This window comes from Neomonachus schauinslandi, chromosome 1, assembly GCF_002201575.2.
Source record: "Neomonachus schauinslandi chromosome 1, ASM220157v2, whole genome shotgun sequence".
NCBI classification, from domain to species: domain Eukaryota; kingdom Metazoa; phylum Chordata; class Mammalia; order Carnivora; family Phocidae; genus Neomonachus; species Neomonachus schauinslandi.
In genome coordinates this window covers 65,372,303-65,516,481 of record NC_058403.1, presented here as the reverse complement: position 1 = coordinate 65,516,481, position 144,179 = coordinate 65,372,303, and the positions used below count along the sequence as shown (strand labels likewise).

Below are 144,179 nucleotides of genomic sequence, written 5' to 3'. Positions count from 1 at the left end.
TACACTCTCCAATTTTCAACAATAGACGTACATTACTTTTATTGTTAAAAATAATATTTTAAAATAAGTATTTCAGGGGCACCCGGGTGGTGCAATTGGTTAAGCATCTGACTCTTGGTTTCAGCTCAGGTTGTGATCTCAGAGTTGTGAGATCGAGCCCCGCATCAGGATCTGCACTCGGCATGGAGTCTGCTTGAGATTCTCTCTCCCTCTCCCTCCGCCCCTCCCGCTCATGCTCTCTCTCTCTCAAATAAATAAATAAATCTTTAAAAAGTACAAATATTTCAGAATATGTAAATAATAGTAGTGAAAATATGCAAGCCAAATCCTTCCAGAGGATGTGATATTAGGGGGCAGTTTGAAATAACAATACAAATTACAACCTACTGAGACCTTACAATGTCCCTGACACTATGCTAAGTGCTTTACATATAATACTTATCCTTACAACAGCTCATGGCATAAAAATTATTGCCATTTTACAGTTGCTGAAACTGAGGTTTAGAGATAAAATAACTTGTTCGGGGTCTTATAGCTAGGGAATGGCAGAACCAGGAATTGGACTGGGGACACTTTGACTCTACACGTGCGTGCTTCTAACCACTATATTATGCTGTCACCTTGTCGCATAATCTGAATGTGTTTCTAAATTATTCATGTCCGTATCTCACCTGAAAGGATCTGATAGACTCTTCCAACAGAGTATTGTTTTCATCTCCCAGTACTGTCACCTTCACCTCATCATCTGCCAGATTCAAGGCTTTCAGGAAAATCTCTTGGGGACCGGGCTGCAGTGAGGTCATTCTCTTAGGACAGAGAACACATGTCAGAATTACCAACAAACCTTCCGATACAGTGAGAACACATATCTCAGTCCTACCTCTGACATCCTAGTCCATCTAGTCAGGAGGACACAGTTTTCTCCCTCTCAAGGGCATTTGGCTTAGAAAACTCTGAAGGTAGTTTGCAGAGGGAAACACCAGCTCAGTGCAGCAAGCACTGATGCTACATGACAAAACTCCATGCTTTTTGACTCAATTGTGATCTCATACGTCATTCCCCAATGGCTATACGATCTGCCAAATATTCAAAAGCCTGTCCTCCCAAAGAGATGACAAGATAGCTTAGATATTAGTGTTTGGGAATTCCTTGACAATGCACTCTGAATCACTTAGGTGGGAGGTGGGCCTCATTTTGCATTGCTGTTCTACCCCGTATCTACTCATTTACCACAGATAGTTATGATGCATCTTCCTCAAAACAGGTTCTGTGCTAGATCCCAGGCAATCAGGATTGAACAAGGCAGAAGAGTGAACAAAGATATGGCCTTGCCCTCATGGATCTTAAGATTTATTGAACTCACATTAATTTTTATCTCTACAGCTGCAGCAACTGCAAATGCCAGGCTTGCTAGGATCATACCAACAGCCATTTTCCTAAGCGATCTGCAGAGGAAAGGGAGAGACAATTATCTGGAAACTTTAGACTGTAAAGGCTAAAATTGAAACCCTCTAAGCCTACCATTAAAGACCTTTCCTGATTCGATCCCAGCTACTTCTCCCCTTCACACAGCTTTCTTCCTCTACTCATCATACTGAACAGTTCTCTGTTAATTCACCACATTTTCCCACCTCAACTTCTGTTTTTGATGGTCTTTCTATCCATGATATCATCATACCAAAAAATAATAGTAATGCAGCCAGATTTATTGGACATTTACCATATGCCACGCACTCTACATTATTATCCCATTTTCTTCTCCGCCATGAGTCTTTCTTGACTCTGGCAGCAAGAAGGACTCTCGTCTTTCTCTATAATTCCCTGGCACTTTGCTTCCCTTCTTGCTGCACTTAACATATTTCACGGTGGGTAATAATTATCCTTGCATATGTTCTACCTCCCTTACTAAACAGTGAACTCTTTCAGCACTTATTTGTGCTGTTATATTTGCATGGCATTGGTGCTGAACTCAGTAATATCTGCTCAGCTAATGAGTAAAATGACAAAAGGCCATTTGAATATCGTAATGTGGCCATCAAAAAGAAATTGCTATTAAATCAGGAATAGAGGAGATTTGAAACCCTCCTCTGTCAAATTTACAAAGAATAACACTTCTTTTTCTTTAAGTTTTTATTTATATTCCAGTTAATTAACATAGTGTAATATTAGTTTCAGGTGTACAATATGGTGAGTCAACAGTGCCATACAACACCTGGTGCTTCTATTTAGAATGGGAGAAAAACAGTAATTAGGGACAACCTATTTCTGCTCTTACCAGGTCCCCACTTTGTTGCATATGGACAATAAAAGATTTAAAGGGATTAACTGTCATCATAGGATTTAGACTTTGAAGAGGCAACATTCAGGAACAAAGCAACAAGTTGATTTAGGAGCCTATTCTCACATACTTTTGACTTTCCGTGAAACTTAGATCTACCCCTTCAACATCACACAGTTAAGTCTGCAGGAATGGCTTGGACTCTCTATAATGAGAATTAGTTAGATCTAATTCCCATCCTCCAGTACCAATAGGCATTTAGTTTATCTTGGATACATAGAAGCAGAAAAATGATGCACCAAAACAAATAATACAAAGTAGAAAGTGCTGCCATTGAATCTTTATCAAGCTGAGCAAATATTAAGTCAGTCTGAGCAACAAAGGCATAGTGAGCACTTACGAGAAGTTAATTCCACATTTGGAAACCAGACGATAAATAACAAGATCAAACAATGGGATGAAGATAAGAACCAGAAGGGGATTTAGTACCTGTAATACCATGGTAAAAAGGATTAGTTATAAAGTGTTCTTCTATCTTGAGTGTAAGCATGTGCTCTCATTTGCTTGTGTGCACTCTAACAGTCAAACATACTTTCATCATACTAAGTACAGAATGATTCCACATCTCTCAGTCCCCTTACACCCAGGACTCTAAGTTCCCCTGCATAGCACCTCAGCTTCTAAATATCCTACAGAATCAGTTTCATTCTGAACCCATTTTTCTGTCTATCAGTTAGGAGTTCTTCCGCCTCATTTTCACTTATCTTCTCCTGTTCCACAGCCAAAGGGAAAATGTCATGGAGAAAAGGAGAGAAGGAAGAATTGGGGATTAAACAAGGGTTAAAAAAAGAACTGGGAGGGCACCTAGGTGGCTCAGTTGGTTAAGCGACTGCCTTCGGCTCAGGTCATGATCCTGGAGTCCCTGGATCGAGTCCCGCATCGGGCTCCCTGCTCTGCAGGGAGTCTGCTTCTCCCTCTGACCCTCCCCCCTCTCATGTGCTCTCTCTCATTCTCTCTCTCTCAAATAAATTAATAAAATCTTAAAAAAAAAAAAAAAGAACTGGGAGTCACCAATAAACTGAGATTCTGACTTCGTTACTCACACAACAAAGCCTTACACTTTCTTGGACAATATTTCCAAGATACTACCTTAACATGGAAAAAAAATCCAATGCTTATACTTTTCCTGTGAGCTCACAATTCACCCTCCTTGGAGTTGGGCAGGAGCTGCTTATTTAAAAGTGGGTGTGAGGGCGCCTGGGTGGCTCAGATGGTTAAGCGTCTGCCTTCAGCTCAGGTCATGATCTCAGGGTCCTGGGATCGAGTCCCGCATCGGGCTCCCTGCTCCTTGGGAGCCTGCTTCTCCCTCTGCCTCTCTCTCTCTCTCATGAATAAATAAATAAAATCTTTAAAAAAAAAATAAAAGTGGGTGTGAAAGAGAAGTGTGGGGCTCAAGGAGAATATTTTCATCCCTATCTTTAACCCTCCTCAGCATACAAGGAAACAAATGTCCAATTATGGTTGGTAATCCTAATATTTCAGATAGAAGTATAGATGAGGAAAGCCATAAATCCCCATGAGTATAGAGAAATCTCCTACCTGCATCTGGTCAGGCTGAAGCACAAAAAAACCCTGAAACATTATAACAAATTACATTTATACAGTGGCTAAAGACAAGCTTAGATAAAAAATACTGCTAATTTCTGTGATGAGTGTGGAGCCTGCTTGAGATTCTCTCTCTCCTTCTCCCTCTGCCCCTCCCCACCACTTGTGCTCTCACTCTTTAAAAAAAAAAAAATTGCTAATTAGCAGGTGAGACACAAAAGATAAAATCCACAAGGTCTTTGGTTCAGGGCCACGTTGTGCTTTTAAGGGTATTTGGGGAAACAGACTGGGAATGGCTTCAGGCTATGTTTGCTGAAGGCAGTAGGCCTAAGGGGAATATTTTTTTTCTTGCAAGAGAATAGGGTCAGTGTGTTTTTGTTAATTTCAGTCACTGCAGTCTAGGTGGTAATGTGTAGCACAAGACATCATGGTTAGGGTGAAGACTTCCACTAACACATAGTGTTTCCAGAGTTGTTCTCCAGAGGGTCAACAAGAGAACAACCATAGTAAATCCTAGGCAACAAGAGTAAGGGGAAAAGTAAACTTATATTTGACAGCCTCCAAATGGGCTGGTTAATGAAATCCTGGCATTATTCCACCCGGCCTTCTTCACCACTGAGATAGTAGAAAAACAATACAATAATCTGAGTAGAACAATTGAGAGCAGAGATGAAACTTTGCGTTTGCCAAAGAATGGAGATTAGAAAAACAGAAAATAATGTTTGCAACTTTCCCGTTCCTTATCCATGCACAAAATATTGCACTTCATAAAATCTTTAAAAAAAAAAAAAAGGGCGCCTGGGTGGCTCAGTTGGTTGGGCGACTGCCTTCGGCTCAGGTCATGATCCTGGAGTCCCGGGATCGAGTCCCGCATCGGGCTCCCTGCTCGGCGGGGAGTCTGCTTCTGCCTCTGACCCTCCCCCCTCTCATGTGCTCTCTCTCTCTCATTCTCTCTCTCTCAAATAAATAAATAAAATCTTTAAAAAAAAAAAATATTGCACTTCGAGGTCCTCCACATGCTCCCTGCCTGGAGACGGAGCTACATGTGTAGTAGCAGCAGTCCATCCCAAGCCCTGTGCCCCAGAAAGGCTGAGGGGAGCAAACAATCTCTATCCCACGTCTGGATCACTTCATTTACTATCTTCTCAATACTTCCCTGTACACACTGAAACCTTTCCATCCTGATATTTCTGATTTCTAAAGATAAGATTCTGTTTTTTATTTCTAGAGTAGCTTTTTAAAATTTTGCCTACTCAGTACCTTCATGTTAAAGACACCTCTCTTCTGATCTTAAGTCAGTTTTCAGGCAAAAAACACAAATCGTTTTTCCTTAAAAAAGGAAATTTATTTATTATGAATAAAAGAATAGATTTCTCTGGAAAATCTTTTCTCACCAAATTCCCATTCATCCTGGTGGCTTGCAAAGTCCATCGTGAGCCCTAGGGCAGACAGACGCGATTATGAGAAATCTCTTTCCTGTGAGAGGAAAGGGGTTGGAAGAAGGGGTAGGCTTCAAAATAACTGTTCTTACCTGCTGATCCAAAAGAGCCCAGAACATGGGCAATGGGATATAAAGGAATAGTACCCTGGTCAGTGCCTTCACATCCATAATGAGCTGCTTCTGCAAGAAAGGGGAAGAAGGAATAGGCTGAATTGCTAAACTTGGTTTTCTTGCTTAGAGCAGAAATGTGCCAGAACAGTAAGAGAAGAGTCAAATGCAGCAAGAGGGAATCACTTTGGACTTAGGAAAATTTCCATGGAGGTATAAGATATTTCTGCAGTTCCAACTTACAGGGTATTTCTCAGCTGCCCAATCCAGCCAGTGTTGTCGCTTTGGAATGTCCCCAGAGCGGTTGTTGAAACGGTTGGAAATAGCAAACTAGGGCAGAGCATAAATATCAGAGGAGAGACAAAAAGAAACCATTCTAATTCATTATCCCTTCCCTCAGACACACATACTTTGACTTACTCCAACCCTTTGATTTCATCAGACATTGAATTTCAGAATATTTCAGATATAATTTTATCTATCCCTACATCCTATTGGCAACATATATAACATATACACATTTCAGAAGATTTCTGCCAATTTAAAAAAATGGTTACATTATTATTATTATTATTATTATTTTACTTAATGGTTGAGTAGAGGCACAGAGGAAGATGGATTAATCTCAGTTTGCCAAAAGGTACAGAGGTAGAACAGCGGTCATTGGGAAAAATGAATACCCATGTTTGAAGGCCTCTAAGCTCAGCATAGCATCTCTTTCCCATTGATTGAAAAAGGCAGGTAAATAATTCAGACTTACCCAGATACATTTGGCAACTTGAGTCACTATGTTTCCTTCAGGAGGTGGTTTTCTGTATATTTTGCCTCCCATTGCAAACACAACTGCAGGTGATACAAAAACAAGGTTCTTAGCTTCTCCTTCAGCACATTCAGTATGTCAGTGCTAAGGACAGGCTGCTGAAGTGTAGGAGTGACTGGCAAATCTTTTAAAGGGAGGGGACTGATTTAAGCTTCCTGACTTTTGGAATTACACAAATTATGGGAGCCAAGAGAAGAATAAAATGGTCAGTTGTTAGGGAAGTAATCCGTTGAGACTTTCCTCTATCACAGAAATGGAACTCTCTTCTTTCCCCACCTTTACATCTGATATTTTACCAACTTTTCATTGAGACTTTCTTCAATGTAGTTCCCATCTGCCTTTCTTTTGCTTTACTATTACTATAATTCGTGTTTAGGACCTCATGACCTCTGCCCTGGATTATTAAAATGTCTAGCAACTAGTTTCTCAATCCCTGTTATCTTCCTTCTCTTATCTGATGCCAAATTAAAACCTTCTTTCCAGGACCTACCTAAAAAGCCCAAACTCCTGGCATGAAAGGCCTTCCCAAATTCATATTATCCTGATGATTATTATTATCATTAACCATCTTTGAAGGTTTATTATTATATGTAAAGTGTTAAGCATTTTATATACATTAACTGATTTCACCTGAAAAAATATGTACTACTCTCTGCGTTGAGGACATTGAAGATAAAAGAAATTAAGCAATTTGTGCAGATTACACAGCTAGAAAATGCCAGAAATTGCATTTTTGACCTGAGGTCTGTCTGACTCAAAAATCTATGCTCTTAACCACCATAAAGCATCTCATTCACTCATTCTTGCATTAAACACTGTGCTAAACACTACCGGGACTAATGATAAAAAAGATGTGGCCCTGTGGAGCTCGCCTCAATCTACTGCTTCCCACTTTATGTTTCATTATTTTCCATTAGGTATTCTACACTCTAACCACTATTCATCATTCCTACAAAAAATTCTGTTCTGTACCATTATTGTACTTGAGTTCATTCTCTTTTCCTTACCTCATATTCTTTAACCACATCTCCACAGCTAATTATAAGTGAATTTTATTTTCTAATTTTTCTATTTTCCAAATTACCAGCGTTAGATGATATTATTTTTAGAATTACGAAATAATAAATATTATTGTTTTCAAGTTTATTAACTAAAATCAGCAGGAAGACTATCTTGGTACAATCCCGGATGTACTTCCCTCCTTAATGGATTTCCCAACTCCAGCAAGCTGTCCCTCTAGTAGGTCTTCTACCAAAGATGTCTTTGTCAGTGACCAGTAGGACTTTTCAGTACCTTTACACACCAGAATGCCTGAATCTCCTTACTTTTCCTTACCTTAACTTTCTAAATTCTCTAGTCCTCTCATACTCACTTTACCGCTATTTCTTTATTCATCCTCTCAGTTTCTCCAAAGCTTCTCCAAATAGCACCCTTTACCTACCACAGCCTTCTTATTGTTGACAGAAAAAAATAGTTAAGAGAAAGGGTGCTAATCCTGGGAGACAAGTGGGCAGATAAAAAAGGTATGTAGACAAGAGGAAGATTTTGGAGGGGAAATAGATTGCTCCTGAAATTAAGAATGATCTGGAAATCTCAATAGTGGAGGGGACAGTGGAAGTGATAAAAGGAAGGCCAGGTGATAAACTGGATAAGATCACACTTAAATGTCAAAGGCCACTTAACTAAAGAAGAGGAGTGGGAATCTTAAGTTTCCCCACTAGTTCTTCCTTGCTGTAGAGGATATTGCCCCCTACTTCACAAAGGAAACAGAAGCCCTCGAGTGGAAATTGTCTCAACTTCCTGCCACCAAATCTATTAACTCCTGTATCCACACCTATCCTCTCCTCCCTCCAGTTAGTTGAAGGTAATGTTCCTCCTCTGTACAAAGGTAATTCTGCCATGTGCATTTTCATACTGATTATACTGTCTTTTTCTTGCACCATCAACCTCTTTCTCTACTGGAGTCTTCCTAATAATATTCAAGCATGCCTACCATCCTCTCTTGACTCCATGTCACATTCAGCTATACACATCATTTTCCCTTTCTTACCTCTTATTCACTTCCTACTCTATTCTAATCAGTCTTGAATCTTCACCAATCTACCATAACTGACATTCACCACATCAGTGACTTTCTTGTTGCTCTATTCAATGGACATTTTTCTCCCTGATCTCACTTTCCTACTCAGTAACATTTGTTACTCTGAACAATTCCCTTAGAACTCCTACCAATTTGGCCATTCCTTCTTAGTCTCATTTGTGGGCTTCTCCTCTTCGCCTATCTTTTCTTTTTGGTAGGCTCCATGTCCAGCGTGGAACCCAACATGGGGCTTGAACTTATGACCCTGAGATCAAAACCTGAGCTAAGATCAAGAGTCGGATGCTTAACTGACTGAGCCACCCAGGTCCCCCCCTCTTTACCTATCTTTTTAATGCTGGTATTCCTCAGGGTTCTATTCTAGCCCTCTTTTTACTTTACTCTTAATTATCTCTTAGTTATTTCATCTATTTTCATGGCTTAATTGCTATCCATACACTAATAGCTCCAGATCTTTATCTACAGCCCAAACATTTCTTCTGAGCTCGAAACCTGTATTTCCAGATAAATGTTCGATAACTCCAATTAGATGTTTCAAGGACATCTAATATGTAACATGTCCCAAACTAAATTCATTAGGATGATGATCCCACTATCTACCTAGTTGCTCAAGTCAGAACCCTACCTTCAATGTTGACTTATTTTCTCCATCACTTCACATATCCAATCACATATCAAGTTTTGTCAATTCTACCAGGGCTGAGACTAGTCTGAGCTGAGTGAGGCACTCACCCTGAGCACAAAAATTTTAAAGAATGCCAAAAATTCAGTAATCAAGATAAATAATATCTTTGCTTCACCCTTAATCCATTCTTTCTCTACGTTATAGTCAGAGACACCAATGAAAAATAAAAATCTAACAATCACTCCTATTCAGAATCCTTTTGTAGCTCCCTACTCCAGATAAAATTCTAATTCCTTAATGACTTAAAAGGTCCTTCATTACATGATTTCTGTCAGTTTCTCCTCTTTATCTTTCTCCTTTATACCTGGGGCAATCTGAATTCCCTTAAGGCCTTCAGATATGTCACTATTATGTCTCACTTTCTTATCTTACAGATATCCTGTCTTCTTGGATTAATTGCTGCTAATCCTTTAGGTCTCACCTTAGATACCACTTCTTTAGGCAAACCTTTTCTGATCTTCGTGTTTTAGTCAGACATCTCCTCTGTGTGCTCCCATAGCTTTCTCTGTACTTCCCCAGTTGTGACACTGATCATACTATATTACAAATTCTTTTTTACTGTGTCTGTCGCCTTTTTCCTGCTGGACTATGTAAGTTTTTGAAAGCATAAACTCTGTGGCTCTCTAATTCACCAGTGTGACCCCAATAGCTAGCACAGGATTTGACACATGAAAGTTCATTAAATAAATGTGTGTTGAATCAATGAATGAAAAATATAGATGAAATTAAATTAAATTAAATTATTGTGAAAGGCCAGAGAATTGTTATTTATTGGTACACAGAAAACTGAAGCTGCTGACTAATAATGGCAACTAACACTTATTTAATATTTCATAGTTTATAAAACATTTCACTTACAGCACCTCTTTTGATCTTCATAATTACTACAATATGTTAATATTATTGTGCCATGATCCAGAGGAGACACGGCACTAATAAGTAGAAAACCAGGACAATATTTGGGAAAATGTTTGGCTTCAATGGAAGAAGGAAGCAGGGAATGTATTATCACAGCTTTCCTGGAATAACACATAAACTAACTTGGAATTGGAATTAGAATCTGACTGTTACTATTAACCCCCTCCTGATAGAAAATAATCAGGACTGGACTTTGAGTCTCTGGGCTCTTTCTTCCTCTGTTGAGCTCTTTATGTGTTTGGACTGGATATCTTCCAGGGGGGGTGGAACCCAAAGGTTCAGAATGAGAACAGGTTTCCAGGTCAATGATTAGGAACAATCACGTCCAAGTTTCCCCTTAGACTGTGTAAACTAAACAACGCACACAACCTCTTTCCTCTTCCTTTACTGGGTTGTCAGTGGTAAACAGAATGCACTTGATCTAAGCTACATTGGTTTCCACCTGCTTATCCAACTCCCCTTATTCTCTTTGATTAAGAGAAAACTCCTTGGGAGCACTGAAGAGCAGGGCAGAAACAGCTAAACCTAGAAGCTACTTTAAAAGAATTAAGGGACACCTGGGTGGCTTAGTCAGTTAAGTGTCGGCCTTTGGCTTGGGTCATGATCCTAGGGTCCTGGGATAGACTCCAGGCTATCCCTGCTCAGCAGGGAGCCTGCTTCTCCCTCTGCCTGCTGCTCTCCCTGCTTGTGCTCTTTCTCTCTCTCTCTCTCTGACAGATAAATAAATTTTTAAAAATCTTTAAAAAAAAGAATTAAAAATGTTTTCCAATTACCAGATAAATAACTCTCAGATGAAATAAGCTAGTTTGAGAGAAAGGATTAATTATCTTCTTTGCTTCCTTACATATTTTAGTGTAGAGCAGTGGATCTCAGCCTTGACTACACATTAGAATCACCTAGGTATTTAAAAAATTATAGATACCTAGGCCCCATCCTGCAGAGATACTGACTTAATTGCTCCCATATGGGGCAGAGGGATCAGCTTTTTAAAAGCTGTCTAGGAAAGTTCTTAGTTGTGTAACCTTGGGTATGTTTTCTTTTCTCTTTTTTTTCTTTTCGCTTTTCTTTTCTCTTCTTTTCCTTCCCTTCCCTTCCTTCCTTCCGTTTCTGACTTCATTCAGTCAATTTATCTCCACTGTCTAGAGAAAATTCCTACAATAACACTTACCTAATAGGGTTAGTGTGAGGATTGAATTAAATGGCTTAGATGATGTTTCTCATCAGCAGGCATCAGTGGTTATTAATTTCCCCTGTCCCAGTGCACTCACCAAGAGCTATCACCATAAGTAATCCTGGAACTCCAAAAGCCAATGCATAGCAGTCTTCCCCAAAACACTGCACATCTCCTAAAAAAAAAAAAAAAAAGTAACCCTGAATCTTGAGTCTTTGATGTTTGAGGCTCTATTCTGCAAGCTCAGGTTTATAAGGTCATAGACAGCCATCCTCTTTCCTCCCATCACCTAATCCATAATCCTTCTTTAGGGTCAGACAAATCAAGATTTTAATTAAACCCTTGTAAAAGGAGAGGATGGACATCAGGAAGCCTTGAAAAGATTTTTGACTGGCCAGAGGAAAACCTTATACAAGTCCCCTCGGAAAAGATCCTAACCTCTCAGCATGGGTGTGATAAATGTAGAAATCAGGCTCCCTGCATTGATGGAGAGGTAGAAGACAGAGAAGTATCTAGTCCGTTCCTCTGCCTGAAAACAAAACAAAACAAAACAAAACAAAAAACCAAACCAGGACAAATCATCAGTGCAATGGGCCTCCCAGCTCCAAATCCACCCTATGTTCAGACTAGGCTGGAGGTACATACACAGAAACAGATTCAGATATTGCCGCCATGCTATCTGAAAATCAAGTTAGATATTTTAACACATAACCCAAACATTTACCCATCTTTCAAATCCCAGTACCAGCATCTTTAACACTCTTATACCCCTCCTAGGCAAAAATGATCATCCTATACACTATGCCACTTGTGCCCTATACATGTCTATTTTAATATTAATTTCTTTGCATTAAATGTCTCTTTCTTTCAGGAGGCTGAGAGTTCCTTTAGAGCAGAAATCATATCTTACTCATTTCTGTAATCCCTACTACCTAGCATAGCACCTGACATATATTATAGACTCAACACATGTTTATTGACTGAATTAATTAAGTGAATGATTGAGTTAAATAATAGATATTGTGGAGTGTGTGCTAGGAATAGCACTAGAACACAGGACAGTGGATTAAACTGTTGATTAAGCAAGGTAGTTCACCTAATGCTTACAGGAAGTCTACCAAAGAGTATAAAATGAAATCCATGAGCTTAGAAGTTGTTGGTGGAAACTTGGAGGTGGGTTTGTCTTATTACTGAAATGTCTGTGGAGCAGTTACCAAATGAAGCGACTTCAAGATAAAGTTGCTGATGTTTTATTCATTATGTCTCATTCTGGCACCACAGGTCTTTTCCTGACACAATAGAATAATCTGTCCTTCCTTATTTACTATTCACAGTGTGTTTGCTTCCTCCTCTGGTCCCCTTTTCAACCTATTCCACTCACCTATTTGTACAGTTCATTGTGCATAGAATCCCAAAGGCTGCCAAAGGTCGGTATTTCTCCAAAGTCAGCAAGCAATTATGATCTATGGTACCCCAGACAGATAAAGAATATAAAATAATAATTCAGATGGTCTGAAGGGTAGGAGAAACACAAGAAGCAGGACACAGAGAAAGAACAGAGAGAGAAAAACCAGAAACATGAGAAATAGCTACAGATTAGGGAATAATACGTGAAGACAGGCAAAAAAGAAAACTGAGAGCAAAAGAGAGGAAACCAGAAATGTTGCCTACTTAAGAATAGACTCTTTCTGAATTCTTAATCTCAGGAAACAAACTGAGGGTTGCTGGAGTAGTGGGGGGTGGGAGCGATGGGGTGGCTGGGTGATAGACATTGGGGAGGGTATGTGCTATGGTGAGCGCTGTGAATTGTGTAAGACTGTTGAATCACAGACCTGTACCCCTGGAACAAATAATACTTTATATGTTTAAAAAAAAAAGAAGAGAGCAGGAAGGGAAAAATTAAGGGGGGGAAATTGGAGGGGGAGACGAACCATGAGAGACTATGGACTCTGAGAAACAAACTGAGGGTTCTAGAGGGGGTGGGGGTGGGGGGATGGGTTAGCCTGGTGATGGGTATTAAAGAGGGCACGTATTGAATGGAGCACTGGGTGTTATACACAAACAATGAATCATGGAACACTACATCAAAAACTAATGATGTAATGTATGGTGATAAACATAACATAATAAAAAAAAAAAGAATAGACTCTTTTCCTTGCCTATGTGTCACAGTTTCCTCATACAGGCCCATTTTTAGCTTATTCATACTGGGTCCCCTCTCCCCCATTAATAGTGGAAAGTATTTAGGAAAGAGGAATGATCATCCAGACAAGTTCATCTATAAAATCTCATTCTGTTTTATTCTGAACAATCATTTTCCCTTTCACAGGATCTCAGCCAGAGATGCTTAAATCATCTCTACACTGCTCATCATCTCCCATCCCCGAAGTATCTACCAAGTTTCTTCTGAAATACCTCAAGAGAGGGTAAACTCACTACTTCAAACTCTATTTGAAGTTTTTCCTTCCATTGAGCAAAAAACTTCTTATAGCTTTCACTCCTAGTTCTGGTTTAATTACTGACATCCTTCCAATATCTATTGACAGCTATAATATTTTCTTTAATTCTTATCTTATACAGGCTGAATTCTTCAATTCCTTCAACCTTTCTTCATAAGATGTGTCTTAGGCCATTCACCACGCTGGTCACTTTCTTCTGAACATCTTCCAATGTTTCCCTCTATTAATGACAGTACCCAGCACTGAATAGAACTCCTGACCTGTGGATTACTTCAATCTTGGCAAACAGCTACCTGGCAGGTACATTTTTAATGCCTGCTCTACATTCTTGAAATCACAGAAATAACACGATTCTTACATGTTTTTCTTCAAACTGGTCTCCACCAAAAGCTGCCACGCAGGGCTTGATACCTCCTGTCCCCAAAGCTATTAGACTCAGGCCAACCAATGATAGGACTCTGAAATGGAGAGGCAAGGATACTAACCATATTGATACTAAACACAACTGCAGAAATTGGATATAGATATACAGGAGAGAAAAATGTGCACAAGGACAAAGACCCCCTTCACATTTCTTCACGTTTCCATCTTCCTTCACTCCTCAGAGAGACTCAGGGACACTTACAATCTTAATGACTTTCTGGCCTCTGCCAGAAAGTATACTTTGCTTGGGAAGGTTTTGTCCCTGATGGTCCATTTACCCTTTGTGTGCAATAGATAGAAGCAGATACTGAAGGAACTCCAAAGTTAAATCACTGGTTCTCAATCTTGTCTTAATTTAAGGGATACACCAGTAGAAGGACCTTACAAACACCTATCCCACATACCCTAACTAACCACAGAACAAAATGGTAAAATTCATTGTAATTAAAAGAAGAATTGTCACTAATTTTTGATGGGACACTGAAAAGGAGGCATCTAATATTTATTAAAATTTAAAATTCTTAACTCATTGGATAAATACATGTGTAGCCACATTATAAACATGAATATAAATGATCTACTTCTTGAACAACTGTAATCCTCTCTACTTACCGAATCAACTATCAGAATGTATCAAATGCTTCTGGCACAATAAACATCAATAGCTTAAGTAAAGAGGAACAGAGTAACTGGAATATATGGAACTACACATAAATGGAAATAATCCAAGCTTTGAACAGGACTTCTACAATGTGTTATAAGGAAATATTATGCACATTTTTTAATCCTAGCAAAGTACAGATGCATGGGTAGGTGAATAGGTGAGGAAATATGGGGGACATGAGGTTTTAATAATTATCTTCAAGCATATGATGAGTTTTTATGAAAAAGATACTAGCTAGGCATTCTACAAGTCTCCAAGTACTTAATAAAAACAAATGAGGACAGATAAATTAGGAAAGAGTTCAACTGGTCATAAAATACTTTTTTTCCCCAACCACTTTGGTAATAAAACAATAGGTTGAAAATAAAGGGACATCTCTGGTAAGAAAACAGAAAATCACCTGTAACGAATGTGTGAGACATTTACCTGTCTAATGGAAGAACAGTGGTTTAATTTATTCCATGATTTTACTCACGTGTGTACCATTTGTCCCCCTATTATTGGTAAGGCACCCAAGGACTTGACCACATGGCCAAGCACATACACCAAGGAGAGATAGATGATTGTCCTGTTGAGAGAGTTAAATCAGTCAGTCTATAAACAATTAAGAAATGGGCAGAAGACATGAGTAGATACTTTTCCAAAGAAGACATCCAGACACATGAAATGAGTGTCTGGTCAACATCACTCATCATCACTCATCATCAGGGAAATACAAATCAAAACCACAATGAGATACTACCTCACACCTGTCAGAATGGCTAAAATTAACAACACAAGAAACAACAGGTGTTGGCAAGGATGTGGGAACCCTCTTACACTGTTGGTGGGAATGCAAACTGGTGCAGCCACTCGGGAGAACAGTATGGACATTCCTCAAAGACTTAAAAATAGAACTATCCTATGATCCAGCAATTGCACTACTAGGTATTTACCCAAAAGATACAAAAGTACAGATTCAAAGGGGTACATGCATCCCGATGTTTATAGCAGCACTATCAACAATAGCCAAATTATGGAGAGAGCCCAAATGTCCATCAACTGATGAATGGAAAAAGATGTGGTGTGTATATATAATGGACTATTACTCAGCCATCAAAAAGAATGAAATCTTGCCATTTGCAACAATGTGGATGGAGCTAGAGTGTATTACACTAAGTGAAATAAGTCAGTCAAAGAAAGACAAATACCATATGATTTCACTCATGTGTGGAATTTAAGAAATAAAACAGATGAACATATGGGAGGGGGGAAAAGGAGAGAGGAAAACAAACCATAAGAGACTCTTAATGATAGAGAACAAACTGAGGGTTGATGAGGGAGGTGGGTGAGGGATGGGCTAGATGGGTGATGAGTATTGAAGAGAGCACTTTTTGTGATGAGCACTGGGTGTTGTATGTAAGTGATGAATCACTGAATTCTATTCCTGAAACCAATACTGCACTGTGTGTTAACTAACTAAAATTTAAATAAAAATTAAAAAAAATAAACAGAATTGAGAGGCTTGAGTAATAGCCTCAGAGTTCATACTGTTCTCAGTACTAGGATAAATGGAGTAGGAGGAGGAAGGGGTGGAAGAGGAAAGACCTTCCTGAGAAATGTACATAGAAATAGTAACGGTGAATGAACTCTTTACCCTGTGGTGTTAGGGGTAAAGGGCGTTCCCTTCAAGCTCCTTTCTCATATGTGACCTGTCCTTTCCCCTCACTCACCCCACACAGACACAGAGCATCCACAGGATGGATTTGCAGCAAGTGGTTTTTTTAAACTAGGAGAACCAGGACAACAGGATACTTTGACCTGTGATGTTTTTATCAAGGAATGTCTTTGGCTCTAGAAATCAATAGGGGTCAAGAAAAAACTCCAGGTAAACAGGAAAAAGGGATGGCTAACACAAAGAACTTTCTCTAAACCCAACCACTGGGATATACAGAAAGATAAAGGGCTGTCAGTTTCAGCCTGGTCACTTGAACACTTGGGTTAATTGTAATCCTCACCACAGTTATCCCATGTTCAAGTTACCAAGGGTAAGAAAGGAGTCAGGAACTATGAATAGACTGCCCAGTGATAAAGATCATGCAGTTGGTTGGGATTTCTTGTATTATTTTTCCCAAGAAATCTGAAGGCAAATAGGAAGTAGAACAGTGAGGAATTTGAGGAAGAACATATGTAGAGATTTACACACTGAAATATGGCACACTACCACACATGCAATATATTTCTTATGTGCATTACTATACCAGCATTCTCTTTATATATAAGTAGAATGCTAGTACTAGAAGGAACCTTGGAAATTATATGGTTTACACCTGTGATTTTAAAGTGTTATATGCTGGAATATAAAGAATGAAATGAAGGTATCAGAGAGAGGCTGGAGATGCCAGCAATCTCAGGTTGTGGATTTTTCATCCTAAATGCCTAATCTCTCTAGGTTGGCTGTCCAGGGAAGGGACCTTAGGGGGTTTATAATGGCAAGTAGGGTATAAGAGGTTGGGTGACTAATCCAGGGCATTAATTGCCCAAAGCAATTAACATCAGAGGGAGGGGGCAGGCTTTCCCAAAAGGCCTTGTAACATCTTCTAAAGAAAAGTTTTCTTTGTTGGAATAAAAAGAATAAATAGAATGGGAATAAAAAGGGATTGGAAAAAGGCCAGCTATCATGAACCCAAAAGAGATGATCTCTGCTAGATCATTAGAGAGAAAAAACAAAAGGAGTGTGAGCTGGAGTAATAGAGTCTGCGTAGGGAGATCAGAGCAATATCAGATTGTTGGACTAAATGGATGCGGAAAGTATAAATGGTTTAGAAAGAAAACAAGCAAACTTTTAGGTGAAAGGCTCAGGGAATTAGTCTAGGATATGAAAAATATAAGAGAGGAAGCTAATGGCAGGAAACTTTAACAGAAAGAGAAAGAAGTCAAGATAGATTTGGACACTCTGCATTTGAAAGGAGGCCACTGAAATCCTAACCATAGGAAACAGAACTTTTCTGGACAGACTTGACCGATCTTCCATCTGCAAATGAGGAAGGTGAAATCGAGAGAGGTCAAAGAACATTCCTAAGTGACATTCTTGGAGTGCCTGGGTGGCCAGGTCGGCTGAATGTCTGACTCTTGATTTTGGCTCAGGTTGTGATTTCAGAGTTGTGGGATCGATCCCTGTGCTAGGTCCACGCTGAACATGGAGCCTGCTTAGGGATTCTCTCTCTCCTTCTCCCTCTGCCCAACCCCTCCCCCCGCTCACATGCTCGCTCTTGCTCTCTCTCTCTCTCAAAAAGAAAAAAAATAAGTAAAGTGACATTCTAATTAATTAGTATTAGGGTTAGGTCTAGAATTTCTATGTCTAACCAGTGTTAGTGTTCCTTTAGTTTTATTATAGACAGGTTAATGTAGAAAAGAGGAAGAAGTTTTAGGTTTTATTTCACTACCAGAGCCACTGTTAATTAGAGCTCAGGAACTGAGAAGTATGTGCAGTGATGGCAGAGAAAGAGACCTAGCATGAAGAAGGTCAGCTCTGATGAGACAAAAAGGATAGGAGATGGAAAGGACATGCTCTAGATCTACTCAGAGAAAGAGAAAATAGAAGTGTAGAGATGATATCCAAAAGCATATTTGGCAATAAACACATTTAAGAGAGTGGTTGTAAGCCTGAACTGATAGGCATGGGTCACAGGGTATAAACACCACACTAGGGACTATGACTAAAAATGTTTGGCTCTCTGTAAAAGCAACTTGACATAAAAAATAGCGTTCTAGCATGCAGTTAAGCCTCTCAGTAGATGTTTATAGACATCACGAGAAGCCATATCCATGCTTCAATTTTGGAGAAAGTCATTTTAAAAATAAAAGAATGTACTATGTCATGTATGAGAGTCTCTTATTCTATAAAAATTTATTTATTGAATAAAGACCATGGCTTATACTTTCTTTTCTGCGTATAATGCCAACCTCCTATCTGGATGGACTTGGTGACCAATACTACATAAGTAGCAAACATAAATCTTAGACACCTTCCCACCAACCTTCTCTCAAGTCAAGAATCTGTGTTTACTACCATGCTATGGTTGTAGCTATATATTTAATGCTGATTAAACACTTTAGAACAATGGGGCACCTGGGTGGCTCAGTTGTTAAGTGTCTGCCTTCGGCTCAGGTCATGGTCCCAGGGTCCGGGGATTGAGCCCCATGTTGGGCTCCCTGCTCAGTGGGAAGCCTGCTTCTCCCTCTCCCACTCCCCCTGCTTGTGTTCCCTCTCTCACTATGTCTCTATCTGTCAAATAAATAAATAAAATATTTAAAAAAACCACTTTAGAACAATGAAAAAAAAAATATATATATCAAGTGAGATATAAACCAATATTTACTAAAGAGGATTCCCTGGAACACCACAACCACAAAATATCCTGAAACAATATTTCATGCTCAAATAAGTTTGGCAATCACTATATACCATAACCTTCTCTTGGAGAGTGTACAGTGTTTATTACCATGTTAAAGGCTATAAGAAGTCATGCAATAAAGAAATCTTTTTAACTTTGTCCAGCCTAGCATTTTCCAAACTTATTTGACCATGAGAACTTTATCTTCCTATATTACACTCATTGTATCCTATCAACCAATTTCAACAAAATGCACTTTGAGAAATACTAATTAAAATAAATCCATAGATGACAAGACTATGGAAATAACTTGGTGATGAATAGCCAAGATCCATATCTAACCTGTGAGGATAATGTTATAGGAGACAACTAAAACATTACCCCATAAATGTCTCTTGGTGCTATTTTCAGAGACTTAAAAGATACGGAACTGAACAGACCATCAGTCTAACTCATGAAAATAGGTATTAGATTCTTAAGAAGGAAACCACAGAGATTAGAGAAAAGAAACAGTAAAACAGCTGAGAAGAGGGACTCATAAGAATATGCTAAAGGATGATTCAACCAGAGAAGAGATGAACAGTATATGAAATAACTACATTGAGGTCTCTAAAATTATAAATTTTCTGGTGGGTAGCAATCTTTATTGTCTCTAAGATCGGAACAAGAATTGGTCTTAAACTACAGAATGGAAGATTAAAATTAGATTTAGGGAAAATAAAAATAACAATTCCTGACTGGAAAGGATGTAAAAAATTGGAAAAACTGATAATGAAGAGAAATAGTCTTTCTGTGTTGTCAGTTTTAGAGAGATGCTTATTTGTCATGGATGGCATAAGTATACTCTTGCTTGGAAGCAAGAGGCTAGAAGTGGCAAAATCTCTGCATGATGAATCTGTGATGTGGGGATGTGACCTCCCATTTTCCTTACTTGAATTTTCCCAGCCATGAGTCAGCAATGGCTGCTCCCAGGATGGGAGTGAAATAGCAGAGGCTGCTGAAGGCATGGTATATAGATGTGGAGGTGTCTTCGCTCCAGTGCAGGAAATACAGGAAATACAGGGTCAGCACAGCTGAGGTGGAGAAGGGGAAACAAAACAAGATAGATGCATTAAAGTGATTTATGGAGAAGTACATTTCATCTCTGGTCTTTGAAGGTAATCTCGACCTTCAACACTCCTATCAGTGAAGTGGCTGAGGGGTGACTGCCAGGCAGTAGAAGCAGGACCCATGGGAACTGTGGGAATGGGTGAGACTTTGCTTAGTGGGCAAATGCAATACTCCTCCCTTCAGCCCATGTGCATACATAGCAGCATTTAAGCCAATCGCAAAGATCATATGGTGCTTCCAATATCCCTACCTTCTCCCTCCCAACAATATAGTTCATAGGCCTGAGAAACAGATAAGAAAATTGAAGTTGTCACACTCTTATTCTTACAGACTGTGTTCTGGTTTCTGTTAGGCTTTTCTATTCTTGGCTTGTATGAGTTACTAGGTGAAATCCCATGAGGTATTTATTGGCAGGGTTGGCCAAAGGAAAAGACCAATGTGGATGAAGGCAGAAAGTGCGGATAAGGGAAATAAGTGCATAAGGAAGACCACATTGTTCCAAATAAGGGGTGAGGATGAGTGGAGAAAAGGGAGTCCTTGGGACACAAAATTACCTTTCATGCCGTAATAGGAAAAGCGCTCACAGAATTCATTCACCACAATGAAGGCAATGCTCAGTGGATAGTTGGAGCCACAGATTTTCTATGAAACAAAAAGACAATGGTTCAAGCATGAGCTGCCCGCCCCCCCCCATTTAAATCAGTAGCTTGCCCTATAACAGAAAAATGTATTTATTTTAAATCACTGTGATAGGTAATGCATAGCAATGGCTCCTACTCTTCAGGAAACAGCTATTACCACACTGAAAGTGCTTGCATTGCTGACTTAGGAGTGATAGAAGCTATTCTGAATATTACTTTGCTCCTCATTCATTTAACATGGAAGTACTCAGACATTCCTTGATCCCAGACACCAGGACCTGCTCATCTTCCTACAACTACTAACTGAAAAGCCTGGGGCTCTGAGCAGGAGAATAAACATACTTATTTCTAGGAACAGAACAAAGAATTAGACTATGGAGCACTTGATGCCCAAGCAATTACATTGAGAGGTCAATAACCTCCTTAGCTACAGTGTTCGAACTAACCTCTCTTGTCCCCACCTGCCCTGTTCATCATGCTGGGAAGAATCCTGGCAGTATGATGGCTTCCCATTCAGAGCCTGCTGGAGCCAGGCTCAGAGCCCAACTAAAAGTAAGCTGATTGATCACCTTAAACTTGGGCAGAGAGGTCTTAAATCTTGTAATATTAAATGTCCACTCTTCCTGTGAAAGACATTCTATAACATTTTCTTGTTAATCCTATTAGACATTAAAAGAACTATGCTATTACATGTACCATATCAGTCAGTATATAAGGAAAGTCATGTTTATTTCAAATCCCTACCTATTATGATAGCCCAACTAACATCAGGGGGGATGGAGATATTTGTATTTGGGACAGTCAAATCTCATCATGAAATTTATATTGCCTCTTATTTCATAAGAAATATATGCATCTTTATAAGCAGACTTAAATGTTTAGGACCAGAAGATATATAATTAGCTAAATAAACAAAGTAATAAATTAATGTTTCCATTTTTACCCATATGGATAGACATGAACAACCCTCCTAAATATTAATATATGTTAATATATTAACTTACTTGAAAGACACAATAAACTGGCTTCTTACCTTCCCAGCTCACAGCTTGAGAATTACGCAACCTGGAGTTTAGTTAACACACTTTACTAGCTATGTACTACTGGGACTGGCTGTGTTAACCTACTGACCCTGGCCATGCCACTGCACCTGTCTTTATGTTCACTTCTCTTATTCCAAATAAATGAGAATACTACCACCTCTTGGCCCATAGTGAGAACTCAGTAAATATTGGCTATTATTCCTATACCCTGTCCACTTTTAAGATTTTGATATAAAGATTTAATGAGATAATGAATTTGGAAGTGTTTAACAAGTATATCATACAAACATTATTATTCTTAGTTTCTCTGTCCTGTCTCCCATGGTAAACTGGCACACATTGTAACAGAGACTGGATCTATTCTAAAACTCTCCTTGGTGTCCAGCATAAGATTCTGAATACAGGGGGGAAAGAAGGGTTGAGTTTTTATATTGGTTTAGAAAGAACAATCACACACAGTTCTCCAGGCAAGAATGCTTGCCAAGTTTCCCTGGATATTCAAATTGCTTCTTTTTTCACGCCAGAGAAACTCAGAATATACAATGAGATACAGCAAAGTCCTGGATTCCAACTGAAGAACTCTTAACTACCTCTTCCTGCTGCTTCTTCTCCTAAGCAAAGGAAACTTCTGTTTAGATTTGGTTTTCAGGTTAATTCTAACTCCAAGTGAGAATAGTTTTTGATAACCTAATACAGCTCAGCCTGACACTCCAGAGGCCAAGAAGTAGAACCCAAAGAGCAATTCTGTTCCTGTCAGAAGCAGATTGGAATTTGGGGACTCACCGGAGGTGGCTTCTTTGGAAGGCTGAGGGGTCGAGGTCGTACCTCTTCAGTGGAGACAGGTGAAAAAAGAGTTTCCTTAGACTCATTTTTCTGGAAAGGATTCATAGCTGGTTCCTTACTCTCACTCTCTTCAAGCATTTGGCTTCAGTAGGCAGTTGGGACAGCTGCCAGCCTACTGTAAAACCGGGCACTGGGAGTGGACTAGGTTTAACCCTCTGTGTGTCAGCTTTTAGCAGCTGCCTCGCCCAAAGCAAAGCACAAAGCTATAGGAAAAAAAAGGGTTGGGTCTCAGAGACTAGTCAAAATAATGATTAAGTAAAAGGTTGAGCATGAGGAAGTAAGAGTAACACATCACAAGATGGGGCAAGACAATGCTAGAGAACCGCGAAAGAGTACAAAATAGCTAAGAATACAATGCCTCAAGTATAGATTTAAAAACTGATTTCAGAAAAAAAAACTGATTTCAGGGTCACAGGAGCTACCATTTATTGAACATCCTATTATGGCCAACAATAATATATATGCTTTACATATATATTATATATATCATATCTATCTATCTATATTCTAATTCTTAGCACAATCCCCATTTTATAGGAACTAATATCCTAAGAGGTTGAGTAATTTGTCCAAGTCATGTGGCCAGCAAGTAGCAGGTCTGGACTTTTAACTGCCATGATCGATGGGAGATTTGTATCAGATTTGCCTATGGTCATTATTCAGGAATGGAGGGTATGGAAATGGAAATGTAGGAATATAGGGGAATTGAAAGGCATTGAAGAGAGAAAGTCATCACAAAATTGAATTTGCAAAGATAGAAAAAGATGTTGATTTGGGTTTTCAACATGATAAAGTTCAACTAGAAATATCCTATAAACAGTTAAAGAGGTGGAGCTAAAGAAAATGAGAGAAAAGTTTTGGTGATGTACATTTGGGAATCATTCTTCTTTGCTAAATTCATTCCTTGTGTTTTCATCACTTCAAGATGAGTCCATCATTTCATTAATAAATAAAATTTAATTTGAGCAAAAATTATGAACTGGTTTCTTTTTTAGAAAAATATTTTATTTATTTTCAAAGAGAGAGAGCGTGCGCACATGCTCATGAGTGGGGGGAGGGGCAGATGGAGAGAGAATCTCAAGAAGACTCCATGCTGAGCATGGAGCCCTATGCGGGGCTTGATCCCATGACCCTGAGATCATGACCTGTGTCAAAATCAAGAGTTGGATCCTTAACCAACTGAGCCACCCAGGTGCCCCATGAACTAGTTACTATCTAGGTACTATTGCAAACATAATTTTCCTTAATACTTAGTAGTTGAACTCCCAAATGTCTCCAGAATATAATATTTAGCCCTTATCAGAGGAGGAACAAGAACAGGTATAATGATGATAGATGCATTTAATACAGTAAATTGATGGGGTAAATAAAAGAAGAACAAAAGAGTGTGATGCCTTTCCAGTTGTCAGTGAAAATAAAAGGGAAAAGAAAGGCCAGAGAGCTATAAGGAAAATGAGTGTTAAACCAACAAGGAGATCAGAAAACAGGAGAATTAATTATTTTATTTGAGACTATGAGAGAGAACGTATAAATTTATGCCTGGAAAAATTCTTAAATTGCCTATTTGAGCAACTTGTTGATGAATAAGGCCAGAACAAACTTTACCTCAGACTTTGACCATGTCTTCTCACTCCCCATCGCCTCTCTCTCCCACCAATCTTTAACCAAAGAAGAGTCCAGCTTCATTTCTGACTGTGGCATTAATGATTAAGCTGTAGTTCTTCTTTCAAAAGGTATTATTCCTTCTGACTTAGTGTGGTTATAACTTTAAATGAAAAATAAATAAATAGTCATGATTTACTGGTCAAGTTAACCTTGAGATGCCTTGAAGATCTAATTATATCAACGCCTCCCCCTGCTCTGGCTTATACCACTAGAATAGCATTTGACTTGGCAGAGCACCTATAGATACAATACACCTGAGATGCAATGTACCTTCATTTGTACTCAAAGGTACCCCAAACACCAAACTTTAGAGTATTGGCATTGGTTCTCTGATACTCTTTTAGATATAATTCTTCTTTTGATTATGGCAATATAATGGCAGCTTTCATAGAATCAAATAATATCAGAGATGGAAGGAATCTTAATCTTGTCGTATATAAACTAAAATTCCCTGATGCTGAGAGTGATGTAGGGTAATTCATTCACATATATTTTTATTCATTCATATATATAATATTTATTCCAGAACAATTCATATATATATACATAAATATGTATGTACGTATCTATGTATGTATGCATATGTACACAAACACATATACACACACACAGATTTGCAGGCCTTTTCTTGAAAATACTTATTCAATGGATTTAAGTAGGGATGCAAGAACCTGTTTTTAAGAAGCACCTCTAGTGATTCTTATGACAGGAATTTAGGAAACACTGATTTGAAATCCCTCTCCTAGTCTAGCTTACAGAATATATTACAGGAGAGCTCAAAGCTCAGAAGGGACAGGCAAGGACTAGAACTCTAGCCTCCCATGGCCTACTCTAGAGCTCTTTCTATCATATATCAAGATGTCTCTTACACCCTATCATTTTTGCTAAGTTGAAATCAGACAGAAGAATAAAAGGGAAGAAATAAAAGAGAAGAGCAACTCCTGGATAGAAATGAGCACAAACTGTTCGGAGACAAAAGAGGTAATGAAAGTGGAAGAATCTAAAATATAAGTGATAAGAGTAAAAAATATTTATGGCTTCAGTGAGTATATCAGCAGGGTGATATTTTACACATATTCAGAAAGGAGACTGAAGCTCTAAAATGATAGATACTAATATACTCAGAGAGAAGAGAAATAAGAAATTAAAAGAAAACATGTTTAACAAGGTGTATGAATATAGAATCAGCACACAAGGGGCGCCTGGGTGGCTCAGTCAGTTAAGCAACTGCCTTTGGCTCAGGTCATGATCCCAGGTTTGTGGAATTGAGCCCCGCACTGGCCTCCCTGCTCAGTGGGGAGCCTGCTTCTCCCTCCCCCTCTGCCCCTCCACCCGCTTGTGCTCTCTCTCAAATAAATAAATAAAATCTTTAAAAAAAAAAGAAGCAGCACACAAATATAAATTGTACTTAGATATCCGCAAAAACAAATAGAAAAGGGAATTTTAAAAGTGATACCAGCTATAATTGCATAAAAATACCTAGGCATAAATCTAATAAAAGATGTCCAAGACCTCAACGTTAAACACTATAAAATATTATTGAAAGAAATTAAAGACGATCTAAATAAATGAAGAAACATACCATGCTCATGATTTAGAAATTTCATATTGTAAAAATGTCAATATTCCAAATCAACCTGTTGTTTCAATACAAAATCCCAACAGGTTTTGTGAGTGTAGAAAATGACAAGTTGATTTTTAAAATTCATATGGGGATGCAATAAGCCAAGAATAGCAAAGGCAGTCTTGAAGAACAAGAGGACTTGTACTACCCAATATAAGACCTATTATAAAACTATTGTAATTATAACAGAGTGGAATCAACACAACAGTAAGGCAACAAATGGAACAAAATGGACTTCAGAAGACATACACAGATGCTAAGGCATCATTAATGACAAAGTTGACACTGCAGTGCTGTGGGAGAAATGATGGTGTTTTCTATAAATAAACACCATCTAGATATCCACACGGGAAAAAATAATTTTAGCCCTTATCTTACACCATATGTAAAAAACAATTCTATATAGATTGTGGATCTGTTTTTTAAAAAATAAAGCTTTTAGAGGAAAACATCTTTATGTTCTCTGTGGAGTATGCCAAGATTTCTCAAATAAGACAAAAAACATGGTGGGCGCCTGGGTGGCTCAGTCGGTTAAGCGGCTGCCTTCGGCTCAGGTCATGATCCCGGAGTCCCTGGATCGAGTCCCGCATTGGGCTCCCAGCTCGGCGGGGAGCCTACTTCTCCCTCTGACCCTATCCCCTCTCATGCTGTTTCTCTCTCTCTCTCTCTCTCAAATAAATAAATAAATAAAATCTTTAAAAAAAAAAAAAAGACAAAAAATATGGTTACCATAAAAGAAAAACAATTGATATTTTGGACTATATTGGATATTTGGATTATAAAATTATTATTAATTTTGTGATATTATAAAACTATTATAAATTTATAATATTATAAAATTAAAAACTTTCATTTACCAAAATACATGTTAAGAGTGAAAAGACAACTCACAGAGTGGGAGAAAATATTCATATTACATATATCTGTCAAAGGGTTTGTGTCCAGACCATATAAATAACTCCAAAAAATCAGTAACAAAAAGATGCATGTCCAGGTTGTTTAGTTTCCTATTTAAATGATACTGTCATAATAACCTTGTATATAAGTCAAATATGTCTGAAGAATAAATATCTAGAAGTGAGATTGCTAAGACAAAAGTATGTTTTTATAATTTTTAGAACTGCCTATTCATATCCTTTACTCATTTTCTTAGTGAGTTGTTTCTTTCCTTCTTGTAAGTTTACAAAATCTGTATTATTGCTATTAATGCTGCCATTGTCTGCATTGCAAATATTTTTTTCTATTGACCTTGTAGTTGGACTTTTAAAATTAAATATAATTTAAAATGCATAAATCTTAAGTGTAAAACTCCATTTTTTAATATTTGTGTAACACACAACCATCACCCAGATAAGATAAAAAATATATATGTATTTCTAGCACCTCAGTGCTGAAAGTCCTTTAGAGAATAATACTTGCTGCTTCCCTTCTGTTTCCCAAAGTGTCCTCCCCCAAGGTAATCACTTTTCTGACTTCTATCACCATAGATTTGTTTTGTTTGTTTTGAATTTTATATAAATGGAATAATACTGTTTGTATTCTTTGTGTTTGATTTTTTTTTGCTCAACACTACATCTGTGAGACTCACCTATTTTGTTGTCTGTAACAAGATTTCTTTTTCCTGTTGTTCAGTAGAATTCACTATGCAAATATGACACAATTTATTTCCCCATTCTTTTGTTGATGGACATTTGGGTTGTTTCCAGTTTTAGGGTTGTTTATTGTCAACTTGGTTTAAGCTAGGAACTGTTTCCAAGAATCATCTTCTCTGGATGGGTCTAGGCCAGAAAAACTTGAGTGAGATTTAGAAGTGGAAGTGAAGCAGTATGTATTACTTGGAGCAGTCAAAGACTGGGCAGAGGACATGGTTAAACACCTTGAACCACTAAGGCTTTGTCCTTTGCTGATGGAACTGTGTGTAGGGGAGTGCGTTCAAAGTTCAGGCTGTTTTCAAGTCTTCTGAGATTTTACTTTTTGTCAGGCCCTTTTTCAGTGTTCTGTGCACAAGCACATAGCCCCAGAGTTAGTCAGGAGTGTAGGAATAGCTTGGGGCATCTCTGGTCCCTGCTGTGCATGTGCATAGCCTCAGCTAGAATGTCCTCTCCCTAACAAGGATTGCAACCTCAGGCTACTAGGGCTAAGCTCTTGGCTCTTCTCCACTGGCCAGCATCTGAGAGGTCACTTCCATGTAAAATGTTGCAGGGCATGAATGTCACCTACTCCTACAAATTGAATGAGTCTCCTTCATGAAGGCAGGGTAGGAGAGATATCAACCTTTTTAGAATACATTTTTATGATTTTTTTTTCCATTCTTGAGTTCTTAATTTTGACTCATCTCTTAATAAATTGGAAATTACTAAAGTAATTATTATAGGAATGATATGTGAAGGATATAATTCCTGAATTCTGACATGTCTAAGAATGTCTTCTTACCAAACTATGGATAACATTTAATGTATACACCATAGGTCACACTCATATCCTTGTGCAGATGCAGCTTTCCTAACTATAGTGCTTTAGTGTAGTGTTATGGAATGGTTCAAACCCATTGATTTTTGTTCCTTTGTAGCCAACTTACTTTTCCTACTTGCAAGCATATATCATCATCATTTTCATCAAACCATTCAGAACAGGTAAAGTAAAATGATATTGTGCTTATGTCAAATAACCTTATTATAATAATCATTTCATAATATATATGTGTATCAAACCATCACACTGTACATCTTAAATTTATACAATGTTATATGTCAATTACATTTCAATAAAGATGGGGAAAGAGATATTTGCTTGGCATCACGTCAGGATCATCAAATGATCCTGGCAGAGAACCTCATATCTGGTAATCTGTCTCATCCATAGCTCCCTGTATTTTAGTGTCTGAAAAAACATCAAATGAGGAGATAGAGAGGCATGGGAGATATTATTTCATTCTTCTCTAAACCACTTATATTCATCCTTAAAGGGTATAGAGAATGATACTCTAGGTATTCAGACCATAAAAAAGAACGTATCTTTAAGAACGTGTTTCATTTATGGGGGAAATAATAAGAGGGAGAAAGGATGAGCTGTTTTGACTGCAAGAGGTATAGTTTGAGAACATACTGTTATGTAGCTGGCATTTTCAGCTCAGACCACCATGTACTCATTTCTGGTACAGTAATCACTAATCAAAGAAATCTTAGCATAATAAGTTTCAATAAAAACCATTATAATTTGTATTACTATGTTAAAATGATAAGCATGTTTTACTATCTACTTTAAATATTTGAGCTTGTTTTAGTTAAGTAATAAATGACACAGCTGTGGTTCTCAGATAACTATTGATGAATAAAACAGATATAAAAATGAAGATAAAAACAGATTAGCTGAAGGTAGGCCAGAGAGAGGCAAGGAGAGAGAGAGAGAAGAAAGTAAGAGAGATTAAAACAAAAATTTAAAGGTTAAAAAAAAAAACCCAAACTACAGAAATTCCTATGGTAAAAGTCAATTATGACAAAATTTTTTATTCAACTTCAACTGCCAAGACTTGGAAGCAACCAAAATTCTTTCAGTAGGTTAGAGAATAAGTAAACTTTGGTACATCCAGACAATGTAATGTTATTCAGTGACAAAAAGGAATGAGCTATCAAGCCATGAAAAAGACATGGAGGAAGCTTAAGTGCTTAAGTGAAAGAAGCCAGTCTGAAAAGGCAGCATACTGTATGATTCTAACTATATGACATGCTGTAAAAGGCAAAACTAAGGAGACAGTAAAAGATCAGTGGGCTGCCAGCATTTGGGGGTGGGAGAAGGAATAAATGAATAGGCAGAGCACGGGATTTTCAGGGTAGTGAAACTATTCCGTATGATACTACAATGGTGGATACATATCATTATAAATTTGTCAAAACCCACAAATTGTACAATACAAAGAGCGAACTCTAAAGCAAATATAGACTTTAGGTGATGATGTGTCAATGTAAGATTCATCAATTGTAAAAATGTACCACTCTGGTGCAGATGTTTATAGTGGATGAGGTTGTGTGTGGAGGGGAACAGGGAATATATGAGGATTCTCTGTACTTCCTGCTCAATTTTGCTATGAACTGAAAACTGCTCTAAAAAGTGAAGTTTAATTAAAAAAAGAAAAAGAATTTAAAAAAGAAAAAAAGAACTTGCTGCTGGTCAGCGTCTCTCAACTATAATCTAATCTTTATCATTTTCTCCAAGTTCAAAAATACTATAGATGTAAATATTAATTATTTATCTACTTAACACAATTGTTTATTTTTTTAAAAGCAAAATTTTAAAATGACAAAAAATATGAGATACAAGAACAGTTTTTTTCATTAAAATGATTATCTAGCTTTACTTTTACCCTAAATTATAGCTTAATTTTGTCAAGAATTAAAGTATTCTCAACCAAAACTTAAGGACTATCAAATATAAAAGGCTCAGAGATATAATTAAAACCATGGGCATTTATTATAAATCAATTGCTTTGACATTTCACAATTGGGAGACAGCAGTGGTTTAAAGCAGAGCATTGAACTCTAGAACACCTGATCTGCTACTTATTAACTAATAACATGTGGGCAAGTTACCTAACGTCTGTTTTCTCATCTGTAAAACCTAATAAATGGAAAGCACATGAAAATGCTCATACTTTAAAAAGGTCAAAAATATAACATCAAATGAAAATTCTGAACCAAATTAAATTTCTTTTATCATCAAAAGTTAAGATACATTTTCTTCAGTATTAGGAATCTTTATTGTTAATATAAAATAAATTATCACGTCTTACAAATTTTATATTTATAGCTGAATGTTTCTTCAATCATCACTGTCACTTCCTGATTCACTCAGCTGCAAATCATTTCCTAGAATAAAAAAATAGCAAAAGTGTAGTAATTAAGTATTTAATATTTTCATATTCAATATATTTACTTTTGGATAACATAAATATCATGCGAAATATGACACCATGGGTGATTCTGTTTAGCTAGCATTTTGTCATTAATAATTAGATTGCTTATCCTATAATTTAGTCACATCATTGGTAATTCCCAAAATTAATACTGCTTGTAAAGAAAACATACACCATCAATCTTCAGCATAGTTTTGGTATCACCTGGCATCTTTTTTAGTCTTCTTTCACATACCAACACCACCTCCTCTGTTACTCCCACTGATTTAGTTACATCAGGTAATAAGAAAAAATGTGGTTTAGAAGATCAGCCTAAATCATTTTGAAGAGTGGAATGTTATGCAATTTTGTACATAAAATTCAGTCAAAATATTATTATTTTTTTTTTTTAAAGATTTTATTTATTTATTTGACAGAGACAGAGATAGCGAGAGCAGGAACACAAGCAGTGGGAGTGGGAGAGGGAGAAGCAGGCTTCCCCCCGAGGAGGGAGCCCGATGTGGGACTCGATCCCAGGACCCTGGGATCATGACCTGAGCCGAAGGCAGACGCTTAACGACTGAGCCACCCAGGCGCCCTCAGTCAAAATATTAAATAGTATATGTTAAGAGTAACTCATCCTTGGTTCTGTTTGTAATTCAATGATGTGCTTACAGCAATGGAACTTACATTCCAGTGGGGAAAACAGGCAGTAAACAAACAAATATATAAGATGATGCCAAGTAGGAATAAATACTATGAAAAATGAAGATGGGTATGAGAAGAGTGGTGAGAGGTGCTATTTTAGATAGGATAGTTGATAAGGCCTCCTTGAAGGGTGACATTTGAACAGAGATCCAACTGTAGAGAGAAAGTCATAACAATGTGGATGGGGGGCAGATACTGTCCAGGCTCAGAGAACAGCAAATACAAATGCCCCAAGGCAGAAGCGTGCTTGCTATGTTCTCTGACTGCGAGAAGGCCCTGCAGCCAGAGTGGAATGAATGAGGAAGAAATGATAGGAAATGAGGTCAGAAAGATATCCAGATATCCAGAAGACTGATTTCTAGGTTATGATAAAAACTTTGGATTTTGTTTGAAATGTATGGGAATTCATCAGAAAATTTTAAGCAAGCAACTGACTTGAAATGTTGTTTAACATGAATATGTTATAATGGTATATATATACTATAATATACTATAATTGTATTGCAGTTTCTCACATAAGAAATAATATAGGCTTTGACTCAGGTGGCTCAGGTGGAGGTGGTGCTAAGAAGTCGGGTTTATAATATAAAGAAAGAACTTACATGACTATCAAAAGTACTGAATATAGGGCTTGAGAGAAAGAGAAGTGAAGAAAGAGCCCCAGTGTTTCTGATCTAAACAACTGGATGGTGGTATCATTTACTGAGATAAGAAATGCCAGGGGAACAAGATTGTGTGAGAAAAATCACAAGTTCAATTTTCAACATGACACATTTGAGATACACAGTAAATATTCAAGTAAATATGTTATAGGCAATTGGATATATAAGTCTGGAGCTCCAGGTAGAGGTTACTCCTGGAAATAAAGATTTGGGAGTCACCAACTGCAGGGATTTTTTTGAAGATACGGGATTGGATAATATCATTTGAGTAGTAAATTACAATGGCTAAAAACATTCTCATATTTTTAAACTACTCCAAAATCAACAAAAAGCTGGCATAATTTGAAGCTAATACCCAATTTAAGAGGAGTAGTTTCTAGGCCATAAATAAGTTGTTGTAAGAGAGCTCACTCCACTGCATGAACTCCAGAACTATTATTACGTTATTTGATAAATAAATCTGCTAAAGCTTCTTTTGTGTATCTGGTTCCCATGACCATTTGATACTTTTCAAGGATTAAGTTTCCACTTATTACACAACTATTCTATGGCATAAGAATGTTCAACTTGATATGATGCCCATAATAAGTTTCTTAGGTCAAATCCAAATGTCCCAAGTTCCACTTTTGTTAATAGACTTCATGTTGTACAGGTTATATGCACAGTATTACCATCCTCAGGACTGACCTGAGGGAAAGAGCAGTCAAAATGCAACAGCAGAGTGCACACAGCTTACACTAGAAACACTTCTTGAAGTGCCAGGCCTTGGACAATGTACGACTCTTTTTTAATATAGCATTACTCTCAGGTGCAGGAAACATAACAAGCTTTCATAACACACACAAGACAGAAACTTGGCCAAAATGACAAGATGGAGGAATTCTCCCCGAAAGAAAGGTCAGGAAGATATCACAGCCAGGGACTTGCTCTAAGCAGATATAAACAATATGTCTAAACAAGAATTTAAATCAACAGTTATAAGATTACTAGCTGGACTTGAAAAAAGCATAGAAGACACCAAAGAGACCCTTGCTGCAGAGATAAAAGGACCTAAAGACTAGTCAGGCTGAAATTAAAAATGCTATAACTGAGATACAGAACAGGCTGGATATAATCACAATGAAGATGGAAGAAACAGGAATGAATAGGTGATATAGAAGATAAAATTAAGGAAAATAATGAAGCTGAAAAAAAGAGGAAAACAAAACTATTAGATCATGAAGGAAGACCTAGGGAACTCGGTGATTCCATAAAGTGAAAAATATCTGTATCATAGGAGTCCCAGAAAAAGAAGAATGGGAAAAAGGGGCAGGAGGTTTATTTGAACAAATTATAGCTGAGAACTTAACTAATCTGGGGGAAGGAAACAGGCATTTTAGTCCAAGAGGCACAGAGAATTTCCCTCAGAAATCAACAAAAACAGGTGACCACCACAACATATCATAGTGAAACCTGCAAAAAAAAAGATAAAGAGAAAATTCTGAAAGCAGCTCAGGAGAAAAAGTCCTTAGCCTACAAGGGTAGACACACAAGGTTAGCAGCAGACCTGTCCACAGAGACGTGGCAGGCCACAAAGGACTGGCATGATATATTCAACATACTAAATGGGAAAATATGCAGCTGGGAATACTTTATCCAGCAAGGCTGTCATTCAGAATAGAAGGAGAGATAAAGAGTTTCCAAGACAAGCAAAAACTAAAAGAGTTTGTAAACACTAAACCAGCTCTGCAAGAAATATGAAAGGTGACCCTTTGAGCAGGAGAGTGAGACCCGAAGCAACAAAGACTAGAAAGAAACAGAGACAATCTACGGAAACAGCAACTTTACAGGTAATACAATGGCGCTAAATTCATCTTTCAATAGTTACTATGAATGTAAATGGACTAAATGCTCCAAACAAAAGAAACAGGGAAGCAGAATGGATTAAAAAAAAAAATCCAAAAAACAAACAAGACCCATCGATAATGCTGCTTACAGGAGACTCATTTTAGACCCAAAGAAACCTCCAGATTGAAAGTGAGGGGATGGAGAATGATTTGTCATGCTAATGGACATCAAAAGAAAGCAGGAGTAGCCATACTTATATCAGACAAACTAGATTTTAACCCAAAGACTGTAATAAGAGATGAAGAAGGGCACTATATCATAATAAAGGGGTCTATCCAACAGGAAGATCTAACAATTGTAAATATTTATGCCCCTAACTTGGGAGCAGCCAAAAATATAAACCAATTAATAACAAACTTAAACTCATTGATAATAACACAATAATAGTAGGGACTTTAACATCCCACTCACAGCAATGGACAGATCATGTAAGCTGAAGATCAAGAAGGAAAGAAGGGCTTTGAATGACACACTGAACCAGATGGACTTAACAGTTATATTCTGAGCATTTCATCCTAAAGCAGCAGAATACACATTCTTTTCAAGTACATGTGGAACATTCTCCAGAATAGATCACATAGTGGGTCACCAGTCAGGTCTCAAACAGTGTAAAAAGACTGAGATTATGCCATGCAAATTTTCAGATCACAATGCTATGAAACTTGAAGTCAACCACAAGAAAAAATTTGGAAAGACCACAAATACATGGAGGTTAAAGAATACCCTATTAAAGAATGAATGGGTTAACTAGGAAATTAAATAAGAATTTAAAAAAATACATGGAAGCAAATGAAAATGAAAACATGACAGTATAAAATCTTTGGGATGCAGCAAAGGTGGTCCTAAGAGGGAAGTACATAGCAATACAGGCCTTCCTCAAGAAGCAAGAAAAGTCTCAAATATACAACCTAATCTTACACCTGAAGGAGCTGGAAAAAGAACAGCAAATAAAGCCTAAATTCAGCAGGAGAAAAGAAATAACAAAGATCAGAGCAGAAATAAATGATATAGAAACCAAAAATACAGTAGAACAGGTCAATGAGAGTAGGAGCTGGTTCTCTGAAAGAATTAACAAAATTGATATCCCCCTAGTCAGACTTATCAAAAAGAAAAGAGAAATGACCCAAATAAATAAAATCATGAATGAAAGAGGAGAGATCACAACCAACACTGAAGAAATACAAACAACTATTAAGAGAATATTATGAGTAATCATATGCCAATGAATTAGGCAATCTGGAAGAAATGGATAAATTCCTAAAAACATATAAACTACCAAAACTGAAGCAGAAGAAATAGAAAATTTGAAAAGGCCCATAACCAGTTAAGAAATTGAATCAGTAATCAATTCGCCCAACAAACAGGAGTCCAGGGCCAGATGGTTTCCCAGGGGAATTCTACCAAACATTTAAAGAATTAATACTTATTCTTTTTAAACTGTTCCAAAAAACAGAAATGGAAGGAAAACTTCCAAACTCATTCTACGAGGCCAGCATTACCTCGATTCCAAAACCAGAAAAAGACCCCACTACAAAGGAGAATTACAGACCATACCCCTGATAAACACGGATGCAAAAATTCTCAACATGTTACTAGCTAATCAAATCCAACAGCACATTAAAAGAACTATTTACCATGACCAAGTGGGATTTATTCCTGGGATGCAGGGGTGGTTCAACATCTGCAAATCAATCATCATGATACACCACATTAATAAAAGAAAGGATAAGAACCATATGACCCTCTCAATAGATGCAGAAAAAGCATTTGACAAAATACATCATCTTCTCTTGATAAAAACCCTGAAGAAGGGATGCCTGGGTGGCTCAGTTGGTTAAGCATCTGCCTTAGGCCCAGGTCATGATCCCAGGGTCCTGGGATCGAGTTCTGCATTAGGCTCCTTGCTGAGGAGCAAGGAGCTTCTCCTTCTGCCTGCCTCTCCCCCTGCTTGTGCTCTCTCTTTCTGACAAATAAATAAATAAAATCTTAAAAAAAAAAAAAAACCCTGAAGAAAGTAGGGATAGAAGGAACATACCTCAACATCATAAAGGCCATATATGAAAGACCCATGGCTATTATCATGCTCAATGGGGAAAAACTGAGAGCATTTCCCCTAAGGTCAGGAAAAAGACAGGGATGGCCACTCTCACCACTGTTGTTCAACATAGTCCTAGAAGTCCTGGCCTCAGCAGTCAGACAACAAAAAGAAATAAAAGGCATCCGAATTAGCAAGGAAGAAGTCAAACTTTCACTCTTCACAAACGACATGATACTCTATGTAGAAAACCCAAAAAACTCCACCAAAAAATTGCTAGAACTAATATAGGAATTCAGCAAAGTCACAGGATATAAAATCAACACACAGAAGTCTGCTGCATTTCTATACACCAATAATGAAGCAGTAGAAAGAGAAATCAAGGAAACAATCCCATTTGCAATTGCACCAAAAACTGTAAGATACCTAGGAATAAACCTAACTAAAGAGGTAAAAAATCTGCACTCTGAAACCTACAGAACACCTATGAAAGAAATTGAGGAAGACACAAAGAAAAGGAAAAACATTCCACGCTCATGGATTGGAAGAACAAATATTGTTAAAATGTCTATACTTCCCAAAGCAATCTACACATTTAATGCAATCCCTATCAAAATAACACTAACATTTTTCACAGAGATAGAACAGACAATTCTAAAATTTTCATGGAACCAGAAAAGACCCTGAATAGCTAAAGTAATGTTGAAAAAGAAGAGCTTGTTTCCCTCTCTCCTTTTTTTCCTTTTCCCCTTCCCATATGTTTATCTGTTTTCTTTCTTAAATTCCACATATGAGTGAGATCAGATGGTATTTGTCTTTAAACAAGCCATAAGTGACTCTTGACAGAGAACAAACAGGGTTGATGGAGGGAGGTGGGTGGAGGACCGGCTAGATAGGTAATGGGTATTAAAGAGGGCACTTGTGATGAGCACTGAGTGTTACATGTAAGTGAGGAATCACTGAATTCTACTCCTGAAACTAATATTGCAGTATATGTTAACTAACAAATTTAAATTTTAAAAAAAGGAAGAAAAAGAAGAGCAAAGTGGGAGACACCACAATTCTGGACTTGAAGCTGTATTACAAAGCTGTAATCATCAAAACAGTATGGTACTGGCACAAAAACAGACATATAGATCAATGGAACAGAGCAGAGAATCCAGAAATGGACCCACAACTATATGGTCAACTAATTTTTGACAAAGCAGGAAAGAATATCCATTGGAAAAAAGATATTCTCTTCAAGGAGTGTTGGGAAAATTGGACAGCTACATGCAGAAGAATGAAACTGGACCACTTTCTTACACCATACACAAAAATAAATTCTAAAGGAATTAAAGACCTAAATGTGAGACAGGAATCCATCAAAATCCTAGAGAAGAACATGGGCAGCAACCTCTTTGACCTTGGCTGCAGCAACTTCTTACTAGACACATGTCCCGAGGCAAGGGAAACAAAAGCAAAAATGAACTACCAGGACTCATCAAGATAAAAAGCTTCTGCACAGCAAAGGAAACAATCAACAAAACTAAAAGGCAGCCTATGGAATAGGAGATGATATTTGCAAATGACATATTGGATAAAGGGCTCATATCCAAAATCTATAAAGAACTTATAAAACTCAACACCCCAAAAATAAAAAAAAAATCCAGTTAAGAAATGGGCAGAAGACATGAACAGACATTTCTCCAAAGAAGGCATATAAATGGCTAAAAGACAGATGAAAAAATGCTCAACACTGATCATCAGGGAAATACAAATCAAAACCACAATGAGATACCACCTCACACCAGCCAGAATGGCTAAAGTTAACAAGCCAGGAAACAACAGATGTTGGTGAGGATGTGGAGAAAGGAGAACCCTCTTAACATTGATGGTGGGAATGCAAACTGATGCAGCCACTCTGGAAAACAGTATGGAGGTTCCTCAAAAAGTTAAAAATAGAACTACCCTACAACCCAACTCTTGCACTATTAGGTATTTATCCAAAGGATACAAAAATAAGATTCAAAGGGGCACATGCACCCCAATGTGTATAAAAGAACTATCCGCAATAGTCAAAACATGGAAAGAGCCCCAATGTCCATCAACTGATGAGTGGATAAAGAAGATGTGGTATACATACACAATGGATATTATTCAGCCACCAAAAAGAATGAAATCTTGCCATTTGCAATGAGTCGGATGGAGCTAGAGTGTATTATGCTAAGCAAAATAATTCAGTCAGAGAAAGACAAATACCATATGATTACATTCATATGTTGAATTTAAGAAATAAAACAGATGAACATGGGGAAGAGAGGGAAAAATAAAGTTAGATAAAGACAGAGAGGGAGGCAAACCATAAGAGACTCTTATATATAGGGAACAAACTGAAGTTTGCTGGAGGGGAGGTGGGATAATTGGGTGATGGGCAATAAGTAGGGCACTTGATGTAATGAGCTCCGGGTGTTATGTGCAACTGATGGATAACTAAATTCTATCCCTGAAGCTAATATTATACTATATGTGAACTGACTTGAATTTAAATAAAATCTTGAAAGAAAAAAAAAATGGGTAGAAGATCCAAACAGACAGTTTTCCAAATAAGTCATACAGACAGCCAACAGACCCATGAAAAGATGCTCAAAATCGCTCATCATCAGGGAAATGCAAATCAAAACCAAAATGAGGTATCACCTTACACTTGTCAAAATGGCTAAAATCAAAAAGACAATAAATAACAAGTGTTGGTGGGGATGAGGAGAAAAAGTAACCCTCATACACTGTTGGTGGGAATGTAAATTGGTGCATCCACTGGAAAACGGTATGGAGGTTCCTCAAAAAAATTAAGAATAGAAACACTATATGATCCAATAATTCCACCACTGGGTATTTACCCAAAGAAAATGTAAACCCTATTTCAAAAAGATATATGCACCTCTATGTTTATTGCAGCGTTATTTACAATAGCCCAGATATGGAAGCAACCTAAGACTCAGAAGGATAAAGAATATGTGTTATATATCCACAATGGAATATTATGCAGCCATAAAAAGGATGAGATCATTACATTTGTGATGACATGGATGGACCTAGAAGTTATTATGCTAAGTGGAAGAAGACTGAGAAAGACAAATACCATAAAATTTCACTTATATGTGGAATCTAAAAAAAAAATGAACAAAAAGCAGAATCAGACCTATAACTCCAGAGAACTGAGGGTTGCAAGAAGGGAGGAGAAATAAGGACAGGCAAAATGGGTGCAGGTAAGTGGGAGACACAGGCTTCCAATTATGGAATGAATAAGTCACAGGAATAAAAGGCATACCATAAGGAATATAGTCATTGATATTATAATTGCATAGTGACAGATGGTAGCTAAACTTGAGGTGAGCACAGCATATTCCATAAACTTGTGGAATCACTATGTTGAAATGTAACATTGTGTGTCAACTACATGCAAATAAAACAATCTTTTAATAAATAAATAAATTTATTATTTAAAAGTACATGCAAACATATGGCTACTTTGTTGTCTTCTACTATAGCCATGCTTGAACATTTTACAAAGTAGAATGTGTATTACTTTACTATAAAGTTATTTTAATTTTGTCTTACTATTACCTTGTTATTTTCAAAGATGTATGTACCTAGGTGATATTAAGTTATGAAATTCATCTCAAGATAGTTAAAGGGGACTTTAAAATACCTGTTATAAAAGATGGTATTGGGTCTGATAAGGTTGAGAAACGAAAAAAAAAAAAAGGTTGAGAAATGAGATCATTGTAGTAACAGTAAGAGGGTTTATTTCCTCTTATTAGGAAACTTTGATTTGGATAAAATATAACAGAAAAAGAAATACATTATTTTTTTTTTTTTGAGAAATCCCAAATGGTTACTACTAGTATAACAAATCACTACTGACTTTTGCATATAATTTTTGCATCCACAATTATTTTATTATTTCTATAGTTTGTTGATGTTCCTGAATTTTTTATGTAGACAACTACATTTTCTTTCTTGTTTTCAATTCTTCTATCTCATTTCTTTTACTTGTTTTATTGCATTTGCTAGAACATTCAGTACAATGTTGAATAGAAATCATGATACCAGTCTTCCTTGTCTTCTTCCTAATTTGAATGAGAATGCTTGTACAGTCTAAATTACCATGTCAGCAATAGTTTTGTTTTTTGTAATTAACTTTTATGAAGTTAAAGAAATTTCCTTATATTAGACCTTTGGTAAAAGTTTTAAAATTAATAAATACTATATTTTGTCAAAATCAAATTTGCTAAAAATGATCATGTGACTTTATTCCTATAATCTCTTAATGTGGTGAATTATATTGCTACCATTTCAGATATTTCACATTTCTTACATTTCTGTGATGACCCTTATTTGGTCATGACTTAGCTTGCTTGTTTTAAGTGCATGGGTTATTCAATTTTCTAGTATCTTCCTTAGTAATTTTGTAACTACGTTCTTTTTTTAAAGATTTTATTAATTTATTTGAGAGAGAGAGAGATCACATGAGTAGGGGTGAGGGAAGGGCAGATGGAGAGGGAGAAGCAGACTTCCCGCTGAGCAGGGAGCCTGACCTGGAGCTCAATCCCGGGACCTCAAGATCACAACCTGAGCCAAAGGCAAACACTTAACTGACTGAGCCACCCAGGCACCCCTGTAACTAGGTTCTTAAATAAAATTATTCTACATTGTTTTTTGTCTTGTTCCTGTTTGGTTTTGATATTGAGATTATCCTAAAATTATAAAAGAACTGGGTTGCTTTCCCTGCTTTTCTATTCTCTGAAACAGTTTGTAGAAGATAAGAATTATTTGTTCCTTGAATATTTGTTAAAATTCATCTGTAAAACAATCTTCAGTTTTCCAGCATCTAGGGAGGAGGAGGAAGAGACATTAACTATTGCTGGTTTCTTCAGGCTTTCCATTTCTCTTTGAATCATATTTGATGACACTTTTTCTAGAAAAATCATCCATTTCTATCCCAAATTTACTGGGATGAAATGTTTGTAAAATTTGTATAATTTAAAAAATAAAACATACTATAGCTATAATTTTATCCATTTTTTCATTCCTAACATTGTTTCTGTCTTTTCTCTTTTTCTTCATCAGTTCTTGTTAGAGGTTGGTCTTTTTTTTTTTTTTAAAGATTTTATTTATTTATTTGAGAGAGAGAAAATGCACAAGAGTGAGCGAGCACCAGTGGGAGTGGGGGAAAGGTCAGAGGGAGAAGCAGACTCCCCACTGAGCAGGGAGCCCCACCCGGAGCTCGATCCCAGCATCCTGAGATCATGACCTGAAGGCAGACACTTAACCAACTGAGCTACCCAGGTGCCCCAAATGGTCTTTTTATTTCTTTTCAATAAATTGCTTTTAGTTTTGTTTATTCTCTAATATTTCTTTGTTACCTATAGTTTTGATTCTAACCTGTATTTCTTTCTCTGCTTTAAGCTTAAAATTATATTGTTTTTTCCTCAAGATGAATCTTTCACTCATTTGTTTTCAATTTTTTTTTTTAAATAAAGAAGATTTTGAGTCTATAAATTTCCCTGTATCATTTTGGCTGCATCCTCAAATTACTGAGATATGATTTTTGATATTGCTTAATTGTAAATATTTTATAATTTCCTTATAGTTCCCTTTTAACATGTAGTTATTAGGCATGTGCTTTGAAGTTTCCAAGCATGCATTTTAAAATAATTTTTGTTGTGGGCGCCTGGGTGGCTCAGATGGTTAAGCGTCTGCCTTCGGCTCAGGTCATGATCTCAGGGTCCTGGGATCAAGTCCCTCATCGGGCTCCCTTGCTCCTTGGGAGCCTGCTTCTCCCTCTGCCTCTCTCTCTCTCTGTCTCTCATGAATAAATAAATAAAATCTTTAAAAAAAAAGATTAAAAAAATAATTTTTGTTGTTTATGTTTTCATTGTATTATAGTCCATAATATGATCAATAAAATGTGAATTGAAATAATGTTATTTCCTTTGTCTCAGTAGGAAGTAATTTCTAAAATGTTTTATATATGCCTTAAAAGAATGTCCGCTTCACATTTTGAACTGTAGAATTCTTATTTACTATTAGAATAGGCATGTTAATTATGTTGTTCAAGGATTTTATACCCTTACTAAATTTTGTCCGCTTGATTACAGGTGCATTAAATCTTCCATTATGACAGAGACTTGTCAATATCTCCTTCATCTATCAATTTTTATTTTATATATATATATACACTCACATATACATACAACTACATATTTTAATATATATGCACATAAATGGTGAAGATACATTATTATGGGCATACAAATTTGTAATTCTTTATCCTCCTGGTCAATTGAAACTTTTGTCATTATTTGGCCATTCAAGAAATCAGACGCTCCAATTTTACCTCTTGAGGTAGGAAGCACTAACAACATTAATAACTGGAAGTTCCAAAGACCTTTCCTGGTCCCTATTTAATTCATAGTCTCACTTTCTCTGCCACCCAGACTTGGCTCCTTCCTTCTTTAGTTCTGTTATTTAGCTAGAGCTGGAGTCAATCCTTCCTAGCTGCTTTCTTTATTATTATTAATTAACACAGTGAGATTAGCTTTAAGTAAACAGAAAGTCCCTGAGAGTATCAACCCGTAGGCTTTCATTACAAAGTATTTATTGAGCATCTACTATGTATCAGGTACTGTGTTAGATGCTAATATTCAATAGGCAAAAAATAAACATAATTGGTGTCCTCCTGGAGCTTATGTTTAGAAGAAAGCAAATCACACAAAAGATATAATTTTATAATTATGACATTTGATATAAACGAGATATTGCTCTGAAGTTCTACAAAAAGGGGATTTGACCTTGTCATGAAGGTGTCCTTGATAAAGTATGCCTTGAATTGTAATCTAAAGGAGAAAAAACTAACTACATTCTGAAAGGAAGGAAGTGTTTCTGTGGGTGAAAGTATTTGAGTACAGTGGCAAAAATTAGGTAAATGTTGCTAGAACAGAAGGAGCAAGACCATTATAGCAAGATGTTTTGTGTCTATCATAAAAGAAATTACAAATGACCCTTGAATAATGTGGGGGGGATTAGGGGAGCTGACCCTCTATGGTGAAAAATTTGCATATAACTTTTGACCCCACAAATACTTAACTACTAATAACCTACTGTTGACCAGAGGCCTTACTGATAGTAGAAACAGTCGATTAACACATAATTTCTATGTTACATGTATTACATATACATATTCTTAATAACATTAAGAAAATCAAAAGGAAAAGAAAATACATTGATAGTACCAAAAAAAAAGTCTATTGAAAAAAAAATCCACGTATAAGTGGACCTGCACAGTTCAAACCTATGTTGCTTAAGGGTCAACTGTACTAGCTATTGAAAAGTTTAAAGCAGGAGGGGTGACAAGTTATATTTTAATTATGAAAAGATCAAAATGGCTGCAATGTACATAATGAAGCAAAAATGGGTTTGACTAGGTAAGGGGTGAACCAGTTAGAAAGTCACTGCAGAGTTAAAAGCAAGAAATAACAGCAAGTGGAATTAGAGTGATAGTAGTGGAGATGCAGAGAAGTAGATGAATTTGAGAAATATTAAGGAGGTAAAATAAACAGGACTTGATGAAGGACTGACTACACTATAAAAAGGGAGAGGAAGTAAATCCTTGCATACAATTAGGCTTCTGGATTGTATCATTAGATGAATCCTGCCTTTCACTAAGAGGAAACACTGTGAGCCAATAATTATAAGTTGGTTTTAGACAAAGTGAATTTGGGATGCCCCTACTAAAAGATGCTGTTGGACCTACTTGTTTCCAGAGCTCATAGGTCTGGGTCAGAGATGCAAATTTACAAGTTATCTATACATAAGTACTAATTACAACAGAAATATGGAGGAGATTACCTAGGGAAAGAATGTGGAGTAAAAAGAAAAAAGGACCTAGAATTAAGACTTGAGAACTCCAGCTCTAATGACTAAGTAGAAGATTCTAAACTGTCAAAGGAGAAAGAGAAATGTATCTAGAGAGACAGGAGAAAAACCAGTAAGACATTACGTCACAAAGTCAAAAGAAAAGGAATGATTCAACAAAAAGGTAATGGTTAATCATAGTATCAAATGAATAAAATAAGAGTTTTTTCTTTTTATCCAAATTTTAGATCATAATCACTATGGCTCCACTGTGAATTCTTACTTTTCCAATTACTCATGTTTATATATACTTACTTAAAGTATTCATCAGAAGGCTACTGTTGTCATGAGATCTATTCTGGCCAGCATCCATATCAGGAATCCTGCAATGCGGCATGGCAGACATGGCAGGATGTCCTGAGATATAATTCCCTGGATCAGAAGGAGAGGATCTGCACTCTTCATCGTCTGAGTCACTGGAACTATCCTCACTACTTGAAGATGATGAACTTTTGGAATCCGATGAACTATCACAACTACTCATCTGGTCCATTAGACTAGCTTCTGCCTTCAGTTCTAAAAATAGAACAGAAAAATAACAGATAAGTTAAATAAATAATAGTAAATATAGGGGCGCCTGGGTGGCTCAGTTGGTTAAGCGACTGCCTTCGGCTCAGGTCATGATCCTGGAGTCCCGGGATCGAGTCCCGCATCGGGCTCCCTGCTCGGCAGGGAGTCTGCTTCTCCCTCTGACCCTCCTCCCTCTCATGCTCTCTGTCTCTCATTCTCTCTCTCTCAAATAAATAAATTTAAAAAAAAAAGAGAAATAATAGTAAATATAAATATTAAATAAATAAAATAAAATTTGAATGTGTTAGCTTCTAAGAAACTGTTGATGAGGAATAAATGAGATTAATCATGTATTTAGAGCATTTTAAGCATTTTATTTAAAAAGCTCCTCTACCATTAAAAAACATAGGCAATGCCTAATCTAAATGCTACATTTATTATACCATTATACTTAAATATGTATGTAATTCAAATAAAATAAAGAATGTGAAAAATTAAAACTGTAAAAATTAAAATCTATTTTGGCAGAAACCATTCTCCAATTCCTCTTACTCTCCCAATACATATAAGGCAACACAGTACATACAGATGACTTTCTTTTTTTTTCCCCAGCTTTTCTGACCTATAATTGACAAAACTGTATATATTTATTTTACATTTTTAAATTTTATTATGTTAATCACCATACAGTACATCATTACTTTTTGATGTAGTGTTCCATGATTCATTGTTGGCGTATAACACCCAGTGCTCCATTCAGTACGTGCCCTCTTTAATACCCATCACAGGCTAACCCATCCCCCCCTTCCCTCTAGATGTATATATTTAAAGTGTACAACAGGCTCCCAGTCCCAGTGTAAGAAGCAGCTTGGCCTGAGAAAACACTTCCCCTTGAACCAAGAATCTGGACATTCAGTGTGAGCAGTTAGGTGATGCTGGGTGGAGAGAGCTCCCACCTCTGATCCAGCAGTTCGAGGTGGTCAGGCTGGATGACAGGGGCCTCACAGAGCTGTGCTGCAAGGATGTCAGCTGTGCTCTCTGGGCCAACCCCTCCCTGATTGAGCTTAGCCTTTGCACCAAAGAGCCGGGTGATGCTGGTATGCACCTGGTGCTCCAGGGCCTGTAGAGCCCCACCTGCAAGATAGAGAAGCTCAGCCTCCAGAACTGCTGCCTGATGGAGGCTGGCTGTGGGGGCCTGCCCTGTGTGCTGCACTTGGTGCCTATCCTTCAGTGACAGTTTGTTGGCAGATGCAGGCCTGCAGCTGTTCTGCAAAGATCTGCTGGACTCCCACTGCCACCTTGAGACACTTCAGCTAGAGTACTACAAACTGATAGCTGCCAGTCGTGAGCCCCTAGCTGTGGTGTTCAAAGGCCAAGCAGCACTCCAAGGAGCTCATGGTGAGCAACGATGACATCTGCAAGGCTGGCGTCTGAGTGCTGTACCAGGGCCTGGTGGACTCTGCCTGGCAGCTGAAGACGCTCCAGCTGGAAAACTGTGGCCTCGCGTCGGCCAATGGTAAGGACCTGTGTGGTATTGTGACCTCCAAGGCCTCACTGCAGGCACTGGACCTGGATGACAAGCTGGGTTACATGGGTATTGCCGCGCTGTGCCCCAGAATGTTACACCCCAGCTCCTGACTCAGGGCTCTGTGGCTCTGGGACTGTGACATCACCACCAGGGGCTGCAGAGATCTGTGCCACATCCTTAGGGCCAAGGAGAACCTGAAGAGTGGAGCCTAGTGGGCAATGTGCTGGGGGACAAGGGTGCCTGGCTGCATGTGAGAGCCTGCAGGAAACTGGCTGCCAGCTGCAGTACCCATGGGTAAAGTCCTGCAGCTTACGGCTATCTGCTGCCACCACTTCGGCACAACCTTGCCCCAAAACAGTATCTCGTGGATACTGCAGATGAGCAACAACAAGCTGGGGGATTCTGGAGTCCAGGAACTCTGCCAGGGTCTGGACCAGCCTGGCACCACACTGTGAGTGCCCTAGATGGGGGAATGCGACATGATGGACAGTGGCTATGGCAGCCTGGCCTTGCTCCTGCTGGCCAACCACAGCCTGCACAAGCAGCACTTCAGGCAAGAACTACATGCTCTGGAATAGCACGACATCTACTGGATGAAGACCGGATCGCCTGCAGGTCTGCGAAGGGCACAAGCTGAGCCTGAGGTTCATCTCCTGAGTAGCCTCCAGCCCCAGCTTCTGAAACCTACTCTCCTAACAGGCCCTACCTGGGACCCCGCAGGGGACTGGCTGTTCCTAGGGGCTCTCGCTCTGGTGTCCTAGCTTTGACTGAAGAGAAACACTCAAATCAACTGACTTCTGTGAGAAAATTTCAGACAGTTTATAATTATTAAAGCACTTTTTTTTGGCAAGAGGAAAAAAAAACCCAAAATATACAACTTAATGCTTTGAAATACATTGTGAAACGATTATCGTAATCAAGTTAATTAACATATTTATCCCTTGTGTGTGTGTGTGTGTGTGTGTGTGATGGGAACACATAAGATCTGCTCTCTTAGAAAATTTAGATACCATACTACTGGCACAAAAATAGACACGTAGATCAATAGAACAGAATAGAAAACCCAGAAATGAACCCACAACTTTGACAAGACAGGAAAGAATATCCAGTGAGAAAAAGACAGTCTCTTCAACAAATAGTGTTGGGGAAACTGGACAGCAACCTGCAAAGAATGAAACTGGACCACTTTCTTACACCATACACAAAAATAAATATTAAATGGATTAAAGACCTAAATGTGAGACATGAAAGCATTAAAATCTGAGAGGAGAACACAGGCAGTAACTTCTTTGACATAGGCCATAGCAACTTCTTACTAGATATGTCTCCTGAGGCAAGGGAAACAAAAGCAAAAATTAGGACTTTATCAAAATAAAAAGCTTCTGCACAGTGAAGAAAGCAACAAAACTAAAAGGCAACCTTCAGAATGGGAGAAGATATTTGCAAATGACATATCTGATAAAGGGTTAGTATCCAAAATATATAAAGAACTCATCAAACTTGACACCCCCCAAAAATAAATAATCCTATTAAATAATGGGCAGAAGACATGAATAGACATTTTTCCAAAGAAGATATACAGATGGCTAACAGACACATGTTATGGAAATAGCCCAAATGTCCATGGACTGATGAATGGATAAAGAAGATGTGATAAATATATATATTTATGGAATATGGACTATTACTCAGCCATAAAGAAGAATGAAATATTGTCATTTGCAACATGGATGGAACTACAGAGAATTATGCTAAGTGAAATAAGTCAGTCAGAGAAAGACAAATACCATATGATTTCACTCATGTGGAATTTAAGAAACAAAACAAATTAACATGGGAAAAAAAGAGAGGCAAACCAAGAAACATACTCTTAACTGTACAGAACAAACTAAGGGTTGCTGGATGGGAGATGGGAGGTGGGATGAGGTAAACAGATGATGGGGATTAAGGAATGCACATGTTGTGATGACTACCAGGTGTTGTGAGTGTTGAATCACTAAATTGTACATCTGAAACTAATATTCCACTGTAACTGAAATTTAAATAAAAACTTTAAAAAATTTAGATACCATAGTGTATATTAGATCCCCAGAACTTATTCATCTTATAACTCAAAGTTATAAACCACCCTCCTACACGGTTTCTAGGAGTTTATCTTTTTTAGATTGCTTCCACATATAAGTGAGATCATACAATATTTATCTTTCTCTGTGTAGCTTATTTCACTTATTTCTCTTTTCGATTGTTAGTATATAGAAATGCAACTGGTTTTTGTATATTGATTTTGTATCCTGCAACTTTACTGAATTCATTCATTAGTTCTAACAGTTTTTTGGTGGAGTCTTTAGGGTTTTTTAGGCATAAGCTCATGTCATCTGTAGAAACAAATTTATTTCCTCTTTCCAATTTAGATCCATTTCTTTCTTTTTCTTGCCTAATTGCTCCGGCTAGACTTTTAGTACTATGCAGAATAGAAGTAAAGAGAATGTCTTGTCTTATTCCTAATCTTAGAAAAAAACTTTCAGCTTTTCACTGTTGAGTATGATAGCTGTGGGCTTATCATATATGGCGTTTATTATGTAGATCTATATTTCTCCTATATCTAATTCATTGAGAGTTTTTAATGTGAAAGTGTTGAATTCTGTCAAATGCTTTATCTGCATCATATGATTTTCATCCTTCATTCTGCTAACATGATATATCACATCTATTGGTTTGCATATGTTGAAATATCCTTGCATTCCCAGCATAAATCCCATTTGATGATGGTATATAATCTGTTTAATGTACTGCTGAATTTAGTTTGCTATATTTTGTTGAGGACTTTTGCATCTATGTTCATCTGGGATATTGGTAATTTTTTGTGTCCTTCTCTGGCTTTTATATCAGAATAATACTGGCTTTGTAAAATTAATTTGAAAGTGTTCCCTCCTCTTCAATTTGTTGGAATAGTTTGAGAAGAACTGGCATTAATTCTTCTTTAAACATTTGGGAGAATTCACCAGTGAAGCTATCTATATGGTCCTGGGCTTTTCTTTGCTAGAAGATTTTTGATTACTGATTCAATCTCCTTACTTATTATTGGCCTGTTCAGATTTTCTCTTTCCTCATGATTCAGATGATTCAGTCTTGGTAGATTGTCTCTTTCTAGGAATTTATGCATTTCTTTTAGGTTATACAATTTGTTGGCATATAATTTTTCAGTCTCTTATGATGGTATTTCTGTAGTATCAGTTATAATGATTCTTTCATTTCTCTCTTTTTTCTTCATTAGTCTAGTTAAAATTTGGTCTACTTAATCTTTTTAAAAAACCAACTCAGTTTCATTCATCTTTTCTATTGTTTTTCTGGTCTATTTCTCTTATTTCTATTCTGAATAATCTTTATTATTTCCTTCCTTCTGCTGACTTTGGGCTTAGCATGTTCCTCTTTTTCTAGTTCCTTGAAGTTACGAAGTTAGGTTATTTGAGATTTCTTTTTTCTTAATGTAGGCATTTATTCCTATGAACTTCCTTCTTGATCAGCTTTTGCTGCATCCTATTATTTTGGTATATTGCCCTTCCTTTTCATTTATTTCAAGATTTTTAAAATTTCCTTTCTGATTTCTTCTTTGACCCATTGGTTGTTCAGGTGCATGAAATCCACAAATTTGTGGATTTCCCCATTTTCCTCCCATTGTTGATAGTAGTTTCACACCACTGTGGTTGGAAAAGATACTTAATATGATTTCAATCTCCTTAAACTTGTTAAGACTTGCTTTGTGACCTAACGTATGATGTGTCATGGAGAATGTTCAGCTTATGCTTGAGAGGAACACGTATTCTGCTGCTATTGGATAGCATGTTTTATACAAATCTGTTAGGTCTATTTGGCCTAAAGTCTAGTTCAAATCCAATATTTTCTTATTGATTTTCTGTCTTGATGATTTATCTATTGTTGAAAGTGGGGTACTGAAGTCCTCTATTTTTGCATTGCTATCTCTATTTCTCCCCAGATCTTTAAATATGTAATATATTAGGGTGCTCCAATATTGGATGTATATACATTTACAACTGTTAAATCTGCCTGGTGAAATGATCCCTTTATCATTATCTAATGACCTTCTTTGTCTCTTGTGACAGTTTTTGACTTAGTCTGTTTTGTCTGATATAATAAGTATAGCTACTTCTGCTCTCTTTTGGTTTTCATTTGAATGGAATATCTTTTTCTATCCCTCCACTTTCAGCCTACACGTGTCCTTAGAGCCAAAATGAGTCTCTTGTAGGCAGCACCTAGTTGATCTTGTTTTATCCATTCAGCCACACTATGTCTTTTGATTGGAGAATTTAATTCCTTTCCATTTAAAGTAATCATTGATAGGTAAAGACTTACTATTGCTACCTTGTTAATTGTTTCTGGTTGTTTTGTAGATTGTACCTTTTGCTGTCTTCCTTTGTGATGTAATCAATTTTCATAGTGGTATGCTTTGACTTCTTTCCTCTTTCTTTTGGGGGTCTATTAGAGGTTTTTGCTTTGTGGTTACAATGAGGCTATTTAAAATCTCTTAGAGTTCTAACAGTCTATTTTAAGCTAACAATAACTTCTACCAAATAGAAAAATTTCATCCTTTTATTCCCCTTCCTACAGTGTTTTTGATGTCACAATTTACATCTTTTAAAATTGTGTATCCATTAACAAATTATTATTGCTATTGTTATTTTTAATACTCTTGTCTTTTACATTTTATACTAGAGTTAAGTAATTTATACTACTCTTACATTATTATTCTAAATTTGATTACGTACTTAAGTTTCCCAGTGAGTTTTATATTTTCATTTGTTTTTATGTTATTAATTAGCATCCATTCATTTCAGCTTGAAGAACTCCCTTTAACATTACTTGTAAGGCACATCTGGTGTCAGTGAACTCCCTCAGCTTTGGTTAATCTGGGAAAGTCTTTGTATCTCCTTCATTTCTGAAGGACAGCTTTGCCAGTTAAAGTATTCTTGGTTGGCAGTTTTTTGTTGTTGTTGATTTTAGCATTTTGACAATATTATCCCACTCTCTTGGCCTGCAAGGTTTCTGCTGAGAAATCCACTGATAGCCACATGGGGGTTCCCTTATATGTGAGGAGTTTCTTTTGCTGTTTTCAAAATTCTTTCTTTGTCCTTAATTTTTGGCAGTTTTATTATAATTAGTCTTGGTGAAGACTTAACAAAAATTGTTTAATGAAGTATAGTTGACACATGATGTTAGTTTCAGGTATACAACATAGTTATTAAACAACTCTATAAGCTATGCTATGTTTACCATAAGTATAGCTGCCATTTGCCACCATGCAATGGTATTATAATACCATTGTCTATATTCCCTATGCTGTGCCTTTTATTCTTGTGACTTTCTTCGGGTTGATATTGCTTGGAGTCTTTTGAGTTTCATATGTCTGGATGTAGTTCCAGTTTGGGAAGTTTTCAGCCATTATTTCTTTAAATAAGCTTTCTCTCTCTCTTCTCCTTCTTGGATTCCTATAGTTCATACACTGTTTTGCTTGATGATATCCTCTAATTCACATTGGCTCTCTTCATTACTTTTCATTCCTCTTTTTTTTCCACTGACTAGTTAATTTCAAATGACCTATGAGCACTGGGTGTTACACGCAAACAATGAATCATGGAACACTACATCAAAAACTAATGAAGTACTGTATGGTGACTAACATAACATAATAAAAAAAATTTTTTTAAATTTCCTTTAGTGAAGACTTCCTAAATGCAAAAAAAATTTTCTTTTTCCTAACAAAAAAGGACCTATCTTTGAGTTCACAGATTCTTTCTTTTGCTTGATAAAGTCAGCTGTTGGTGCTCTCTACTACATTTCTAAATTTCATTCATGGTATTCTTTGGTATTCATAGTATTCAGCTCCAGAATTTGTTTGGTTCTTTTTTTATTATTTCTCTCTGTTGAAATTCTAGTTTCATGTATTGTTTTCCTGATTTTATTGAGTTGTCTGTGTCCTCTTGTGGCTCTCTGAGTTTCCTTAAAACAATTATTTTGAATTTTTTGTCTAGCAATTGGTAGATTTCTGTTTCTTTGGGGTCCATTATTGAAAAATTATTGTATTCCTTTGATGGTGTCATGTTTCCTTGACTTTTCATGTTTCTTGTAGCCTTGCATTGATGTCTGTGCATTTTATGAAACAGTTACTTCTTCCAGTAGGTAAAAAGAGCAATAATGTTGATGTCCTCTTTGGTTTAGTATTTCCAAAAAGTTTTTAAGACACAAAAAATTTATGGCTATGTGAGGTCTTCAGCTACCATCTAGATCAATTTCATAATTTTACAAATGAGGGAACCTAGATCCAAAATGGACAAAAATTACCAGCTTTTCAGGGGCAGAGCCAAGTCTACTGACTTTCAGGTCAATATTTTTCTAGAATATGAATACAAATATCAAGTAGTTGAACAAAAAATTTTTAATCTTTTTATTTTAGCAGGTAGTCACCCTGGCTTAGCATGCAGATACAAACATCTCAAGGTAAATTCTTACATAAAATTGGATCTTATGTTTGGATCATGGTAACTTATCCTGTACAATACAATGCTTTTATTAAGGTCTCTGCTAAAAAACAAGGAGGGATTTCTTCTTGTACTGTAAAATTATTGTTGAAGATACTATACATACACAGTTTAATACTCCCTAGAACAGGTTCCATATGATTAATTCCTTTTAAATTTAATAGCAGGGAAGAGTCTGATTCTTTGGAACCTGTCCCTTGGATAATACAAAATATGCTACTTAGGTCTTCATTTTTGCCTTAGTGGCTAGGAAGCTCAGATCTAAATTTAATGTTTTAATAATTAGTAAATATTTAAGTAATTTTAAATAATTAGCAAATCCTCTTCCCTTTCAATATCTTGATTTTCTGTTACAGTATTTTGTTATATACATGTACAATCATAATTCAAATCCATTTTGGAAGTAGATATAATAAAATAAAATAAAACAAAAATAAAATAAAATAAAATAAAATTCAAGATCCCTAGTAGCAACAAAGGTTTTAAGATTACATATTCTTTGCTCACTAATATGATGGGGAAGTAATACTATAGTAGGCCTAGAAGGGAGCAAGTGGAATTGGAGAGCTACATGCAAATTATGAAGGAAGAGTGCAGAAGCAAATATACTTTGTGATGAGGTGACCAGAGTTTTACTCCTACCAACCTGAAGCTAAAAAAAAAAAAAAATGGAGATTTAAGTTTCCTTACTTTCAAAAGGACTATACCTCCCTAGAAACACCTTCTTGCTGGGAAGTGAGCAGCAATTCAGAAGAACTTACTACATCTTATTACATCTCCTCACTTCACTATTGGCTTAGTGACATCTTAGATATCTACAATCTGGCTATACACAAAGAACTTCGACAGGTGCTGTGAGGAATTCAACTTAAATCATCACAACTGTCAAAAATCAAACAATCATCACAGCTGTCAAAAAGAAGAAAACTTGGGGCGCCTGGGTGGCTCAGTCGTTAAGCGTCTGCCTTCGGTTCAGGTCATGATCCCAGGGTCCTGGGATCGAGCCCCGCATCGGGCTCCCTGCTCAGCAGGGAGTCTGCTTCTCCCTCTCCCTCTCCCCCTGCTTGTGTTCCCTCTCTCGCTGTGTCTCTCTGTGTCAAATAAATAAATAAAAATCTTTAAAAAAAAAAAAAAAAGAAAACTCCACCACAAACATCCAAATAGCCACTTTTCCCCCCTGAATAATAAATAAAAGATATAAATTCTGTTCTATAGATAGTCTTACTGACAAAATACCCTAAATCATAAACCACACTCTTCCCCCGGAAAAACCCACAATTACAAAAAAATATTATGCTCTCAATGACAGTTCAAAGCTAGTCCCTTTGTTAATTAAAACGAAGAATTTCACCTAACATTTCTTAATAATTTCTTACAAGGGGCATTATGCACACTTCGATTTTACCTCTTTCAATATCATCCATTGGAGATGCTGGGGACATTTTGTCTTCAGATGGAGAATGTTTCACAAGATTGGGAGTCCTAGCTGAAGTCCGCAGGTGTTGCTGCTGTTGCTCTAAGCGATACTGAATTTTACTACTTCCTTCAACTCTGCAATTAAGAATATCAAAGGTTGAAACAGGGATGATAGAAATTTAACAACTGCAACTTACAAAGTTACTAAAATGGACACCTTATTCTTTTCCTTAGGGATCCTTAAAATGATATTCAAAAATTAAAACATTAACTTAGTTCATTATTTAACAAATATTTATTTAACAAGTACTTATTGAGCCCTACTTATATGCATGACATACACACAGATCCAATGGGGGATACAAATATGGATAAAAACAAGACTACTGCTCAAAACTGAAGAGATGAGACATACACAAATTACTAAAATAAATGGAAATTATACAAAAGTGTATAACAAATACAACATATCCCCTAAATTCATTTCTGTTAAAATCAAATCACTTTCACATTTTTCATTCCTAACTTTAAGACATGTTACTAAAGGAGATTCATATACTTTCTTTCAAATACTTTTAAGAGTATATCATACAGTTATGCTTGACTTTTGTATCTTCCATTTCCAGTCACCAAATCCTGTCAGTTTCTACCTTCACAGAGTGTTTAGAACCTCACTGTTCTTTTCATTACCACTTCAAAAATCATAGTTTATGCATTTTTCTGTTTCCCACATTGTTTCATTTTACTCAACTTGTTTGGTGGATTAATGTTTAAAAAAAATATAAGCACGTCAATCTACTTATTCGTGGGCACAGAAACAAATCTCTGCTCTATTCAAACAGCTCTTACTCACTGGCTCCAAATAAGTCAGATAAATTCCTGCCTTCAAACTTTGCCCACAACTTCATGTTCTCTCTGATCAATTATTTTCCAAACTTTCCTACTAATAAAAACTACTGGGGCAGGGAGGGGATGATAAAAATAGAGCTTCCCAGGGGCCTTCTCTGATCTGAAGCTGGATTTGGGAACTCATATTTAACAACCACCCATGGTAATTCTTATCATAAAGTATGTTTGGGGGAAAAAGCCCCAAATCTTTTTTCTTTTTTAAAAAGGTTTGTATTTAAATTCTAGTTAGTTAACATACAGTGTAATATTAGCTTCAGGTGTAGAATTTAGTGATTTACCACTTATATACAACACCCAGTGCCCATCACAAGTGCCCTCCTTAATCCCCACCACCCATTTAACCCACCCCTCCAACCACCTCCTGTCTGGTAACCATCAGTTTGTTCTCTATAGTTAGGAGTATGCTTCTTGGTTTGCATCTCTCTTTTTTTCCCCCTATGATTGTTTTGTTTCTTAAATTCCACATATGAGTGAAATCACATGTTATTTGTCTCTCTCTGACTGACTTATTTCACTTAGCATAACATTCTCTAGCTCCATCCATGTTGTTCCAAATGGCAAGATTTCATTCTTTTTTATGGCTGGGTAATGTTCCATTATAGATATACATATACCATGTCTTCTTTATCCATTCATCAGTTGGTGAACGTTTGGGCTGTTTCCATATTTTGGCTGTTTGTTGATAATGCTGCTATAAACATCAGGGTGCATGTATCCCTTTGAATTCTTAACCTTTCAAGGCATCAATAAGGACTCCCAAAATGCTCCAATCAATAATAACTTCTCCCTTCCTTTAAGTCCTAGAACAATTTTTTTTAAAGATTTTATTTATTTATTTGACAGAGAGAGAGACAGCGAGAGCAGGAACACAAGCAGGGGGAGTGGGAGAGAGAGAAGCAGGCTTCCTGCCAAGCAGGGAGCCCGATGTAGGGCTCGATCCCAGCACCTTGGGATCATGACCTGAGCTGAAGGCAGACGCTTAAGGACTGAGCCGCCCAGGCATCCCAGGCCTAGAACAATTTTTGTCTATGGTATTTTTATGGCTTTTAATGTAGGTCCCTTACATTACATGATAATGCCCCACCTATTTGCAAACAAAAATTTGAGATAGCTATACTCTTACTGACTTTTAAAATGGAATGATCTGTTAATCCAATTAAAATGCAGACATTCTGAGGTTTAGTATTTGTGTAAGAAACTTTCCTTTTTCTAGTGTCTTACATATTCTAGGTGCTCAATAAATTTTCACTAATGAAGATGAAATTGTTTTGGAGAGTGTATACTGGCTCTTTTCAGTCCAATTCTATGAAAGCATCTACAATAGAATAAAAGGTATACCTACACATACAGAAAACATTCAGAAACAAAAAGCTTTTATATATCATAGGAAGAAGTGGTAAAAGCTTTTGGCTAAGGATCTCTACCAAATTTAAACTTGGAAAAAGATTAAAACATTTTTGTACCACACAGAAATAATCCTTGTATAATAATGTGACTTAATCCAATAATTTCTTTCACTGACATTTCCTTAGCAATTTATTTGTTGATAAAGCAATTTATTTCATTAACCACATACCTTGTTTTTTTTACAGTGATGTTGCTGCTGAGTTTTTCTAGTCGGCATTCTCCAGTGTCATGGTTAATAATTAAAATGCATTCCTTTAAGTAAGGTTTCTTTGAACCTTTGAAAACAGTTACTGGTGGAGTTGAACCCTGTTTAAAAGTTAATTATCATTACTTAAAATTTATCACAGAAATTCAGTTGGGAGGCCTTTGAGATCTTCTGTTTCTCAATCTATGTTATACTTCAAGTCACCTAACTTCCTAAGTTTATTACTCAGACAACAGGGATTCGTCATAAAAAAGAGATGAAGCAAAGCTGAGGTCTCAAACCTGCTATCGTTGAGGAAGGGGAATAGAGGAAGTACTTGCCCCAAAATTTGTTTCATTGGTCTACAACAGGCAATTTGTATTCAATTTTAATGCAGCCAATACATTTTACAGATAAGGGAACAGAAGCCCTGAATCATATTTCCTACGCATCCTCTTCTTCCTTCAGAAGTTTAGTTTTTTAAATCTAAAAATCTGGTGCTTCCCTATTCAGATCACCTATTACATGAAACCTCACTAATTAATTTTAGCATCATTAAAAGTGGGACAACCAGACATATCCTTCATGACGTGATATAAAACAAAGTAAGCAGCATCACCTATAAAGTAGTCTTGCCTAAACGCACACACACACAGAATCTAACTCTTATCAAGCCTTCAGATATAACTATCAGTTTACAGCAAATATAAGGAATAGAGGAAGAAATGAGTAAGATACCCCTAAATAGCAATCCAAGGACTCAAATTACAGTTAAGAGATTTGTGCAATATTCTTCTTAAAGGTATTTGTATTCCTACTTAGAATACATCTTAAAATTATAATACATTATTGTATTTTGAGTTCCTAAAGAATAAAGGACTGGATCATAATTTCTTTTCTTGCTCCTAGCACCTAAAGTACCAAACCCTTCACAGATACTAAATGGATATTGAATATGAACAATATGAACATTCTGATCCTAAGTAACAAGTTAAATAAGGTTTTCATAGTCTCTATACCTGCCTTCCACACTTTGAAAACGTTTTTAAAAAATAAAGTTTTTTTCCTTATTAAATTGAGCACCATTCCTATTTTAAACTTTAATTACTGCCTACTCCCTTATTCCATACCCCAAAAAAGGGGTATTAAGGTATTAAAGTACCAGGAAACTCCTAAGCGTATGACTAAATAACTATTGTGAGCAAATGAAATTTAAATTAGAGGCAGCCTGAAAGATAAGGACTCTGCCACCATAGAACTGGGGGTAGAGGGCTCCAGGAAAAAGGAACAGCAAATACAAAGGATCTGAGGCCAGAAAGATGAAGTGAGAGGGAAGGGGTGTGGGAAAGGGAGATGAGCTTGGGCAGATGGATGAGGGTTATATCCTGAAGGGTCTTGCTGGCCATGGGAAGGGTTTGAGATTTTTTTCTGCGAGTCATGAGAAGCATTTGGACGCCTCTAAATAGAAGAATGACCATTTATTTATTTATTTATTGAGAGCATGTGAGAGCATGTGCGAGCAGGGGGAGGGGCAGAGGGATAGGAAGAGAGAATCCTAAGCAGGCTCCATGCCCAGCATGGAACCCAGTGTGGGACTGGATCTCAGGACCCTGAGATCATGACCTGAGCTGAAATCAAGAGTCTGATGCTCAACCAACTGAGCCACCCAGGTACCCCTGGAATTACCTTTTAAAAAACTGTCTTATATAAACATATGTGAACATCTATAGAGCTCTAGACACTGTTCCAAGTGTTCTGTATGTACATTAAACTCATTCAATCCTCAAAACAAACAAACTACTGAATACATCCAATCATCTCCATATTTACTGCTATTACCCAACTTCAGAACCCAATCATCATCTCACCTAGGTTCCTATTATCCTCCGACCTACTCTCCTTCCAGGTTTATCCCCCATCTACTGACAGGGAAATCTGATCATGCCTGATTATGAATACCAGGAAAGGAAATTAATCCGTAATGGAAGGGAAAGGTACAATTGTACTCCCAAATAGGAGGGCGGAAAAAAGAAAGGAAAGAAGAGATGCTTAATGAAACTAATAAAATACAAATGAGAGAAAAATTAAAATAACAAACAAACATACTAAAGATGATAGATATAAAAATCAAGTACATCAGCTTTGAACTAAATGTGGATAGAATTCTCTTAATAAAAATAGAAAGTGTTGAACTGGGTTTAAAAATAAAACAGAATAGGGGCATCTGGGTGGCTCGGTTGGTTGAGCACCCGACTCTTGGTTTTGGCTCAGGTCATGATCTCAGGGTCATGATCTCAGGATTGTGAGATTGAGCCCCACATCAGGCTCCATGCTCAGTGTGGAGTCTGCTTGGGATTCTCTCTTTTCCTCTCCTTCTGTCCCTACCCCTCCTCATGTGCTCTCTCTCTCTCTCTCTAAAAAATAAATTAATAAAAAAAAAACCCAACAATATTCTGTTAACAAAAGATATACTTAAAACAAACTGTCAGCTAAATAAAAGAAACAGACACTGAGATTCCATGAACATGCAAATCAAAAGAAAGCAAAGGTGGCAATATTAATATTAGACAAGATAGTATTTAAGCTTAAAATTTAAAAAAAGGATTAAAAGATATATATGATAAAAGATATAATTCATTTAAAAATATAACCATAATAGGATGCTAAAATAGAACCAATCCTAAAATAAGCTGAGGACCCAAGTATGTGGTGGGCTATTCTCATTTGAGCTAAATACTCAGTGGACAGAATCAAACCAGGTTCATCCTGGAAGGGATGTTGCCCAAGGGGGTGGTTTAGTGGCACAGTAGTGCATCTGACATATAGAATTTTCACAAGTCCAGCATTTGGGGGCTAAAGTCATAAGCAACCATTAGAGATGCATTTCCTGCGTAATAGTAAGTTAGTAGTAGTTGGAAGTTTCCAGTGGACTATTTCATTGAGTCCCACAAAAGTACTCCTCAAGATAGAGACAGCACTAAAGAATGCCAAACTTGGACAGCACCAATGACAAATCATAATAGTTACTTAAGTCTTTTCCTTTCAAAATTTGACATTTTGAAATTTTATAATAGTCAACTATAGAGAATTATTTGTAAGGAAGAGAGATTTGTAAATGTCTAATATTAATCAGTTTAACAGCCTTCATTTTTATTAGGTTCTTTTACTTGGTACTACCAAAGAAAATCCAGAAGAATGAAAATTAGAAAATCTACCCTATGAAGGAACTGCCAGAAACTGAAAATACTCTTAAAAGTATAGTATAATAAGGGGAGTGGGGGGATGGGTTAGCCCAGTGATGGGTATTAAGGAGGGCACGTATTGCATGGAGCACTGGGTGTTATACACAAACAATGAATCATGGAACACTACATCAAAAACTAATGATGTACTGTATGGTGACTAATATAACATAAAAAAAAGTATAGTATAATAAAAGTTCTATTTTATAGGATGACTTCTAGCTTCTAGTCATTTTTACCCAGATGATGAAAGCAAGTTCATAAAGAAAATAGAGAATCTAAATGCCTCAAACTAACAATCATTACATTTCCACAAAATGAAGAACTTTGAAGAAATGTAAACCTCCTACTTGTTAAAGAAGTTCTTTACTTAAGGGAAGAAAACCCACAAAGTGTATTTGAGAATGTAATTTCTATTGTTAATCACAATTGTTCTAGGACTGAATGGCCAGCAGAAAAAAATATTTGCTGTAGAAAGCTGGTAATTTTAACAATTCTCTTTCATTTCAGCTGTCTAAAAGGGTTATAGGATAAAGTTTAAATTCTTTTGCATTACACATTAAGCCCTTTTTTAATCTGATTCCTAAATACCTTTCCATCTCCCACTATGTCCCTAGTGGACTCCTTCTGATCTAGCCACAGTGGCTTACATGTAGTTCTTCAAATGTAACAGACATTTTTGTTGCCTTGTCTTAGCCCATGTCTTTTTCTTTTCTCTGCCTAAAATGTCTTCTCTCTTTCCTTTACCAGGGTAACTTCAACTCTTCTTCAAGACAGCATACCCTGGCATCTCTTCTTTCTCCACTGAGTTCTCTTCTGCACTTCTGTAATATTCTGTGTATACCTCTGTGACAGTCCTTATATTTCTATATTTTAATCAGTTATTTCCTATCTTCCTCATTAAATGGTAATATTTTTCGGGACACTGACCGTATCTAGTCTTCTGCTGTATTTGCAATAGCTACCTAGCATAGGAGTTACCACACAGAAGGTACATGTATATATGGCCCATCTGTCTATCTGTTTCTCTTTCTCATACACACATATACACACACAAATATTGGGACATATTCTTTTTGGATGTATCTCTGGTGGACTGGTGGGGGGGGATGCTACTTCTTCCCAAATTATTTCTTTGTTGTTTTAGAAATTTACAATTTGAAGGCTTGAAAACTTCCACCTATACTTGTCATTCCTTAAAGAGATATTTCAATTGAGATCAAACCCAAACACATAGTGGATGGTAACTCTTGCTTAAAAAAGGATATGTGTGAATGAGAAAGTTTTATTAGTAAATGTAAGAATTCCCATATGCTTATAATAGAAAAGCGTGCAAGGAATGAGGATGGAAGGATTGTTAATTTGAGAAAAGAAAATTCTACATGGCAAAGAAGAACCCAGCTAAAGTTTTTTTGCAAACCAATCATCACTGATCAATAATCCTATAATCTGAAAGTAGGCTAGTGGTACCTGTTATCAACTTAAGACTTTTCAATAATTTTTAGAATTAAGGGGATGGTTTAGGTTTTTCTTTAATAAACATCATAAAGCAAAAAAGCCTTAGACTTATGGGTACTAAATTTCCAAACTATTTTAGAGATGCCAGCTTTTCATAACAGAGTAATACAAAAGTTTATTCATCCACATGTCTCACACTGAATTGGTTGTTCATTTCCTTCAGTTTGTAAGGGAGCAAATGAGAAGTCTCCCCCACAAATTTAATTAACCTCAGGAAAACTTTCAGAGGCAGCAACTGATACAGTCTGACATAACAGTGGGGTCTCAATAAATAGTGTTGGACTGATAAAAATAAGACTAGAAGACTAGAGGATAGAAAGCTTGCTTGCTCTGCCTCTAATCACAACAAATCATCTCATAAAGGCATACAAGAGAATGTCAATGAATTGGCACAAAATCATTTCTGTTAAAAAAATTAAACAAAACAAAGAAAAAAAATCTCAGTCCAGTGCTTTCTCTGTATGTTAAAATATAAAGTTACAGTCTTTGTGTTTTCTGAGAATAGATCAAGTCAGCATAAAAGAAAAAAAAGAAGCTGAATGCAAAGAAATTTGTAACTCAAAAACTGAGAAAACTAGAGCAACAAGTAATTTGTCTATTTATGTAAATAGTATTTGACAGTGTTACTTGGAAACACCTAGAAATTTTTTAAATGGACAAAACTTTGGTTAAAGCCTCCCTGACCTAGCCTCTTTTCTAACCCATTCCCCAAACTATTGTTAAAATCACTCTAAAAGCACAAATCTGATCATGTTACTACTCTGCTTAAAAACCTCTAATGGTACTCTAATACCTATGGAATAAAGTCAAAATTCTACATTAGAAGATAATATATTTTTCACAGTCTGATCCCAATCTACCTTTCCAGACTCTACTATCAATCATTTTTCATAATTCTGTTATTTATTTACTATATTAATTCATTTATTCCACAAACTTCTTGTTTTTCTCTATTAGAGCCTTTTACACACTGTTTCTTTTGCCTAGAATAATCTACTCCCTTTCTGCCTGATGAAATGCTACTTGTCCTTTAAGGCTCAGCTCAAATAGCATCTGCCTTGTGAAACCTTTCAAGATTCTACCAGGCGGCGAGGCGGAGCAAGATGGCGGAGGAGTAGACCTAAATTTCGTCTGGTCTCAGGAATTCACCTGGATAGGGATCAAACCATTCTGAACACCTACGAACTCAACAGGAGATCAAAGAAAAGAATAGCAACAACTCTCTGAACAGAAAAGCGACCACTTTCTGGAAGGTAGGACGTGGGGAGAAGTGAATCCGAGGCAATATTCGGGAGGATAGACGGTAGGGGAGGGGGCCTCCGTTGGCCGCTTCTGGCAAGTGATAGAGGCACAAAGCACAAAATCGGAACTTTTAGAAGTCGGCTCCGCTGAGGGATGTTGCTCCAGTGGCTAAGCTGGGGGTGGAACCCTCGTGGGACACTGTGGTCTCAGGACCCTCAGGGTCACAGAAAGACCAGGGATGCCTGAGTGTGGCAGAGCTCCCAGGTATCGAAGCAGGGAAGCCGGCTGCAGAGACGGAGCCCAGGCACGGGCTCTCAGCTCCCGGTTGCCATAAACCGTGATCTGCAGCACAGTCGGGCCACTGCTCCTCCAGCAGGGACCCAACAAGCGGCAGATCTGGGGAGACTCCCCTTCCTCCCCCGGGAGGAGCAGTGCGGGAGCACACTGCAGGGATCTGCTGGGTTTGGAGACTCCACACTGAGTCGGGTGCCAGAGATAGAGACACTTGGTCACAGGCCAGGTGAGCATGGAGTGCAGCCGGAGACCGGGGAGATGGGAGTGATTGACTGCTTTTCTCTGGGGGCTCACTGAGGAGCGGGACCCTGAGTTCTTGCCTCCTCCAGGGCTGAGACTGGGAGGCCACCATTTTCACTCTCGGCCTCCAAAGCTGTACAGAAAGCTTGGAACAAAAGCTCATGAGAGGAAACCCAAGCAGATTACTTAGCCCGGACTGGGCAAGGGCGGGGCAATTCCGCCTCTGGCAAAGACATTTTGGGAACCACGGCAACAGACCCTGCCCCCAGAAGATCAGCGAGAACAGCCAGCCAAGACCAGGTTTACCGATCAATGAGAACGGCAGAACTCCAGCGCTAGAGGAATAATGCACATAGAATCCATGGCTTTTTTACCATGATTCTTTAGTCTTTCAAAGTTAATTTTTTTTTTAAGATTTTATTTATATTTGACAGAGACAGACACAGCGAGAGAGGGAACACAAGCAGGGGGGAGTGGGAGAGGGAGAAGCAGGCTTCCCGCTGAGCAGGGAACCTGATGCGGGGCTCGATCCCAGGACTCTGGGATTATGACCTGAGCCGAAGGCAGACACTTAACGACTGAGCCACCCAGGAGCCCCTAATTTTTTTTTTAACTTTTTTTTTTTTTCTTTTTCCCTTTTTCAACCAACATCTTTTCAATCCCTTTTTTAAAAAACATTTTTATTTTTCATTTTTAGAGTCATATTCTATCCGTTCGTAGTAGTTACCCTTATTTTTGGCATATATATATGTAAGTTGTTCTCTCTTTAAAATTTTGAGATAGTTTCTTCTAACAGATCAAAATATACCCTAAATCTCTAGTGTATGGTTTTGTTCTACTCTCCTGCCTGATCACATTCTCTCCCTTTTTTTTTTAAATCCTCTTCTTTCTTTTTTCAAACAACTTATCAATTCCTTTTATAAAATTTTTTATAATTTTCATCTTTACAGTCATATTCCATCCCCTCATCATATCCAGCCTTATTTTTGTACATATATAAGTTTTTCTTTCTTTAAAATTTGGGAGGCACTTTCTTCTAACAGACCAAAATACACCCAAAATCTAGTGTGTGGCACTGATCTATGCACCAGCCTGATCACATTCGATCATATTCTGTTTTTTTTGTTTTGTTTTGTTCTGTTTTTGTTTGTTTTTATCTTTTTCTTTTTCTTTTTTCTTTCTTTCCTTTTCTTTTCCCCCCCCGGCTTCAGGTCTTTTCTGATTTGTTTAGAGTATATTTTCTAGGGACGTTGTTACCCTGTTAGCATTTTGTTCTCTCATTAATCTATTCTCCTCTGCACAAAATGACAAGACGGAAAAAATCACCTCAACAAAAAGAACAAGAGGTAGTACCGACTGCCAGGGACCTACTCAATATGGACATTAGTATGATGTCAGATCTAGAGTTCAGAATCATCACTTTAAAGATACTAGGTGGGCTTGAAAAAAGCGTGGAAGCTATTAGAGAAACGCTTTCTGGATAAATAAAAGAACTAAAATCTAACCAAGTCGAAATCAAAAAGGCTATTAATGAGGTGCAATCAAAAATGGGGGTGCTAACTGCTAGGATAAATGAGGCAGAAGAGAGAATCAGTGATATAGGAGACCAAATGATGGAAAATAAAGAAGCTGAGAAACAGAGAGATAAACAACTACTGGATCACGAGGGCAGAATTCGAGAGATAAGCGATACCATAAGACGAAACAACATTAGAATAATTGGGATCCCAGAAGAAGAAGAAAGAGAGAGAGGGGCAGAAGGTATATTGGAGCAAATTATAGAGGAGAACTTCCCTAATTTGGGGGAGGAAACAGGCATCAAGATCCAGGACGCACAGAGAAGCCCCTTCAAAATCAATAAAAATAGGTCAACACCCTGACATCTAATAGTAAAACTTATGAGTCTCAGAGACAAAGAGAAAATCCTGAAAGCAGCTTGGGAGAAAAGGTATATAACCTACAATGGTAGAAACATTAGATTGGCAACAGACCTATCCACAGAGAACTGGCAGGCCAGAAAGGACTGGCATGATATATTCAGAGCACTAAATGAGAAAAATATGCAGCCAAGAATACTCTATCCAGCTAGGCTGTCATTGAAAATAGAAGGAGAGATAAAAACCTTCCAGAACAAACAAAAACTAAAGGAATTTGCAAACACAAAACCAGCCCTACAAGAAATATTGAAAGGGGTCCTCTAAGCCAAGAGAGAGCCTAAAAGCAACATAGACCAGAAAGGAACACAGACAATATACACTAACAGTCACCTTACAGGCAATACAATGGCACTAAATTCCTATCTTTCAATAGTTACCCTGAATGTAAATGGGCTAAATGCCCCAATCAAAAGACACAGGCTATCAGATTGGATTAAAAAACAAGACCCATTGATATGCTGTCTGCAAGAGACTCATTTTAGACCCAAAGAAACCCCCAGATTGAAAGTGAGGGGGTGGAAAACTATTTACCATGCTAATGGACATGAAAAGAAAGGTGGGGTGGCAATCCTTACATCAGACAAATTAGATTTTAAACCAAAGACTGTAATAAGAGATGAGGAAGGACACTATATCCTACTTAAAGGGTCTATCCAACAAGAAGATCTAACAATTGTAAATATCTATGCCCCTAACATGGGAGCAGCCAATTATATAAGGCAATTAATAACAAAAGCAAAGAAAACATTGACAATAATACAATAATAGTAGGGGACTTTAACACCCGCTCACTGAAATGGACAGATCATCGAAGCAAAAGATCAACAAGGAAATAAAGACTTTAAATGACACACTGGACCAAATGGACTTCACAGACATATTCAGAACATTCCCTCCCAAAGCAACGGAATACACATTCTTTTCTAGTGCCCATGGACCATTCTCCAGAATAGATCACATCCTAGGTCATAAATAAGGTCTCAACCGGTACCAAAAGATTGGGATCATTCCCTGCCTATTTTCAGACCACAATGCTTTGAAACTAGAACTCAATCACAAGAGGAAAGTCGGAAAGAACTCAAATACATGGAGGCTAAAGAGCATCCTACTAAAGAATGAATGGGTCAACCAGGAAACTAAAGAAGAATTAAAAAAATTCATGGAAACCAATGAAAATGAAAACACAACTGTTCAAAATCTTTGGGATGCAGCAAAGGCAGTCCTAGGAGGAAAGTATATAGCAATCCAAGCCTTTCTCAAGAAACAAGAAAGGTCTCAAGTACACAACCTAACCCTACACCTAAAGGAGCTGGCGAAAGAACAGCAAATAAAGCCTAAACCCAGCAGGAGAAGAGAAATAATAAAGATCAGAGCAGAAATCAATGAAACAGAAACCAAAAGAACAGTAGGACAGATCAACGAAACCAGGAGCTCGTTCTTTGAAAGAATTAACAAGACTGATAAACCCCTGGCCAGACTTATCAAAAAGAAAAGAGAAATGACCCAAATCAACAAAATCATGAATGAAAGAGGAGAGATCACAACCAACGCCAAAGAAATACAAACAATTACAAGAACATATTATGAGCAACTCTATGCCAGCAAATTAGATAACCTGGAAGAAAAGGATGCAATCCTAGAGATGTATCAACTACCAAAACTGAACCAGGAAGAAATAGAAAACCTGAACAGACCTATAACCACTAAGGAAATTGAAGCAGTCATCAAAAATCTCCCAACAAACAAAAGCCCAGGGCCAAATGGCTTTCCAGGGGAATTCTATGAAACATTTCAAGAAGAATTAATACCCATTCTTCTGAAACTGTTCCAAAAAATAGAAATGGAAGGAAAACTTCCAAACTCGTTTTATGAGGCCAGCATTACCTTGATCCCAAAACCAGAAAAAGACCCCACCAAAAAGGAGAATTACAGACCAATATCCTTGATGAACATGGATGCAAAAATTCTCACCAAAATACTAGCCAATAGGATCCAACAGTACATTAAAAGATTATTCACCATGACCAAGTGGGATTTATCCCTGGGCTGCAAGGTTGGTTCAACATCCGCAAATCAATCAACGTGATACAATACATTAACAAAAGAAAGAACAAAAATCATATGATCCTCTCAATAGATGCAGAAAAAGCATTTGACAAAGTACAGCATCCTTTCTTGATCAAAACTCTTCAGAGTATAGGGAGAGAGGGTACATACCTCAATATCATAAAAGCCATCTATGAGAAACCTACAGCAAATATCATTCTCAATGGGGAAAAACTGAGAGCTTTCCCCCTAAGGTCAGGAATGCGGCAGGGATGTCCACTATCACCACTGCTATTCAACATAGTATTAGAAGTCCTAGCCACAGCAATCAGACAACAAAAAGAAATAAAAGGCATCCGAATCAGCAAAGAAGAAGTCAAACTCTCACTGTTTGCAGATGATATGATACTTTATGTGGAAAACCCCAAAGACTCCACCCCAAAACTGCTAGAACTCATACAGGAATTCAGTAAAGTGGCAGGATATAAAATCAATGCACAGAAATCAGTGGCATTCCTATACACCACCAACAAGGCAGAAGAAAGAGAAATTAAGGAGTTGATCCCATTTACAATTGCACCCAAAACCATAAGATACCTAGGAATAAATCTAACCAAAGAGACAAAGGATCTGTACTCAAAAAACTATAAAATACTCATGAAAGAAATTGAGGAAGACACAAAGAAATGGAAAAACGTTCCATGCTCATGGATTGGAAGAACAAATATTGTGACGATGTCAATGCTACCTAGAGCAATCTACACATTCAATGCAATCCCCATCAAAATACCATCCACTTTTTTCAAAGAAATGTAACAAATAATCCTAAAGTTTGTATGGAACCAGAAAAGACCCCAAATAGCCAGAGGAATGTTGAAAAAGAAAAGCAAAGCTGGCGGCATCACAATTTCACACTTCCAGCTCTATTATAAAGCTGTCATCATCAAGACAGTATGGTACTGGCACAAAAACAGACACATAGATTGATGGAACAGAATAGAGAGCCCAGAAATGGACCCTCAACTCTATGGTCAACTAATCTTTGACAAAGCAGGAAAGAACGTCCAATGGAAAAAAGACAGTCTCTTTAACAAATGGTTTTGGGAAAATTGGACAGCCACGTGCAGAAGAATGAAACTGGACCATTTCCTTTTTTTTTTTTTTTTTTTTTAAGATTATTTATTTGAGAGAGCGAGAATGAGAGAGAGAGAGAGAGAGTACATGAGAGGGGGGAGGGTCAGAGGGAGAAGCAGGCTCCTCGCTGAGCAGGGAGCCCGATGCGAGACTCGCACCCGGGACTCCGGGATCATGACCTGAGCCGAAGGCAGTCGCTTAACCAACTGAGCCACCCAGGCGCCCAGAATTAAAAAATTAAAAAAAAAAAAAAAAGATTCTACCAGGCAGAGTATTTGATTCCACTAATGTGCTTGCACAGAATTTTGTACATGCTCTAATGTATAGCATTAGACATCTGTGTGTCCTTCTGCTATAACAGATTAGGACTAGAAGGCTGGGAATATGTTATTATTCTTGGTTCAGGGTACAAAATCTGGCTCATAATACTAATTAATAAGTATATGTTTAGACCTGTGTTACAGATCATTTGAAATGATAGTTCTTGAAACTTATTAAAGAGATCAAAGTATTTTTAAAAAGTATTTTCAGATTATTTTACCTAAAATGGCTTAATATAAGGTTTTTTCTTTGGTGTATTGGTTAATTACTTTAACTATCACTATACAAATTGTGTAATTATTTTCATTTAAATTTAGTAGAAATCCTGCAAAAAGATACTTTCAGTCTAAATACATAAAAATACTCACTTCTATATTTGGCAGAGTTATTGTCACCTGTTCACCTTTGCCGACTTCAAGCTCTCCTTCACAGGAAGTGTCAATAGAAGCAGGTTTGAAATCATCTAAAAATAGAGACAGATATGGATTTTTATAAAATGGAACAATAGCCGGGTACCTGGATATCAAAAATATGAGCATGTTTCAGCGTGGTAAATCATTTCGCAACAGCCAGTAATTAAAATGGTTTAGAACAGTCTTCATATTACATATAAAATCCAACCCAGTTTATTTCTGTATGTATAATTCTGAGAAAAAAAGAAACAACTAAACTCTAAAATAGTATTCCTCAAACCATGCTCCATCCGAATCCTGTTTAGGTCAAGATAAACTAGACTAAGATGTTCCACTGCTAAAAAATACATAATGTCAGTGTTTTCACAATTTGCTAAAAACTGGTATTAGTAGAATGTTTTCAATTTTCAGTCTTTCCTGTAATTTTTCTAAAAACACTTTGGGTGTCTACTATCACTTGCTGGCTGTCCTAGCAGAATACATAATTAATGAATACAGGGCAAATACATATTCATGGGAAAACTTAAGAAACAGCAATCATTGAGTTTGATAGTTGGAGTTTTTCATGAATCCTACCATTAAAGGATACGTAAATTTAACCAAATCTGCAACTTCAGAAGAACTTAAAATAGGTTTTAATTTTGAGTTAAATCGTAATTCAAATGTTATTAAAATATATTACCCAGAAGGAATTTAGGGTGCTCAGATATTTCACATGCTGAACAAGCCTAAAAACCTCTAAGATATGAAAGCCACTTAAAAATAATTCACATCACTGAATTGTGTAAGACTGATGAACCACAGACCTGTACCCCTAAAACAAATAATACATTATATGTTAATAAAAAATTTTAAAAAATTCACATCAATTCATATCAATGACTGATAATTCTGATATAGAATTCCTCGGGTAATGTATATTTTTTCCAGGTTAACTCTTTATTAAAATATAGCATACATGCAAACTAGAACATGAATCATAAGCTTGATGAATTTTCACAAAGTGACACATATGTAATCAGCAACCAGACCAAGAAATAGAACATTATCAATCCCTGAAAGGCCTCTCCCAATTATCCCTACCCCAAGAGACTGATCTTTATATTAACAGGGAAGCCAAATACAAAAAGTCTAAATCCAAGGTACTGAACATTTATTAGAATTTAGGGAACTATAATAGGTAGATCTTGGGAAAAGAGAATCTTCCAGTGCTCATCAAATCATCTTCTGTCGATAAACAAAAGCTGGCCCTGCTTCCCAGTGATAATTATAACAGCTAACATTTATGGAATACTTACTTCCTGCCAGGCATCTTGCTTAACATTTCGTATTTAATTCTTATAATGACTAGGGGCACCTGGGTGGCTCAGTCGGTTAAGTGTCTGCCTTCGGCTCAGGTCATGATCCCAAGGACCTGGGATGGAGCCCTGCCTCCGGCTCCCTGCTCAGCGGGAAGCCTGCTTCTCCCTCTCCCACTTCCCCTGCTTGTGTTCCCTCTCTTGCTGTCTCTCTCTCTGTCAAATAAATAAATAAAATCTTAAAAAAAAATAGTAATTCTTATAATGACTCTAAGAAAAGAAATGAAATCCATTCTTTTTTTTTATGAAATCCATTCTTAAGTTCCTTAAGCACATATGAATATAAACAATTCACACTAAGTATTCTTTTTAATATGATTTATTCTTTATGCTGCTTTAATTCAAAACTGAATACATGCAGTATCTCTTAAAACCTTAATGCTTATTTCTAGATTTTAAGAAACAGATTAAAAAAATAACATAAGCAATATGAAAAATGTGAAAGAATTTGATTTACGGTGTATCCTTAGGTAGTACCACTGAGGATAAAGACAAAATAAACTGGGGAGTTTGTTAGTAGCAGTAACATAATGAGAAAGATAAAAAATAATTTAGGTGTTAAGTTTTAGATGCTTGAAAGAAGTTCTAGAGAAATAAGTGTTAATTAATATCAATTGATTAAAAGACAACAATATTGAAGAAAACATCAGAATTGAGCCTTGAGTATCACAGAAATAAAGAGAAAGTAGAAAGCAGAAGACGGGAAAATCCAACAGAATACAAAAAATAATATTTTACTTTTTGTATCCAAGATACAAAAGTAAAATAATAATAACAGCTATTACTTATATAATTATTTTAAAATTTTTCCTAATTACTTTTATCTCAAAGACTCACAAAAATTCTTAAAGTAGTGAATATCCCTATCTTACAGATAAGGCAAATGATGGTGGAAGAAATTAAGTCCCTTGCCCAAGATCATGCAATTAATATTTGCTAAAGCTAGAACAAGGAACCACAAATTTAGTAGACTAAAAAGATAAGAGGTTAACCAACAACTTTTGATATCAGTCTTACTTTTTTAAAGATTTTATTTACTTGAGAGAGAGAGAGTGCACATACAAGGGGGGGAGGGCAGGGAGAGAGAGAAGCAGACTTCCCACTGAGTGGGAAGTGACCTGAGCCGAAGGCAGACACTTAACCATCTGAGCCACCCAGATGTCCCTGATATCAGTCTTACTGATACCTAAATTGATGGAGAAGAAGATAAGTTCAATTTGAGCTAGGAAATATCATTTGAAGCCCTAAAGTGAAAACTTCATTTTATAAGGATGTATACAGAATAAATGAAGTAAATACCACTTAAAATATTTTAATGTAAGTAATTTATCATCATGACCTATGGGGGTACCCACAGTAACAGCCTTTGTTTATCTTAAAGTGTCCGCACCTTTCTAATGTTAACTATCCTTCAAAGTTCTGCACACCAATGTAAGTATTCCTGTAAATATTCCCCAATCTTCTTTATCACCCACATCTAATCACTATGTCTTTTTCCATATCTTTCAGAGCCATCTCTTTCTATTATTGCAAGGACAAACTAGTTTTCAATCAACAAAAAGCTAAACTATCAAAGTACCTACAGCTTGCCCATCCATCTGCTTTTCTCCGTATTTTTGCTCTTAGAATGTGGATCCTATTTCAAAGTCTCCTCTTTCCTAAAGTAGTCGCTGGGTGGAGCCCTTTCCTTACTTTTCAAAATCTTTTTTTTGGGCGGGGGGGGGGGGTGTCCACTTCTGTAGCATTTATCATACCGTTCATCAAAACCTAACATAAATGACGTGGCATTATTTACCTCTTCCTGTACATGCCCTTTTGGACTGTAATTTTTTAAATCATAATGCCTCATACTTTAATTCCTCCTGAATTATGGCTCCTAGCATAATGCCTTTAATATAATGGGCACATATGTGATCTTTGTAATTGACTCTGGTTCATATGTTTATCCTTCTCTGAACTACCTCCAAACTTATTTTAAGTATAAACTTATTTCAGCTAAATTATGTGCAAAAGGCTTGTTTTCTAATTGTTTCCTGAGGATCAGATTCATCTGTACTTCAAGACTCTCGTTTCTTTAGGGTAGATACTACCATATTTCTTTTGTACTTTTCACTAGTACATTTCTGTTCTCAGAGAGGGCACCCATAACTTAATATTTGACAGAGAATATTTGACATAGAGAATTAAAGAATTCTCTATGATAAATAGGTAAAACAGAAATGACATCCTAGAGTAAAATCATGGTTGTCTGATCTCCCATATTTTTCTGACAGTGACACAAAGGACAATACTGGGAGATATGACTGTCATTTAACTACAGCTAAATAATGCTTTAGAGAAGAGGCTAGAAAGGTAACCCAAGGCAGTGAAGCAGACCATCGGGGAATCACAGTGAATAAGCCCAATCTCAAGAAGACAACCAACTGCTGCCAAGAGGAATATAGATTTGGTGTGGCCAGGTTATCTTCTGATTGTTGAAAGAGAAGTTGGTAATCCAGATTTCCGTATAAAAGATTTTGACATTTACATATTTACAACTAATTTATTTTTTAAAGATTTTTTAAAATTATTATTTAATTTATTTATTTGACAGAGAGAGGCACAGCAAAAGAGGGAACACAAACATGGGGAGTGGGAGAGGGAGAAGCAGGCTTCCCGTGGAGCATGGAGCCTGATGCAGCGCTCAATCCGAGGACCCCGGGATCATGACCCGAGCAGAAGGCAGACAGATGCTCAACGACTGAGCCACCCAGGTGCCCCTACAACTAATTTATGTTAAAACAACAACTGTGTGGGTCAAACAAAGCATCTCTAACGTCAAACTCAGCCAATAGGCTGTTAATCTATAACCTCTGTATTAGTGTTTAAATACTGATTCTTTTTCTTTTATAATATATCATCACTTTTGATCTTCACAACAACTCTTTGAAGATTCTCACCCACATTTTACCAAAAAGGAACTCCTCTAAAGTAGTGAAACCAGTAAAAAGTCAAGTCAGGAACTCAAGCCACATACTCCATCCACTCAAAACAGCCTTTAACCTTATATTCAGTTCTTAACTTCTGCATGTATTGGGGGGGGTTGTTAGGAGATGAAGAATAGTCATAAGTCCCTATGGGAATCTGATGAAAATTAGAGATCAGCTAAAGATCCTCTCCACAGAAAAAATGAATGTATCAACATACATATCAAGTACTGTATAATTTCAAGAGATTCACAGGTCCCTGAAGCCTAGATGTCTATGGGACAACTATAAGAGACAGAAATGTACTCAAAATATTTGTAGCTTTACTTAATGATAAGCATGAATTTATAATCAATAAATCAAAACTATTCTGAACCTATTTACACTTCTAATTATTTTGCTGTTAGAATAAATTCTACTTTTTATTACTTGTTATATTAATATTCTTTTATTTGCCTTCAAACAACAAATTTTTTTAAGTATACAACTTTTGAGTTTCAAGGGAACAAAGACCTAGAATTATAGAATTTGTTGAGTAATATCATGTTTTCCATATGCTTCCAAATGTCAAATATATTTTCGAAGTTGCTATAATTCCAGACTACATAGTTTCTTTCTTTCAGTTTTCCTTGGTTTAGAAAACTCACCACCAATTTTACCATTTATTTATTCTCTGTAGATTTCCTTCATCTATGTTATTTCTTCTTTTTTTTTCCCCAAAGATTTATTCATGTATTTTAGAGAGAGAGAGAGAGAGGGAGAGGGTGCAGTGGGAGGGGCAGAGGGAGAGAAAGAAAATCTCCAGCAGACTGCCTGATGCAGGGGCAGGGCTTGATCTCATGATCATGACCTGAGCCGAAATCAAGAGTCCAGCGCTTAACCAACTGAGACACCCAGGTGCCCCGATGTTATTTTTTTCTTTACAGTACAATTACTTATACATAGAGTAGAAAAACATTTCCTACTTTGCACTTAATGCTTTTTCAGTCAATGCTGATCATTTTTCTGACTATTTCAGCTGTAGTGTCACATAATGTCTATATCTTCATAACAGAATCACAATTACTGTCATAAATTTACTTCCTGGGATATGAACTAATTCAACTAACTCCAAAACCCATACCCTTTCCAATATACCACAGTGATCAGAGAACATTCATTTTAAATATAATTTTAATCCCGTTTTCATTAGCGTACCTTCTAATGTTTGCTCACACCAAAGCTTAACAACCACTTTTTCGGGAGTGGCTCCACTTGAAGGCTCAGACAATCTTCCTGTAGTCACTGCCCATGAATTCATCATTTAGTGTCAGCAAAAAGTAGTGTCATTTACAAACCTGGGAATTTCAATGTCTAGTTCCTTATCTAGCCATACACTGTAAAATTAGTACTAGCCCAAATTCAAAATTTATTCTAGCACGTCCTGTTACTCAAACTCTTCCACCCAGTGAAGTATCTGCTGCTAAACATTTAGCTTATCATTTATAGAACATCCCATATCTTCCCTACCACATGACAGACTTTATTTTTGATAGGTTTTATTGCTAAGCCCTGATAAATGCTTTTGAAAGTCTAAGTTAATTACATTCCTCGGCACTCCTCATGCACACATGAATATAACCCTTCAAGAATAATAGTGACTACTATTTATTCTCTACCATGCACCAAATACTGTGCTAGGTTTTTTATGCAATCTTATTTAATCCTTAAAAATCTCTGAAGTGTAGATATTATTACCATTTACTGAGGCTGAGAGTTTAGAGAATGTTCCAAAAGTTACATTACATACATAGGTGGTGGAGGCCAGAATTCACATCCAGTTTTGTCCAAAGCCTCAGCATATTAGACAGGCATAATTACCCCTGTACATAAACATAGAATATTACTTTCTCCCAGATTACACTGACTCAATTGAGTGTTTGTTATATATTAGGTCCACCTGAATGAAAGTAAGATTTCCTGTTTTTTGTTTTCTTTAATAGTTTTTTATTATTTATTTATTTAAAGTTTATAAAACTCACTTCATTTTATTTTTTAAATTTTTTTCAATTTTTTTATTACTATGTTATGTTAATCACCATACATTACATCATTAGTTTTTGATGTAGTGTTCCATAATTTATTGTTTGCGTATAACACCCAGTGCTCCATTCAATACATGCCCTCTTTAATACCCATCACCAAGCTAACCCACCGCCCCCTCCCCCTCCCCTCTAGAACCCTCAGTTTGTTTCTCAGAGTCCATTAGTCTCTCATGGTTCATCTCCCCCTCCGATCTCCCCCCTTCATTTTTCCCTTCCTACTATCTTCTTTTTTTTTTAACCTATAATGTATTATGTGTTTCAGAGGTACAGGTCTGTGATTCAACAGTCTTACACAATTCACAGTGCTCACGAGAGCACATAGCCTCCCCAGTGTCTATCACCCAGCCACCCCATCCCTCTCACCCCCCACCACTCCAGCAACCCTCAGTTTATTTCCTGAGATTAAGAATTCCTGTTTTATAGTTTCCATCCCTTACTCTGAGTCCTTAAGAGTGAGGATCATATGGTAAGTGAACCTATCCTCAAGGATAATGATTGGTTTTATTCAAATAAATCTAGAAAGATTCTGCCTGCTTCAACAAGAATAAAACTGAGGCTAAAAACCTTTCTTATGTCTTCCACAGCACTAAGAGTGTATTCAAGCATCTGGGTTTTTTGTGATTTTTATTCCTATGGTTGTTTTTTTTTCATTATTGTAGCTAGATCAACTGATTCTTGAGCTCTAAAGGCACAATTCCAGCATGTTGAGAACTTTTATGAATGAAAAGCGTTGAAGCACCTGCAAAGAGCTTTTCAAAGGCTATTTTATATTCTCTTCATTTGGGGTTCATGCCCTTAAAAGAGAATAAATACCCAAGTTACATGAAAATATAACAATCAAATGAGCAAATTTTTATAATCTTAAACCTTATGGTTTGAAAAATTATTAAAAGGCTACTGCAAATCTGAAAAAGAAGAGGAGAGAGGAGAGACTATTTGCGAGAAAGGCATGGAGAAACCAGGTAAAAGCTATATCATACTTTTGGGAAATGGGGCTGGAGAGAAACTGCATAGCCAGCACTAAGGTCTCACTGTGGTTAATGTTGGACGACAGAGTATGGCAAAGCAGAAAAAACAAAGGACAAAGGACGGGGGCACCTGAGTGGCTCAGTCAGTTAGGTGGCCAACTCTTGATCTCAGCTCAGGTCTTGATCTCAGGGTCGTGGAAAAAAACAAAACAAAACAAAGGACCCTGTTGAAGATCTTCTGTTGACAAATATCTCCCCTGTTTATTCTACCAACTGGATGTTAATTTTGCTTAACAAAACCCTTTTATAAAATGCAAATTTATCCTTGGAGAGTTAAACCTATTGGTCTTTATACCTTTACCCCGAGTTACTATAATTAGATCGTCTACAATTTAATTAAACTTTTGGAGAATGTTGAGTTTTAATTGGGTATTTTGACTGAAGCATGGAAAAGTTCAGAATAAAAACCATGAAGATCCCTGGACAGTCTAAGGACAGGATGACTGAGAAAGGTAGAATGATGAGACACTAAGGAAGAACAAGGCAGGGGAAAGGAAGTGAAAAAATACCTACTTTACAATTTTGCCACAGAAAAATAAGAGGTTATGATTCAAAGATCTTAGTTTCCTTTCCGCTCTATAATTCTGAGGGTTACTATGCAAAGAATGAAATGTTTTACATACCAAATCATAATATGCTATATTTTCCTTCCTGGAATCTATATGATCCAACATTAAAGTAAAAGAGCTCCTTTTCTACCTCACCAACATAACAGAGGGCAAATTTATCAAAACTAGTTCCAGAGGACAATCAAAGGGAGAAATCAAAGGGAAGTAAATATCTTTCTAAAAAAATGAATAACACACCCTCCAGTACTTTGATAATCAGTATTTGATAACTGAACGAAATCAGGGGTCCAAAAGAAATACAATTATTGGAATAGTTTAGAATATCTACTCAGGAACACACTAAGAACTCTCATCAGAGAGAAAAAGTGAAGAAAAGAGGGAATATTTCCCTACCAGCCTCAAGGCATTCCCTCTCCCCTGCGTAATAATTCCGTCCTTTGCACCCTTCCATCTGTCACCTTACTATTTTCCTATCCATCTCTGCATCATCTACCAGTTATGTCTGTCTCCACAGTCACCCCTGTATATCTCCTCCACAAAGTTTCCCTTTCTGCTCACTTGAATCTCTCTGCCCAGGGTTTACCCACACCTGCTCAACTCCGGCTCCTTCCACGAAACCCCCAGGACTCCAGGCAGGGCAATGGATAGCGCTGGGCACCCCATTCTCCAGCAGAGTAAGGGGGTTTGTGGGAACACAACTGAGAGGTTTGTGCCTCCACACCCCCATATCCGGAGCTCCCCCTTTCTCCCGGGGATCGTTCTCACTCACATCGTACAGTGTGGAAGGCGCAGCGCGGATGCTTCTCGAAACTCTCGCCTAACTTGAGAACCCGCTCGCGACGATCCATGTGCGAGGGTCCCGCTGCTCCATTCATCATTATTCTCCGGCTGTGACTTTGCCTTGGCCACCTGCGCTCACTCCCATCTGCCACCTCATCTTAAAGCAGCTGCACTTGCGGCGGCTCGGGGAGCCAGCAGACTCCGCCCCGCGCCTGACGCGCGTGGCCCCTCCGGGCGCCTCTCGCGTGCTGATTGGCTGCCTGAAGAGGGGCGCCCCGCCCCTTGGCTCTGAGGCGCCTGGTCCCACCTCCATGCCCCTTCCCGCGTTGCGACGCACGCTGCCCCGGGAAGGCCGCGCCCCTGAGGTGCTTGGTGGGAGCAGGGTCCCCTGAAGGAGAACGCGGAGAGGATGAGGTAACCCACCTGAGGTGGCGACTGGGGAGGGAGAGAATCTCGGGGTGCCGGGAAGCCAGGGCCACAGGGTTTCTGGGCCAAGCGCCTCGGCTCGTAGGAGCTCCTAACGGGAGAATCGGCGCCCTTTTTGTGGAGATCTGTAGTGGAAACTGAGGCCCGGGGAGGGGCGGGAGCGGGGCACAAGGCCCGGTGTCTTGCCCAAGGCCTCGTACCGCCGAATCTGGGTCTAGAATCCGGAGCGAAGGATCCCGCGGCCTCAGAGCCTCGGACCTTGGACCTCACAGGAGGCGACGCCGTTACCTCGGCAATCGCTTTCTGATCTTCTTTTCCAGAGGAAGTTCCCGGTGGTGTTAGGACCGGGACAGGGGACGGCGAGGAAGGGGGAAAAAAGATTCGGGGTTAGGAGTTACGGTGTTTCGGATCAGTTGCAACCAGATTGCATTAGGTAGCCTTTTATTTATTTCCTTCACAGTGATCCTTGGAAGCAGTAACGGCACGGGCAGGAAGACGAAATTCCCAAGGATCAAGGCCCGAGTTCCTGCTGTGGCAACAGGGTAATAATTGAAAAATAATTGTCTTTTTTTTTTTTCTGTCAAAAGTTCATGAGTTTCATGGTAAAGATGAGGGAAGTGTTGTATTAGAGGAGAAGTATCCAACAGAAAGTTTACAGATGGTTGTCGTAATGGGTGGTTGTTTTTCAGGGTAAGTATGTAATCCAACTCTACTCCCATGCTTTCTTAGCCAAATTTGTCGGTTTATTGTTTTAGGCAAGTACATGAATATGTCTCCCTTAATCTGTCTGCTTGTCTAAATTCTACTTTTTTAAGGAGTATTAAGACTGTTTAGTGTGGTAGTTAAGTGCTACAGGTTCTGGAGCCAGAATTTTTGTATTTCAACCCCAGCTTCGTACTTTACAGTGTGGCTTCATGCAAGCTAAAGAATGCTCATCGTTAAAATTGGGGGGAAAATAATAGTGCTTATTCCTTAGAGTTGTTGAGAGGATTAATTGAATTAATACACAAAAGGATTTAAAATAATTCACAGCACATAGTAAAATCTCTCCAAATGGTTATCATTATTGACGTATAACTCTGTTGTCCTGCAACGTTTTAGAACCATCCTTGGTTTCTGCTTTCTTTTCTAAATCTTGAATTATTCTAGAAAGTAGGAATTGCTATTTTGTTTCCTTTACAGATAAGAAAACTGGTTCAGAGAAGCCCACTCCTCTGATTCTATGGTCTGTGTTCTTATCATCTATGTCATCTATTTGGCACTTAAAGTATTTTATTTTACATGTATGTATATATGTGTGTGTATACTTTTTCTTTCCCAACCAGAACATGAACAACAGGGACTCTGTGCCATATAAAATTCTTGTGACCGATGCATCTAACATAGTGCCCTACACACGTGTTTGGTGATGATGATAATGTTTCCAGGGTGTTTTATTATGTTAACCAGAGGGCAACAATAGTGTTTTAAGCCTATTTTATTTAAAAAAGACTTCCAATTAGAAATCTGAGGTTTCCATATTGTAATAAAGAAGAAAGCAGGTAGTCAAGAAATTGAGTTTTAAAATGCCCAAAGTTTGTGCTTTTCTTCCTTGTTTCAACATATATTTATTAAGTACCTACCAGGTATCGGTTAAGGCACTGGTCTAGCCTCTAGGAATATGGCAGTGAATCAGAGATAAGAAGGCAGTAACCAAGGATGGTATGAATTTTATTGTCTCGAAACTTACTGGTGTGAATTTTCACCAAACTTGTATTAAAATGAACCAGGTTGTACTAACCCAGGAATTTAAAAAAAAATCAGATTAATGAAATAAATAGAGTTCAAAAATGTACCCAAGTGACATTTCAGATTGCTTTGTTTATATCTATTCATGACATATTACTTCAGAAATTTATGATAGCTGTATGCATTTGTTCTTTTCTATAAATCTATAACCTCGTCTAATTTAAAAAATATAGTTAGGTTTCTATCTTACATCATTCACGAATAAATGTGTGTGTAAAAACAAACAAAAAAAAAAAAGAAAATATAAAGATATAAATGAATGAAGATAGCACTAAAACCATAAAAACACCAGAAAAAATTAAAAGACTATATTTTAGCTTTTAGGGTAGGGAGGACCTTTCTAAGAATGTCACCAAGGTAGATGTCATAGAGTAAATGATTGTTATACTTGAGTACATGAAAATTGTAAAACTGTAGTAGAGACACTATAATCAAACTTAATAAATGACAAGAAGAAATTGTTTACAGCCAATATAAAAGGTAAAGGGTTCATATCCACGTATGAAAAGCTGAAAGCGGGTGCCTGGGTGGCTCAGTCGTTAAGCGTCTGCCTTCGGCTTGGGTCATGATCCCGGGGTCCTGGGATCGAGCCCTGAGTCAGGCTCCCTGCTCAGCGGGAGGCCTGCTTCTCCCTCTTCCACTCCCCCTGCTTGTGTTCTCTCTCTCACTGTGTCTCTATCAAATAAATGGATAAAATCTTTACAAAAAAAAAAAAGAAAAGCTGAAAGCTTCTACACAAGAATAAACCAATATAAAAATTGTTGAAGGATATGAATAGAAAATATACGAAAGAAGAAATGGCCAGTGAACATGAAATGTGCCTAATTTGTCTAATAATCAAAGCAATACAAATTAAAACAAGATGATACCATTTTTCATCTAGCAGAAATATAAAAGATAACAGAATGTATTAGTGAAGGCATAGTAAAATGAACACCCTCATATGTTGTTAGTGGAAATACAAATTGGAACACCCATTTTGAACACCCATTTGGTTTAGATATATTTTGATGCACTCTTACAAAAGAAGCATAGCATAATGCAGCCATTGGAAAGAGTGAGATAACTATCCACTCTCTTGGAAAGTTGTATGTCTGTTATGTGCTAGGAGTGACACCAGGAGTTGTGGTGGGCTTTCTTTGAAATATTTTCAGAAAACTCGTATTTTAATGATTTATATTTTACCTAAAGGGATGACATTTCGATGCTTGTATTATGTCCAGGTCTTCAGTATAAAGGACAGTGGTGCCAGTGGTGAAGAATAATAGCTAAAAATAAGTGAGTTAGAAGTATGTCACTTGGGAATACATTTTGTGTTTTTTACTATTTTACATGGGAGGGAATATAATTAACATTGTAGTTAAAACCATAGACTTTGGAGTCAGACTGATCTGGATTTGAATACTGATTCCACCATATGCTGGTGGAACTATGATAAGTTTCTTCTTCAAGCTTTATTTTTCTTATCTGTAAAGTGAGATGATTACAGGCTCTACCTCATACTCCTATTGTGAGGATTAAATAAGATGATGTATATAAAAGCATTTAGCACTGTGCTTAGTTCATAATAAATACCTAAGTATTTATTATAAGTAAAGATTGTACTTTTTATTAAATAATGATATCTTTGAGCTTTGAATGCCTTAAAATTTCTTCATAAAGAAAAGTTTTAACAAATTGAATTTGGGATGCATTTTTTATTTAATTTTAAGATAATCGATTTTATTTACTATGCTATTTATAAACAAGCTTTTGTTATAATTACATTTCATTTCTGAAGTGTTGGGGATCCCCAAGACCAACCCCAGGTTCAGTGATTCACTTAGAAGGCTCACAGTTCTTAGGATAGAGTCATATTCGTGACTGTGATTTATTGCAGTGAAAGGATACCAAGCAAAAAAAGAGAAAAGGCAAATGGGGCAAAATCCCAAGGAAAACAGGTGCAAACTTCCAAGAATCTTCTCCCAGTAGATTCACGTAGAACACACTTAATTCTTCCTATAATGAGTTCTGACATTTTGAAGTGCTGTCTACCAGAGAAGCTCACTAGAGACTCAGTGACAAAGGTCTTTATTGAAAGATGGTCATGTAGGTCATGTAGATATCCTCTACTGTCAAGTACCAGAATTTCAAACTTCTGGAAGGAAAGCAGACATTCTGCATAAGCCACATTGTTTTCACAAACACTTTAGTCACAGTGAGCCACTCTTATTAGGGAATGGTGGAAACCCTTCTGAAATCCAAGTTCCTAGGCACCATCCAGGGGCCAATCTTGTCTCAGGCCTAATGTTAACTCTTTTCTGCACTTAGTGTCTCTTTTATGATTAAAAAAAAAAAAGTAATTTCTATCCCAGGACTGTTGTGCAGATTAGGAAGAGTGAATGTGGAGCACCTAGCACTATTCCTGACTCTTAGTGCATGATAAATAATATGTGCTGTAGCTGTCACAGTAAGTTATAGGAGTCTCTAGCTCTTTTAGAGGTATTCTAATTAGAAAAACCAGAGTCTACTATAAGGAAGAAATTGAAAAATCTACCCTTCACTTCTCAAAGCAAGCAAAGCTAAAGTTTTATTTATATTAAAATTGTTTTTCAAACATTAGGGAGCAAATATTTTAGGGCTGTTTGACCTTTATCTTTCTGATTCTGTTAAAATATAGGTGATATAAGAAATGAAGCCAACAGGTACAGATCCAAGGATCTTATCTCTAGCTGCCGAAGTTGCAAAAAGTCCTGAGCAAAATGTCCCTGTTATACTGTTGAAGTTAAAAGGTAAGAAAATCTTGGGGCACTTGGGTGGTGCAGTCAGTTGAGCATCTGACTCTTGGTTTCAACTCAGGTCGTGATCTCAGGGTTGTGCGATCAAGCCCTGCATTTGGCTCTGTGCTCAGTACAGAGTCTGTCTAAGACTCTTTTTCTGTCTCCTTCTGCTCCCCGCCCCCCAAAATAAATAAATAAATCTTAAAAGAAAAAGTAAGAAAATCTTTTTGTGGTTGGCTAATAACATTGTTTAAGTAACAAAATAATTCCATCATGGGTATAGTTTTGGTATTTGTTTCTAATTTGCTCAGAGAAATTTTAACATTGTGGTAAAGCAGTGATTTTTTTTCTTTTTAAAAATATTTTTAGTTATTCAAACTATAAAAATACATAAAGCTCTTGGATTTATTGAGCCAAAATAAGTATATCTTATTTCCTTTTGCCTTAGAAATAATAAACAACACTCCTTTAGGAAGCTCAGAGTTGAAGAAAATCAAACAAGATATATATTGTTATGACCTCATTCAGTATTGCCTTTTGGTGCTCAGTCAAGATTGTTCTCGAATCCAGGGAGGTTGGACTACAATTTCCCAGCTTACACAGATATTAAGGTAAAATGAAGCAATAAGTCCACTTGTTCTTGAGGGGTATAGTAGTAGATTCTTATTTATAACATTTGCTTCTTTTTATTCATCTGGTTAATAAGCACTGGCAACCTTCTGTGTGGTAGGTTATGGTTGTACTTTTCCTTCATACCATATATTGTTGTTTGTAACTATATTTGTGAGTATTTCACTGTCTACAGTTTTGCTGCATAAGTCCTGTGAAGATGATGATCATGTATTTTGCTCACCACTCAGTCTCAAGTACCTAACAGACTCTTTATTGACTAAAGAGTATATGAAGAAATGAAGATACTAAACGCACTGGCTCTATACTGGAAAAACTTACAATAGGGATGAGATGACATCATACAGGGCTGAATGAAATAGGTGTGAAATGAAAGATATAAGCAAAGTATTATAGGAGAACAGATATAGTTGTTCCATATTGTGTTGATTTAGTTATCTCAATTGTATATTTCATTAGGTAACCCAAATTCTGTAAATAAAAATCAGAAGCAGCATGTACTGACATACTGCCATGCTAGAAATTGAGAGAACAGATCAAAATCGTTTATTTTAAAAGAGGCAAAAAAATAAACCAGTTGTTCTCAGTGCCTAAGCTACTTCCTAATTAAGTAGCTAAAAGCATGCATTACTAATTGATCTTACCTTTCAAAACTGCTATTCCTAATTTGTTACTACATAAAGGCCAGATTCAAGGTGTATGGTTAGAAAAAAACAATTAATAATGTATATAATGTTCTTTTTTATACTTTAATTTTCAAGATTATTTCCTTAAGTAAATAAAGCCTTTGTTTTGATCAGATATATTGGTTCATGAAAATATTGAATGAGTAAGGCTCTCTGGGGTGAAATCCAAGTCTTAAGAAATCCCCATGTTTCTGAATGTACAAAAAACATAATTTTTATTTATTAATGTTCACAATCAAACACTCTTAAATAATTTAGGAACCAAATAAAAAGAGAAACTAATATATGTAAGCATTTTTCCATTAACTTCAGGACTGGTGTGCAAAAAAAAAAGTACATTGAGCATTCCCCAGTTTTTAGCATACTCCTGGGTAGTCACTATTGCTTATCAGTGTCTTCACGTTATGTTAAAAAGTGTGTGACAGCAATATTTACTAATTAGAGACCATTCTTGGGTTGGGTACTCTTGTTAGTATCAGTCTACACAAATACTTTTTATTATTCAAGGGTTTGAATATACCCATTTTATATCCAGGGAGTGACTTTTATGTGCAGTTTCAGGAGGATTCATTTCTCTAAATGACTTTCTCTCCTTTAATGTAAATTACAAAGTGTTCCTAATAGAGCTAGGTTTTTACTGTTTACTCCTCTGCTATAAGGAATATGTAGTCAGATATTTTACAGACTTTAAGAAAATAGATCTCTTGGAGAGTAGAATTGGTATTAGAGTGTTTGATTTTTTAATCTGTCCCTGGTAGACTAATCCTACCCTCAGTATTTTTTAGCTATCAGAGGTCTAAAAGGTATCAGTTAGCACAAATGTTTTTGGTGAATTAGACTCCCAAGATATTGTATTGCTTTTAAAGTGTTTGTGGCTCATTCACTGAAAACTTGCCTCATTTCTCTTATTTGTGAGTCAAGTATATTTTGTTTCCCAAAAGGTTGACAAGTAGGTTTTTAGGACATACGAGTCCTGGCTCTAAGTACAGGCAAAGTCCACACCACTTACTTTTCTAGAAAGTTGTAAAGGTTATTTTCCAGCAGTTCTTTTTTGACTTGGCAACAAAAGAGATAACTAAAAATTCTCATTAAGGCACAATGTTGTCTATAGAAGCTCTAGCATTCGATTGAAATTTATAATTAACACAAACTGAGTCACAGACTTGTGCTCGTATTTCAGCCATTGCTGTGTGGGCTTGGAGCCAGGAGAAGATGCAGAGGAATTTTACAATGAATTACTCCCATCAGCTGCAGAAAATTTTCTGGTTTTGGGGAGGCGATTGCAAACATGTTTCATCAATGCAGCTAAGGTATATGTGTTTATTTAGTGTTTTAATAGCCAAAATTCTTGAGATGTTCTACATTATTTTTCACATGTGCAGTATTTGGCTGAAAGTACAATTAGAGTAGTGGATTCAAACATTTTAAAAATTACAACCAAAAGTAATCTCTAGGTGTGAAATTTTAAAGTGCTGGCTGAGACATACTATATGACTTTTTGAAGGATCTGCCTTGCTTCATAACTTTGAGCAGCACCCATAGACATTTATTTCCATAGCACCTTCCTAAAACCTAGCTTCTACTTAAATTAAATTAGCTACTCTTAAATTAAGAGTAGAGGAAAGTATTGTTCTGTGGCCCAGCACTTTTCTAATAGCTTCAGTGGCAAAAAACAATAAAGGTGAACTTTTTCTGTTTGATCTTTCAGATCTTCTGCAGTTGAAATATTTCAACCCAAACATAGGGCTTGTTCAATCCAACAATCATTTGTTGGATGGATTATGCTAAATGCTATATGTACTATCTTTTTTTTTTTAAACCCATGAGTTACTTAGAAGTATGTTGTTAATTTCCAAATATTTGAGAATTTTTTAAAAGTTTTTATTTAGATTCCAGCTAGTTAACATGTAGTGTAATATTAGTTTCAGGTGTACAATTTAGTGATTCCACACTTCCATACAACACCTGTTGCTCATTACAAGTGCACTCCTTAATCCCCATCACCTATTTAACCCATCCCCCCACCCACCTCCCCTCTGGTAACCATCAGTTTGTTCTCTGTAGTTAAAGAGTCTATTTCTTGATTTGCCTCTTTTTTCCCCTATGCTGCTTTGTTTTGTTTCTTAAATTCCACATATGACTGAATTTTCTTGATGTTTTATTGTTACCAATTTCAACCTTAATTCTCTTGTGGTCAGATAACATACTCTGTATCATTTCAATACTTTAAAATTTTTTCTGATTGTTTTATGGACCTTTTATCTTGGTGAATGTTTCATTACAAGCTGTCCTTGCTTTGTACAGTGCCATCTTAACTGAAACTCATGCATATTAGAACCATGTAAAGATTTTGATATGCTCAAGTTTCATTTAACATGGTACCATGCAAAAAGCAAGAACTGCCTGTGTACTTGAATGGGAACTCTGCGTTTGTTGTGTGGAATGTTCTGTGACTGTCAGATCAATTTGGTTATAGAACCTATAGGAATCATAAGTTTACAAGGCTGAAACTCCTTTATCTTGTAGTTCTTGGCTATGTATACATTTGGGCCTACTGCTATATTAAAGATTTCGCAGATTCACAACTTTTGTGAATTATGAAGAGAAATAACTATGTCATCAGATTTTCAATTCCATTTGAGGTGCTTTAAGTATATAAGGAATAGACAATAGTCTTGTACTTAACGCCTAGGCTAATAAAGTAGGCAAGATCTTCAGATATTTCTTACAGAAAACCTGAGACAGATGTATCTTTAATTAAAAAAACCCAACAAATTAAAAAATTATGAGTGAAATTGAATGAGACATACAATATGGATAAGATAGTGATTTGAGTATAAGAAACAAGGCAGATGATCATAGGGAGAGAGAGGAAAAAATGAAACAAGATGAAACCAAAGAGAGAGACAAACCGTAAGAGACTCTTAATCTCAGGAAACAAACTGAGGGTTGCTGGAGTGGAGGGGGTTGGGAGGGATGGGGTGGCTGGGTAATGGACATTGGGGAGCATATGTGTTCTGGTGAGCTTTGTGTATTGTGTAAGACTGATGAATCACAGACCTGTACCCCTGAAGCAAATAATACATTTTAAGTTAATAATAAAAAATAAATAAAAAATATACCACAAAGAAAAAAAAAAAGTATTGTTGGCAGGGAATTAAACTTACTAGTAGAATATAGGCTTTCTATGTAAATTAGTCACAAATTCTTCCAGCATCTCCATTGACATTTTGAGGGATGTTAGCATTAAATAAATTTTGCATATTTCTAGATTTAATTAATTCAAGTTAATTAAAGTGGCATGAGCTATGGGAATTTGTGTTAGACTTGATTTCTTTTCCTGGCTGTGCCAAAAACTAACTCTGGGTTCTTAGGCAAATCACTTGATTTCAGTGTACCTCAGTTTCCTCCTTTGTAAAATGATTTCTATCTCATGAATAGCTCAGACCATTAAGACAGCTTTATATTTTCTTCAGAGTACTTTTATTTAATATTAGGGGGATAGTAATTACATTCTTTTCATTTATATAGTCCTTTTCATTTATATAGTCCTTTAATAATATTTTCCTATTCTTTATTATGGTATTTGTATAGAGACTAAAAACTTTTTTAGTAATACATCAAAGGGAGTAAACCAGCTACAGAAAAGGAGGGCCACTTTACCAAAATTAAAAGATTTTTAAGAGATTACAAGAAAACTGAACTTACTAGTTTTATCTACCTAGGTGTTTCCCAATCAAAAAAAAAATTAATTAGCTAGCATAGTAGATCATGTGGTGGGACATACACAGGATGATCTGGCCTGAACTGTAGACTGGTTAAAATATACACATACGTATATATGCGTACATGTGTACATATATACATTCTTATATATTGCCGTAAGAAAAACACCTATCCAAAAATTTTGAAATGATTTAAGGGTAAGTTTTCTTAACCAGTCTCAGAAGCCATGAATTTATGGGTGGCATTATCTAATGGGTTTTTTAAGGAAAATAGGAAGTCTAGGAGCCTAGTACTATCCTTTCAGATTGACAACAGTGAAGACATGACAACCATGCTCTTTCTGCTGTGTCTTTTGGCGAAACTGGCAAAAGCACTCTCCTGGACTAAAGGAATTCTTGATCTAATGTGACATTTCTTTCTTTTTTGTTTTTTGGGTTTTTTAAAATTGTACTTAAGTTAGCATGTGTCTGTTTTAGCACCTACCTAATCTTATGTGCTAGAATAATAGGAAGAAAATACATTTATTATTATGAAGAATAATCATTGTAATCATAATGTTTTTGGTGTTGTCATCATTACTTTTGTGCTAGAGTACAAACATTTGAGACATGGATAAAATTAGTGGCCTTTATACAACTTTCCACTGAAGTTACATGGCCAGTAAATGACAGAATTGTGAACAAAATCTGCTTCTTATTTGCCACTGTGACACATGCTCTAATCCAGAATAATTTCTCACTGTACTTTCCAGAAAGGAAGAAGTAGAAAAGTAGAAAGAATTGTCATTTATTTGTTGAGTAAATACTAATTGAACATTTTACTATGTCAGAACTGTTTTAGACACTGAGTATATAATGGAGAGCTAAAGTAACATGGTCTCTGCTTTCATGGAGTCATGATTAGAAGCTGTAACTGAAATGTACTAATAATAATGCTTTACATGCTGACACATTTGCATAGAGCAGTGATTTTCAACCCTGGCTGCATAACCAAATCACCCACCTAACTGTAAAAATACAGATGTCCAGACTTTGACTTTGGAGATTCAAATTTAGTATGTTTGGGTTAAAGCCTGTATATGGGTATATTACAAAACAAAAACAAAGAAAACTCCATGGTGATTTTGATGCATAGCTAGTGTTGGGTATGTTGTCTCATTTGACCTCTGGATAACAACCATTTCTCTAGTAAGTAGAGTAGGTATGACTAGCCTATAACACAAATTTTATAAATTAAGAAACTAAAGGCTACAAGATCATGAATAGCTAAGTAAGATCCAGCAACCAGGTCCTCTGATTCCACAGAGGGAAGTTTCTCTCTTTTTTTTTTTTTTTAATAAAACAATTGCAGAAAAGTAAATTGGGTTTGTGTGTGTGTACTAAGGGTGAAGAAAAAGATGAATTACTACACTCTTTCCAAATAGTGACTGATTCTCTCTTCTGGCTCTTGGGAGGCCATGTTCAACTCATCCAAAATGGTAAGAGAAAAGATTTTTAAGATAACTGATAATCATTGTAAAGTACCTGCTAACAACTTGATTTTTTTTTTCTAAAAATAAATACATCATTAACTATTCAGATAACCACAGTTAAATGAAACTACATTGAAATAACCCCACACGCAAAAAATAAAAGCCCACTTGGACATTCCAGCTTTAAATAACCAACATCGACAATGTGAATATTAAAGAGAAAATTGCTTAAATATAATTTTATTCTTAGCTTTTTCTATTTAGCAAATCCAAGATAAGGATTAATGATAATTTTAACAATTTAGTTTAGGGAAAAAATTTTCAAAGTTCCAAAGATTACACATGTATTTTAGACTTACTGTGAGGAGAAATCCCTATGTATAGAGTGGATATGACTTAATTCATAGCCTAACTATTCATATAAGAGTAAGCTTTTATATATTGACATTTTTACTGAACTTGAAAGTTATTTTATAGGATATTTCTACACTTACATTGAGAAATATAAATATGCATTAAGTTTTTTTTAAAGATTTTATTTGTTTATTTGAGAGAGAGTGTGTGCGCAAGAGAGGGGGAAGGGGCAGAGGGAGAGGGAGAGGCAGACTCCCCACTGAGTGGGGAGCCCAGTGCTGGGCTCGATCCCAGAACCCCGAGATCATGCCCTGAGCCCAAGGCAGACTCTTTACCAACTGAGCCACCCAGGCGCCCTATGCATTAGTTTTATATTATGTTTTCTTAAGACTGGGAAAGTAATCTTTATTGATAATTGTGGCAACATTTGCGTCCTCTTGAAAGATTAAATCTAAGATAAATATAATTATATAAGAACAATATAAGAACATTGTTTGACTTTTCTTAAAAAGTAAAAATTGAATTTTTATTTTTAATTTAATTTTTTTTTCTCAGAATTATGCATGCACATAAAGAATCAAATAGTTCTCTATGGATTGTTAAAAACACAATCTCTGTTCCTTGTGCCTCACTTCATTTTCCATTTTCTAAAGGCAGCCACTTCAATTAGTATAACTAATACTTTGGGTAGTTATATCCATTTTTTTTTTTAATTATGTTAGTCACCATACAGTACATCATTAGTTTTTGATGTAGTGTTCCATGATTCATTATTTGAGTTATATCCATTTGAAGCTAAGTACATGCAGAAACCAAGTCCTGTGATTCCCCAAAGAGCAGTGTCTCTGTCTCTCTCTCTATTACTTAGATACTTCCTTTTCTTTTAAAGCAGTACCTATTAGTTTCCCGTTATGAAACAAATATTATTATAAAGTTCCCAATTTAAACAACCTTTACCAAAAATAAAAAGTACTTAGTTTTAGTATAGTAGAATGTAAAAGACCTAGTAAAAAGAGAGACAGCAGGAGAGAGAATACCTGAATACAACTTTTAAAATATGCCAATTTTTTTTTTTTAAATAATAGCTGTAACAAAAGTGACAATGTTCCCCAGGTCAATCTGAGGTTTAAAATATCAATAATGTATTAAAACTAAATGGCTGTGAAATTCATATACGAAATTGGGATCTCCAATAACCTTTCTCTCTAAAAAGAATCAGCTTTTTGGAGAAGTGGCTGGCTGACTGTATGTCTGGGGTAGAAAATATGTAAGGTAAGCCTAAAATATTTTGAATACCAGATAGAGAGGACGCAATCAGAGTTTATTAGGATTCTGTGAAAAGTACTCAGCCAAAATAAGGAGGTTTCTATTATCCAAAAATGGGAAATTTGAACAGTAATAAGGATAATAACTACTGAGGATTGAAACACATCAAGTATAGTGAGACTATTAAAAAAATTATCATTAGATAGAGAACCAATTCATTTTGAAAACTGGTAAATGAAGAATCCAGCATTTATCTTGCCTTTTCTTATGTATCAATGAGGAGAAATTTCTCTTTATGGAAGTATTCCAACTAATAGGTGAAAAAGGAAAGCTAGACTGTTACCATTGTACAACTATTAATGAATGAACAAATTTAGGAATTAATCATCCGTCACCGTCAAAATTTCAGAAGTACTTCCTAATGGCTCATCATAACCTCACATATGAAATGTAGATGTCAAAAATTCAAACCTGAATCATTTTGATCCCCCAGCTCCAATTACCAATTTATAGAAGGTCAGAGAAACATTAAATTACATCCCATGAGTACAATTAGGAAAACTAGCTTGTGAGAAGCTCATAGGACAATTAACATAGTTTTGTCAACAAATAAAATGTAAGGGTAAAAAAAAGGTAGAGGAGGAATCCATAGATTAAACGAAATTTGAAAGATAACCAATTAACATTGTATAATATGTGCAATGGGTAGATCTTATTTGGATCTTGATTCAAACAAACTTAAAAATCTGCAAAACATTTGGAAATTGGAGCACTGACTATTTGATAAAATTAAGGAGTCATGATTATATAGGTTACATAATGGTTATGTTTTATTTTTTAATAATTCATATCTTTTGGGAGTATATATTGAAATACTTGTGGATTAAATAATTTGATATCTTGGATTTACTTCAAAATAAAATGGGAGGCTTTGAAGTGAATGGGCTAGGTGACATAAGATTGGCCATAAGTTGATCACTGGTAAGGTCGAATGACTGGTACATGCAGAGTCATGATATTATTCGCTCGTGTAGGTTTGAAACTTGCATTATAAAAAGCTTAAATGGGCAAAAGTATCAGTTTTTGTTTTGGGGACCAAATAGTTATTTGACACTCAGTAAAACAACTACATTTGAAAAATGGAATAGGGGCTCCAAAAATAAGTTATATAATAATATAAAACAAACACTGTAAAAAGAAAATGGAATGACTCTTTAATAAATTATTTTAGCATAACTTTTTCCAATATAGACAAAAAGATAAATATATATATACTACATACTACTTGAGTTCAATGAATTCAGAGTTTAAAAAATTTACTAATAAAACATCTTTAAGTAGACAAAAATGAAATAATATACTTAACCCAGTTATAAAAAGTAATTTTTTTACTATTGAAGTAATAGAAAGTAAGAAGACATAGAAATATTTAGTAGTAGTGGAATTAATTTTTTTGAAGTTGTTAAATGTTACAAAAATGATGTTTAGTAAAATATTCATATATTGGACTCTGTAAATAGAAGAGTAATTAATATGTGAAAGAAATCAACTATGTTCTTTCAGGAGAGAAAAAGAGGAAAAGAGTAAAGTTTCATGGAAGCTAGGATAGTATTCACAGGTGTGCCTTGCCTGCACACCTGACCCCACTTTAATTAAAATTCTGATCAGTTAATGAAGAAGGGAATAGAAACTGACATTTACTGGGAACCTGCCCTGTTCTAGGACTTCTGCAATAGTCTGTGAGAGAGCTAGTCTAGCTTTATTGATGAAGAAATGGGTGTTCTGAGAGGTTAAGCAACTTGCATAAGCATCCAATGTCAGGTCTTCATAACTGGCTGCTCAGAGCCTAAAAATTATAAACCAGTAAAAACAAATGTTGTTTTGTAAGTAATAATTTCATTATTATTTAAGACAAAATATTAGCAAACATGGTACATTATATAAAATAATTCAGTGTTTTAATGATGTAAGCCACTGTTTACAGTCGTAAGTACCATCCATTCCTTCATATTCTCTCTTCTTCACAGGAAATTTCATTTTATTCATTGAAATTTATTGCTAGAAAGAGATTCAAATTTAGGATATGTTTTATTTTGTTTCTTATTTAATGGAAGATAACAATAGAGTCTTAGTTTAGTATTTGTGGATGCTTTCTATTTACACCTTTCATAAAATAGAATGACTTTTTTATGGTTACTTAAACTGTCCATCTTAAAATCTTCTTTATTGTAAAGTATACAAAAGCAGAATTGTTAGCAGAAATGGTCCTGCTTTCATTTGGTTTTAAAAGGACAAATGAATCCCAATTGTATCATAGAAGATACATTTAATTTTAATTTTTTTTTCTCTTTTAGTACTACAAAGTGATCATTTCCTGCACTTACTGCAAACTGACAATGTTCAAATAGGATCTACAGTCATGACTATGCTACAGAACATACTACAGATCAACAGGTGATTTGGTTTTACAAAGTATTTATCCAAGTATTTATAATTTTTAACTCCAGAAGCATTACCAGTTTTATTCAATTACATATGACTTGTACATGATACTTCAAGAGCTCTGTTATTACCATTGTCTTCAGAAAAGAATATAAAATACCATCAAAGACTGGAAATTTATTGTTGAATTGGTATCTCAGAGCTTAAGAGATTTTAGACCAATCTCAGGCTTAGAGAAGAAATATGGTGATATCTGAAGAAAAATATTGGGATCACAATAAAAAATGCTTAATCGTATATTTATTCAGCAAACTGCAAGCTTACTATTATGGCACATGCTTCAGAATGGCATAAAAGAACTAATTGGCAATTTTTCCAGGTTAAAATGGAAAAAAGAATATATATAGTTGTAATAATTGACTCTTCCAGTTCCGTATGGATTTATTATGCATCTGTTATGTGCCAAGTATGTGTGTATCATTGAGTTCCCAAAGTTGATTAAGATATAAAACTGGCTTTCAAGTAGCTTACAGTGTAGTGGAAGAGACCAACCCATGAACATAATTATATTATAACATATTAAGTTAAAATTATAAAAGTATGCACAAGTGTTAAAGGAGCTCCTATCCCAAACTGAGGGGTGATGCTTCCAGAAGAAGGTAACACCTGAGGTGAAACTTTAAGTTTGAAAAATTAGCCAGAAAGGAAAAAGAGAAGAGAAAGCAGTTTTTCTGGGCAGAGGTAACAATGTAAACAAATGCACAGAGATAAGAAACAACATGCTGAGGATAAAAAGTGGGTACAATTTATCATTGCTGGCATTTAAAGTTTGGCATGTGGAGGTGGCTACCAGGTTCTGCAGACTTAAGTCATAAAGAACTTATATGCTGTGTTAAGGATAATAGCAGATGCTTAATCAACTGAGCCACCCAGGCAGCCCTTAATAAGAAAATTTTTATCACTAAATACCAACAAAGGTTTCCCCCACTATCTGAAAGTAAAGCATTCTTATAAAACCTTTCCTAAGCCAAAATGGCATAAAGCAAAGAAACAGCATGAATTTATATGGAAAAAAATTTTGAGCCTTCTAAGACCCAAAAGATAACCTCCCAGGTTTTTCTGATACCTTAAGACACATCTTGTTAAAGGATGCACAGAATAAATTGAGATAAAACACAGATGCTTACAGGCAGCTCAAAGTGGTGGCAACTTGATGCTGAGATACTGAGTGCAGTTGCCAGGGAAGGAGCTTGGTGGTACCACTCTGGCTTCTTGTGGTGCACTGCCTTGTGTGCACTGCCTCTCTAACAGCTTGCTGCAAAACAAATGCTGAATGCTATTTTCACTTTTTGCCTTTTTTTGTAAAAGCAACAATCTTCAGATTTCTTTTAGTTAGCAAAAAGCAAATACTAATGTAGGTATTTAATAGAAGTCAAGTGGTGTAATGCAAACTTTTGAAAAGCAGGGGATACCTGTATTAGAAGAAAAAAGTGTCAGATCATTGCCCTCAGCTTCCACTTTAGGAAACTAAGAAGAGGGAATTCAATTGAAGCAGAAGAAAGAAAATTATAGGGACACCTGGCTGGCTCAGTTGGTGGAGTGTGCAGCTCTTGATCTCAGGGTTGTGAGTTCGAGCCCCATAGTGGAGGTAGAGATTACTTAAAAAAATAAAATAAAATCTTAAAAAAGAAGAAAGAAAATGATAAAGATCAAAGAAAAAATCAGTAAAATAGTAAAAACAGTAGAGAAAATCAATGAAACCATAAGCTGATTTTTTTTTTTTTTTGTACTGTTGGATTTAGTTTTATAAGCTGATTCTTTGACAAGGTCAATGAAATTAATAAACCTGTAACAAAAGACTGATCGGGGAAAAAGAAGAGAATACAATCTACCAATGTCAGGAATTAGGAGACAACACAATAAAGTCAATAGATATTAAAAAATATTATATTTATATCATAAAGTAAACAACTTTATGCTTGTTAAGGTAAGATGGACAAGTTCTTTGAAAGACTCAGACTACCAAAATTTAAGAAGCAACAGAAAGCAGCAGTAGATAATCTGAATAGCCTATAACTATGAGTTTGTAGCTAAAACACTTCCAACAAATAAAACTCCATGATTAGACAGCTTTTTCACTGTAAATTCTACTAAACATTTAATGAAGAAGTAATCCTAAACAAATTCTTCCAGAAAATTAAAGAGAAGGAAATACTTCCCAACTCATAATAAGAGGTCAGCATTACTTGATAACAAACCAAAGACATAATATATTAAAACCCAGGAGTATATTAAAAAGTTAATACATTTTGGGGGCGCCTTGGTGGCTCAGTTAGTGAAGTGTCTGCCTTTGGCTCAGGTCACGATCCCAGGTGCCTGGGATTGAGCCTCGCAGTGGGCTCCCTGCTCAGCAGGGACTCTGCTTCTCCCTCTGCCCCTCCCCCTGGTCATGCTCCCCCCCTCAAATAAATAAATAAAATCTTTTAAAGAAAAAGGTTAATAATACATTTTGAATAAGTTGCCTTTGTCCCAGGAATTCAGGGCTGGTATAATATTCTAAAGTCAAGCAATGTAATTCATCATATTAATAAAACAAAAATAAAACATATATCGATAGATACAGAAAAGCATTTGAAAAATCCATTATCCATTTCTGATTTTTCAAAAAGAAATACTTTCAGCATAGTACTAGTAGAAGATAGAACTTTCTTAGCCTATTGAAAGGCATCCAGGAAAAACCTACTTAATGGTAAAATGCTAAATGCTTTCCTTATATGACCACGGACAAGACAAGGATCTCCACTCCGATCACTTCTAATCAACATTGTATTGGAGTTTCTAGCCTGTACAGTCAAGAAGAAAAAGAAAAGTTATCTGTACAGACAGGAAGAAACAAAGCTCTCTGTATTTGGAGACAACATTGTCATTTATGTAGAAAAACTAATGCAATGTGCAAAGAAGGTACTGAAACTAATAAGTGAGTATAGCAAGGGTAGTAGGATATAAAGTCAGTACAAAAATATAATTGAAGTTTTATATCATCAGTTGATACTCAGAAATTGAAATTTTAAGATATTGCAACTTATAATAGCATAAAAATATGAAATATGTAGGGTTAAATCTGACAAAAGATGGCAAAGACCTATTCACTTAAATCTATAAGACATTGCTGAGAGGAATTAAAGAATGTGTAAATAAATGGAAAGATATACTATGTTGATAGATGAATGGTGCAATATTAAGATCTCAGTTCTCTCTAAATTGATATATATTTTAAATACAGTCCCACTCAAAATCTTGTTTTTGTAGAAATTGACAAACTGATTCCTACAATTCATTGAAAATCAAAGGACCTAAAATATAAAATAGCCTAACCATCTCTGAAAATGAACAAAGTTGGAGAGCTAACACTACCCAATTTTAAGACTTTATAAAGCTAGTATAATTAAGACAATGAGGGACGCCTGGGTGGCTCAGTCGGTTGAGCATCTGCCTTTGGCTCAGGTCATGGTCCCAGGGTCCTGGGATTGAGTCCCGCATCCAGCTCCTTGCTTGGCAGGGAGTCTGTTTCTCCCTCTGCCTGCCTTTTCCCCTGCTTGTGTGCTCTCTCTCTCTCGCTCTCTCTGACAAATAAATAAAATCGGGGTGCCTGGGTGGCTCAGTCGTTAAGCGTCTGCCTTCAGCTCAGGTCATGATCCCAGGGTCCTGGGATCGAGCCCCGCATCCGGCTCCCTGCTCAGCGGGAAGTCTGCTTCTCCCTCTCCCACTCCCCCTGCTTGTGCCCCCTCTCGCTGTCTCTCCCTCTCTGTCAAACAAACAACAACAAAAAAATCTTAAAAATAAATAGTAACTAAAATCTTTTAAAAAAATAATTAAGACAATGAGGTGTTGATGCAAAGATACGCAAATATATTTATGGAACAGAATAGAATCCAGCAATAGACTTGCACATATATAAACAACTGATTTTCAAGAGGTGTAAAGGTCATTCAGTGGGAAAAGGATAGTCTTTTTAAGAGTGATGGAACAATTGGCTATCAGTATTTAAAGAAAACAGTATCGATCTATACCTCTTAACCAGTACAAAAATTAATTCAAAATGGATAATAGACCTAAATGTAAAATCTTAACTACAAAACTTCTTGAAGAAAAATAGTAGAAAGCCATTATGACCTTGGGTTGCATAAAATTTCTTAGATTCTTAGATATGACACCAAAAGTAAAATCCATGAAAGAAGAAATTGATTAGACTTCATCAAAATTTTAAGTCTGCTCTTCAAAAGACACTTTAAGAAATGAAAAAGACAATACACACTGGCAGAAAATATTTGCAAAGCATGTATCTTAAGTGTTTTTATTTGGAATATGTAAAAACTCTCAAAAATTTTTTAAAAGGCCCAGTGTGAAAAATGAGCAAAAGATTTGAACAGACACTTCATGAAGAAGATACATGGATGGCAAATAAGCACATAAAAAGGGACCCCCGGGTGGCTCAGTCGGTTAAGCCTCTGCCTTCGGCTTGGGTCATGATTCCAGTGTCCTGGGATTGAGTCCTCCATCGGGTTCCTTACTTGGCAGGGAGCCTGCTTCTCCCTCTGCCTCTGCCTGCCACTCCCCCTGCTTGTGTTCTCTGTCTGTCTCTGACAAATAAAATCTTTAAAAAACACACACAAAAAGATGTTCAGCAACATTAGTCATTAGGGAGATACCACTATACACTTGCTAAATGGCTAAAATTTAATACACTGACCCAAGTGTTGATAAGAATATGGAGGAATCAAACACTGCTAGCAGGAGTGCTAAAATTGTACAATCATTTTGGAAAGTAGTTTGACATTTTCTTACAAGCCTTTACCTACCATATTATCCATCCATTCCACTTCTAGGTGGAATAGATTGTAAGTCTGCTCATCAAAAGACACTTTAAGAAATGAAAAAGATAATACACACTGGCAGAAAATATTTGCAAAGCATGTATTTTAAGTGTTTTTATCTGGAATATATAAAAACTCTCAAAAATTTTTTAAAAGGCCCAGTGCGAAAAATGAGCAAAAGATTTGAACAGACACTTGCTCTGTCTGTCTGCTCAAGAAAAATGAAAGCATGTGTCCATACAAAGACTTGTATACAAATGTTAATAGCAGTTTTATCTGTAATAGCCAATGACTAGAAAGGACTCAAATGTCCATTACAGGTGAACAAACTATGTGGTATGTCCATACAATAGGCTACTACTCAGCAGGAAAAAAAAAAAAAGGAATGAACTATTCATACATGTGACAATACAGATGAATATCAAAATAATTGTGCTGAGTGAAAGAAGTCAGGCAAAAAAATACATACTGTATGATTCCATTTGTATAAAATTCTAGAAAATGTAAACTAATTTATAGTGACAGGAAATAGATCAGTTGTTGTCTGGAGAGGCTGCTGAAGAGGTGAAGGAGGGGGGACTACAATGAAGCACAAGGAAACTTTGTGGTACAATGGATATGTTCCTTATTGTGATACTGGTGGTAAAACATGTTAAAACTAAAATTTTATTCAACTCAGTTATTAATGAAGGAACCAGTAAGATGTTTATATACGTTCAAAGGAGAATTTGAGGAGGGGAGATTTATAGAGTGGTTTTCAAAGGAATGTAGAAATGAATTTGCTAATAGCTAAAAAACCTGATTGATGTCTTATAAAAATAAATAGTAACCTTTACAGTTACATTTTCTACTGGATAAAATCCATTTGTATTGTTGAATAAGAATCTATTTACATTGCTCTCAGATGAGAATCATTGTTACTTGTTTTCTATAAGCCAACCTCTACGTTTACAGAATTGCAAAATATCCCATCAACAGTAAATCATAGTCAAGCAGAGGTACACATATTCATTAGTGGGGGGTGAGTAAAAGCTATGCAGTGATTTCTTTGACTGTTTCTAAGTTCCAGATAAGTTTTCATCACATCTGTAACACAAGATGATAGTTGTTAGTATAATGAAGAAAATACCAAAGGAAAGGTAAATTCCTTCTATATTAAGTCCATGATAATTGAATATCTATAGCATTTTTGTCTTCATACATCATTAAGCAATGAACCATGTACCATTTTGTGATGTTCCTCTTACTGTTGCTTTGACGTTTTTGAATCATCTATTTAATATTTTGTGCATTTATCTTTCCTCTGCAATTTGATTGCAGGTTTTTCAGAGGAGAGGGCATATAGCTGCTTTGTATTCCCTGTTTTACCTAGCCTAGTGCTTTAAATTCAGTAAATGGTAATTGATTTAATGCGATGTATCCTTGGAACTAAGCTGTATATTTAAAAAATGGGTTATCTTCTTGCATCCAGGCACAGTTAGGCATCAAGTTGCTAGAATTTTTATGTTTAATTTTTTATGATACCTATGCATCCATCAGTAATGGCACATTCTTTGTCTTTTTATTTTGTCTATTAGTGGTGATTTACTCAGAATAGAAGGAAAAACCCTGCATTCAATTTTAGATGAAGTTGTGTTCAAGCTTTTATCAACTCCTAGCCCAGACATAAGAAGTACTGCTACAAAGCTCCTACTGCTGATGACTGAATCCCATCAGGAAATTTTGATTTTACTGAGACTAAGTGCCTGCTACAAAGGTAGTGCATATATTCTTTCTTTTCTGGAGATTCTCAAAAAGAAATTTTTATTGATGGTTTATGGAAAACAAAATTCCTATATTTTTTTGAAGTTTTTATTTAAATTCCAGTTGTTAACAGGCAGTATAATATTAATTTCAGGTACACAATTTAGTGGTTAAATAGTAATGGGGATTAAGGAGTGCACTTGTTGGGATGAATGCTGGGTGGTGTTATGGAAGTTTTGAATCACTAAAATTCTTGTATTTTGAAAAAGTCAATAACTGAAGTGTGCAGATAAAACCCTATTAAATAAATACCAATTGGGGAAAATGTCTTTATATAACCAAGCTATCTTCACGTCTCAACAGATGGCTTATGGTACTTTGTTGATGAGGTTACAATGGATACTATTCCTTCTCTGACAAAAAAAAAAAAAAAAAAGTTGCATATTGAGTATACCATATAGTATAGTAAAATAATGACCAAAAAGACTGGTGACCTTAACAAGATTAACTTTACTGGAGAAGATAGAGCTGTGCTTGAGAGATTGACAGCCCTTTTGATCTTTACATCAATTAATAATTACTCTTCAGGTCTTTCACTGCTGTTTCTCAAAGCAAAAAAATCTTCCTCACCTCCAAAATCAAATGTGTATACTCACTAATACAGGGCGATATTGTGTGGAAATTTTTAAAGATTAGAACATTACATTATGATGCATTTAGTACCCAAACTATTTCAGTGGCCTTCAAAACATGCTTGATGATTTGGAAGGCACTATTTAGTAACTTACCTTGTATCAGTCATTACTTTGAACATTATAATTATGTTATAGGAATAGAGAGGGAAAGAAGGTGCCAGTAATAGAACTCTCTAATTGATATTGTGCCAGGTATACATTTTTAAATTCTGTAGTTAGATTTCTTCTATAGAAATGTGAATGTCCAACAGACTTCATTATAAAGGAATTTTACCTGAACAGTTCGTCTCCCTTTCTTTTCTCAATAGAACTTACCCAGTTTCCTCAAGATATTTTACAATCGTTAATACTGCTGAGAACTTGAATTTTAAAGAGAGTATAAAGGCATGAACAGATCCATATGGTGGCTTCCCCAATTATACACCCCAAGGGCATTTTACTTTATTTATATTGAATACATACATTATAATACATCATTCCAATGTGCTTAGAATAGTACTTTATATCTTATACTACTACTGTGTTTTATTTTGTGATAAAAATGCAGTATTTATAGTACTTCTCCTACAATAATTGCTTAGTAACCTATTCATTTGCCCCAAATTACATATAATACTGTATATTTTTATTTAGCAATAACTTCCCTTAAGAATGACTAATAATAACCTGTTTAAATGCTTCCACAGTGTAGGCATTTACTCAGTATGTTATTATCTTTTTAAAAATGTTTCAGTTTAAGATATTTATGTTCAAACAGGAAAAAAATTGTCTCTACTCTTTGACTTAAAACAATGATTCCACTTACCTTTTTTTAATTAAAGATATTGAGTAGACAGCCTTTGCCTCAGATCCTACAAGTGGGCACATAAAACTCTTAGGACGGAGAAATATCCTAAAGACCTCAATCTAGAAGTCTTTGAGAAAAGGAAAAAGAAAAATCATGTGATTAATTTTGCTGTAATATTCATTTGTTTCCAAACCAGACTTTGTTAACTTCTAATTAATACTGATTAGATAACAAATCATATTTTATTATTAAATGTTGTACCTTTGTTATTCTATTTCAGGACTCAGAAGTCTTCTAAATAAATACGAGCCAGGGACAGAGTTTAGTCAAGAACTTGGACAGCTCATTGCCCTTTTAACCCCTAAGGTCTATCAGGAAGTAGAAGAACAGGTAATAAATTATAAAAATAATTTGCATATTTGCTAACATTTCAGTAAACATTTTAGTTTGAAAATACTGGAGAGTGGTAGCCTCTTGAATCTTTTATTTTTTGTCTCTTCCCCTTTCTTTACTTATCTCCCTCCAACTTCAGAGCAGTCGTAGTTTGATCGGGGAAGGAGTTTTTATAGACCAAATTTTTAACCCTAGAGCCTTTTTTCTTTTTTTTTAGCCTGTTCAAAGAGTTCTTCATCCCCTTGAATGCTTGAATAAGTGAGGCCCAGCAAAAGAAGTCAAGCAAAGAGGGTAAAGCATTAAATAAGCAGAACTATAAAATCCTTATAAAAGGAGTAGAAGGGGTATTAATTAAGGAGAATTCAGAGCTAATCAAACTATATCTTGAATACATTTTAGATATTGCCTGAGAGCCTAATGTATCTTTAAATTTGGGAGATCAAGTTTAATAGTCTTAGACTTTACCTGTCCTGGACCTATGAAATTGTTGCCTCCTGCCCAGCTTATTAGAGATAGAGATTAATACTTTCCCAGGCCTGATATTTTAGGAGGTTAACTTCTAAAAGACTTTCACGAAGATGTCTCTAAACTAATTCTGGCCTTTAATTTCAGAAACTACATCAAGCAGCTTGCTTGATTCAAGCTTATTGGAAGGGTTTCCAAACTAGAAAGAGATTAAAGAAGCTTCCATCTGCTGTGATTACTTTGCAGAGGAGTTTCAGGTAAAAAGTTTTGGTGAGAGGAATGATGATCTCAGAGGACAGCTATATCTTATTACAGTATAGCGGAGTAAAAACTTAGGATATTTTCCCCCCAATTTTCTAATCTGTTTCTCTTACTCTTATTTTAATTGAAGTGTAGTTCACATACAATATTATGTAAGTGTCAGTTGTACAACAGTGATTCAACATTTATATACATTGTGAAATGATTATCGCATCAGGGTAAGTCTAATTATCAGCTGTCATCACACAAATGTATTACAGTATTTTTGACTGTGTTCCCTATGCTGTACTTTACATCCTTGTGACTTATTTCATAACTGGAAGTTTGTACTTCTTTTCACCTATTTTGTCCATCCCCCTACTCCTCTCCCCTCTGGCAACCACCAGTTTATATCTGTTTTTATAGATTTGTTTGTATTGTTTACCTTTTTTTTTTTTTTTTTTTAAAGATTTATCCACTTAGGGCGCCTGGGTGGCTCAGTTGGTTAAGTGACTGCCTTCGGCTCAGGTCATGATCCCGGAGTCCCGGGATCAAGTCCCGCGTCGGGCTCCCTGCTCAGCGGGGAGTCTGCTTCTCCCTCTGACCCTCCCCCCGTCTCATGTGCTCTCTCTCTCTCTCTCAAATAAATAGATAAAATCTTAAAAAAAAAAAAAGATTTATCCACTTATTTGGGAGAGAGAGAGAGAGAGGGAGAGACAACAGGAACAGGAGGGGCAGAGGGAGAGGGCTGTCAAGCAGACTCTGCATTGAGTGCAGAGCCTGACGCGGGGCTCGATCTCACAACTCTGAGATCACGACCTGTACTGAAACCAAGAGTTGGACGCTTAACCGACTGTGCCACCCAGGTGCTCCTTTGTTTTGTTTTTTAGATTCTACATATAAATGTAGAATCATACGGCATTTGGTTTTCTTGGACTTAATTTCATTTAACATAATTCCCTCTAGGTCCTTTCATTTAGCATAATTCCCTCTAGGTCCAGCTATGTTATCACAAATGGTAAGATTTCATTCTTTTTTATGGCTGAGTAACATTCCATTGTATTTATATACCACATCTTCTTTATCTATCTATTGATGGACACTTCGGTTGTTTCCATATCTTGGCTATTGTAAATGCTGGAGTGAAGATGGCGTGCATATATCTTTTTGAATTAGTATTTTCATTTTCTTTGGATAAATACACATGAATGGATTTCTGGGTTGTAAGGTATTTCTATTTTTAATTTTTTTAGGAATTTCCATTCTGTTTTCCATAGTGGCTACACCAATTTACATTCCCACCAGCAGTTGCATTAGGGTTCCCTTTTCTTCACATCCTTGTCAATGTTTGTTATTTCTTGTCTTTTTATATTAGCTGTTCTGACAGGTGTAAGGTGATAGATAACTCGTGGTTTTGATTTGCATTTCCCTGATGATTAGTGATGTTGAGAATTTTTTCATGTGTCTGTTGGCCATCTGTAAATGTTCCTTGGAAAAGTGTGTATTCAGGTTCTCTACCCATTTTTTAATTGAATTGTTTGGGGGTCATCTTTGGTGTTAAGTTCTATGAGTTCTTTATATATTTTGGATATTAACCCCTTATTGGGTATAGCATTTGCAGATATCTTCCCCATTCTGTAGGTTGCCTTTTTGTTTTGTGGATATTATATCACTGTGTATAAAAGCTTTTTAGTTTGACATAGGCCTGATAGTTCATTTTTGCTTTTGTTGCCCTGTCTGAGGAGACAGATCCAAAAAGTATTGCCAAGACTGATGTCCAAGAGTTTACCGCCATTGTTTTGTTTTAGGAGTTTTATGGTTTCACGTCTTATATTTAGGTCTTTAATCCATTTGGAGTTTATTTTTGTGTATAAGAAAGTGGTCCAGTTTATTCATTTGCATGTAGTTGTCCAATTTTCCCAACACCATTTGTTGAAGAGACTATCATTGTATATTCTTGCCTCCTTTGTCATAGATAATTGACCATATGTGGGTTTATTTCTGGGCTTTCTATTCTGTTCCATTGGTCTATATGTTTTTGTGCCAGCACCATACTGTTTTGATTATTATAGCTTTGTAGTGTAGTTTGAAATCTGGGAATGTGATACCTCCAGCTTTGTTGTTCTTTCTCAAGATTGGTTTGGCTATTCAAAGTCTTATGTGGTTCCATACAGGTTTTAGGATTCATTTGTACTAGTTCTATGAGATATGCCAGTGTAGATAGAGACATTGAATCTGTACATTACTTTGAGTAGTATGGGCATTTTAACAATATTAATTCTTCCAATCCATGAGCACAGTATATCTTTTCACTTATTTGTGTCATCTTTAGTTTCTTTCATCATTGTCTTATAGTTTTCAGAGGACAGGTCTTTCACCTCCTTGGTTAAGTTTATTCCTGTATTTTATTATTTTGATACAATTGTAAATGGGATTGTTTTCTTAATATCTCTTTCTGCTACTTCATTATTAGTACATAGAAGTACAACAGATTTCTATCAATCAATTTTATATCCTGTAAATTTACTGAAATCATTTATTCTAATAGCTTTTTGGTAGAAACTTTAGGGTTTTCTAACTGGGTGTTATATGCAACTGATGAATTATTGAACACTACCTCTGAAACTAATGATGTACTGTATGTTGGCTAATTGAATTTAAATTTAAAAAAAGAATCTTTAGGGTTTTCTATATATAGTATTATATTATGAGGAAACAGTGATAGTTTACTTCTTCCTTCCCAGTTTGGATGCCTTTTATATCTTTTTCTTGTTTGATTGCTGTGACTAGGATTTCCAGAACTATGTTGAAATAAACTGGCAAGAGTGGACATCCATGTCTTGTTCCTGATCACAGAAGAGAAGCTCTCGGTTTTTCACCATTGAATATGATGTTAGCAATGGGTTTGTCAGATATGTCCTGTATTATTTTGAGGTATCTTCCATCTGTACATACTTTGAGAGTTTTTACCATAAATGGCTGTTGAATTTTGCCAGATGCTTTTTCTGCATCTCTTGAGATGATCATGTGATTTTTTTCCTTTGTTAATGTAGTGTATCATGTTGATTGATTTGTGAATATTGAACCATCCTTGCATCCCTGGAATAAATCCCACTTGATCATGGTATATGATCCTTTTAATGTATTGTTGAGTTCATTTTGCTAGTGTTCTATTGAGGAATTTTGCATCTACGTTTATCAGGGTTATTGGCCTATAATTTTCTTTTTTTTGTAGTGTCTTTGTCTGTTTTTGTTATCAAGGTAATGCTTCCAATGAATTTGGAAGTGTTCCTCTCTCTTAAATTTTTTAGATTAGTTTGAGAAGAGTAGATATTAACTCTATATGTTTGGTAGAATTCACGTGAGAACCCACTGATCTTGGACTTTTGTTTGTTGAGAGCTTTTTTGATTACTGATTCAGTATCATTATTAGTAATTGGTCTGTTAAGATTTTGTTTCTTCCTGATTCATTCTTGTAAGATTGCATATTTCATTTCTTCTAGGTTGTCCAATTTGTTGGCATGTAATTTTTCATAGTAGTCTCTTATAATCCTGTGTATTTCTGTGGTGTTAGTTGTAACCTCTCTTTCATCTCTGATTTTATTTATTTGGACCCTCTCTTTTTTCCTTGATGACTTTGGCTAAAGGTTGATTAATTTTGTTTATATTTTCAAAAAATAGTTTTTAGTTTCATTGATACTTTCTATTTTTCTTTTTACTATTTTACTTATTTCTGCTCTTTATTATTTTTTTTCTTCAATTAACTATGGGCTTTATTTTTCTTTTTCTAGTTCTTTTAGGTGTAAGATTACATTATTATAGGTATTTCTGTAATACCTATAGAAATAGGTAGGTTTTTTGAGTTAGGCCTGTATTGCTGTAAACTTTCCTCTTAGAATTGCTTTTGCTGCATCCCACAGATTTTGGAATGTTGTGTTTCCATTTTTATTTGTCTTAAGGTAATTTTTAATTTCCTCTTTGGCTTCTTTGTTGACCCATTGTTTATTTAATAGCATGTTGTGTAACCTCCACATGTTTGTGTTTTTTCCAGTTTTTTCCTTGTAATTGATTTATAGTTTTATACCATTGTAGTTGAAAAAGATGCTTGATATGGTTTCAATCTTAAATTGGTTGAGATTTGTTTTGTGGTCTAACATGTGATCTATTCTCAAGAATGTTCCATGTACAATTGAAAAGAATATGTAGTTTGCTGTTTGGGGATGGAATGATCTGTATATATGTTGAATCCATCTAGTCTAATGTGTTGTTTAAGTTCACTTTTTCCTTATTGATTTTCTGTCTGGATGATCTATTCATTGGTGTAAGTGGGTTATTAATGTCCCTGCTATTATTGTATTACTGTCATTTTCTCCCTTTGTATTTGTTAATGTTTGGTTTATATTTAGGTACTTCTACATTGGGTGCTTATGTATATTTACAACTGTTATATCCTCTTGTATTGAGTTCTCCATCATTATGTAATGCCCTTATTTGTCTCATTATGGTCTTTGTTATAAAGTCCATTTGGTCTGATATATGTATTGCTACTCCAGCTTTCTTTTCACTTCATTTTCATGTCATATCTTTTTTCCATCTCTTTATTTTCAGCCTGTATGTGTCTTTCGGTCTGAAGTGAGTCTCATAGGAAGCATATAGGTAGGTGTTTTCTTATCCATTCAGTTGCTCTGTGTCTTTTGATTGGGCATTTAGTCCATTTACATTTAAGGTAATTATGACAGGTATGTACTTACTGCCATTTTGTTATTGTTCTCTCGTTGTTTTTGTAGTTCTGTTTTTTTCTTGTTCTCTTTTCTGTGATTTGATGACTTTCTTTAGTGTTAGGGTTGGCTGTCTTTTTATTTTTTGTGTACCTGTTACAGATTTTGGGTTTGTGGTTACCATGAGGTTCATATATAATGAGACCACTCTAATTTTGGTGGTCTATATTAAGTTAGTGGTCATTTAAGTTTGAACACATTCTAAAACACTCCCCCACCACCATGGTTTTTGTTTTTGATGTCATATTTTACTTTTTTTTTTTTTAAGATTTTATTTATTTATTTGAGAGAGAAAATGAGAGAGAAAGAGAACACATGAGAGGGGGGAGGGTCAGAGGGAGAAGCAGACTCCCTGCTGAGCAGGGAGCCTGATGCGGGACTCGATCCTGGGACTCCAGGATCATGACCTGAGCCGAAGGCAGTCGATTAACCAACTGAGCCACCCAGGCACCCTATTTTACTCTTTTTATTTTGTGTGTCCCATAACTGATTATTATAGGTACAGTTCACTTTATTACTTTTATCTTTCAACCTTCATGCTAGCTTTATAAGTGGTTCTTCCACTATCTTTGTATGTTTGCTTTTAACAGAGATTTTTTTTTTCTTTTATAAATTTCTTCTAGTTATGGCCTTTAACTGCTTAAAGAAGTCCCTTTAATATTTCTTATAAGTCTGGTTTTAGTGGTGATGAACTCCTTTAACTTTTGTTTGTCTGGGGGGACTCTTTATTTTTTTTTATTTTTATTTTTTAATGGAAAAGTATCATCATTACTAATGTAAGCATTTGATGACAAACGAAGATAATTTTACAATCTCAGAATGTTTGCAAGTACATGAAATTTCCATTTTATTGTAGTTTTATAGCACACTAGCTCAAATACGTTTCTCTACAACTACTCCAACATAACTCCTTTGGAATGAATTATTTCAGTCATCCTTAACATATAACTCTGCCAAATACTTTAATCTAAAACAAACATATAAAATTTTAATTAATAATTTTTAGATGAATGGGGTAAGAAAGTCATCAGGTGATGGTTGGGACTGTTAATTTCCAACAAGAAACTGTGTTGAAGTGTTTCTTCTGATACAGTAGTTATAAATTAGAATTTTCAAAAAACAAGGGCAGAACAAAAAATACAAAAGAAACTTCTGCAGCTTAAGCCTCCCACAGTCCTAAACCTCTGAGAGAAGCAAGGCAAAGCCACCTACCGGTGACCGCGAACAGCGGCGCACGTGGACACTGCAGTGCTGAGGCAAGCCAGCTACATGCTGCACTCAGCATGGTCCAGCAGGCTGCAACCGCATGGCACGGCGCCCTCGGCCAGCCCTGGGGGGGGGACTCTTTATGTCTTCTATTCTGAATGATAATCTTGCTGCTTAACTCTTGGTTGTAGGTTTTTCCATTTAGAATTTTGAGTATATCATGCAACTCCCTTCTGGTCTGCAAAGTTTCTGCTAAAAATCAGCCTTATAGGTGTTCCCTTGTTACATAATTAGTTGTTTATCTCTTGCTGCTTTTAAGATTCTCTCTTGGGGTGCCTGGGTGGCTCAATTGGTTAAGCGTCAGCCTTCAGCTCAGGTCATGATCCCAGGATCCTGGGATCAAGCCCCACATTGGGCTCCTTGCTCAGCAGGGAGCCTGCTTCTCTCTCTCCCTCTGCCTGCCACTCCCCCTGCTTGTACTGTCTCTCTATCAAATAAATAAAATCTTTAAAAAAGATAAGATTCTCTCTTTAATTTTTGACATTTTGGTTATTGTGTATATTGATGTAGACTTCCTTGGGTTAATCTTGTTTGGACTTTCTCTGCTTCCTGGACATGGATGTCTGTTTCCTTCCCCAGGTTAGGGAAGTTTTCAGCTACTATTTCTTCAAATAAGTTTTCTATCTTTTCTCTGACTCTACTCCTTCTGAGACCCCTAGTATGCAAATGTTAGTACATTTGATGTTGTCCCAGAAGTCCTTTAAATTATTCTAATGTTTTCAAGTTCTTCATTCTTTTTGCTGTTCAGCTTGGGCGATTTCCACTACACTGTCTTCCAGATTGCTGATTGGTTCTGCTGTATTATCTAATCTGCTGTTGATTTCCTTCTAGTTTATTTTTCATTTCATTTATTGTATTCTTTAGCTCTGACTGTTTCTTTTTTTTTATATTTTCTGTGTCTTTGTTGAAGTTCTCACTGTATTCATCCATTCTTACCCCAAGTTTAGTGAGCATCTTTATGACCATTACATTAAACTCTTCATCTGATAGATCGTTCATTTCCATTTTGTGTAGTTCTTCTTCTGAAGTTTTTTTCTTGTTCTTTCATTTGGACCATATTCTTCTGTCTCCTCATTTTGCCTCACTTTCTCTATTTGTTTCTGTGTATTAGGTTGATCAATTCCTGGTCTTGAAGGAGTAGCCTTATGTAGAAGGCATCCTGAAGGGCCCAGAGGCACAGTCCTTCCCAGGTCACCAGAACCAGGTGCTGCAGGGGTATTCCTTATATGGGCTTCATTCTCTCACCTTTTATGACTGGGCTGCAACTCTTGTGGGCACACTGGTAGGTGGGGCTGTCTACAGCTCCCCCTGCCAGCCAATTTGGGTGGGTGCTAATCCAGGCCAATGCTTCCCACTGAATGCAGTGAGGCAAGAGTTACTTTTAGGAGGTGCTAGTCCCAGCCAATGCCACCTGCCAGTTTGTGTGGTGAGTCCACAGGGCAACACTGAAGAGAAGCATGTGGTACTAGCAGAGTAGATGGAGAATGTCAGAAATGGAACATACCAGTACTTCCATTCCCAGAGAAAGTTCCTACAGATCCCTGGCCCTCCACCACACAGCCTAAAATCAGTCAGTGAATTTCCTTTACATATGGCTGAGGCACTTTTTAAACTGCTGCTTTTGTGCTGGTTCTCAGAGCAATTAAGTTTGTGCATGGGACCTTTTAAGAACAGAGTCTTGGTTTCCGATAGCCTCCCTACTATCCCAAAATTAAGCCCCACTGATTTTCAAAGCTGGACATTATGGGCGCTTCTTCAGGTGCATGTCCCCAGGGCAGGGTTGCCTGATGTGGAGTTTGAACCTCTATGTCTGTGTATCTCTCCCCCTGTGAGTCACTGCACCAGTAGTATGAGTCCCAACCAGATTGCATCTCTGTCCCTTCTATCCTTCTCCATGTGGCTTTTTCTTTATATCTTTAGCTGCAGAATAGCTAATCTTTAGGTTGTTCCCAGAGAGAGTTGCTCTTATTTAGTTGAAGCCTTGTTTGTCTGGGGAAGGAAGTGAGCTCAGGATCCTCCTGTTCCACCCACTTGCTCCTCCAGCTGTTTCTTTTACTCTTGCTTTCATTCTTGTTCTAAAAACACATTTCTGAGTACCTGTACTCCAGTAACTAGATGTACTTTCAAAGCAAAGGACATAATGTAAGACAAAAATCTGATGGAACAAGTACACAATCCTATTCACTTGATAAGACTTTTTTTTGTGGGCCAAGCCTACAGAGAAGGCAGTGATAGTTATTTAACCCTTAAAATAAAAAATTGCCTTAATTGTTCATATGTAATCATGGTAAAAATATGTATGAATTCATAAAGGTTTTAGTATGTTCACCTGAGTTTTATCAGTAAATATGGGATGGATAGATATGGTCTTTTTTTTTTTTAAGATTTTATTTATTTATTTGACAGAGAGGTAGAGAGCACAAGTAGGCAGAGAGGCAGGCAGAGGGAGAGAGAGAAGCAGGCTCTCCGCCGAGCAGGGAGCCCGATGCGGGGCTCGATCCCAGGACCCTGGGATCATGACCTGAGCTGAAGGCAGACACTTAACGACTGAGCCACCCAGGCGCCCGATATGGTCATTTAGATATGACACAGTTTGTCATTTATCTATTTGAAGTGGACCAAAAATGAAATACTGAATACATGGCCCAATTTTTTATATGACTGGCCCATCCAGATTCTTAGAGGCAATGAAAAGAATAAAACACACACATAGACACACACATGCACACAAATAAATGACTTAGCTCGTAGTCATTTATGATGGAATAGAGCTATCTCAGAGGTGATTTTTCATGCAGCCTTAAACTTAAATGCAAATTTTCGTTCACTAAAGTGAAACTTGCATATTCCAGAAGTCAGTTTTTTAAGAGAACTAAAACTAATCTTTTAATAACTGCAGCTGCATTTCTCAGTTATAAAAGTGTTTTAATATAGTAAACTAAAATTTAGATTTAAGTCATTGATGAAAATTTCCTTTAGAGAAGTTAGATTATTAATATTGGGCATGAGTTTTGTTTTTGTTTTTTTAAAACATGCATTGTTAAGACATGTTTCAATTGCCTAATATTTGCCAGAGGCTATGCTGGATATTGAGAGAGTTAAACAGACTCAATTTTGTATCCCACCTCAGCAGCTTTGGGCTGAATGACTGTGGACAAGATGCCCAACCTCTCTCTGCCTCAAATTTCCCATCTATTTAATGGGGATAATTGTCTGTGTACCGCCCAAGATTAAAATAAAGTTGTTGTGTTTTTTTTAGCATATTACCTGGAACTTAGAAAAAATGATAGAGGGGAAAATGCATATGGCACATTTTCTTGCCTTTGAGGGTTTACAAATCTAGTTAGACAAATAGATATGTTAAATAAATAGTACTTGTGAGAGGCAGTTATAATCCATTACAGCATTGCTCAAAGTTCATTGTGTATCCTACAATGTATTTATTTAAAAACATTTTTAAAAGGATTTCTTTGGTCAAATAAATTTGGGAAATGATGACTACTTTGAGAGTGAGTCATAATGTATATTATTCTATTAAAAAATCTGAGATGTTCTTGGTATAGCCCTGCCTTCTGCGGTGAAGGTAGAGTGTTTATGACTTATGGATTCTACTTGCTGTCATTCTCAGCTGTCTTCCCTCTTAACATTAAAGGTATCCCTGTACCGTGGATTCAGACATTTAATGTTTAGTCTCACAATAGTTGTCAAATTTGCCAGTCTACTTTGTCTTGTAATATTAAAATCCCTGGATTACAGATTTTGTCCACTTAGAAGTATATCTATGGAGTCTAATAGTTCCACTATTTTAAAATAGAAATTCCATTGCTTTTTATAACCAGTCCAGTTATAAATATTTCCATTAAAATTATTTTCCATTAAATTTTAGCTGTGAAGCCAAAATTAATTAAATCTCACATAATAATTAGGTTTTTTTTTTTTCCCAGTATTTTGAGTTTGAAGTTTTAGGGCAGATTGAAATATAGTTTTAACCTTTGGATTCTCTTTATTAATTTACTATTTTTTAATTTCAAGTTTGCTCAGGTTTCACCACCTCCTCTGGTTGAAATAGTTTATGCAAATATTTCTTGCTTTCTTTATAACTGGGCTTTCTGCAAAGGTTATTTCTGTCTCTTTGTGGTTGGGTCGTTATCTGAGAGTAATTTATCCCTCCCATGTTTTTTGCTGGGGGGGGTGCAGATAGGGACTGCCCACCACTCATAATTATGGGCCCAGATTCATCAGAGCTTTTTAAATTCCAGCAAGACGCACTCTTGTGTAGTCACACCTTTACTAATGCACTTTTCTTGGGGGTTTCTTTTCTTCTTTTATTTTTTTTTTTAACTAAAGTATGGTTACATTAGTTTCAGGTATACAACATAGTGATTCGATGACTCTATACTTATGTTGTGCTCACCACAAGTATAGCTACTAACTGTCACCGTATAACGCTGTTACAGTACTGTATTCCCTGTATTCCCTGTGCTATACCTTTCATCCCCATTACTTGCTCATGCCATAACTAGAAGTCTGTACTTCCCACTCCCTTTCACCCATTTTGCCCATCCTCTCACCACTCAGGGGTTTCTTTTTTTACTGAATCATTTTTTTATGGTCAGAAACTTGATTTTCTATTACGTGCCGAGCAAGGTTTTCTGAAGCAGCCAACAGCTACACCAGTTACTTTTGGGAAACCTCACAACTACCTACCTTTATCATAGGGCTGATATTTGGTGTCTTAATTGTACTTGTTTCACCTTGTAGGGGAAGAAAAAAATTTTCCCTCTACCATATTTTAGGTTCATTCCCTGGAAATTAGACTGACAAAAAAAAGGGGGGGGGAAACAGTTAACAAGAGAAAAGCAGTTTATTAATGTGTGCAGTGCACATCATGTAGAAGAAACCTCAAATGAGTAGTTAGAACTTGGGCTTGTATAGCATTTAACAAAGAAAAATGAATTCATAAAGAAGTGACAGGTAAAAAGAAAAGGATTTTAGACTTCCAAAGTCAGGAAATTATGGAAAGTTAAATATATTTGGGAAACTAATGGAGTATGTGGGTTATTTGTCTAGGTCCATCTTGGCACCAACTTTCCATCTTCTTCAAGGCCATAAAACTTCCTTGGGAGGGGGGATTTATGGCAGTCCTCATTTCTGAGACATTTCTGCTCTAGTCCAATAGGGAAGCTCTGGGAAGGCTCTGTCTACATTTGTGGATTCTCATTTGCCTCCAGCTCAAAATAATCTTTATGCCAGAGTGGCATATTCTGCTATGCTTCAACTTCTTGAAGTTGAGCTTCTGAAGTGCAGAACTGTATTTCTTCTCTGTTTCCCTGAGTGACAATACCAAGCCGGCAACAATCACTCAGATAAAGTTAATGAGTTAATGAACCGAGCCTGTCAACTCTTTTGGCAGTCAGCTCATATCGTACTCCCCCACTTCATACTATTCTCCAACAAAGGAATTCCTAGAGACTTCCTGATGTCTTGGTAGTAGATAGTTTGGTCAACTCCCTCTTTGATGATAAAGATTCATGTTGATTAGATGTAGCTCATGGAATGTATTATATAAATTATTTTGGGAATATATCTGATCACTCATTTCCTTTTCAGAAATGCTCACAGATGCCAGATGGTCAAATGCCTAGTCTTTCTTATAGAGAGACCAGTTAAATGAATGCTCTTTTAATTTTTTAGTGATTAAAGAAACTCTTTGACTAGAACTAGAGAGTACCTAACTACTAGTAACTAACTAAAATGTTCCTAAGTGGGGGGAAAACATTCAAATTCAAAATCACATTAATTCCTAATAAATGTTTTCAAATATGAAATTAAAACACATGAATCCAGAAACCCACATATTTACAAGTTTCCATCAGTCATTCTTTGAGAACATAAAGGCCGCTTACTTACTTCATTTCCAACTCTTTGGAAGAGGAAGAGACACTTAGAAACTGTATTTATATTTACAATTTATAGTCATTTCAATCTCTGAACCTCACGTTTCTACTGTATTTCTGCTTGTATTTTACTTCTGCCTACATGCTCCACAGTCCTTTCATTTTTGCCATATTTTATAGCCTGCATGTTTTTTCCCAGACCCAGTTTTCTAGCAGATTAAATGTCTTAGCAATACAATTTTTTAAATATTTATTTGAGACAGAGAGAATGAGAGAGAGAGAGCACAAGATGGGGGAGGGTCAGAGGGAGAAGCAGACTCAATGCTGAGCAGGGAGCCCAATGCGGGACTTGATCCCGGGACTCCAGGATCATGACCTGAGCCGAAGGCAGTCGCTTAACCAACTGAGCCACCCAGGCACCCCAGCAATACAATTTTAATGTTACTATGTGTCTGATACTAATAGTAAATTTAAAATAATGATAATGCAATATTAGACATTATAATCTGTAGCCAGTTGGGTAATTTAAAAGGAGATTTTGGGGGCGCCTGGGTGGCTCAGTCATTAAGTGTCCACCTTCAGCTCAGGTCATGATCCCAGCGTCCTGCGATTGGGCCCTGCATCGGGCTCCCTTCTCGACAGGAAGCCTGCTTTTCCTTCTCCCACTCCCCCTGCTTGTGTTCCCTCTCTCGCTGTGTCTCTATCAAATAAATAAAATCTTTTTAAAAAATAAATAAATAAAAGGAGATTTTGTTTAGGGCCAACTGTTCTGTTTTACCCTGCATAAGTAGGTAAAGGGTAAAACATCCTTACTTATATGCTGTATACATCCCAGAATTTTGCAGGGAGAGTTCTGTAGGAGAGGCAAGTTTCCATCAGTCATTCTTTGAGAACATAAAGGCCCCTTACTTACTTCATTTCCAACTCTTTGGAAGAGGAAGAGACACTTAGAAACTAGATGGCTAGCCCTATAGCCTCTCTAGAACCCCTTCTTTGGCACACCTGCACTTTGAGGTCTTCTCTATCTTTCACAATGGAGTAAAAAAGATATTTTGAAGCAAACCTTCAACTCTTGACAAAGTGTAAAGCCAAAAAAACACTTAAATTGTAATTGGTAGCAGTTAGGAAACACTAAGAAAAAAAGCAAAAACCATACACACGCAAAATTTTATCGAAATAATTTTGAGTTCTCCTTTTCTGTTTTAAAAGATTTTTTAAATTGCTTTATGCTTGTTTTTCCTTTTCCAAAAGAAACTGAATTAAAAATCAGTATAACCCTCTATAACTACCATTTTGAAGTCTGCCTGTCTACAAAACTATAGCCAAGGTACCTCATTTGTTGGTAGTTTAATTCTGGGGAAAGAATCTAAGAGCAGGGGCTCAGCCGTTTAGCGTCTGCCTTTGGCTCAAGTCATGTTCCCAGGGTCCTGGGATTGAGCCCCACATCCGGCTCCCTGCTAGGGGGGGAAGCCTGCTTCTCCCTCTCCCACTCCCCCTGCTTGTGTTCCCTTTCTCGCTGTCTCTCTGTCAAATAAATAAAATCTTAAAAAAAAAAAGAATCTAAGAGCAAATGCTCTTGAGTGAGACACAAGCAAATTTAGTCTATAGAGATAAATAATGTATTCTTTTTTCTTTTTATCCTTTTTGGTTTCCTTTTCTATGGCTATCTGAAAGCATTTTGAGTATATTCACTATAGACTAATACTTGTGATCTCCTTACATAGTAATATAGGAAGCAATCAAAACTAGGTAGAAATGGCTAAGGAGAAATTTTGGTGAATAAGAGCAGGTAATACACAAATGCCAGTTAAATAATTTTTTGTGGCCACATGAAAATTTTCATAATTGGTTCTAATAATAATGGTTATTAGTCCATAATTGAGAAATAGGTAAACATGAAGAAAAAAATCATTCATATAATCACTATGCAGTAAAAATCACTGTTGAAATTTTATTATTTTTTAATTTTTTATGTACATAATACATATTTTTAACACACTTTGGATGGCTTCTATATCCTGATTTTATTTTCACTTGACATTAGATTTGGGTATTTTCCCAATTTGCTAAATATTTTTTAAATTTTTTATTTTTTTATGGTTCATAGAATCCTGTCCAGTGAATGAACCAGTAATTTATTTATCAGGTTCCCTATTGTGGGGCATACAGTTTGTTTTCAACTTGTTACTGTTGTAACAAATCTGCATGTATATAATTACTAGTGAGGTTAAACATCTTTTCATATACTTCTTGAGTGGGTATATCATTTCCGAAAAAATTGTGTATAAGGTACTTAATGTTTCTTTTTTTTTTTTTGGTACTTAATGTTTCTATCACAGATCTAAACGAACCAAGATATTACTAAAGCTAAATAAGCAGAAAGAAGAAGAGCACCGCAGATTACAGTTGCAACTTCAAAGACAGAGAGCCATGAGATTGTCCCGAGAATTACGGCTGAGTATGCTCGAAATCGTTCATCCAGGTGGGTGGCAATGTCAATTTTATAAGTGTAAAAATGTTTAAAGTATCTTAATGAACCAGATTCCCGCTACCTGATGATTTTTTTTCTTTTAATTTGGACCTTTTTCCTGTTTCTCCCTTCTCAGGTAAACCTTATTAAATTTCAAGTCAAAAAAAAAAAAGTCACTATTTTGTTTTGTTTTGTTTTGTTTTTGATTAAGGCCTATTAGTTGATGCTGAGCAGTCTCTCCACTAGTTTTCTTATCTTTCAGATAAATTAGTGAAACATAAAAATATATGCTTAAAGATAGCTTTCAGAGGCATAAAGAATCCCCTTGACCTTAAGGAAGGAGTTAGATTGCTACATTTTGGAATCAGAACTTTACTCATATCCCAGCATAAACCTTGTGACATCTTGCCACTTTTGATACACTAAGCTGAAATTAATATTACAGTCTAGGAATCTGAATGGTTTCAAGATTTTTTTTTTGTTCTTCCCCTTCCTCTCCTACCACTCATTTCCGTTGTTCTTACCTAACCTCTTATTTCTCTTTTTTTCCCCTTAAGTATAGATGTTTCCCAAGGTTCCATCTTCACCTCTTACTCTAATGTTGCTCTTCCTACAGTATCCTATCCATAACTGTAGCTTCAACTACCAACTGAGTGCTTAGCACACTCAAATCTTGTTAGCATCTTCACCTTCCCAAGCTCTAAACCAGCACTTCCTTTTTTTTTTTAAGATTTTATTTATTTATTTGAGAGAGAGAGAGAGCACATGCACTAGTAGGAGGGAGGGGCAGAGGAAGAAGGAGAAGCAGACTCCCTGGTGAGCAGGGAGCCCAATATGGGCCTCTGTCCCAGGACCCTGGGATCATGACCTGAGCCAAAGGCAGACACTTAACCAACTGAGCCACCTGGGCGCCCCTAAACCAGCACTTTTTACAAAATGAAATGTTCTTTATCTGCACTGTCAAATGTGGTTCCTACTGGCTAGACATGGCCATTGAGTACTTGAAATGTCGCTAGTGCACACAAGCACATGAATTTTTAAATTTACTTTATTTAAATTAAAGTAGCCATTTGTGGATAGTGTCTACTATATAGGACAGCACAGCTCTGTAGCCAGCTCCCTATTGGATATCTTTACTTATCTAAGCTTTACTTAGATATCCACAGGCATCCCAAAAACTAGTCATTACCCCACCCATTTCCTTTCCCTGAATTCCCCATCTCAGGTAATAGCACCAGCAATATACTCAATTTCCCATCTGTGAGACATCCTAGAGTTTTCTCTCTCACTTACAACACCTACCAGAAAGTAAAAAGAAAGTCACCTGTAGTCATCTGTAGACTTAAGAGGAATTTGGAAGTACACAGAGTAGTTAACATACATGCATCTTGCCTTTTCCCTCTGGTGGTATGGATTGAATTCCTAACCATGTACTTGTGATTCTTTTTTCTAAGTATTCTTGCTATTGGATTTTTAACCCTTTCTCATTCCTTTGCCACAAAAAATTATATGAATTTTTTCTCTAAAGAACGTGCATAATCTGAGAAAGCTTTTGGAGTTTTTTGTTTCTGCTATCTTAGAACCATTGTAAAATAATAAACTTGGGGAAATTAATGAACAGTATTTAAAGAAACAAATAAAAAGACTGAAGATTATGTTAATATCATTATCCTGATTCCAGAACTTGAGAAAGCATAGCAGTTGAGTATGTTGTAATAGTGTCTGTCATCTTTTTAGGTCAGGTGGAAAAATATAATCGGGAAATAGAAGAGAAATCAGCATTGATTATCCAGAAACACTGGAGAGGGTACAGGGAAAGGAAAAATTTTCGACAACAGAGGCCATCTCTCACGGAGTATAAAGCAGCTGTCATACTTCAGAGAGCAGTGAGTCTAATATAGTAAAAAGATTACTGGATTAGGAAGTACAAAAACATGGATTCAGACCTGACCTTGTATATACCTTCTGTAAAGTCTTGGTCTAGTCGCTTAGCTTTTCTGAGTCTTAGTTTCTTTCTCTATAAAATAAGAACCTCATTAACAATGGACAAACTGATTTAGACACTCAGTCCTTAGTACTTCCATAGAACCTTGTACATCATTTATCATACTGCAGTGTAATTTGTTAATTTTTTTTCTTTCTTTCTTACTTGGGCTGTGACTTCCTCAGGGATAAGGAACTAAGTCTTATCTATTGTTGTCAGCTCTCAGCATGTGCTTGTTTTATGAATGGATGTTTACCCTAGCTTTTCCACTCAATTGTTATGTAAATGAGATGACCCAATTTATGGAAAAGTATTTTGGAAATTGCAAAGCCTGTACTGGTTCAGCACATCATAGTTTATTTTTTTAATGTACACATAATATATTCGATATAACTGGATCACTATAATTCTTGAATTATAGAATGGTGTTCTTAAATAATAATTTTCCTGGGATTTAGTAATATTTATTGCCTTGGAAAAGCATAGCAAACAAGGCTATTTATTTCGTTTAATGACCAATTTTCCTAACATCTCTTATTCACTTATACCTGTTAACTTTCATTTTAGGATTTCAGGTCCTATAGCATTTTATAGTCCTTTATTGTTGAACTTTGGGTTAATTTCAGTATTTCACAGGGATAGATTTTGAATAGTCTGTTAATTTTCTGTGATTAACGTTTTACAAAGATTATTAAAAACCACTCAAAAAATAGGATAGAGTAAGTAATACAGAAATAGGAAGATTTGTCTGCTGCATCCTTCTTCCTCAGGCTTTTCTGGTGATGTCAGGCTATATGTACAACAAACAATCCTGTACCATCACCAAACCACATCTATACCTGCATTTTACCCTCTGCTAAACAGGGCCATCTAAGAATTAACCCGTGGATATCAGTGTTGGACATACTTCTTTTAGAGGAACGCTTAGGTCCTTTCTAATACCTTTATCTCATGGCTACCTCCTTTTTTAAACTCTCCCCTGTCAGAGGATCAACTGGGCCCTTATTAAATTGAATTACTAACTTGCCTATTTAGATAAGCCCAAAATTTTATAAAAGTGTCCTCTACTCTAAAGTGAGATACCCCAGTTTGTCCACCATTCCTTAAAGCACAGAGGTCTTTATAGGAAGATATCTGAGGGCTATGAAGGCAAAGTTATTTTGGCTTTCACACTTTTCTTTGGCATAAGAGGAAAAAGATTAGTTACATCTACCTCCTGTCTCCCCCACCCAAAAGGAAAATGGGTCTCCATTGTAAGAACAAAAAGGGATGGGTCAAGATCATGTTTTTGGTCTTTGCAACTCACTACTAAAAATAATGAAGTCAAAGCAAAGCTAGATAAAAGTAGAAAGGTAAGAAGAGGATTCCTTTCAAAGAGGGAAAAGAGACAGAAAAATTATGAAGTATAGAGAGGGAAGAGAAATGAAAATAGTAGAGAAAATTAGAATAGGGCAATCAGTGGTCAGTAAATGATACATTTTGCTACATTTTGAAGCATCCTTTTCTAAGACATACTATAGACCTGCATATAGACTGTGTCTAATACAGTACCCACTAACCATATGTGACTACTTGAGTACTTGACATGTAGCTAGTCGAAATTAAAATGTGATGTAAGTGTGAAATGCCCACCACATTTTGAAGACTTAATATGAGAGTGTAAAATACTTCATTACTAATTTTTACATATAACATACATGTTGAAAAATTTACACATATTTACATATATTGAGTTATATTTACATAACCCAGTATATGCAAAATACTAATTTCACCTGTTTTTGCTTTTTTTATATGGCTACTAGAAAATTTAAAATTACACGTGACTTCCATTATATTTCTATTAGCACTGCAATTGATCTTGGTAAAAAAGAAAAAGGAATAATTCATTAGTTTCACTGAAAGTAGTAGGAATATCATTTCATTGAATTTGTCCCTTGGAAGGAACTGGTTTTTAGTATTTTGGGCAGGAAAAGGCCAGAACTGGAAGAAAGACCAGAACTGTTGTTTACCTTTCTCCCTCCCTTATTTTGTACAAAAGCAGAGGCATTGTTTCTCATGTAGCTAGAAATTGAAAAAAAACCCAGTGTAAACTTGCTAATTTCAAATTACACATCCTTAACATAGACAACTTGGAGTTCTCTGTAGTGGCATAGTGTTGAAATTAGATTTGAAGAGTTAGCTGCATTTTCCCTTTTAATTCTTCAGGATTTTCTTCTCTTGGTTTCTCATCTCTTAAACTCAGAAGGAAGGTGATCGTTGCTGGTGTCTGGTCTCTAGGGCCAGAATGATGGCAATTCTTGCTACTTGATTATAGCAGGAAAGTATTATAGTACTGTTATACATATCTATCACAGACTGACCACAAACACACTTAGTAAAACAAACCATTAGCAGGTGAGAAAATAAAAAACGGGGAGAGAAATATAATTTCAGAGAGTTCTGAAATGACAAAGAATGAAGAAAAGGTCAAGGTGGGCTTTTTTGATCTAGGGACAGAGATTCTTCTGTTCTGGTACCTTAATTCTGAAGTTCCCAGCATAGCGTGATAAGCTGAGGGTGGTGCTAAATAAAAGCAGGAGGTAGAGGAGAGAGAGAAGGAGAAGCAAGGAAGAAGATCAAGTAAAGGGAAAAATATGAGGAAAGGAGTGGGTCTCTCAACAGGAAGATGCAAGCACAGTTGAAGGCTCCATTAGATACTAAAATAGGGGTATTAGGGAAATTTTATAAACTGAGTGAGAAGACCTCCAGCCCTGTTCCCCCCACCCCTTAGGTCCCAGTGTGCTGTCAGCCAGGCTTATCTCCTGCAAACAGTAGATTGAGAGTATTTTCTTTGAGAAATCTGAGAAAAGTTACAAGTATACTCACAATGGGGTACTTGAAAGAAACAGCTCAGTTCAGTAGTTTTGTATTGAAGTATGGTAGATAAACCCTACCCACCTGCCCAGAATTTCTAAACACCTCCTTAGAGCTTACTCTTAAATATTAGCTCAAAGTATCATTGGGTATCTGAGAAAAGCTGAGGCCAGAAGAAACAGAATAAAGCTACTTGGTGGAAATAGATACATTGCAGGGATGAGAAGACTTTTACAAAATCTATTATTTCCTCAGAGCTAAGAGAAGATAATGCATGAAATAAAACCAATATGCTATATAAAAGGGAACAAATAGAATAAACAATTGGCAGAAAAAAAAAAGAAAGACATAATAAAAGGGCTAGGGAAAAAAAGTTGGGGAAATCTAGAGAGCAGGGCAAAAAGAAAAGATAACCAATCCAGGAGGTCAAACATTCAAACATATGAAACAAAGAACAGAAAAAAACCTGAGGAGAGGAAATCAAATAATTCAAGATTTCCCAGAACTGAATGTTACGAGTTTTAGGTTAAAAGGATTGACTAAATGTTTAATACAAGGATAGAAACACACCCACATTTATTTTACATTACTATGAAATGCACTGGGGACACATATACTTCTTAGTAGCAACTTTGGAAGCTAAAATGTATTGAAGTAAGGCTGTTACATATTTGAGGGAGATGATTTCCAACTAGAATTCTACACGAAACCACACCACTGGTTTAAGGTAAGCATAGACTAAAGACATTTTCATGCATCACAAAGTCTTTAAAACAAAGAAGTAACCCAAGAAAAAAAGACAATGTGGTATATAGGAAAATGCAAAGGAAAGATGAAAAGGAGTCACCAAGATGATGGTGAATGGAGATCTCAGGATGATACCTATGCATCGGGCATAAAGAGCAGTCAATACAGAGATGAGCAGGTCAGAAAGCTCCAGAAGATGTATGTCCAACAAAATAAATTTGATAGAATGCCTGATATATTTTAATATGTAAGCATTAGGAGAGTTTAGATACATAATCAGTGATAAGTGCATAGAAAAGTAAGCACAGGAAAACCACAGCCTTATTAATTCTAGAGAAAATAAAAAATGTGCAAAAAAGGAAAAGTAAATCATGTGATATGGTTCAAACTTGAATGGCCTTTATGTAGTCATAATTATGTAAACACTGAACATTGATTTAACTAAATTTGTAATAATATTGGATGTTTGGGGATATGGAAAGTATGTGGGAGGGCAAGCAGTGAAAGAGAGTCTTGTATGACTTTCTTCATACAAGAAAGTCAATAGATAATACCTATACCTGAAAAATGACAGAAAAGTAGATGGACAGAAACGTCAAAAGAAAAACCTGAAAGAGTTAAAGTTGTTGTCTTTGAGGGAGGGGGCAGAGAACTCTAGGGTTTTTTGGTAATAATTCTTACAAAACTGACACTTTAAACAATGGAATTATATCAACAAATTTTTTTCTGGAACGTGCTGAAAAGTAAAATATTTTACACTTTGTGAGCCATGCAGTCTGTTGCAACTATTCAGCTCTATGGTTGTAGCACAAAGGAAACTGTAGGCAATACACAAGCATGACACGTTAATAATATGTTACTTGTAGACACTGAATTTTGAATTTCATATAATTTTCACGTCACAGTATATTCATTTCCTTTTTGAACTTTTCAGCCGTTATAGCAGTACAAAACCATTCTTAACTCTTAAGCCATATGAAAACAGGCAGCAGACTGAATTTGGTCTGTGGGCCATAATTTGCCAACCTTTTCCTTAAAGCAATGTGAAATATAACTGATGAAAATAAAAGCTACAAGGAAGGGAGAAGAGTGAAAAAAAATGGCAGAATAATTTCAAATTTTCTCTAAATCTTGCCTATTTTAAGACTTCTTTTATTAGGAATTCTTTCTGAAGGACATGAGGAAAAACATTCAGAAACTACTTTCATCAGTTGTCCCATACTTTACAATTTTATAATATTTTCTCATTTGCCAAGCTTTTTCTTACAAACTGTCCCTTTGATCCTTACATTTTTCTAGTCTAAGTAGAATTGGGTTTTGTGTTTCCATAGACATAAAATCCATCCTGTGGAGATCAAGTGACTTGCCCAAAATCATACAGTTTATAAGGGACTAGTATTGAGACAACTTATTTCCAATTTTTTTCCTCTTTATTGCTTACTATACTATGCCCCAAATCATACAGTTTATAAGGGACTAGAATTGAGAAAAGAACTCACTTCCTATTTTTTCCTCTTTTTTGCTTTCCATACAAACAATACATGAATATATCCTTATAAAATATTAAAACACTACAGAAGAATATCATTAAAATTCATTGTCCTCCCTCACTCCCATCATAATCCCATCCCTCTCCCCATGCACACTCAGAGTTAACAATTGTTATAATGTTGTTGCTACCATATGTTATAGAAGAAAATAGTTCTGTGGGCCAGGAATGAAAAATCACGAATCTTTTTTTGCACCAGACTCTTAAATTCCTAGAGAAGTGTCGTAAGAAAAAGAAGCTATTTGCTCCTTGGCAAGGACTTCAAGATCTCACTGATGCACGCAGAGTTGAACTGAAGCAACAAGTGGATGACTATCTCAGAAGACATCCGGTATGCAGGCTTCTGTGCCATGATATCAGTGTTACATTTTTCCAGTGCATGATACTCGTGTGTTTGTGCGTTTACTATTGATATAAAGTAATGCGGTGGCTTTACCATAGAGTTTAGAGATTTGGAATCTTATAATTATATGGGCCATAGTATAGTCAATAGGTAAGGAGACTGCTTCAAATCTGTTATTTCCTATAGTGTATCAGCAAGACATGGTCATTGCTTTTTTCCAATAGTATGTAAAACTATTGACTGTTTTGAAGCTTCCACAAAGAATATATATAGCTTGCAATCAGTAAATATTCATTGTTAACATGTATACCTAAACACATAATACGTACATGTGAGAACTGACACCTGCTATTGATGAAGCCATTGATGAAACCCCAGGAGCTAATATTATAAAGCATTTGACTATTTGCCTCTTATGATTTTATCACTAATACTGCTAACACATTTCTCCCAATAGAAATGTCCATATCTTTTACTTTCTATGATCATAGTACTACAGATCCGGTGTTATTTGCTTCTCCCTTCTGAGTTCTTTTTTTTTTTTTTTTTAAGATTTAGTCATCTATTTAATAGAGAGAGTACGTGAGGGGTGTTGGGGTGTGGGCAGAGGGAGAGGGAGAGAAGCAGATTCCTTGCTGAATGCAGAGCCCTACATGGGGCTTGATCTCACAAGCCTGAGATCATGACCTGAGCAAAATCAAGAGTCGGATGCTTAACCGACTGTACCACCCAGGCACCCCTCCCTTCTGAGTTCTTGACCTTATACTCCTATATGTCTTTGAAGATCATTTTCCTTTCTGCTTTTAGAGTAACTCACCACCCCATCATTAATTTTAATAACCTGTATTTCTGCCAGTCATCTCCACTTTTCTCTTGATGCTTTTTCCATACTTCCATACTTCATTAATTTTAGGGGAAAGTTGGGAGTTTATACATTTCAGCCAATCAGAATTCTTACTGCCCTCATTTGAACTAAACACTCAAGTGCCATTTGGTACTTTTCACATCCATTTTCTCGTACTTCTACTGTTTGTCTCTGGATTCTCTCTCTCCCTCCTCCCTGGCCCTGCCTCTCCACATACACTTTTTCTCTGACTCTGTCTCCTAAAATCTGAAGGTTCTGGGTCACTAATGTTAGAGTTTAAGAGTAATGTTAGGTAGTCCTGTCATTCACTGTTTCATTCTTGCAGAGCTCCCAAAACTAAAGAGCTTTATGCAAACAAACAACCCCCCCTCAAAAAAAAAACCCAGAAAAAAAACCTCTATAAATGGAAATTAGAGTACTAATATATTATAGCTGAACATGTATCTGATAGATAAGCACTGGAACACAGAGCATTGGTAAAAGCAGAATTGAACAACAAGGTCCAATTGAGGAGGCCTGAGTAAGGCCTCCTACGTTTCCCTCCTACGTTTCCCTCCTACTAATCTGAATTTAAACCCACAAACTAATGTAAGCCTGTGAAGTAAAAGAAGATGACAAGCCTGCCCTTATAAGTCAGGCCCTCTGTGGTTACCACATAGAGGTAGACAATAGAAAAAAGTTCTGACTTCTGCTTCTAACCAATATGGAGTAACAGAGACTGAATTTACTTCCTGCCTGAAACAACTGGAGGGGAAAAAGATAAAATACATGAAACAATGGTTTTCAAGATCATGGAAATCAGACAATGAAGGTTAGTAATTCCTGAGAGGCAAGATGGAGTAAAAGGGACTGGATTTACTTCCTGCCTGAAACAAATGGGAAACAAAAAAGGATAAAATACATGAAACAACAGTTTTCAAGACCATGGACATCAAACAAAGAAGGTTAGTAATTCTTGAGAGGGAACAAAGTGAGCCCTATGATGGCCCTAGCTTATTGCCCTGAGAGAGTTTCTAGGTTACAGCACAAGGAGGAGGAAAGAGGAGGAACCCTTTGGGGGTCCCCGTGCTGAGGAGATAGAACTGAGAGTCTGAGGAGAACAAAGCAGCTAGATTTCATAGGACAGAGTACAAAGTGAAAAGATATACAAAGAATACCCCAGATATCTGCATAATATTCCCCTTGAGTATATTTCAGGAGTCTGATTAGCACATATATATAAGGAAACTACTCAAGACCAAGGAAACAGTTGTCTTCAAAGATAAGAGGGAACAGTGCCTGGTACTCAACACAGGTCCAGGAATAGTACATGCTCCCATGTACTTAATTCACAGGGTATCAGAAAGAGTACTTAGGAAGGTCTTGCCTTAGTAGTAGAAAGTAAATAGTGTGGACTGATGCATTCTGCTAAACAAATCATAAAAGCAAGAGCAAAAAAGATAAAAAAAATTGTTATGTAATTTAACCACATCCCAGAAAAATACTCAACCAGGTAAAAGTTACAATGTCTTGCAGCCAATTAAAGATTAACATGGGTATATAGAGGCAGGAAGACATGACCCATGATGAGGAAGATACTTAAACCAATCTAGAGACTACCCAGATGTTAGAATAACAGAGGACATTGTTCATATATTCAAATTTTAAGTAGGGATGTGGAAGATATCAAAAATACCCAAATCAGACTTCCAGAGATGAAAATTTCAGTGTTTGGTATGAAAAATGCACTAGATCATTAGTAGCAAATTAGACATCGATGCATAAAATACTAATACAGTCGAAGGCATAGTAGTGTATACTGTATAAAATGAGACACAAAGAGAAAAAAATGTTTTAATTGAAAAAAACATTAGTGACCTATGAGACTTCAGGTGGCCAAATAAATGAGTAATTGGAGTTTCTGAAGAAGATGGGGAGAAAAAATAATGCCCAAAAACTTTCCAAACTATAAATTTACCCCCAAGTCCAATGAAGGTACAGGCACATGAAAAAAACCCTATGCCAAGGCATATGATAACCAGATTCCTCAAATCAGTAATAAAGTAAAAATCTTAAAAATAGAAAAATAAAAACATATAAGGACAGAGATAGAAATGACATATTTCTCAGCAGGAACAATGCAGGTAGGAAGACATCTTTAAAGTTTTGAAAGGAAAAAAATCTGTCAATGCAGAATGCTTTACCTTGAAAAATTATTTTAACAACGAAGACAAAATAACTTTTTCAGACATACCAGTGAACTACTATGTCACCAGCATACTCACACTACCAGAAATGTTATATCCTTTAAGTTGTAAAGGATTTAAGATTTTTCTCAAAAATGATATTAGGAAAATGATGACACAAGATGTCCCAACTCTACATAAAGAAATTAAGAACACTGGAAATGGTAACAACATGGGTAAATATATGACTTTTTCCTCATCATTTAAATCTTTATAAAATATAATTGATTCTTTAAACCGAAATATCATCAAGTGTTTTGTAGTGCGTACTAGAGAGTAAATATTTTCAGTTTTGTAAACGTTATAATCTTTATTGCAATTACACATCTCTGCAGTTGTAGATTAAAGCGTTAGATAATATGTAAACAAATACGTGTGGCTATATTTCAGTTAAACTTCATTTTCAAAAATAGTTGATTTTAGTTTAGTCCTTGTTGGAAACAAAAATAATAGCATTGTTTAATGATGTTTGTAACATATATAAAAATACAGTGCTTAGCGGGGCGCCTGGGTGGCTCAGTCATTAAGCGTCTGCCATCGGCTCAGGTCATGATCCCAGGGTCCTGGGATCCAGCCCCGCGTCGGGCTCCCTGCTCCGCGAGAAGCCTGTTTCTTCCTCTCCCACTCTCCCTGCTTGTGTTCCCTCTCTCGCTGTGTCTCTCTCTGTCAAATAAATAAATAAAATCTTAAAAAAAAAAAATACAGTGCTTAGCAACAATAGTATAAAAGCCAGAAGGAATGAAATAGATGTATACTATGGAAAGGTTTTTTCTATATATGAAGTGAGATGATATTACTTGAAAATAGATTGGTAAGTTAAAAATGTATACTATGAATCCTAAAGCTACCAGTGTAACTAAAAAACAAAAAAGGTATAGCTAATAAATCTATAAAGGAGATGAAATAGAATAATAAAATATAGTTGATTAATCAAAAAGAAGGCAGAAAAGAGGAAACATAAAGAAAGTGATGGGGAAATGAAAAACCAATATGACCATATCATATGACCATTGATAGGACCATTTGTACCTTTGAAAGATGTAATTCACCATATTAACAGACTAAGAAAAACAGTATCATATAAATACATGCAAAAAAAGCCTCAGCAAAGCAGAAATAGAAGGAAACTTCTTCCATGTCATAAAAAATATCTATAGCTGACAATGATGAAAGACTGGATGCTTCTTTCCTAAAATCAGGAACAAGACAGGATGTCATCTAGTACAATCAAAATCCCAGCAGGTTTTTTTTTCCTCTTTTTTTTTTATTAATATATAATGTTTCAGGGGTGGGTCTGTGGTTCATCAGTCTTACACAACACACAGCACTCACCACAACACATACCCTTCCCAGTGTCCATCACCCAGCTACCCCATCCCTCCCACCCCCCTCCACTCCAGCAACCCTCAGTTTGTTTCCTGAAATTAAGAGTCTCTCATGGTTTGTCTCCCTCTCTGGTTTCATCGTGTTTCATATTTTTCTCTCTTCCCTTATGATCCTCTGCTGTGTTTCTCAAATTCCACATATCAGTGAGATCATATGATAATTGTCGTTCTCTGATTGACTTATTTTGCTTAGCGTAATACCCTCTAGTTCCATCCATGTCATTGCAAATGGCAAGATTTCATTTTTGATGGCTGCATAATATTCCATTTTATTCCCACCAGCAGTGTGCAGGGGTTCCAATTTCTCCACCTCCTTGCCTTTTGTTATTTTCACATCCTAAGGGGTGTGTAGTTTTATATCACTGTGAATGGATTTGTAGTTCCCTAATGATTAGTGATTTTGAGCATCTTTTGTTGGCCATTTGAATATCTTCGTTTTTAATTTACATTCAATTTAGTTAACATACAGTGTATTACCTTCTTTGGAGAAATGTCCATTCAAGTTCTTTGCTCATTTTTTAATCAGGTTGTTTGGGTTTTTTGATTGTTGAGTTTTAGGAGTTATCTATATATTCTGGATATTAATCTTTTATCAGATATGGGATTTGCAAATATTTTCTCCCATTGTGTGTGTTACCCTTTTACTCTGTTCATAGTATCCTTTGAGGCACAGAAATTTTTAATTTTGATGGAAGTTCAACTTGCCTATTTGTTGTTGTTGTTGTTGTATCTGTGACTTTGGTGTCATAGTCAAAGAAATGGCCAAACCTAATGTCATGAAGCTTTTCCCCTATCTTTTCTTCTAAGAGTTTTATAGTTTTATCTCTTACATTTAGGTGTTTGAGCTCTCTCTTTTTTAATGCATTATGTATGATTTTGATGCATGCTCCTGTTTAAAAAAGAAGTACTGCTTCTGCTTTAGTCATACTCTAGTGCTGCTGTTTAAGATTCTGTAGCTGAAAAGTAAGGTGTTCGCTGGAATGGGACTCCATCCCATACCAGATCCATTGAATATTTGAGAAGCTATGGTGTCAGAAGCTTTATCAGCTTCAGAGTTAAAATTTTATTATTCTTGTCTAAACTAATTCATTCCCTTTAAAGTAGCTGTGTGGCCAAAGGAATCTGGTCCTTTGGCTGATTTTGTCCCTTGATCTCTGAAACCAGAAGCAATTATAATATTATGGTTTAAATAAGTTTAGGAGTAGGGGTGAGATAAAAAGTAACATAGTCTGTCAGGTGGGGTCTGGAACAAGGGGTTGGCCTTATTACTTACTCCTGTTTCAGGCCAGTATCTTTACCAAACCATCTGTAGTTTTCACTGTGGTCTCTCAGTCTTAACTCTTCTCCCAAAATTCCATTGTGTGAGGAAGTGAGGTGTAGGAGCATACCAGAAAGAAACTACCCCCTGAATTTTCATGTAAAGCTGCTTTTAAAAGGCTATTTAATGCTTGCACAAGAGTACAGTGTAGAAATCAATCATGAGATTCAACTGATGGGATGAGAGACAGCTAAGCGTTCTGGAATCTCATCTAAGTGGTTGGGCAAAACATATGTGTGTGTGTGTGTGTGTGTGTGTGTGTCTTGTGATAATTTTTTCTGTTCTTTGTTCCCAGAGCTCTCAGATGTCAGATGTGACTAGCAGAGAGCTCCATTCCCAAGCTCAAGAACAACTGCAACACTACCTTATGGGCAGGGCCCTAGAAGAGAGAGCCCAGCAGCACAGGGAGGCTCTGATGGCTCAGATCAGCACCAACATTGAGCAGTTAATGAGTATGTGCTTGTTCCATTTTTGTTTCCTAAAATGAACAACCTATGCAAGATTTTGTGACATCCAAAATCTTCAGAGGGAAAATACCATTTAATGGTTTATTAGCCTATCTCTTGTCCTCAGAAATTTCTAGATCCAGAACATGCCAGCACATGATATTTTCAAATAGTGCAGGTCCCATAACCTTTTTGGCTGCTTCTCCCAGCCTTGCTGTCCTTCATAGGTATCAACTCAGACAACAGTTACTAACTGTAAAGATGCTGAGCCCTACTAGCCAGATTCTATTGTGTAGTCTTAAAAGCTTTTGATCATATTTTAGAAGTAGATGATGACAGTAGTTACCGTGCCATTTTATAATTTTTAATGAAGTGCTTTCACAATAGTAAATTAATCTGCTCCTCACAACCACAGGTACATTTAGTGAGAGATCTCATCCATGAAGCCACAGTGTTTCAGTCCACCTGTGAAACACTTTCAGTATATATGGAGCAGAGAAGGTCAGAGTCCTCTCTATTTAGTGCCATTACTTCCAAGTTTTGTATTTTTCAATAGATAGGTGGCTGTAACTGAGCTTCTCATATATGGAATGGGGTTCTGCTACATGTTAAAAATTCATGTTCTTTAAATCATCTAAAAAAATCTACATCTTTTTTTATTCTTTTATTTTAAACACATTATGGGGGGTGGGCAGTTGCTGCCAGCCACACCTACAACTTGTGAATAGTTACATGCTATCTATAGCTAGCAGTGATGATAGATTCAGAGTTGGAACCCTGTCCCTGCCTACTATAGCAGAGTTCCAACTCTATAGTTTCCCACTTGTATGGTACAGAGCTCTTCTACTCACCTGTTTATTTTCTGTTTACTACAGAGGCACCAAGTCTGAAGGAGGCAGAAGGGAAAGAGCCTGAGCTCTTCCTGAGTAGATCCAGGCCTGTGGCAGCCAAGGCCAAGCAGGCCCATCTCACCACCCTGAAGCATATACAAGCACCTTGGTGGAAGAAGCTTCGGGAAGAAGCAGGAGATGAGATTGATGTCCCAAAAGATGAGTTTAGTGTAGAATTAGGAACTTTATTCATTGGTGGAACCAAACCCCCTTAGGGAGCTACCCAGAGAAATGACACAAATCCTTTATTTCAGGAGATTATGTTGGTTCTGCCTCTGGCATGCTAGTAGACTAGAACTATCCTAACTCATGGTTTTCCAGAGATTCCTCTCCAAATAAGATTTGCAAGCAGTAAGCAAAGAGTTGTCTTCTACCACTATCTCAGTTCTCTTTCCTTTTTCCACATCACCATCCCTGGCCACACATACAAATTAGTGTGGCTTTTATTGTGGAACTAACCTCAGCATGGCATTCTATTGCTTATATGAAATGTGGTATTTCTTTTGTTTTTGCTGTTTTCCTACTAAACATGTTTTCTAAATAAATATTTTCAACAATTATTCTCAAAAACTTGTCAGGATTACTTCAACTTTTCATATTTATTATTTAGAATTTATATTTTTCTAATATAAGAAGGGTGTGCTTGGCCTTTATTAAGGGGAGGGAAAGAAATGGCATTTGAAGGGTACTTCACTGTTTCCCACCAAACAGGGGTTGAACTCATTTTTTATCTTGTTATTTCTTAAAAGAACTACATTTTAAAAAATCCTAGGATTCAGCGCAAGAAAAAAAAATCCTTCAGATAAAATTATGTTAAACTATGAGAATTATATAAGTCACCGGTTCCCTTTGTCTTATCTCCTTTGAATCTCAGAGCTAAATAACAATGCTTAACTTCTGTTATGATCCTAGGTACCTATATATTTATTTGGTTCCAACCTAATACTTTCTGATTTTTCCTATTGAACTTTAATTGTGTTTTAATACCAGAAGCTGCTGCTTTTTTTTTTTTTCAGAAGCTACTTCTATTTGTGTTTGTAACAATATGGATTTTAAGTTAAAAACAATTAACAAATTATGGACTCAATACCATAAGGAACCTGGAGGGTACTTTTTGTATAAATGAGTGAAAATACCAGTATTTCTGGATGGGAAGACCAAATAGTATAACGTCCAGTCCTCCAAAATTAAGTTTAGTAAAATTCTAGTTAGTATCCTCATGTAATCATTATTCATAGTTGGGAAAGATATGTATATAATTCATCTGTGATAATCAGGTGGAAGTTCTGGTTTCACTGAGAGTGTAAAAAGCTATGTGAAAATGTTGCTCCCATGTTAAAAAAAATGCCAGATAATCTACAAAAATAATTTTTCTTCAGCCTGATAGTTGAGGCCTCAAGACAGCCAAGTAAATTGAGATGGGACTCTGTCTGTGAAATGAGCTATTTCATCTTTATTTTTTTAAAAGATTTATTTGTCAGAGAGCACAAGCAGGGGTGCTGCAGGCAGAGGGAGAGGGAGAAGCAGACTCCCAGCTGAGCAAGGAGCCCCATGTGGGACTCAATCCCAGGACCCTGGGATCATGACCTGAGCTGAAGGCAGCCGCTTAACCGACTGAACCACTCAGGCGTTCCAGCTATTTCATCTTTAGTAGAGCACAGGAGACAAAGGTAGCTGGATAAGAAATCAGTTAAAATTTTAACAAATTCTTAAAGGCCAAGTATGGGGTAGCATGTCAGTTTAGAATATCTAGGAGCCTCAGACAGAATTCAGACCTTCACCAAATACAGGAAAGGTTGGGAGCAGGACAGCAGGTCTGAAGAGACACCCTTCATGGTTCCGGCAAATGTGATAGGCTGCTACTGGGTGACATGATCAAAGTCTTGCCCGTTTTCCCAAACCCTTCTCTTAAAAGCCTTAGGCCGCAGGAGCAGGGGCAGTAAGCCCTCTTAACCTCAAGGCTCAGAGAAAATTACACTGCATGTGAGGAAGAAAGAAAGAAAAACTATCTGCCTCTTGGGGTGGGATAGGAAACACTCTAGCCACAGACAAAAAAGAAATCTACCATTGCTAAGGGAGGGAGGGAAACAAAATTCCCCTTCCGAAAGACAAGAATCATCTTAGCCCCAGAAATCCTACACAATACAAAGCAGATGTCTGCTAATGCTGGGGAGGAAACTTGCCTGCCAAAGACCACCACAGATAATGACTGCCATGGGGTAGAAGGACAGAAACCCTGAGAAAGCCCCACCTCCAATCACAGGAAGAAGAGATCTGCTTAAGATTTAGGCTAGATCAAGACAACACAACACCCATGTCCCAACAACTAGCCTAGCACCAAGTAATAAGCAATGGCAGTTTATCACCAGCATGGAGAGAAATCTCTGTGGCAAAAGCATACAGGGACAGCTAAAAGTGGAGGGTGGAGTCAGAACACTGAAAAACCTTCAAGCTACCCAGATCCCACTCTAAGCACAAGGTAACAGCAGCTAAAAAAGAATTTTGAGTCTATGGTATATTGAAGATAAAAAAGAAACCATGCTGGCTCCTGCAGGTGGCCATGTGGTTATGCTGGTGGGGTGGTTGGGTGAGGGAAATGGTGCCTGCCAGCTCGTTTGTTCCTGGCTAAGTCCCTCAGTGAACTCTGAGATCAGTATCTTTCCCATATACCCTGGGTGTTTTTCAAAGGCTGTTTCAATGCTGTATCTCCATGGGCTGTTTGCTGTCTCTTTAAAGGTGGGGACTCAGCTTCCTATCGCCCTCTAGGCTCTCCTAGAACTGAGCTGATTTCTTAACAGTCCAGGCTTTAAGTCTCACTGGTTGTAAGAACTCATGGAATTCAGCCCTTTCTAATTTTCAAAGCCAAATGCTAAGAGGATTTGTCTTCCCTGTGCAGTCTCCTTGGTGTGATAGTCTGTTTCTCGCCTGTGCACCCACAGTTCCGTCCCTCCTGTGGCGGACCCACTGGGTTTAGCTCCCCACCACATCGCCACCCTTACTACCCACTTTGATGTGGCCTCTTCTCTACATTCAGTTGTGGAGTTTGTTCTGCCAGTCTTTGGGTTGTTTTCTGGGTTATTTACACTAATGTGTGTGTTACTTAGTTGTATCTGTGGGACAAGGCAAATTTAGGGTCCTCCTACTCTACCATCTTCCTCAGAAGTCTAATGTTCTGAGTTTTTATTGTGGTTTCATTAAATAGGTGATTGTTTGAATTATTGACCAGGTGACTGAACTCCCATCTCCAGCCCTCCTTCACCTCCTCAGAGGTTGGGAGGTCAGGCTGATATGTGGCTCAAAGCCTCAACCCTTTAAGCACATAGTTGGTCTTTCTGACATGATTTTCCCCCTATTTTGCATCCTTTTCTTAGCATAAACTCACATGTGGTCCAGTGGCCTAACAGAACAAAATGCTCCTATCACTCAGGAAATTCCAAGGGTTTAGAAGCCCCATCCCACAACATGGGGCAAAGAGTAAACAAATTCCTTATTATAAAATAGCCCACACTTACTGTCTGATCTAAAAAGAGTTGTACTCTTATCTGGGCATAAGTAGTATCTTCCTTAGTCTTTTTATTTTATACATGTCTGACATTAAGTAAAAAATTGGAGCACACAAAAAATCTAGGGAAGAAAATAACATTTTTCAAGAGATAAACAACTAAACCCAGATTCAGAGATGACTCAGACATTGGAACTCACAAAAAGACCTCAAAAACGATTGTTAATATGTTAAAAGATAGAACTCAAAAGTTGACAACATGCATAAACAGATGGGGAGTTTCACAGAGATTGAAACAATTTTAAAAAGATCAGTGGAAGTGCTAGAAAAAGGACTATATTAGCAGTTAATTCCTTTGAGAAGTTCATTAGCAGACCAGAATTGAGCAAAGAAGACAAATTTGACAATGGATCAATAAAAATTTTCCAAACAGGAACATGAAGACAAAAAAGGAATAAAGAAGGGGTTGGGGGAGGAAGAGAAGAGAGCCTTCAAGAAATGTGAAACAATATCAAATAGTGTAACGTGGATAACTAGAGTACCATGAATAGAAGAAAGAGAATTGAGGCAGAAATAGTTGAAGTAAAAATGGCCAAGAATTTTTTTCAAATTAATGAAACCACAAATCCAATCCTAGAGAACCCCAACCAGGATAAATAACAGAAACCTCACATTGCTTCAAATAAAAAATAAAGAGAAAATCATAAAAACAGAAAAAAGAAAAATGATGTGCCAAGGAACAAAGGTAAGACTTTCAATAAACTTCTCAGAAACCATATAAGCCAGAAGACAGTGGAATGACATCTTTAGAATGCTGAAATGTGGTATTTCTTTTGTTTTTGAAAAAATTATCAACTGAGGATTCTATATACATCAAGAATATCTTTCAAAAACTGAAGGCAAAATAAAGATTTTTTTTCCAGAAAAACAAAGCTGATTATATTCATTGGCAGTGGACCTGTACTATAAGAAATGCTAAAGGAAGTTCTTCAGGCAGAAGGAGTAAGATATAAAATAGAAATTAGACCTACACAAAGAAATAATGAGGGAAATAGTAAAAATAAAAGTAAAATATGTTTTTACTTTTAATCAATGTAAAATTGTCAAATTAGTAAGAATATATTTTTTTAAAGATTTTATGTATTTTATTTGAGAGAGAGCAAGCATGGGGAGGGGGAGGGGCAGAGGGAGAAGCAGACTCCCCGCTTAGCAGGGAGCCTGACCTGGGCTTGATTCCAGGACCCTGGGATCATGACCTGAGCAGAAGGCAGAAGCTTAACCCAGGTGCCCCAGTAACAATGTATTTGTGTTGTAACATATGTAGAAGTAAATTGTAGGATAGTAATAGGCCAAAAAATGTTGAAGGAAATATAATTGTTAAGGTTTTAAAACTATGAATGGAGAGAGATAATATTATTTTTAGGTAGACTATGATGAATTGTGTATTATGTATTGCAAACCTTAAAGCAGCCACAGATACAATAAAAGATGAGGTATAACTTATAGGGCAGTTAAAATAGAATCATAAAACAACTAGCAAAATAACAGATTTAAACCTAACTATATCAATAATATATTAAATGTAAAATCATCTAGGTTTTGACTTTTGAGAATCTTCTACCAAAAGGGTAGATGGGAGATGAGAAATGTTTTTTAAACTTGTCTTGTCCCCTCTAAACTCCCTTTAAATTATGCTTTTAAATTGGCCTATTCTTTCATTAGCTCATTATTTTCTTATATCCTCACCTTGTAGGATATTTTTTCCTGAAAGTTTTATTTAGATAAACTTATTTATCTAAATTCAAAAGTTTGTTAGATAAATTTTCACTCTGCCAAGTTTTTGTGGTGATAGGTTTATAAATAAATAGTTTCACTACTACATAATGTAAGTTGCCAGTTTTCCAGTCTCCTTGCAATTTTTCCAGCCTATCCCTGCTGCCTGGTCACAAAGCTAGTGCCACGTATTGTAGGTTTTTTTCATGGCAGTATCCCATATCTTGCTATCAACTTCAGTATCATTCATTACTATATCACAAACTACCCCAAAACTTAGTAATTTAAAGTAACAACCATTCGATCCAAGATTGAGTGACATATTGACCCCCCACCAAAAATCTGCATTTGAATAAAAACCTTAGGTAATTCATATTTACATTAAATTTTAAGAAGCGCTGACTTAGGCTGCTTTTAAAAATTCAATTGTTGTGGCCCACCTCTAGTTTAATTATCCTAGGGTGAGTACCAACCATCAATGTTTTTTAAAAGCCCTTTGAGTGATTCTAATTTGCAGCCAGGGTTGAGAAACTACTACTTGTTGAGTTTTGGTATAGAAAGAAGAATATCCACAATTTTCTGAAAAGGCTATTAAAATGTTCATCTATTTTCTAATGACCTGAGGCTGTATTTTCTTCAAGTGCTTTGAGCAAAACAACATATCACAACAGACAGAATACAGAAGCAGATATGAGAATCCAATTTTCTTCTCTTAAGCCGAATATTAAAGAGCTTTGGAAAAATGTAAAAAAGTGCCCCTCTTTTCTTCAAAACTTTTGTTGGGAAAACATACTTATTTTCATTAAAATATTTTTATGTTAGCATGTAATATTTTATTGTTACTTTTTAATGCATCATTAAGTATTTTTAATATTTGTGTTTTAATTCTTTTTTATTATGTTTTAATTCTAATATGGTAAACATCAAGAGAAATAAATAGTAGTTTTCTGGATCCTTCTCTTACTGGTTTTTACCAAAGCTGATTGTTAAAATTTTCAGGAATATTATGAGCTAGTTGTACCATAAGAATAAATTATATAGAGAGGATTCAAAGAAGATGTTGGAGTAGTAAGCACCCGGAATCTGTCCACCCATCTAGACAACAATTGCACTGGCAGAATATGTGTCATGTGACTATTTTGGAACTCCTGAGTCTATGGAAGGTTTGCAACTTCTAGGGGGAGGTTTGGAAGATAAATTGCAGTGAATTTTAGTCAATTTCAGCTCTAAGCACAAGAGTAGCTACCTTTCCCTCCACCTCTGCTCCCCACCCTGGCACCCTGGCAGGTAGCTTTGCGCATTTCTGGAGCAGCTTGCATACAATTTGTCCGAGCCAGGGTGAGCAAGAAGGACCCTGTCCAAATAGTGGTGATCTGTGCTTTGATCAATGATCGCTGCAGAGATGCAGACAAAAAACTGGGTGCTCATTGTTGTACCTACCCACATTGTTGCAAGTCACTCCCCCCTGGCGAAGTGACTTACAGGGGATTTAAAGGGATGGCACCCCTTTTTACCTTCCCCTCATTTTTTTCTTCTTCCCCTTTTGGAAGCCAGACATCAAAAACTAGGACATTCAAAAGCAACTATGCACGAAAATGGCCCATCCACTTTATGGAAGCCCTCTTGAGAGCTTATAGAATGGTGCCTTATATACTTTTTTAGTCTCTCCACTATGCATTATGCACTTTGAGGTGCTCAATTAGTAACTGTTAAATACGTCAGATGTTTAACCCTAAGATGCAGCTGTTCATTCAATGAATACCTTTAAGCATTTATGATATAGAAGAGGCTGCGCTGGGGCACCTGGGGCGCTCAGCTGTCATGTTCCCAGGGGCCTGGGATCCAGCCCCTCATCGGGCTCCCTGCTCAGCGGGAAGCCTGCTTCTCCCTCTCCCACTCCCCCTGCTTGTGTTCCCTCTCTCGCTGTGTCTCTCTCTGTCAAATAAATAAATAAAATCTTAAAAAAAAAAAAAAGAGGCTGTGCTAAATGCAAAAGACAGATACAGTATCTGGTAATGGAGCTTGTGTAGAGATAACATTAAACAAGTAAATGATTTAAAGTATAAGGATGGTTATTTTGCAGGGAGTAATGTGTACATGAGAGTCACTAACTTAGTCTAGGAGATGACCAGAAGAAGCCCCTCGAAGTGAACTGAAGAATAAACTGACCAGTTGAAGTAGAAGGGGAGTGTTCTAGGTAGAGGGAATGTAAAAATACCATCTATTCAACCAATTTATTATGAAGGAGGCACTCAGTAACAATTTGTTGAGTCTAGATTTATTTAGCACACATGGGCTTACCTTGGCATTAGGAGATCCAAGTGCCCTGGGTGTTCATGTAATACACTCTCAAGAATAAATAATAAGCAGAATAGAAAGATTAATAAAAATAAAATTAAAGTAGTAAATATGGAATGAATAAGTTAGTTTCATAGAATGCCCATACAACACAAAGAAGAGAGTTGGGGCAAGCTCTTTAGAATGTACAACTCTCAGCACTACACAGGCATAAAGAGGAAGTCAATATCTTAATGGAAAAGAGTCTCCCAGGGAGCAAAGACTCAACACCTGTGTCCGCATGGGAGTCCTGTGAGGTGTCTTATTACTGGGTCTATAAATTATGCAGCCAAACCCTTCATTCATATTAATCAGTCCATATTTCTTTTGTCTGTCGGCCTATTTGAAATGTGTGCAAGAAAAGTGAATGAGAAGGTTGGTAATCTGAGAGAAATAAGGCAGAAGACAGAGGCTGGGGCTGCATTTCCTTCAGGGATCAGAAGGGAGGCTGTTAATTGCTGTTTATACAAAACTTCTTAATAACTTGGTTTTGGTTCCAGATTGAATACACCTTCCTAAATGATATGCTTAGTACTATAAAGTAGTAAATGGATAAAATCTCTTAATTGTTAAGAAATCTGATAAAAAAAATCAAAGGGGAGTTTATTGAGTAGGACATACCTAAGACAATTTAGAGATAATTAGGAAGTACCTGGGCACCTGGATGGCTCAGTCGGTTAATCTTCTGCCTTCAGCTCAGATCATGATCCCAGGGTCCTGGGATCAAGTCCCACATCGGGCCCCCTGCTCCACAGGGAGTCTGCTTCTCCCTCTGCCTGCTCTGCCTGCTACTCCCCCTGCTTGTGCTCTCTCTCTCTCTCTCTCAAATAAATAAATAAAAATCTTCAAAAAAAGGAAGTCCATAAACTTTCTTACGATATTGCTATATATGCAAAGCTTGACATTTATTAGTTATATCTGCAATGGGGGGGGGTGACTTTGTTAATCTTGGTGATGCTTTAGTGATAGAGTCCTTGAAAGTACCTAGGAAACATCTCAGAGATGTCAGTTTGATATGTAACTTGAGTTCCAGTGGCCTTTTTATGTTAACATAATTCATTAAGTACAGCTGTATCCTGAGGAAATTTTATAGTATTGGGGAGTTCTCCAAGAGAGGGCCCTGCTACATCCCCTAAGATACATGATAAAAGGTTCTTCAAACTGATGGCCTGGAGAAGTCCACATCACAAAGCTTGCTTAGAGGCCTGGAATTCATTCTTAGATCCTAGATCAAAAATAAGCCACCTCAGTTCCTGCCTGGCACATGGTCTGTACTTAGTAAATATTTGTTGAATGAGTGTTGAATAAGAGCTTTGTGGTTACACCTCCTAGGAATTTTCCACACTTTGATTTCAGACGCCTTGTGCCCTTGGCTCTAGGTGCCTCAGGATGAGAAAGTCACCATTTCCCCACATATGACTTCCTCATGTATTTGTAAATGCTCAAACAATTCATATAGAAATGGGATCCGAGTTCCTGTGGCATGAATTCTGCTCCTTCTCCACAAAATACCATGACTTCATCCCCTGGAGAGAACAAGCCCACTTTGAGCCATTCCCCACCCTTTGACTACCATGTCTTTCAAGGTTTTCTGCCCGCCACCACATGTTCCATGAAGTACCCAGAGCCTGCTGATTCTGTGGGGGAATACTCTTAAAGTTAGAAGAAGCCTCAGTCAATTCTTCGGGAGCCTGGACTATTCAGGCCTTTGAGTCAAATAGCTCTAGGATCTCTAGACCCTGTAAGCACAATGGGAGTTTTAACAGTCGTCACTTCCTCAGCTGTCGAAGGAGCAGCTCCCAGCCAGACAATGGCTGGGAGACAACCTGTGCCATCTCCAGGGTAAGGATGCCTGGCCTCTTTAGCTCTCCTGATCTTCCATGTGCCAGGGTTCCTGCAGGGTTCCTGCTTATTCCTGCCCGCCTTTGGGCAAACTGGGACTGGTTGAAGATGCTTAGCTAGAGCTGAAAGATAGGCATTGGGACCTTGACCTCAGGTAGGAAAAGAAACTGGCAAGTTTCTACATCCTTCAGGCATCTCTGATGTCTCTAAGAACACTGGAACCAGAACACCAGCTCATTCTACACTTACAGCCCTTCAAAGACTCAAACTGCCACCCTTGCTCCCCATCTCAGAACTCACCCAGCAGGAGCAAGGAGGCACCTGCAGCTTCACAGATGGAACAGGTCCCAAATCTCAATCTCTTCCATCCTCAGAGATAGATGATATGCAAAGACCTGTGGAGACCAGAGCCTGGAGTTGGGCAAGAAAATACATATTAAGGGTTGCTGTGCATTCCAAGTTTTAAGGAGTACAGAGGATGAAACAAAAAAATCGTCAGATCTGGTCTCAGTTTTCCTAAAGCCAGCTCAGTCTCTCCAGGGTCTAGTGCCTAGTCAGGAGTGCCAACATTCCCAGGAGGAAAGTCAGGAGAACAAAAGTCCTGATTCCCATAGAGTGTCATCTCTGGCTTCTGTTGCTAGGAATCAATTTGTGTGAAGTTGTGTGAAGAATGACTACAGACAATAATATGGAGACAAATGGTCTGAAATCTGTCATGTCATATTGGCCTCCTTGGGATACAAGAACAGATCCCAAAAATTTCACAGAGGAGCAATCCCTCTGTCATCAGCATAGGTGGGACACCTGTTCCCATCTGCTGCAGATGCAGTCTGCAGGCCAGCAGGTTCTACTCAAAAAATGGACACTGAAGCATGAACAGGTATATCGGTACTTCCCAGAAGAGACACCCATGACTCATTGCCTATGAGTGCCAGGAAATTCAGAGGAATTATCTTTTCTTAGGTTTTGAGTATGGGTCAGTATACTCTGTATCCTTCTGCGATTTTTGCTAATGTAGGGGAATGTAATCAATAAAGACCCAGTGCTCTGCAGAGCAAGTATAAGCAGATATTTTCATACAAAATACAAATCTCATAATTTAGACTTTACTTCACCCCTAGGGAATCCTGATTAATGAGGATTTTATTTGATGACTGTATTTAAATATAACTCACCAAGACCAGCTATGTGATAGATTTGCAGATCATCAAGGAGAAGTTTCCGCTGTTGATAAAGGCTGCTGAACGCCTCCACCCTAACCAGCTGCAGTTGGTACTCAGCAACATTATGTTGCATAACTGGCCTCAGTTAGAAGATCTTGGAGAGGGGCACCTGGGTGGCCCAGTAGTTGATTAAGCTACTGCCTTCAGCTCAGGTCATGATCCTGGAGTCCCAGGATCAAGTCCCATATCGGGCTCTCTGCTCAGCAGAGAGTCTGCTTCTCCCTCTGACCCTCCCCCATCTCGTGCTCTCTTTCTTTCATTAAAAAAAGAAAAAAAAAAAAAAAGAAGATCTTGGGAGAGACCACAAAAGATGTTCTAAACACTGACTCGTGCGTGTTGGCCTCTGGAAGTGCTGTCCTGGCTCTGCGGCTCTAACTGGGCTCTTAGTTCCTGTAGCCTTGCCTTTGGACCAGCACTTGATTGCCCACTGTGGCTTTGACCCTCTTTCTCTTCAAAGGCCCCATGAAGCTCCCTTGAAAATAACCTGTCATCTAGCACTTTTATGTTTGTAAATAGTAGCTTCAGCTAGAATAAATATGAGAAAGAGAAGTAGTAATAACAAAGATAATCATAATTAAACTAGAGACTTTTTTAAAGCCTTAGTTAACTGGATTATGCTAGGTTTTTTTTGTTTGTTTGTTTGTTTTACTTACTTGGAATATAGTTGACACAGAATGTTACATTAGTTTCAGGTATACAACATAGTGATTCAACAACTCTGTATGTTATGCTGTGCTCACCACTAGTCACCATCTGTCACCATACAACACTATTACAATACCATTGACTATATTCCCTCTGCTGTACCTTTTATCCCCACGAATTATTCATTCCATAACCGGAAGACTGTACCTCCTACTTCCCTTCAACCATTTTGCCCACCTCCACCCATCCCTCCTCCTCTGGCAACCATCAGTTTGTTCTCTGTATTTGTGGGTCTGTTTCTGCTTTTTGTTTGTTTGTTCATTTGTTTTGTTTTTTAGATTCCACATACCAGTGAACTCATATGGTATTTATCTTTCTCTGACTTATTTCACTTAGCATGATACCCTCTAGGTCCATTCATGTTGTCACAAATGGCAAGATCACATTCTTTATGATTGATATTCCATTGTATATATATATATATGAATTATGCTAGTTTTTAAAAATTAGCTAGAAGTACCATGTTTCTATACTCTGTGTAGATTATCTAGCATAGGAAGTATCCGTTTATTGGAAATCCCAAAAGCATTTCCCTGTAAAACTGTCTGGGCTGAAAAAGTATACATATTTCAAGAAAAATTAACAACTTCTCAATTTTTTCTCTATGGTAATGGGCTGTCAGGGTTTTCTACTTTTGTTTTTTAAGCCAAATTTGGTAATGTGTATACTCACACACACACACTCCTTTATTTTTAGTGATTTTAGATGTACAGAAAAAATTGAGCAGATATACAGTTTCATATACTCACCCCCTCATCTTACCATCACCCAGCAGTTTCTCCTTTTATTAACATCTTGCATTAGTGTGGTACCTTTGTTGCAACTGATGAATAAATATCAATACATTATTAACTAAAGTTCATAGTTTACATTAAAGTTCACTCTTTGTGTTATATAATTCTATCAATTTTGACAAAGGAATGTCATGTATCCACCATTATGTATCATACAGAATAGTTTCACTGCCTTAAAAAATCCCCCCTGTGCTCTCTCTACCCGTTAATTCCTTCCTGCCCCTCCAAACCCCTACCAACCATTGATCTTTTTACTATCTCTAGTTTTGCCTTTTTAAGATTGTTGTATTGTTGTGAGGGCGCCTGGGTGGCTCAGTTGGTTAAGATTGTTGTATTGTTGGATCATACAGTATATAGCCTTTTTAGATTGGCTTCTTTCACTTAGAAATACACATTTAAGTTTCCTCATGTCTTTTTGTGGCTTAATAGCTCATTTCTTTCTTTTTTT

At 36.6% G+C, this 144,179-nt stretch overlaps 3 protein-coding genes and 1 pseudogene across 5 annotated transcripts in view; 2 read left to right on the top strand and 2 right to left on the bottom strand.

Moving 5' to 3' along the window:
• SLC15A2 (solute carrier family 15 member 2) overlaps positions 1–22,897 on the bottom strand; it is a 37,451-nt gene extending 14,554 nt beyond the window's left edge. Inside the window, exons 1-15 of one of the 2 annotated variants that reach the window (XM_021692460.1) lie at positions 22,624–22,897; positions 20,711–20,798; positions 19,978–20,119; positions 15,146–15,238; positions 13,942–14,041; positions 11,563–11,653; positions 11,222–11,299; positions 6,193–6,275; positions 5,676–5,762; positions 5,415–5,504; positions 5,278–5,322; positions 3,878–3,910; positions 2,679–2,767; positions 1,364–1,445; positions 672–806 (exon numbers count right to left, since the gene is read on the bottom strand). In XM_021692460.1, coding sequence (XP_021548135.1) covers positions 672–806; positions 1,364–1,445; positions 2,679–2,767; positions 3,878–3,910; positions 5,278–5,322; positions 5,415–5,504; positions 5,676–5,762; positions 6,193–6,275; positions 11,222–11,299; positions 11,563–11,653; positions 13,942–14,041; positions 15,146–15,238; positions 19,978–20,119; positions 20,711–20,798; positions 22,624–22,761 — 1,374 coding nt within the window. In that variant the 5' untranslated portion in view covers positions 22,762–22,897. The remainder of the gene's footprint in view (positions 1–671; positions 807–1,363; positions 1,446–2,678; positions 2,768–3,877; positions 3,911–5,277; positions 5,323–5,414; positions 5,505–5,675; positions 5,763–6,192; positions 6,276–11,221; positions 11,300–11,562; positions 11,654–13,941; positions 14,042–15,145; positions 15,239–19,977; positions 20,120–20,710; positions 20,799–22,623) is intronic. The other variant, XM_021692462.1, reaches the window with a different exon arrangement.
• Positions 22,898–30,787: 7,890 nt separating this feature from the next.
• On the bottom strand, positions 30,788–77,889 carry EAF2 (ELL associated factor 2). Its single transcript, XM_021692667.1, has 6 exons — positions 77,781–77,889; positions 68,962–69,056; positions 56,605–56,741; positions 54,109–54,254; positions 44,367–44,627; positions 30,788–30,834 (listed from the first exon to the last, which is right to left on the bottom strand). The coding sequence occupies exons 1-6, from the start codon at positions 77,887–77,889 to the stop codon at positions 30,788–30,790; spliced, it is 795 nt and encodes a 264-aa protein (XP_021548342.1).
• Positions 45,034–46,727, top strand: LOC110582601 (annotated as a pseudogene).
• A 263-nt stretch (positions 77,890–78,152) lies between the features above and the next one.
• IQCB1 (IQ motif containing B1) lies at positions 78,153–132,195 on the top strand. 2 transcript variants are annotated; one of them, XM_021692430.1, is made up of 15 exons: positions 78,153–78,205; positions 78,678–78,759; positions 82,665–82,776; positions 83,213–83,375; positions 85,261–85,390; positions 89,190–89,283; positions 93,252–93,351; positions 99,791–99,969; positions 101,719–101,828; positions 102,444–102,553; positions 116,817–116,959; positions 118,685–118,833; positions 124,283–124,414; positions 130,515–130,671; positions 131,541–132,195. In XM_021692430.1, the coding sequence occupies exons 3-15, from the start codon at positions 82,677–82,679 to the stop codon at positions 131,768–131,770; spliced, it is 1,797 nt and encodes a 598-aa protein (XP_021548105.1). In that variant the 5' UTR covers positions 78,153–78,205; positions 78,678–78,759; positions 82,665–82,676; the 3' UTR covers positions 131,771–132,195. The 2 variants fall into 2 exon arrangements, with proteins under 2 accessions (XP_021548105.1, XP_021548106.1); XM_021692431.1 differs by lacking the exons at positions 78,153–78,205; positions 78,678–78,759; positions 99,791–99,969; positions 101,719–101,828; positions 102,444–102,553 and having other exon boundaries at positions 82,677–82,776; positions 131,541–132,071.
• Positions 132,196–144,179: the final 11,984 nt, after the last annotated feature.

Bases quoted from the DNA above. Each gene is read 5' to 3' on its own strand.
- IQCB1 (XM_021692430.1), top strand. From the start codon at position 82,677: ATGAAGCCAACAGGTACAGATCCAAGGATCTTATCTCTAGCTGCCGAA. The intron at 89,284-93,251 runs GTAAGAGAAAAG...TTTCTCTTTTAG, and splicing joins TGTTCAACTCATCCAAAATG to TACTACAAAGTGATCATTTC. The intron at 99,970-101,718 runs GTAGTGCATATA...ATTCTATTTCAG, and splicing joins ACTAAGTGCCTGCTACAAAG to GACTCAGAAGTCTTCTAAAT.
- EAF2 (XM_021692667.1), bottom strand. From the start codon at position 77,889: ATGATGAATGGAGCAGCGGGACCCTCGCACATGGATCGTCGCGAGCGG. The intron at 69,057-77,780 runs GTGAGTGAGAAC...CTCTATTTTTAG, and splicing joins CGCCTTCCACACTGTACGAT to ATGATTTCAAACCTGCTTCT. The intron at 30,835-44,366 runs GTAAGTATATAT...TTTTTATTCTAG, and splicing joins CCTTCTGATGAATACTTTAA to GAAATGATTTGCAGCTGAGT.